At 41.2% G+C, this 104,995-nt stretch overlaps 10 protein-coding genes, 3 long non-coding RNA genes and 3 pseudogenes across 22 annotated transcripts; 12 read left to right on the top strand and 4 right to left on the bottom strand.

Annotated features, from left to right (window-relative positions):
- Positions 1-1,545: 1,545 nt before the first annotated feature.
- Positions 1,546-10,257, top strand: LOC115692625 (uncharacterized). 3 transcript variants are annotated; one of them, XM_056310132.1, is made up of 6 exons: positions 1,546-1,618; positions 1,730-1,859; positions 7,825-7,994; positions 9,010-9,301; positions 9,746-9,912; positions 10,007-10,257. In XM_056310132.1, the coding sequence occupies exons 1-6, from the start codon at positions 1,588-1,590 to the stop codon at positions 10,159-10,161; spliced, it is 945 nt and encodes a 314-aa protein (XP_056166107.1). In that variant the 5' UTR covers positions 1,546-1,587; the 3' UTR covers positions 10,162-10,257. The 3 variants fall into 3 exon arrangements, with proteins under 3 accessions (XP_056166107.1, XP_030475394.1, XP_056166108.1); XM_030619534.2 differs by lacking the exons at positions 7,825-7,994; positions 9,010-9,301; positions 9,746-9,912; positions 10,007-10,257 and adding exons at positions 1,965-2,134; positions 2,293-2,584; positions 3,038-3,204; positions 3,299-3,612; XM_056310133.1 differs by lacking the exons at positions 7,825-7,994; positions 9,010-9,301; positions 9,746-9,912; positions 10,007-10,257 and adding exons at positions 1,965-2,134; positions 2,293-2,584; positions 3,038-3,204; positions 3,299-3,612 and having other exon boundaries at positions 1,570-1,618; positions 1,736-1,859.
- Positions 10,258-16,179: 5,922 nt separating this feature from the next.
- LOC115692626 (uncharacterized) lies at positions 16,180-18,285 on the top strand. Of its 2 annotated transcripts, none has more exons than XM_056310131.1 (6): positions 16,180-16,268; positions 16,439-16,568; positions 16,663-16,832; positions 17,038-17,329; positions 17,766-17,932; positions 18,031-18,285. In XM_056310131.1, the coding sequence occupies exons 1-6, from the start codon at positions 16,238-16,240 to the stop codon at positions 18,186-18,188; spliced, it is 948 nt and encodes a 315-aa protein (XP_056166106.1). In that variant the 5' UTR covers positions 16,180-16,237; the 3' UTR covers positions 18,189-18,285. The 2 variants fall into 2 exon arrangements, with proteins under 2 accessions (XP_056166106.1, XP_056166104.1); XM_056310129.1 differs by having other exon boundaries at positions 17,035-17,329.
- A 7,835-nt stretch (positions 18,286-26,120) lies between these two features.
- On the top strand, positions 26,121-27,141 carry LOC115692635 (uncharacterized). Its single transcript, XM_056309940.1, has 2 exons — positions 26,121-26,390; positions 26,537-27,141. The coding sequence occupies exons 1-2, from the start codon at positions 26,300-26,302 to the stop codon at positions 26,656-26,658; spliced, it is 213 nt and encodes a 70-aa protein (XP_056165915.1). The 5' UTR covers positions 26,121-26,299; the 3' UTR covers positions 26,659-27,141.
- A 749-nt stretch (positions 27,142-27,890) lies between these two features.
- Positions 27,891-31,620, bottom strand: LOC115692632 (chromatin structure-remodeling complex protein BSH). 3 transcript variants are annotated; one of them, XR_008816192.1, is made up of 11 exons: positions 31,352-31,620; positions 31,094-31,182; positions 30,400-30,494; positions 30,228-30,299; positions 30,079-30,126; positions 29,865-29,948; positions 29,397-29,435; positions 29,198-29,280; positions 29,027-29,089; positions 28,414-28,621; positions 27,891-28,265 (listed from the first exon to the last, which is right to left on the bottom strand). XR_008816192.1 is itself a non-coding variant. In XM_030619540.2 (10 exons), exons 1-10 carry the CDS (start codon positions 31,405-31,407, stop codon positions 28,166-28,168), a joined length of 729 nt encoding a protein of 242 aa, XP_030475400.1. In that variant the 5' UTR covers positions 31,408-31,616; the 3' UTR covers positions 27,891-28,165. The 3 variants fall into 3 exon arrangements, 2 of the variants coding, with proteins under 2 accessions (XP_030475400.1, XP_056165914.1); XM_030619540.2 differs by lacking the exon at positions 28,414-28,621 and having other exon boundaries at positions 31,352-31,616; XM_056309939.1 differs by lacking the exon at positions 27,891-28,265 and having other exon boundaries at positions 28,413-28,621.
- Positions 31,621-34,388: 2,768 nt separating this feature from the next.
- Positions 34,389-37,502, top strand: LOC115692634 (transcription factor HY5-like). Its single transcript, XM_030619542.2, has 4 exons — positions 34,389-34,664; positions 35,305-35,488; positions 36,911-37,067; positions 37,174-37,502. Exons 1-4 carry the CDS (start codon positions 34,502-34,504, stop codon positions 37,225-37,227), a joined length of 558 nt encoding a protein of 185 aa, XP_030475402.2. The 5' UTR covers positions 34,389-34,501; the 3' UTR covers positions 37,228-37,502.
- A 1,671-nt stretch (positions 37,503-39,173) lies between these two features.
- LOC115692659 (transcription factor MYB61-like) lies at positions 39,174-41,055 on the top strand. The gene is made up of 3 exons (XM_030619593.2): positions 39,174-39,664; positions 39,764-39,893; positions 39,998-41,055. Exons 1-3 carry the CDS (start codon positions 39,532-39,534, stop codon positions 40,953-40,955), a joined length of 1,221 nt encoding a protein of 406 aa, XP_030475453.1. The 5' UTR covers positions 39,174-39,531; the 3' UTR covers positions 40,956-41,055.
- A 3,229-nt stretch (positions 41,056-44,284) lies between these two features.
- LOC115692630 (conserved oligomeric Golgi complex subunit 4) lies at positions 44,285-49,261 on the bottom strand. Its single transcript, XM_030619538.2, has 2 exons — positions 47,553-49,261; positions 44,285-45,064 (listed from the first exon to the last, which is right to left on the bottom strand). The coding sequence occupies exons 1-2, from the start codon at positions 49,167-49,169 to the stop codon at positions 44,435-44,437; spliced, it is 2,247 nt and encodes a 748-aa protein (XP_030475398.1). The 5' UTR covers positions 49,170-49,261; the 3' UTR covers positions 44,285-44,434.
- A 1,619-nt stretch (positions 49,262-50,880) lies between these two features.
- Positions 50,881-55,920, bottom strand: LOC115692657 (pectin acetylesterase 10-like). 2 transcript variants are annotated; one of them, XM_056310325.1, is made up of 13 exons: positions 55,902-55,920; positions 55,164-55,375; positions 54,705-54,787; positions 54,044-54,173; positions 53,841-53,914; positions 53,047-53,133; positions 52,802-52,926; positions 52,646-52,706; positions 52,198-52,251; positions 52,031-52,108; positions 51,713-51,818; positions 51,400-51,545; positions 50,881-51,238 (listed from the first exon to the last, which is right to left on the bottom strand). In XM_056310325.1, the coding sequence occupies exons 2-13, from the start codon at positions 55,342-55,344 to the stop codon at positions 51,131-51,133; spliced, it is 1,233 nt and encodes a 410-aa protein (XP_056166300.1). In that variant the 5' UTR covers positions 55,345-55,375; positions 55,902-55,920; the 3' UTR covers positions 50,881-51,130. The 2 variants fall into 2 exon arrangements, with proteins under 2 accessions (XP_056166300.1, XP_030475447.1); XM_030619587.2 differs by lacking the exon at positions 55,902-55,920 and adding an exon at positions 55,749-55,891.
- A 6,189-nt stretch (positions 55,921-62,109) lies between these two features.
- LOC115692645 (DEAD-box ATP-dependent RNA helicase 50) lies at positions 62,110-68,897 on the top strand. Of its 4 annotated transcripts, none has more exons than XM_056309671.1 (8): positions 62,111-62,557; positions 63,279-63,889; positions 64,347-64,541; positions 65,076-65,263; positions 65,811-66,024; positions 66,881-67,012; positions 67,183-67,358; positions 68,427-68,897. In XM_056309671.1, exons 1-8 carry the CDS (start codon positions 62,161-62,163, stop codon positions 68,662-68,664), a joined length of 2,151 nt encoding a protein of 716 aa, XP_056165646.1. In that variant the 5' UTR covers positions 62,111-62,160; the 3' UTR covers positions 68,665-68,897. The 4 variants fall into 4 exon arrangements, with proteins under 4 accessions (XP_056165648.1, XP_056165646.1, XP_056165647.1 ...); XM_056309672.1 differs by having other exon boundaries at positions 62,112-62,539; XM_056309674.1 differs by lacking the exon at positions 62,111-62,557 and adding an exon at positions 62,748-62,769.
- Positions 68,898-71,219: 2,322 nt separating this feature from the next.
- On the top strand, positions 71,220-75,775 carry LOC115692644 (putative disease resistance RPP13-like protein 1; annotated as a pseudogene).
- Positions 75,776-76,159: 384 nt separating this feature from the next.
- Positions 76,160-77,189, top strand: LOC130137724 (uncharacterized). Its single transcript, XR_008816099.1, has 2 exons — positions 76,160-76,306; positions 76,640-77,189. It is a non-coding gene; the product is annotated as an uncharacterized LOC130137724 (long non-coding RNA).
- Positions 77,190-77,797: 608 nt separating this feature from the next.
- Positions 77,798-78,424, top strand: LOC130137725 (uncharacterized). Its single transcript, XR_008816100.1, has 2 exons — positions 77,798-77,905; positions 78,017-78,424. It is a non-coding gene; the product is annotated as an uncharacterized LOC130137725 (long non-coding RNA).
- An 11,026-nt stretch (positions 78,425-89,450) lies between these two features.
- LOC130137721 (putative disease resistance RPP13-like protein 1) lies at positions 89,451-93,771 on the top strand. Its single transcript, XM_056309670.1, has 2 exons — positions 89,451-90,820; positions 90,959-93,771. Exons 1-2 carry the CDS (start codon positions 89,590-89,592, stop codon positions 93,769-93,771), a joined length of 4,044 nt encoding a protein of 1,347 aa, XP_056165645.1. The 5' UTR covers positions 89,451-89,589.
- A 543-nt stretch (positions 93,772-94,314) lies between these two features.
- On the top strand, positions 94,315-96,038 carry LOC130137684 (uncharacterized; annotated as a pseudogene).
- A 2,634-nt stretch (positions 96,039-98,672) lies between these two features.
- Positions 98,673-100,428, bottom strand: LOC130137726 (uncharacterized). Its single transcript, XR_008816101.1, has 2 exons — positions 100,030-100,428; positions 98,673-99,776 (listed from the first exon to the last, which is right to left on the bottom strand). It is a non-coding gene; the product is annotated as an uncharacterized LOC130137726 (long non-coding RNA).
- Positions 100,429-100,504: 76 nt separating this feature from the next.
- LOC130137683 (omega-amidase, chloroplastic-like) lies at positions 100,505-102,378 on the top strand (annotated as a pseudogene).
- The last annotated feature ends 2,617 nt before the right edge of the window (positions 102,379-104,995 follow it).

Genomic DNA, 104,995 nt, shown 5'->3' with positions numbered 1-104,995 from the left:
GGGGAAGGGGGGGAAGGCTGCTGAACGTGGGCTGGCTGAATGGGGGAGGAGAGAGAGAGGGCTGGTCAGCTGGTCAAATATGACCGCCCCCAAGTGCCACGTGTCGCGATCCTACGCAATTTCCCGTTTTGCCCTTGATCCGACGGCCTAGATTCAACCTAATCCAATAATTGAAGGGCAAAGAGGCCAATTGTCCAATAATGCAGCTGATATTTTCAGACCTGATTATCCCAAAATTATCCCCAAAATTCGGAACTGAAACGGGCCCAGGGGCAAAATTGTCATTTTTCCGGTCCCGGGGCGAAATTCCAATTTTTGCACATACGTGTTCCATATGTGCGTGGCCAACATAATGTGGTGTCGGAATCGCGAAATTCATCGCGCAAGCCCTCGAAAATTGACTGCAAAGTTCCGGGAATAAAATAATATTATTTTTCACTTCCGAGCCAAAATTCCAATTTTTGACCGAAACAACTCTAAATGCGCGTGGCCACCCCAAAATGACACTAGCCTCGAAAAATAACCTCAAACGACCTCAAAATCCAACATCGGTGTCTACATGGGCAAAACCGTAATTTTTCCGGCCCCGAACCGAAATCCATTTTTTTGCAGAAATGGGTGGCCCCAAGGTTGGCCAAGCCAAAAACGTCATCGGCCGCTCAAAATTGTCACTTTCAAAATTCTCGATTCCCGGGCCCGAATTCGAAGAAATGACTAAAATTGAACAATCGCGACTTTAGCTTATCTCTTGCTAACGGGTGGCTCCCTAGAATTACGCGCTCTCGACCCGTGACCGAAATTAAGTCAAATCACGTTTAAGTTTACTCTTCCCAGGACGACCTCGATTGTCATATAATTGCGAGGGTCTGTCACTAGTGCCCTTCGGACACGATCAATCAAATAGACCGGTCTCGGTTGGCTCAAAACATTCCCTCGTCAATCCATATGGTCGAAGATCAAAGCCAGGTCGAGTTCTTTGGTCGTGCGAACTCAATCCCGTAATAGCCTTACCCCTAAGGTTAGCATCCCGAGAATGCGCGGGTCCCGGGTGAGATCTCACTATAGTGCATTGGTCAAATTCATTTCCTAAATCCCGGGAAAATGATCGAAAATTCAGACTGTTACCCTAAATCAGCCGATCCACAACGGGCTTCTACATCAAATTCCGATTACCAAATCTCACCAGAGGACACGCTCAATCACATCTAGGTTTCTGGAGGTTGTCTTCTTTTGATTGCACGATATTCAAGAATTCGAAGATTCGATCATATTATCTGAAGCTTCATGACTCGATTGCGTTTCAAGACAAGACCAGTACTTTGGGTGAACTTGTCCTTTTAACGTGCGAATGCGCTTTACCCAGTATCTCATTTCTATGTAGGATGATGCCAATGCCATGACTAGCAAGCAGAGGAATCAGGGCAAGGATTGGATACTATCTCCAGAGCGAAAATAAATTATTCTTCAAAGCAAAGCATAGCGGTCATGTAAGGCAACTTCAACAAGGCTAGCAACGAAAGCACATGAATCCTCGTATATAAGCCAGCAAATTTCACGAATCCTCTCATCGGTCTTTTTGCTCTTCAAATGGCTAATCCTGCATTTGATGACAAACAAGGTACGTGACTCTCTCTCTCTCTCTCTCTCTCTCTCTCTCGTAAATTGTATCAAAGAACATTAAACATGGGCTTCACTGTCACCAATCTTTTGCCTGCTGTTTCATTTGCAGGAGCAGAGAGAATGGTGTCGGATGCTCCCCCAACTCACTACGTGCTCAAGATACAATCATACTCATTGCTCTCGAAGAACTCTGTGGACAAGTATGAGTCCGGGGTCTTCCAAGCTGGAGGCTACAAATGGTAAAAATGACTTCACTTTTCCCATCCACATAATTCGTTTGCCAATCTTTTTGGGTTCATCGGACAGTGATTCTTCTTTTTGCTGTCTCTTTCTTTTTTCCACAGGAAGATGGTTCTTTACCCAAATGGGAACAAGAGCAAGAACGTGAAAGAGCATGTTTCGCTTTACCTGTCAATGGAAGAAACAAGCTCACTCCCCTCGGGTTGGGAAGTTCGTGCTTTGGTTAGATTCTTTCTGCTTGACCAGGACAAAGACAGTTACTTGACAGTCCAAGGTATGGATAGCTTCAAACCACATACTATCTCGTCATTTTGTCCTCATTTATATAGTTTGGTAAGATTGAAAAAAAAAAAGTAAGCTATTCGATTAGCAAGTTAGTTAAGCAGCTGAGTGTCTGTTGATAGACGTGATTCTTGTTTTTTTATTCCGCAGATGCCATGAGAAAGGAATGGCGCTTTCACAGGATGAAGCTCGATTGTGGCTTCGACCAATTTCTTCCTCTGAAGACGTTTAACGATGTGCAGAACGGATATCTCATGGACGATACTTGTATGTTCGGCACAGAGGTTTTCGTGACAAGGGAAAAGAGCACTGGCAAAGGAGAGAATGTGTTGATGGTAAAGGACGCAATCGGTCAAAAGCACGGTTGGAAGGTCGACAACTTCTCGAAATTGGACAAGGAATTCTCCGAGTCGAAAGTATTCGTAGCCGGAAACCAGAAATGGTATTGCTCTCAACTTTCCTGTTATAGGCATGCGCTAAACAATGGATGCCAATCTCCTCTGCTCACTTGCCTCATGATATGCTCCTACACTAATCATGGAGAACAATGAACTGTCTCGACAAAAATATTTTGGGTCATATTTTTTCGAGGAAGTTTTTTCAATTTGTCTTCTGATTGATGGATCATAAACAACGCACATTCATTTTGCTAAAATTTTGTATAAGGGCGATACCTGTATTGGTAACCCAACATTAAGATGCATGTTTTTCTTGCCGGAGATGGAACTACAGTATTGAAAAAATCCTCACCAAGTTCAGTACCATCCGTCCTTCCAGGAGTGAATAGGATTGGGCATTGAAGCGAGTGAACTGCTTTATTGTTCGATCAATGTAGTCGAGTCTTGCAAACAAGAATACATTTATTCACCAGACGATGTGTATGCCATTGACTCAGGAAGATACGGCTCTATCCAGACGGAAAGGGAAACGGACTCGGAGGTTTCGTCTCTCTATATTTAGTTTTAGGCGACGCGGACACCCTTCCTCCCGGCACTAAAGTATATGCAGACTTCTCGCTGCGCATCATGGATCAGCTTCAAGGAAGGCATATCTCTGGAAAAGGTGATTACTTCTTGTAAGAAATACAGTTACGAGCAATTGAATTCTTGTTTTTGACATTGGAAACGCATTCTCTATCTCTCTCTTTCTTATGCAGCTAATCACTGGTTCAGCGCCTCAACTGAGGAGTCCGGTTGGGCGAGATTCATTTCACACGCTACCTTCTATTACCCCAACACAGGCACTTTGGTGAAGGACACCTGCGCGGTCGAAGCAGAGGTCACCGTCCTGGGCGTGGTGAACGCGCTGTGAAGCCGCCATTCTGTTGAGATTCACACTGTCAATCAGTAGCATTGTTGTGAATATTCGCATACCAGCACTGTAATGATACAGACTATTTCCAGGTTGCTTTATATCAGTACATTACTCAAAAAGAATAAAATTAAAATTTGAACCCTGATCCGAAAGATACGCACCAAAGCACACATTGTTCTTCTCCGCAAAGTCTTTACTACCAGTCTGACTATAAATCAATTTTGCTATATGATGAACTTGGTACTCGTCAAAATAACTTCTCCTCCTCCTCAAAAATTTATTATTTTGCTCCAATGAGCTTAAAGATTTTGTGCACCAGCACATTGTTTCCAGAGACATAATCTTTGCGCGAATCGTCCCTGAAAGTTCGGTCTTTGTACAAATTCTCGAGTGCCCCCACCTGGGCACGACCAAACCCATTTTAGATGCTTATTTGAATGTTAAAGGGCATTCAGTTCTCTCCAATTTTCAGTCGATTTGCATGTTCGAATAGGAACATTTTGTTGGTATGCTCTGCTAGGACACCACGCAAAAAATGTAAAGACGTATCCGAATTTCCGTCTAGATACCCACTTATATACCTCTATCTCTTGAAATACATGTCTGTACCCTAAATTTAGCAAATTGTTCATCTATTTACGATTTTGTCACTTTCCTTTCCAAATATTTCTCTCTTCATTTTGTTCCGCAAGTCTCCCTCTTCTCAAGCTCGCGCCGTGGCCGTGGCCGCGGCCGCCGGAGCTTGAAGCCCGATCTCGCGGCCAGGCCCACAAGGTCTAGTGGCCAAACCGAAAGTGATTAGCGACAGACTCATACAAGCGAAGACAAGGAAGGATTGCAAGAACCGCGCATTGAATTGATTCCCACTTTCAGGGGCTGATTACTGTATATTTCCAACCAATTTCACCTACTCGCACTCTCCTTTCAATCTTCTTGCTCAGGCGTCGACTTGTTTTGAGCTCGAAATCGTTCGACCATGGCTTCTTCTTCCTTCCCTCCCTCATGATAACATCGTCCGCCCATAACGCGATTTCTCATGAAACAGCAAAATTTGTCCTTCTACGAGATATCATCCGTCTTCGTTTGGTCCCCGAAGGAACGCCAGATATAGCCATGGCGAGCGGCATAACGTTGGAGCGGTAGGAGATGATGGGGTCGCCGGCAGTGAGGAATGGTGGCGGTGGACTCAGGTTGACCATGACATGCATAACATCTTGTGCTTTGCCCTTGCCCGAGTATAGTCGTGGCATGATCTTTTGAGAACATCTAAAAATCTCTTTATTGATACCGATATGAACTTGACCAAATTAAGATGGACCTTAATTTCATTTTACAAAAAAGAAAAAAACATGATCAGACAATTTAAAATAGTGAATTCCTAATCACGTTAGTGCCAAAGTCATGTCAGCCAGCTTGATATGATTACTATGGTTTTGCTTTTGACATCAACCTAAACAATTCCATCTAACTAAAGCTAATATAGGATCCATTTGCATTTTCTCTATCAAATCATTCCATCTAAAACATTGGGATCTTAGCCAAATCAATGTTTGTGGTGGAACTGATGTCTCGACTCTACTTTTAGGTGCCGAGTTCGAATCCTTCTTCACATGCAGTCAGTTCAGACTTACCCGGTACCGAGAGTTGGGGCCCCTCCTTGCACCCGATGAGATTGTACTCGCCACAACCAGACCAGTATAAGCAAATATGGCGTGGGTTCACCTAGTAGTCATAAAGAAATTCATCCCATCTAGATTGGTTCACGGTAGTCGTCTTCTCGTTCCATACAATGCTCTTGAGAAAAAAAAAAAGAAATAAGGATGAGTTATTTAGCTAGACAAAATCAAATAAGTAACCTGTTGTATAAGTCAAAATTCACCATGCTGATGCATTTTTGGTATGCGATAGCAAAAAATGATTATCCTTTGTCACAGATGGAATTCATAATTGAGCTTTTTCGCAAAGAATTCATAATTGAGCTTTTTCGCATGAGAGTTGCAGAGGATCCTTCAACTGAAAACACGAAATTACCAATACCTTTTTCTTTTGACCAGAGAATTACCAATACTTCTGTGGTTAAAAGACATAAACACGTATATACTTGGACTCCATTTGTTTCGCGGAAAAATGAATGCTCTGAAAAATATTTTCTGAAAAATGATCGCTTGTATTACTTGAAATAAAAAGTCAATCAAGATTTTTTAATTATCGATAACAATACATGTCTAAACATCTTCTTGGACAATGAAAACATTTTTCATAGATTCATTTTTGTAAACGATACAAGTGTTCATTTTACGCACCCTTAAATTTGATCGAATGTAGCAGCACACTTTATGTTGAGTTGAATCCATTTAGTTTTGAAAAAACATAACGTTACTTGTAAATGTTTTGAGTAAAAATAAAAGCTGCCACGTTAAATTTTACCGTCACCTTAAACTAGGACCTTACAGAGATATTTGATTTTACGATATTCTAAGACTTAATTGTGTTATTGGAAGTTTTGTGACATGACTGCATTTTGATAAATAATTAGTACTTCTGATGTACTTATATTTCTGATGTGCCAATGTACATACCAAATATCTCAAGTTTATGTATAATCATGCCATGACTAGCAAGCAGAGAAATCAGGGCAAGGATCGGAACTTTCTTTTCCTTGCTAGAGTTTTTTGCTTTCACTGATCTTCATTGGAATCAGGGCAAGGACTGGATACTATCCCTAGAACCGAAAAGAAACTCATCTTTAAGCAAAGAATAGCGGTGCTGTAAAGTAACTTCAAAAAGGCTAGCAACAGATGCATATGAAATATTATACATAAGCCAATAAATTTCATGGATCCTCTCGTCAGCCTCTATACTTCGCAAATGGCTAATCCTGCGTCTAATGATCTACAGGGTATGTGACTCTCTCTCTCTCTCTCTCTCTCTCTCTCTCTCTCTCGTAATTTGTACAAAAGAACATTGATGATGGGCTTCACTGCCATCAATCTTTTCCATGTGTTTCATTTGCAGGAGCAGAGAGAATAGTGTCAGAAGCTCCACCAGCTCAGTATGGGCCTGTTTGGTTCAACTTTGAAAATGCTACTTGGGGGAATGCAAATACCTTTGAGTGAAAGCCCATTGGGCAAATGTAAATGGTGTTTGGTAAAAATATTTTGTAAAGCTACTTTGGCCAAAATATAGTGTTTGGTGAATTTTTTTTTGCAAATGGACTTTGAGAATTATTTTATTTATTAAAAAAAAAAACAAAACCCACCGTCGCCGGAGCAGGCCGCCGGCGGCCATAGGCCCTCGCCGGCGGCGGCAGATCTGGCTCGCCGGCGGTCGCCCGACCTCGGGCTACCGCCGGCGAGCCGGATCTGCCGCCGCCAGCATGCCGCCCGAGGCCGGGCGACCCTCGGCGGGGGTCGCAAGACCCAGGGCGACCCCGCTGGGTCAGCGCGACCTCAGGGCGGCCGTCGCTGGGTCGCGCGACCTCGGCGGCCGTCGCTGGGTCGCGCGACCTCGGGCGGCCGTCGCTGGGGTCGCGCGACCTCAGGCGGCCGTCGTCGTCGCGCGACCTCAGCGGCCGTCGCCCTGGGGTCGCGCGACCTCGGGCGGCCGTCGCTGGGTCGCGCGACCCGGGCGACGGCCGTCCGAGGTCGCATGCGACCTGGCCGGCCGTCACACAGGTCGCGCGACCCGGGCGGCGGCCGCTGAGGTCGCGCGACCCGAGCGGCCGTCGCCCGGGTCGCGCGACCCGGCGGCCGTCGCCCGAGGTCGCGCGACCTCGGGCCGCCGCCCGGGTCGCGCGACCCAGCGACGGCCGGCCGGGTCGCGCGACCTCGGCGACGGCCGCGCGACCCCAGCGCGGCCGCCCGGGACGGCGTCGCCGGGCGGTCGCCCGACCCCAGGCGACCTCGCCGGCCGCTCTCCTCGCCGGCCACCCTCGCCGGCCGCCCTCGCCGGCTGCATGTGAAGAACAGATTCAACCCAAAAAAAAAAAAAAAAAAAGGTAAACAGTAGCATTCGTGGAATGCTGAAAGCCCAAGGCTGGTCCGAACCAGCCTTGGGCTTTCAGCCTTGAGAAGGCCAGCATTTAGCCAAAGAACTCCAAAAATGATTTGCCAAACACAAAATAATTCCCCCAAAGGGCTTTGGAGGTTCAAAGCTCCTTGGCAAAGCCCAACCAAACACCCCCTATGTGGTCAAAATACAATCATACTCATCTCTCTCAATGAACTCCGGGGACAAGTACGAGTCAGGGGTCTTCCCAGCTGGGGGCTACCAATGGTGACGATCCTCCACTTTTCGCATCCACTTATCTATTTACCACTCTTTCTGGGTTTATTGGACAGTGATTCTTCCTCTTTGTTGTTTTCAAAGGAAGCTGGTTCTTTACCCAAATGGGAACAAGAGCAAGAACGTGAAAGAGCATGTTTCGCTTTACCTGTCAATGGCAGAAACAAGCTCACTCCCCTCAGGTTGGGAAGTCCATGCTTTGGTTAGATTCTTTCTGCTTGACCAAGACAAAGACAGTTACTTGACAATCCAAGGTATAGCTTCAAGACACATATTATCTCATCACTTTCTCATCTATTTATACTCTTCAATAGTTGTGCCACATGGTTAGCATGCATTCTCTTAATGCAGGCATGATCAAGCAACATACCATCTCCTTTATACCAAGTTTTATTTATAATTATAAATCCATGGTCAATATGGCTACCCTATTTCGCAAAAAAGGGAAAAAATATTGAATCAAGTAATATAGAATAGGAACACTCTTTTCCTTTTCATGCTCTGAGTCATTTAAGGGTGCGTTTGGCAACTATTCTGTTCCCGGAAATAATTTCTGTTAAAAAATGATTCTTTTTTATTTCGTGCCCGGGAATAATTTCTAAGCATTTAAAAGTGTTTGGTAACTGCCAAAAATTTCTATTCTTGGAATAGAAAAAGAACATAAATGCATTTGGTAACTGCTCAAAATTTTTTTATTAATAATATTTTGAATTTTAATATTTCTTTCTTTTTATTTTTCTTCTTCTTTCCCTTCCTTGGCCATGGCCAGGTCGCCGGCGCCAGCGATCGGCCACAGGCCAGGGCCGGCAAGGGTCCAGCCCTCGCCAGATCTGGCGAGGGCGGCTCGCGACTTGGGCAAGTGCCACCCTCGCTAGCCCTAGCCTGTGGCCAGTCGCCGGCCACAGGCCAACAAGAAGAAGAAGAAGAAGAAGAAAAAATTTTCTTTTTCATTTATGATTCTTGTTCTCAGAATCAAGAAGCAACGTTTTTTTGCTTCTTGATTTTGTTCCAAAATTGATTCTGGGAACAAATTTTTGCAAATTTGTGCCCGGGAACAAAAAATTTATCAAACAGATTTCTGTTCCAAAACTGATTATGCGAACAAAAGAATAGAAATAGTTACTATTTAGCCGTTGTCAAACGAGCCCTAAGTTTGAGTTTATCCATGTAAGTATACTCTTAATGGGTATAAGCAATTAAGCAATGAATGTTCATGGTAGATAAGCAGCCAGAATTGGTTGATTGATTCATTTCTTGTCCTTCCCGCAGATGCCGGGAGAAAGGAATGGCGCTTTCACGGGATGAAGCTTGAATGTGGCTTCGACCAATTCATACCTCTGAAGACGTTTAACGATGGGCAGAACGGATATCTCATGGACGATACTTGTGTGTTTGGCGTGGAAGTTTTCGTTACCAGGGAAAAGAGCACCGGCCAAGGAGAGAACCTGTTGATGATAAAGGACGCGGTCAGTCAGAAGCACGTGTGGAAGGTCGACAACTTTTCCAAATTGGACGAGGAAGTCTACCACTCGAATGTATTCATAGCCGGAAACCAGAAATGGTATTGCTCTCAACGTTTCTCGTATAGGCATGCGGCTAAAAATTGGATGTCAGTCTCCTCTGCTCACTTGGCTTGTGAAATGCTGCTATACTGATCGTGGATAACAATGAACTTTCTTGACAAATGTATTTTGGGTCATATTTTTCCGATGAAGTTTGTTCAACGAGTTTCTGATTAGTAGGTTAAAAACATGGACATTACAACATTTGTATTCCAACAATAGAGAGGCATGTTTTTCCTGCCGGAGAGGGAGGAAACACGGTCCAAAACTTTTGCTACAACACAAAAAAATCCTCACCGAGTTGAGTACCATCTATCCTTCCGGGAAGGAATGGGATTTGGGCATTTAAGCTAGCGAATCACTCTATTCTTCAATTGACGTCGTGAAATCTAGAAAACCAGAGTACGTTGATGGATCAGATGTCATGTGTGTCGTTCATTCAGGAAAATACGGCTCTATCCGAACGGGTGGCGAAGCGGACTCGGAGGTTTCGTCTCGCTGTTTTTAGTTTCTGCCGACGCGGACACCCTTCCTCCTGTTACTAAAGTATTTGCAGGCTTCTTGCTGCGCATCATGGATCAGCTTCAAGGAAATAATTACTTTATAAATGGTAACCATTTCTTGCGCGAAAACAACCTACGAGCGATTGAATTCTTGTTTTTGACATTGGAAACGCGTTCTCTCTCTCTCTCTCTCTCATGCAGCTAACTGCTGGTTCAGCGCCTCGAAAGAGGACTGGGGTTGGCCGAGATTCATTTCGCATGCCAACTTTCGTTCTCCGAACAAAGGCTATTTGGTGAGGGACACTTGCGTGGTCGAAGCAGAGGTCACCGTCCTGGGCGTGGCGAATGAGCTGTGAAGCCGCCATCCTGTCGAGATTCACTCTGTCAATCAGTAGTAATTGTTGTGAATATTTTCATACCAGCACAGCACTGATATGATACAGATAATTTCCGGGTCCTGCTGATTCTCTCATGCCATCCAGTCATTTTCCTTCGGGTCTCCAACTGTTGCTTGATATTAGCATACATTGGACCTTGATCCGAAAGATAAGAATCAAAGCATACATTCCCTCAGCAAAATCTTAACTATAGTCTGACCCGCTAATCGCTTCAACAGATCATTGCACTCCTCATAATATCATCTGAGTATCACTACGTAAATCAATTCTCTGACTGACTAAATATTTATGAACTTGGTATTCATCACATCACTGTTTTTGCCCCCCCTCCCCCCCCAAAAAATTATTATTTTGCTAGAATATTCTTAAGGTTTTGTGCATCAGAATATCATTTCCTGAGACATAATCTTTGCGCGAATTATCTCTAAAAGTCCGGTCTTTGTACAAATTCTCGAGCGCATGCCCAAATTATGATGTTTTATCTGGGCAGGACGAAACATTTTGAGAGGCTTTGTTTGAATGCTAAAGGGCCTTCAACTCACTCTAAATTTTAGTCAAATTCGAATGCTAAAGTAGTAATATTGTGTCGGCATACTCTGTCTATAAAAATAAAATAAAGGGAAAATATCGAAAACATATATGAATATTCACCTAAATACCCACTTATATACTTCTATTTTTTTTTATGAAAAAAATACATTTTTGCACCCTTTATTGAGCAAATTGTCCGTCTATTTACAATATCGCCATTTTCCTCTCCAAAATATACCCTTGCTTTCTCATATAATACACAATCGCAACCTCCTCTCTCTCTTTCTCAAGCTTTGCTAGTGGCCAAACCGAAAGTGATTAGATTGCAAGAACTATGCATTAGATATATTCCCTCTTTCAGGTTGGAAAATTCAAACCAACTTCACCTACTTACAATCTCATACACTCCTCTCAATCTTCTGCTCGTGCTTAGACTTGGTTCGAGCTTGAAATCGTTAGAACATGCCTTCTTCTTCCTCCTTCCGCCACCACGACGACATAGTTTATATCCATCACACAATTTCTCGCGAAACAGTAGAGTCTATCCTTCCATGAGATATGTTCCGCCTTCGCTTTGTCTCCAGAGGAACCCCGATACGAGCTCGCGGCCATGGCCACCGCAATGGGTGTAATGTTGGAGGGGTGATCCGAGACAATGGGCTCGGTTGCCGGCAATGGGGAATGGTGGCGGGGGACTTAGGTTGAGAATTTGAGCGTGTGGATTTTGTGAGGCTAGAACTTTTCGGAGATGAAGGGTATTTTCGCCATTTTAGTACCGCAAAGGTATGAAAGTTGTGTGTCGGGTGGTGATGAAAACTCAAGTATGTATTTGGTAGTTTCTTTACAAGTACCGTGTATTCAACTAAAAATACACAAAAAAAAACTAAATCTTAAAATTACCAAAAAAAGAATTTGGTAGTTTTCGATTCAACAACTATTTTAGGCAAAGTTGTATGAAGAATAGATCATAAGTCCTAATAATATTATGGGAAAAGACCACAAAAAACCTCAAACTATGCCACTTGTGACAAATTTACCCTGAACTTTTTTTATGGCACAAAAAACCACAAACTATGCCACCTGTGACAAATTTATCTTGAACTTTTTTTTGTGACATGAAAAACCCCAAATTATGCCACTTGTGACACATTTATCCCACAATACTTTGGCCCATGAGCATTTTCGTCTTTTTTCTTTTTCTTTTTTTTTTCTTTTTTTTTTCCTTCTCTCTTCCCTCCACCATGGCCGGCGGAGGGAAGCCGGCGAGGGCGGCCCTCGCCGGCGCTGGGCAAGGGTAGCCCTCACCCGACGCCGGCGAGGGCAGCCCTTGCCTGAGTCGAAGTCAGGCGAGGGCGGCCCTCGCCGGACACCGGCGAGGGCGGCCCTTGCCGGACGCCGGCGAGGGTAGCCTCGCCCGAGTCGGAGTAGGGCGAGGGCGGCCCTCGCCGGCGTCGGGCGGCCCTCGCCGGCGTCGGGCGAGGGCTGCCCTCGCCGGTGTCGGCGAGGGCGCCTCGCCGACCCTTGCCCGGCGCCGACGAGCCCTCGACGGCTTCCCTCCTCCATGGCCGACGGAGGGAAGAGAGAAGAAAAGAAAAAAAAAAAAAGGAAAAAGATGAAAATATCCATAGGCCAAAGTATTGTGAGGTAAATGTGTCACAAGTGGTATAGTTTGGGATTTTTCGTGTCACAAAAAAAAGTTTAGGATAAATTTATCACAAGTGACATAGTTTGGGGTTTTTTGTGGTATTTTCCCAATATTATTAAGTCAAAAATTATTATTTAAATTGTGTTTTTAAACTTACACGCCATCTAAGTATTTCTCAATAACATATTCCGAAGTCAGGACTTTTTTTTTTTTGGTCAGATGAAGTCAGGACTTAGACGTGACCTGGAATTGCGTGACATTCTCATCATATTTGCCACGGCTACCATTCCATGATGCTAATAACTTATCTCTCGATCACATTCATTCCATTTAAAGGCGGACATTTATCACCTTGAATGAAGAAAAAGAGAGAAATCACTGATCGGTGGCAACTTTCTTCTCACCAAATGGTTCAGACTGAATTAGCCAACACACAGAAATCGAGCACGTATCGTAAGCAGATGGATCGACGGAAATCGACAGCGATCATATAGATTAGGTATAAATATTGTTTTTTCTCAAATTATTAGATTTGAGAAGTAGAAACAAAAAAAGTTTTAAGATTTTTCGAGCTACCTTTTGTAATCCTTGAATTTCCATAGTGGATTTGCTTCTCCTCTCCTAGGATTTTTCCCGTAAGGATTTTCCATGTAAATCTATATGTTCTTTTATTATTCTCAATTTTAATTTCGTTGTAACTTCTACATTGGTCGTAGCAGATGGGGTAGCCGGCAATGGGGTATGGAGCCAGTGGACTTAGTTTGATAGTGACATGCATAACATCTTGTGCTTTCACCTTGGTTGAGTACGCGCACATCGTGATTTTTCGAGAGCATCTAAAGAATTTCTTTATTGATCCCGACGTGAACATGACAAAATTGAGGGGAAAAGTGCCAAAAAAGTATTAAACCTTTTGCATTAGTGCCAATTTAGTCCTAAACTTTTTTTTGTGCCAATTCAGTCCTAAACCTTTTGCATTGGTGCCAATTTAGTCCTAAACCTTTTTTTGGTGCCAATTAAGTCCTAAACCTTTTAAATTGGTGCCAATTCGGTCCTAAACCTTTTGTTTTTGTACCAATTTAGTCCTTCGGTCAATTTTGACTGAATTTGCCGACGTGGACGCCTGCCGGCCGGTCACCGGCGCCGACGTGGCACCGACGTGGACAACTTTAATAATATTTTAATATTTTTTTGAATTTTTATTTTTTTTCCTTTTTTTTCTTTTTTTTTTCCACTTGTTTTTTTGGTCCCCTTCTCCTTCCTCTGGCCGGTCGCTGGTCCGGCGACCGGCCAGAGGCCAGAGGCCGGCGAGGTCGAGCTCGCCGGCCACTGGCAAGGGCGGCGGCCTCGCCCGGCGAGGGCTAGCCTCGCCTTGGTCGGGCGAGGCTCGACCTTGCCAGCCTTGGTTGGGCGAGGCTCAACCTCGCCAGATCCGGCAAGGTCGGGCCTCGCCCAACCATGGCGACGCTCGAGCCCTCGCCGGAGGCCGCAGCGAGGGTGAGCCTCGCCATGGTTGGGCGAGGCCCGACCTCACCGGATCTGGCGAGGTCGCTGGGCTAGGCTCGACCTCGCCCAGGATCCGGCGAGGTCGGGCCTCGCCAGTCCGGCGAGGTCAAGCCTCGCCCGACCATGGCGAGGCTCGCCCGACCCGCGGCCTCCGGCGAGGGCTCGAGCCTCGCCATGGTCGAGCGAGGCCCGACCTCGCCGGATCTGGCGAAGTCGAGCCTCGCCCGACCAAGGCGAGGCTAGCCCTTGCCGGGCGAGGCCGCCGCCCTCGCCAGTGGCCGGCAAGGTCTAGCTCGCCGGCCTCTGGCCGGTCGTTGGACCGGCGACCGGCCAAAGGAAGGAGAGGGGGACCAAAAAAAAAAAAGTGGAAAAAAAAGAAAAAAAAGGAAAAAAATAAAAATTCAAAAAAATATTAAAATATTATTAAATTTGTCCACATCAGCGCCACGTCGACGCTGGTGACCAGCCTCTGGTAGGTCAGGCATCCATGTCAGCAAATTCAGGTCAAAATTGACCGGAATGACTAAATTGGCACAAAAACAAAAGGTTTAGGACTGAATTGGCACCAATTTAAAAGGTTTAAGACTAAATTGGCACCAATGCAAAAGTTTTAGGACTGAATTGGCACCAAAAAAAGGTTTAGGACTAAATTGGCACTAATGCAAAAGGTTTAGGACTTTTTTGGCACTTTTCCCCAAAATTGAGTTAGGCATTAATTTCATTAAAAAAAGAAGAAGATCAAACAATATTAATTTTCATATTCAAATAGTGAATTCCTAATTTTGTTAGTGCCAAAGTAATGTCAGCCGGCTTGATATGGTTACTATGGGTTTGCTTTTGAGATCAACCTAAGCAATTCCATTTACCATTGGATTTATTTGCATTTTCTCTATGATAATTTAGCCTCTATCAAATCATTCCATCTAAGCCACTGGGGTCTTGGCCAATTGGCCAGGATCCCACTTGGGATCCCCGAATCGATGTTTGTGGGGAGCTGATGTTTCGACTCTACCTTCGGGTGCCGAGTTCGAATCCTCCTTCTCGCGTAGTCGGTTCAGACTTACGCAGTACTGGGAGTTGGGGCCTCCTTGCACCCGATAAGGTTTTACTCGCCACAACCAGACCAGCACAAGAAAATACGGCGCCGGTTCACATCGTTGTCATTAAGAAAACCATCCCAACTAGATTCGTTGGCGATGTTGAAACATAAAAATTGTGCCCCTTACGGTAGTCTTTGAAAAGAGAGGGCTCATGGTCGTCGTCTTCTCGTTCCACAAAATGCTCTGGAAAAAAAGAAATTAGGACGAGTTATTTAGCTAGACAAAATCAAATAAGTTACCTGCTGTATAAGTTGAAATCACCATGCTGATGCATTTTTGGTATGCGATAGCAAGAATGATTATCCTTTGTCACAGGTGTAATTCATAATTAAACTTTTTCGCTTGAGAGTTGCAGAGGATCCTTCAACTGAAACATGAAATTACCTATACCTTTTTCTTTTGGCCGGAGAATTACCAATTCTTCTGTGGTTAAAAGGCATAAACACACACTTGGACTCCGTTTATTTCGCGAAAAATGAATGATCTGAAAAAAATTTCCGAAAAATGATCGCATGTAAAGTCAATGAAAATCTTTGAGTTTTCGTCAATAATATATGTCTAAACATTTTCTTAGACAATGAAAATATTTTTCGTTGATTTATTTTTGTAAGTGATATAAGCGATTATTTTTAAAATATATATATTTTCTAAATCATTCATTTTCTACGAAACAAACACACATTTTATATTCGATCGGATATAGCAGCACACTTTAGGTTGAGTTGAATCCACTTAGTTTTGAAAAAATTAATCGTTACCCGTAAAAGTTTTGAGTAAAAATAAAAGCCGCCACGTTAAATATTACCATCACCTTAAACAAGGATCTTAAAGAGACATTTGATTTTATGATATTCATGAATTCAAGGACTTGATTGTGTTATTGTAAGTTTCATGACTTGACTGCATTTTGAGAAATAATTAGTACTTATGGTGTACTTATCTTTTTGATGTGCAAATGCACTTACCAAATATCTCATTTTTATGTATGATCATGCCATGACTAGCAAGCAGCGAAATCAGGGCAAGGATCGGAACTTTCTTTTCCTTGCTAGTGTTTTGCTTTCACGGTTCTTCAGTGGAATCAGGGCAAGGACTGGATACTATCCCTAGAACGAAAAAGAAACTCATCTTTAAGCAAAGTATAGCGGTGCTGCAAAGCAACTTCAAAAAGGCTAGCAACAAATGCATATGAAATGTTATATATAAGCCAATAAATTTCACGGATCCTCTCATCAGTCTCTTTACTTTGCAAATGGCTAATCCTGCATTTGATGATCTCCAGGGTATGTGACTCTCTCTCTCTCTCTCTCTCTCTCTCTCTCTCTCTCTCTCTCTCTCTCTCTCTCTCTCTCTCTCTCTCTTTCTCTCTCTATCGAGCGTGCGCAATTTGTACAAATGAGCATTGAAAATGTGCTTGACGGTCATCAATTTTTGCCTTGTGTTTCATTTGCAGGAGTTGAGAGAATGGTGTCTGCAGCTCCACCAGCTCAGTATGTGGTCAAAATACATTCATACTCATCTCTCTCAATGAACTCTGTGGACAGGTATGAGTCGGGGGTCTTCCAAGCTGGGGGCTACAAATGGTAACAATCCTTCACTTTTCCCATCCACATAATTTATTAACCAATCTTTCTGGGTTTATTAGACAGTGATTCTTCTTCCTTCTTATTTTCAAAGGAAGCTGGTTATTTACCCAAATGGGAACAAGAGCAAGAATGTGAAGGAGCATGTCTCGCTTTACCTGTCAATGGCAGAAACAAGCTCGCTCCCCTCAGGTTGGGAAGTTCATGCTTTAGTTAGATTCTCTCTGCGTGACCAGCACAAAGACAATTACTTGATAATCCAAGGTATAGCTTCAAACCAGATATTATCTCGTCACTTTCTCATCTGTTTATACTCCTCAATATTTCCTATTCATGCTTTGAGTCATTTAAGTTTGAGTTTATCCATGTAAGTTTACTCTTAATGGGCATAAGCAATTAAGCAACGAATGTTCAAGGTAAATAAGCAGCGAGAACTGGCTGATTGATATAATTCTTGTCCTCCCAGCAGAAGCCATGAGAAAGGAATGGCACTTTGACGCGATGAATTTCGAATGTGGCTTCGACCAATTCATTCCTCTGAAGACGTTTAATGATGCGCGGAACGGATATCTCGTGGATGATACATGTGTGTTCGGCGCGGAAGTTTTCGTCACGAGAGAAAAGAGCACCGGCCAAGGAGAGAACCTGTCGATGATAAAGGACGCAATCAGTCAGAAGCACGTGTGGTGGGTCTTTAACTTCTCACAATGGAACAAGGAATTCTACGACTCGACAGTATTCATAGCCGGAAACCAGAAATGGTATCGCTCTCGACGTTCTTCATATAGGCATGTGGCTAAAAAATTGGATGTTTATCTCCTCTGCTCACTTGGCTTGTGAAATGCTGCTATACTGATCATGGATAACAATGAACTTTCTTGACTAATGTTGGTTCATAATTTTCTGATAAAGTTTGCTCCAACGAGTCTTCTGATTGGTAGGTTAAAAACATGGACATTACAACATTTGTAACCCAACAACAGAGGCATGTTTTTCCTGCCGGAGATGGAGGAATCACGGTCCAAAATTTTTACTACGACACAAAAAAAAATCCTCACCAAGTTCAGTACCATCTGCCCTTCCGAGAAGGAATGGGATTGGGCATTTAAGCTAGCGAATCACTTTATTCTTCGATTAAAGTTGTGAAGTGTAGAAAACCAGAATACATTGATGGATCAGCGCGTATCATTCATTCAGGAAAATACGGCTCTATCCGAACGGGAAGGGAAGCGGACTCGGAGGTTTCGTCTCAGTGTATTTAGTTTCTGCCGACGTGGACACCCTTCCTCCTGTCACTAAAGTATTTGCAAGCTACTCGCTGCGCCTCATGAATCAGTATCTAGAAAATGCTTACACTGGAAAAGGTAACCATTTCTCGTAAGAAAACAAGCTACGAGCGATCGAATTCTTGTTTTTGACATTTTAAACGTGTTCTCTTTCTCTCTCCGTCTCTCTCATGCAGGTAATCACTGGTTCAGCGCTTTGAACCAGGAGTCCGGTTGGGCGAGATTCATTCCGCATGCCAACCTTCGTTCTCTGAACGCAAACTATTCGGTGAAGGACACTTACGTGGTGGACGCAGAGGTCACTGTCCTCGGCGTGGCAAGTGCGGCGCTGTGAAGCTGCTATCCTGTCAGGATTCCCACCGTCAATCAGTATTATCGTTGTAAATATGTTCATACCAGCACAGCAATGATATGATACAGACTATTTCCGGGTCCTGCTGATTCTCATGCCATCCAGTCATTTTCCTTTGGGTCACCAATCCTTGCTTGATAGCATATGACTCAAAAGAAAAAATTAGAATTTGGACCTTGAGGCGAAAGATAGGAATCAAAGCATACATTCACTCAGCAAAATCTTAACTACAGTCTGACCTGCTAATCGTTTCAACATATCATTGTACTTTCCTCATAATATCATCTAAGTATCACTATGTAAATTATTATGAACTTGGTACTCATCAAATCACTGTTTTTGCTCCCCCAAAAATTATTATTTTGCTGGAATATGACCTCGGTCCGGGTCAACCCCGGACCGACCCTGGACCGGCCCAACCCGGCCGATCCTGGTCCGGTTCCTAGGAGGTTTGAGTCGGTCCTTGGTCCTAAAATCCTTGGACCCTGCACTGTGTGGGTTGATCCTCAGTCCTAGGAGTTTAGGATTGGTCCAATCCGGACCAACCCTGTATATATTATATATTATATATTATATATAATATATATTATACATTGTATGTTTTTATCTACTCTAAATCCTAGCGTCTCCTCTTCTATTGTCTGCTTTCTTATGCAATTCAATTTGTCGTGTAAATAGAAAGTATAAAGAAACCTAGCTCTACTTCGACCAAAAAAAATAGAAACCCTCTTCGCACGTCTCTACCTCGCTCGACCGCCTCGCCTTCTCACCTCGCCTAGCTCGTCTATGTTCACTCGCCTCGCCGCTTGCCTCTCTTTGCTTGCCTCACTCGCCTTGCCACTCACCTCTATTCACTCGCCTCTCCGCTCACCTTGCTCGCCTTACGAGCGCAACTCCGTTGGACAAATATACTTTGTTAAGTATTAATTATGTGTATTGTTTATTTTGTTTTTAGGTGTTCGGAGGTTGAAGCGATCATTTGAGAATGAACAAGATATGAAGTTATATAATTCATTGTTTATATTACGTATTTTGAACTTCTTATGGTTTAATTGTATGTCACGTGTTCGTTTTCTTGGTTTGTAGCTTTTAGCAAGTGTGAATTTTATGTTGTTATGTACTGGTGTTTATAATTTGGTTGCTCAATATCGCATTGTTGATGGATATGTAATTTGAAATAGTTTGTCTGTCTTTTCAAGGAATACAAAAAATGAAACAAAAAAATAATCGATTGGTCCCGGGTTGACCCTGGAACCGGACTGGACCCATAGGATCGGTCCGGTCCTCAGTCCCAGGCTCAACAAGGTCGGTCCTCGGTCACAAAAATTGGGGATCAACACTGTGTGGGTTGGTCCTTGGGTTTGGTGTTGGACCGGCCCAATCCGGACCATGTTCACCCCTAATGCTTAAGGTTTTGTGCATCAGAATGTTTCCAAAGACATAATCTTTGTGTGAATCGTCTCTAAAAGTCCAGTCTTTGTACATATTCTCAAGCACACATGCACAAATTGTGATGTTTTATCTAGGCACGACAAAACCTTTTTAGGGGCTTTATTTGAATGTCAAAGGGCCTTCAAGTCGCTCTAACTTTTAGTCAATTCGAATGCTAAAGTAGCAATATTTTGTCGACATACTCTGCTTATAAAAATAAGGGATATGTTCATTGGAAATCCTAAAATTCATCAAGAAAGTGCATTTGAGTCAAAAATTTGCAAAAAGTGCAATCATGTCCTAAAACTTGTCAAATTGATTCAATCGAGTCCTAAAGTTAAATTTGTCTTATTTGGCTAACAAAAAATGTCGACGTGACTTTTTAATTATTTTTTCTATCCTACAAGGCAATTACATGGCTTTTTTATAATTATTTGAATACACATTTTATTTAAATTAAAATTTTAAAAATAAGCTAAATATTAAAAATAAGCTTGCAGCCCTTCCCGCTTGACTTCTCCTCATCATTTTTTTAATATTGAGCTTAAATAAAATTAGTATTAAAAATCAAATTTAAGCCAAAATGACATTGTTTTAGTATTATGTTTCATAATTTAGCCACATTGTCGCCACATAGAAGAGAGAAAATATTAAAATAAATCACGTCAACGCCACATTAGCATTTTCCGTTAGTAAGTTAGACGGTATTAACTTTAAGACTCGATTGAACCAATTTGACAAGTTTTAGGACTTGATTGCTCTTTTTGCAAGTTTTAGGACTAGAATGCACTTTCGTGACAAGTTTTGGGACTTCCAGTTAACATATCCCTCATTTTTGTAAGCAGAGTACGTCAACAAAATATTGCGACTTTAGCATTCCAATTAACTAAAAGTTATAGCGACTTGAAGGCCCTTTAACATTCAAATAAAGCCCCTAAAAAGGTTCCGTCGTGCCCAAATAAAACATTGCAATTTGCGCGTTCGCACTCAAGAATATGTACAAAGACCGAATGTCCACCGGCCGTTATACGTAGGACGGCCGGTGTCTACTTCATAATTTCCAACTTAAATTGGCCGGATAAACCGAATTTGTTATAATTTGAAAAAGTTTAGAACTAAATTGGTCCAATCGAAATGGGGAAAATTGTCCAAAAAGTCTTAAACCTATTGCACTTTTGCCAATTCATTCCTAAACTTTTTCACTTCTTGCCAATTGAGTCCATCCAGCCAATTTTGGCCGGTCGACGCTGACGTGGCCACCAATTTTTTAATATTTTTTTCAATTTTTTTAATATTTTTTTCTTTTTTTTTCTGACTTCTTCCCTATGGCCGGTCCGGCGACCGGCGACTGGCCAAAGGTGAGGGCCAGTGAGGTAGACCTTGCCGGCATTTGGAGAAGTTTGCCCCCGCCGGCCACTGGCGACGGCAAGCCTCGCCGACCCCTGGCTGGGCTAGGTCGACCTCGCCTTGGCTGGGCGAGGCTCGACCTTGCCGATCAGAGGAAAGAAGGCCAAAAATTGAAAAAAAATATTAAAAAATTCGAAAAAAATATTTAAAAAAAATTAAAAATTGCCACGTCAGAGTTTGCCAGACAACCGGCGTCCACGTCAACTCTGGGCAGCCAAAATTGGCCGGATGGACTCAATTGACAAGAAGTGAAAATGTTTAGGACTCAATTGGCAAATTTGAAAGGTTTAGAACTTAATTGGCAAAAGTGCAATAGGTTTAGGATTTTTTGGATAATTTTTCCAATCAAAATATTTAGTATTAAATTGGTGCCAACGCAATAGGTTTAGAACTTTTTTGATACTTTTCCCCACCAAATGGTTCAGACTCACTTAGCCGACATATGGAAATCGAGCACGTATCACAAACAGATGGATCGATGGAAATCAATAGCGATCTATAGATTAGGTATGACCCCGACTGGCATGGGATTCCTTTATGGCAGGATGGAAAGGGCAAAATCTCTAAGCCCATAACAATTTCAAGCCAAGTGGGACAAATGCGAACATTGAATTGCCAAAACAGAAGCTCCTTCCACACAAAAGGGCCACAAGATCATAAAGTGACAAACTTTTTAAGGGGACAAGAGCCATATTGTTTGGCAGCTTAATGTAGGACCCATGGAATTTAATATCGACATTGGGGGACCTAACCATATGCTACTAGCTAGTTTTGGCCTCTCTCTCTCTCCCCAATACTTTTATTTTCGGTACTATAAAAGTACAACCGGTTCTTCCAATTTAAGTATATCATCGCACGCTGAGTGGTATGAATCTGTCCTAACCTTCTTATAAGAGCGATGCAAACAACAATCTCCTTTGGTGAATGAAAAGGTCGTACTGAGGAACACGACGTTTCTCTTCCCTGGAGAAATTATACAATGAATATGTTATATCTACTATGCTGCATTTGGATGTTCTTCCCATTTAAGTATATCATCGGATGCCGAGTGTTATGAAACCGTCCTGACCTTCTTATAAGAGCGAAGCGTCCAACAATCGGCTTCAGTGAATGAAACGGTCATACTCGAGGAACACGGATTTTCTCTTCCGTGGAGAAATTATATGAAGAATATGTTATATCTACTATGTTGAATCTGTCATCAAAGACACACATACACACACACACATATATATATATATATATATATATATATATATATATATATATATATATATATTATATGTTTCTCTGTCCGCACTCCGTATTCTCATATGGCACTTGCAAGTGAGATTTCTGATCAAATTTTTGGCCTTCATGGGTCCTTCCATGGCCTCGCATTGACATAAGCCAAGACAAACGGATTCGCAACAAATCTTCTGCAATCATCATTCCGGTTCCATCGTTTTCTCACATATACACACCCTACAAATTTCATGTATGCTTTTTAGAAAGAAAATTATTTTTCACCAGACTATATTTGCGAAATAAAATAATATAAAGCGATAGAGCTTACGGGCAGTACTCTCCTAGATAGATAAATATCGGGCTCACAAGATATCTTTTCGATCTCATGAATCGGGTTCAATGCGACCAAAGATCGAGAGGATGGTCCGGTCAAAAGATTGCCCTGCACTTGAGGGCGCAAGGACTAAAACATGTTACATGCATTTATAATTTACGTACACATTAATTCCTTAACCACTAAATCAATTTTGCGGAGCTGTTATAGTGCAATTTACGTCGTTAATGGCTGCGATTCGACAAATTTGGTCGCCTTAGTAAAATCCTAATTCCATATCTAGGGTTGGTGTAATTGTGTAAGGACATAGTCTCTAACCATATTAGTCTCTAACCATATTAGTGAACTCGGCTTTATCTTAATCTTGTTCATATATACAAAACAACTGTTAGTTGGATCATGTATTACCGGTAGAGATGATAGTGCAACGCATAACGTCTTGTGCGTGCTCCCTGGCTAGGTACACGTGTGACGTGATATTTTGAGAGCACCTAAAAATCTTTCTGTAGATTTCAATATGAAATCGACAAAACTGGATTTATCTTAAATCTTGTTTGTGCAATAAAGAAAACGGAGATTTTATCATTATTTCAGTAGACTTTTATAAGATGTCTACGAGAGGTCAATTACACCACATACCATTTAAAAAATGATCACGCGCATTAAATTAGACATAATTGGAAGAGCTCTGATACTACTACGTTCAATGAATTTGACACTAATACTACTTTAGAAAAAAATGAGATTTTTTTTTTCGTTCATAAACTTTCATTTTGGATATTCTTGAATCGCTTTTAGGCGGTTTTGTAGAGGTTATTACTAATTTGGGTCACGCGAGAAATAAAAAAGACATATTTCATGTAAATGATAAGGTCATGGACCAAATGACACACAGCTAAGAGATTAGAGATTGAAATATCCATAACTTAAAAAGAACAAGTTCCCAAATGGAGTTTTTAACCGGCGAAAAATTAATATACGAGAAAAATATCTGTAATTTTACATCCCAATATTTTGTAAAGTCTCGGGCATCTCGAGTTATTTTTAAAATTAATAGCAAGAAATTAAAATTCTTAAAGTAACGTCCAATTCACATAGAATTTGTGACATATATAAATTGGGGCGAAGAAGTCTCTCTTTGGAAGGAAGAGAATAATAGGAATAAAAAGTTTAGGTCAAGCATTCATAATAAAAATAAATAAATGGGCACAAGATTTTGTCTGGGATATGCTGGAAACTGTCTTTGTAATGTTGCCTCGAGAATATTAATCAGATGATTAAAATATAAAGCGGTGGAACGTTGAAGCAAGTGAATGTTATCATCAACTCATGATTGAGAATCACGGACAATCTTCGTTTACTTCACGAAAAATTAATAATTTTAAAAATATTTTTCGAAAAACGATTGCTTTTATCGCTTACGAAAATGATAAAACGCAAAAAATTTTCATTGTCAACGGTAATATTTAGACATAAATTATTGTCGATATTAATAATATTTTTATTGACTAATTATTTCAAGCGATTCAAGCGATCATTTTTCAAAAAAAAAATTTCAAATCATTTATTTTCTGCGAAACAAACAAAGGCTAAGTAACAATGTTTTTCACCAAATTTATGTTATCTTCGTTTTCAAAGATTATTTGATTTTTTGAATCAATTCTCGAGTATCAAATTGAGAATTACTCCCCAGTTTGGTCAAAATCAGGCCATCCACATTAAAGTCGGATATTAGTGGCGAAATATTTTTTTATAATTTATATCCAAGTAAATCCCCATTATTCTGTCCACAGTGAAATATAGCCCAAAATAGTCGACCCTAGTAAAAATTTTCCTTTCATTTTATGAATCATGGGTATGATCGTAATTATCTGGCCATCCAAAGAGGAACTAACACAGAAATTCAGCACAATTGAAATCCGAGTTCCCCAAAGTTGGAATCAAACTCACAACCATTGGTTCATGAATTGAAAACATGAAAACGTCCTTACCACTTGATCCATCCCAAGGTGAGTAGTGAAAATTATTCATATTCGAATCATGTTGACGAGCGACCCATGAAACTCTATATAAAACATAGTTTATAAACGGAAATTTATTTTTCTGAATTTGATGATACACTTATGAGAAAAGTTAATACATTGAGATTGTAATATTTTTTTTATAAAATTTTGTTATTTTATGATTTCTTTGTTTGTAATATTTTAATTTTAATTTTGCTATTTTATGATTTCTTTTTGTTTGTAAATTTTTGTTAGGAGAACATATTGGGCCCCACATCATATCCCTGTCCAATTCAGTCCTCGCTTTCATGCCAAAACATGTGGAGATCACATGAGCCTCTAATGTGAAAGAAAATCAAGAACCTGCCAATGATTTTTATTGTAGATCCATGCTCCTGACATCAGCGAATCTGATGGTACTCTTTTTTTTCCTTGATGAAGCAACTTCTAAAGAACATTTTACTTGATTTCATCATGGAATTGGCTCGCAAAAAAGAAAAAAATAATTAGTTTTATAAGTTTTTTTTTCCTATTTTTTGGCCAAATAATTGCTCAATACAAAGGGTGTTCGATATACGATATACGTTTGCCTTTCAATAATGCATCTGATAAAAAGTCATTTCAATTCATTATTAACGTTAAGAGAAAATCCTATACTTTGAATAGAATCAAATCAAATTAATCAAGGGATTAGCAAAGCTCGCTTTACTATAATTAGTATAACGATAACATTTAAACAAAATTCAGATGATACGATGAACCCACAAAATTTTGATCACCAAACATAATTTACCTCACGGGTTTTTCTAATTTCACCGATCCCTTTAAGGACTTTGAATTGCATCTCGAATTTTTGGATCGGCTTCAATTCTGCCCCCATAAGAGACACGACACTTAGCGACACTTGTTGTGCGAGAGATTTTCGAGATCGGTATCCTAAGGGGATTGGTTGGTTAGAGGATCGAAATGAAGTTCATAAAATCCTGCAAATTCATCGAGTTGAGGTCCAATGAAGTTTGAAATTCTAACTTCATATCAAAGCAAGTACTTGCATGTTGCCCCTTAAAGAACACTAATGTGTAAATTCTCTCACACATACCCAATTTTCAACCATCAACTAATAATAACTAGTAGACCTGAAGATGTCATTAAAAGACTTCATCCAAACCTCTGAATATCAAAATAAGAGGGTATTCCAAATCTCTCCCCGAAAGACAAACAACGTCATTTTTACCTCACCAAATACCGAGGATCCAAGTACGCCCAATTTTCAACCATCAACTAAGAAGAAGTAGAAGGACAGGGATGGAAGCAAATGGGTTAAAAACATGAAAAAGGTCATTTCTTGACTTCATATGGCAGAGAGGAGTGGGGGAGGAGAAGTGATAGGCCCATCTTCTTATACGTCACATTCAGACAGAAGATATTAAAATGAATCACATGTTTGGCTCTCTCTCTCTCTCTCTCTCTCTCTCTCTCTCTGTTTGAGTAGCTTCCCACCATGTGCCCTCTCACTGGTCGCGCTTCTCAACCTTTGAGATAAGAAAATTTAAAAAAAGGAGTGATGTTCCTCTAAGCTCATCTCACGGATCTTGCACCTCTCTCTCTCTCCTCTCTCTCTCTCTCTCTCTCTCTCTCTCTCATTATTGTGTATATATTGTTCCTGTAGAAACACAAGGAAGTCCAAAGAAATGGCTTCTTGGAAGAAAACCATCACCACCCCATTTAGGAAAGCCTGCACTTTCTTCAATCAACAGCCAAAAGAGAAGAAGTCCCAAGAAGGTAAACAAGAAACTCTCTCTCTCTCTCTCTCCTTGGTTAAATTAAAATTATCAAGAGATACTCATCTTGAAGTTTGGGATCACCTAAAGAAGCTTATTCGGAGGGTTCACTTCATTGGGTTGATGCTTTTGTGCTCTCACTTGCAGGGCAGGAGAAGAGTGTCATGGATCTGCAGGGTGAGGTGATGGCATGCGCATATGAGGATGTTCAGGTGATGTGGTCAATCTTGGACAAGTCCAAGGCTCCACATTGCAACATGACTTCTTGATTTAGCCTCTCTCCATTGCCCAACTCCCCCGCCCCCCCACACCCCCACATCCCCCCCCATCCCCCCCCCGTCCACAAAATCACTCTTATGTGAATTTTGTGTATGTAGTGTAGTGTTTTCGAGTCTCTGATCTTGCAAATCCATCTGTACATGCTGTGCTGGTATTCACCTTGTGGGTGTGTTTCAGAAGGCGTGGCAAGATGAAGAAAGACCCAAAATGAAGGAGAAACAAACACATAAAACTTAAAAAAGAAAAAAAGAGGGAGGGAGGGAGAGAGAGAGAGAGAGAGAGAGAGGGAGAGATGCCCCCTTCTAGTGCCTGATTTTGCTGTGTTTCTCTTTTTCTTTGGGTGGTTTTGTTGTTGTTGGAGTCATGTTAGGTGATTAGGGAATGAATCCCCATGATTAGTGTGAAAGATCATGGCGAGATTTTAATGGAGAAATTTGTCTTTGATGCACGGATGAATATGCTCTTTTCTTTTTCCTCTTTTCTATTATCATTTCTGTCTTATTTGGGACCAAAAATTGTTCATGGTCCATGCCCACCTTGATTGAATTTTGGAAGTCCTTATCTTCCGTGCAAGAGGCATGCATCTGGAAGATTGAATTGCGCAGACCACATGATCAGTTCGTATGGTGAGGAAACGTGATGATAAAGATGAGTGTTGGACCAGACAGAGACGGTTCCTCACCAAAAAGAGTGGAAGTTGCTCTTGGCTCTTTATTTAGAAAGTATTTTGATAATTGAACCAAAGAAAGTATATTAATCTTATGCACGTGTTCTTGAATCGACTTGATAATTTTAACTCTCGCACATGGAAATGTAATACAGATCAATCAAATTATAACCTACTAACATCTAATATGTAGTTTAAGCTCGTCAAACGATTAACCTTGGTCACTCTATAATAGAGCTACTAATTAAGCTAGCAATTCCTTGCCGTGATTTTTCTAGGCTGAGTCCAAATCGGATTATTGTAGCCATTAAGTTCAATGGTATATTTCCCGTTTCACACTTTCCCCTCGAAATGAGTACTAAAACCAGTCTCCGAAATATGTACAGTCGGCCTGCCTAATATACACGAAGCCAATTGCCGACTTAGCTGTGGCCGGGATTCGCATCGTGGAGAATAAAATCAAATACAGACATATAAACTGGACATGGATGTTAAGCACAAAGCCAAATGTGCGCTTAAGATTTCGAAGCAAAGTAAAAGAGTACAGCCAATGCATGAATAAATGCGAATGTAGATTTGGCTCTCTGCCCAAAATTGCAAGACCAAATGATCAAAAGTCCAAAGCCAATGAAATGGCTAGTCTAAATGGATCTTCATCCACTGATTTGATCTTCATCCAGTTTTGAGCTTGGCCAACAGAATGGGCTAACTAACCTATGCACATTGAATTGAACAGACAGAAATCTCTACTCGAGATTAAACAGATAGCCTCTCGAATGCATCATCTTGCATTCGTTTGGTTAATAAACACACAATGTCACAAATGCACATCACCGAGTAGTCTTCCCTTCTCTTGCTTCAAGGGCATCTACTTCCTCGCTCGAGAGTATATCGACAATGGGCTCAAATGCGTCCCAGTCCTTTCTTTTCCTGAAGCATAAAGGAACCAAACACAATAAGTATCTTCCTTGCCAAGATTATGAGAATTTTCAATCATCAACTTGGAACTGTAGACAATAATGATTCTGCAACAATAATTAAACCGGTTGAGGAGTAAGAAGGAACGAGTTCTTGACACCATAAAGATAATTGCCAGCAGTAGACCCGTTAAAGCAGAGCTTTTTAGTCGCCGCTTCACACCGATATCACAAAATGCACTTTGGATAGTTTCCAAGACCCAGAAGCCCATTTACTCGCCATTCCTAATCTCAGATAAAATTGGAAGAGCTCCTTGATAGCTTCAAAATCAGGTGACAATGCACAGTCTGATGAAGAGCTTTGAAGGACTGAGTTGGATACAAGGAAATGACAGTGACAAGTTTAGGAAAGACCTCATTAAGGTTGCTATCGAATCTTACGAATGTTGCTCTAGTAAACCTAAGTAGTGATTAGAGCAACGTAGATTAAAGATTTTGACATTTCAAAGAAGTACAGTGTAAGCAAGAAATAAAGAGGCAGTTAGTGCAAACTCCAGTGCCAATTAAAAGGATTAAGGGAAAAGAACATATTCACTCATGTTTGTGGGAGCCATGAGTTAATACAGCACAGTCAGATCTCAGTCAAGTGAGGGAGACTTTGGATAGTAATTGGACATACAAAACTGTGGAACACATTTCAACATGACTTAACAATATGTGGATCGGAACAGAAAAGGCTCCTTATATGAACTAAGTTGAGGATAAAAGACTTACCGGATGACACTCGTTTTGTGTCCAAAATATTTAACCAAGTCCAATGAGATACCACCTGCTTTACTGTCATGGAGAAAAGAGGTAGAGAATGAGCAAGAAACAATGCATCAATATTGCACTTGAATCGATTTTGAGATGACACCACGGGAGAACATGATGTGAGCGACCAACCTGGCCGGAACATATTCAAAACCCCGGCGACCCTTCTTGCTTATTCTGGTTTCTCTAGCTGAAGTGACATTGTGAATAGCAATCTGACACATTGGACATTGTATCATGCTTATGCATCGAAACAACCCTTCACATTCAAGATGAACCAAGAAAGCAGGAAAAAGACATGTAACAGATCATCAAGCCACATAAATATTACCTCATACAGTTGTTCCCTAATTGCAAAGGCAATTGCTGGCTGCAGGAAAAGAAACAAACAACACTTAGCATAATGCCATGAGTCAAAATGTAACCGATGCATATGTATGTGTGAGTGTGTGTGCACGCGAGAGAGAGAGAGAGAGAGAGTTAAAGTAGAAAATCATGTCTTGTCAAGCCAAAAGGTAGCAAAGAGATCTCTTTCTGTACATGGTTTTTTCCATTTTAAGTAATCCAGAATATCGAAAGAATCTAAATTCCACCGCGATAAAAGCATATTCAGATCAGGCCTAAACTATATCAACTTGCAGTCAATTAGATGTAAATACTTCAGACAATTACTCCACTCGTCTCTCTCTTTGTTTCATTCATCTTCCTTTTTGCAGCTCTACTTTCTCATAAGCACATTTATATCTGGCAAATTCATCTTTAATTGATTGAGCTGCTGTAGTAGACTAGTTTCTCTTACCCCGACTTCTGGGTCTTTAATATCCATATCTCTACAAAAAGTTCTAGCGAACTCCTCAGGATCACTTTCAAAATTGTTCAAGTCCTGAAATTCATCAAGATCAAAATCACTACTGAGACTCGAAGACAACAAATTAATGAAGACAGAACCTCTAAGACAACAAAGCAAGGACCGCATAAGCCTTACGATGCTATGGGCAGATTCTTAACCTTACCCACAAAAACTGGTCTCTTACGAGAGTATGATTCACTCGCATATCAAGCTGGAAAAGAAAAAAAAAAAAGCAAGGCACTGTCATGCTTGAATATCATTTTATCATCCAAACAGGTAAATCACTGCTTAAACATAAGGGATGGGAAGAACCTTAATCGGCACAATTTTCTCTCCAGCAAACATGTCCTGGCCCTCGTATGAGCGAAAGTCGGCCAACTGAGACTGATTAACAATGCAAATCAACAAATATTTTTTTCGTTAAATCTTGGACAGATGTGTCAATATAACTAAACGAACGGCAAAACTGCCATAGTTTGCTTACTTGAATGGACTGAGCAATTTGTGTTATGAATGCTGGAGGAAGCTTCAAGTCTTTCACCGTTCTCTTCGCAAACACTACCACCTCCGAATCAGGATCTACACCATCAAAAAAATAAATAAATGGAAAAAGCACGTGAGAGAAATACAGCTACTTGTCCACGAAGTTCATCAGTTCACTTCACATTACATGTAGAATTAACTGCAGGGTTGCAGACTATAGTCGACAAAAGATCAGTTCCCAAAAGCTACTTAAAGTTGTAAATTGACAAGAATGTCAAATTTACAAAAGAAAATTGCAGAACACCCATGACATACCAATATATACAAGCACTATAGAGCAAAATTGTTGAATAATTTGGAGTTCAACAAGCGGAACTGCAACAAGCCTAGTTCTGCTAAAGCTAATTCCGAAAAAGCCAGTGATATGATTCTCAAGAAATACTATATTTTTCTGTTAAGTGACCGTCTTCATTTCCAGCCTGCGGAGTTACATTTATTTATTTTTGTTCCAGTCACTTTTAGTTGTAGCTTCAACACAACAAACATAACCTGCCCAAATCGAAAACACCCTTTATCGAGCTTAAACCATCTTCAACCCTCTTCAAGCCGCTCAATTGAAGACCCAATTCAGAAGGAAAACAACTTCAAGATTTCGAAATTTCAGAATAAACCCAAGATTAAAGATCAAGAATTACCTGAAGGGTTCCAAGTGAAAGCGTCTCTGTAACGCTGCCCGTCGATTTCAATGTCCAGTCGGATCGGCACCAGATTATCAGCCGTCGGGCTTTCCCGGGGGGGCAACCCAAAGAAACAAAAAAAAAAAAAAACCAAGAAATTGAAGGGTTTTCAGTTTTCGCGACTGATATAGCCTCACACGTTCGAAAGAGCACAAATTGAAAGATGCAAAGATTCGTACTAGGAGGAGGAGAAGAAAGAAAAAGGGACCAACTCACATCTTGAACTTGACGGGGACTCTGGCGGAAGAAGAAGGCAGGGGTTTCATTGGCATCGAATATGTAGACTTCCAACGTATTCTCTTCTCTGCTTCGTTCTCTTCTCTTTACTCGCTGGTGGGAAAGAAACAGAGAGAGAGAGAGAGAGAGCGGCGCGCACGAGGGAGCTCACTTCAAGCGGCAACTGCAGGAAGCAACGGGCCTATTGGGTGAAGGAAAAAACTTACATGCGCGCTGTCTAAATAGAAAACTGGTACTAGGTTTCTTGATTTTATCTTATAGACAGGGGCTCCTCTGATGCCAAATTGTCCGGAGGGTTTGAGACAGACCTTCCTGAGGATAGAATGAAAAAGTTTCTTCCAAATTCGTATAATGAGCTAGTTTATTAGTTAAAATCGAGCGAAGTCGGAGTTTATAAAAGTATCGGAAGGGAAGGTGGGTCGAGTTTGAAGACAGGCCGTACGGGCTTTTGAATCGGCACGGCCCCGATCACTTCGCCAACTAGTGCACTTCGGTTAGGATCGAACGGGACCGGGCTACTTCGGGGCCAAACTGAGCCAAAGCCCGAAATTTATTTCTCATTTTTTTCACTCTTTTTTTAATAAAAATCACGATAGTAACAAGAATACAAAACACATTAAAAAAAGTTTTAAATTAGACAAATACCAAAAACATACATTACCTTGAGAGTCCACTTTGCACATTTACATTAAATATCTTTGTCTCCCTATTTACGGAAATGCAATTTTTCTCCAAAATGTTAATCCTCAAATCATAAATTCTCACACTCGTTAAAAGCACTAAAAACCAAACGGCCAAATCCTAAGTAATATGGTAAATTGGGTTTGTAAGGAGGGACAATTTAATGTGGGGTGTTGTTTAAAGGTATGTTAATGGTATTAATCAAAAATATAAATACGTAACTGAACATTGGATCTAAATGAAGGTATGTTTTTAATTATGCTTTTTTGTCAATTTTTTAAAAAAAAAAAGCACTAATTTTAGCTTGAGTGATAATTATGGCCTGAACTTTTTTTTGTCTATAAAAAAATCACCAACTTTCACTTAAATCTTAAATCTAACCCTGTTGACTTGGAATTGTTAATTGTCTAACGTTTCGATCTCAGTAATAAATCCACGTTGCTTGCTAGCTGAATTTAAAGCATTATTCAATTTCTTTCTATCTAAGCCACAACTTAAAAAATAACGGTGAAATTGTTCATGGTGTCTTTCACTTCACCAGCAAGTCCAGATTGAATCTTTCCGGCCAGCTTCCACCATTTCGTCGTAATTAAAAGTTGTGGACCACCACCCATCGAGAGACGCCATAGACGAGATCTGCTGAACTCACGATCAAAACCTTTTTTCAAGAAGCCCAAGCCCCCTCCTCCACAAACTTCAAAGTCTACATCGAATGGACATTAATCAACTGATCTCATTTAATATATCAGGCTCTAGTGATGGACATTATTAAATGGATTTTGTTGGGAAGTATAGCGAAGGAAATTCTAAAGCTGTGCCCTGCCAAAATGCTTGTAACAATCTACAAGATCTCAAGCTTTGGTTAACGGAGGCAAGATTTGGGATTCAAGTAAAAGTTAGTGATTTTTATTTAGAAAAAAAAAGTTCGAACCAAAATTGTTACTCAAGGTAAAGTTGGTGTTTTTTTTTTAAATTAGCCCTATGTTTTTCTAATTTCAAAGACATAAATTTTAGAAAGCAAACTTTACAATTTGAAATAAAACAATAAACACGGCGGGCTCGCTGCTGCTTGTGAAGTTGGACACTAGAGTGAGAGAGGGCAAAATCTAGAGGAGAGAGCTCATGTTCACCGATGGCGATCTTCGTGGGAGATGGCGGGGCGGCAATTCGTGGGTAGCGGTGTCATGGTGGCACGACGATCTTTATGGGCGGCGGCGGCGATCTTTCCGGTGTGACGGTGGGTGGGACGGTGGTCTTCTGAGGGTGTATGTAAAAGTGCGGGCAGTTGGTGGGAATGAGAGACCTGAGAGGTAGGGAAGCGTTAGCCGTGTGGTGAAGGAGGAAAAGAGAAAAAAGTTGCTGATAAATCACTATAGACCTAACGTATGTAAGGAAGCCAATCATGTTTAATCACGTTTATTTTGCCTAAAATAAATAATTTGAAAAATATATTTTTTAAAAATAATCGCTTGTATTACCTGAAATAATTAGTTAATGAAAAATATTTTCATTGTCGATAACAATTTACGTCTATATATCTTTGTAGATGATGAAAATATTTCTAGTGCATTCATTTTTGTAAGCGATATAAACAATAATTTTTTAAAAAAATTTCAAATTATTTATTTTTTGCGAAACAAACATGACCCATCTAAATTATTTAAATTATTCATATGAATAGCTCGTCATGTCTCCACCACTGTCATTTGCTTTAATAGATTGGTACATTTTCTAGATGACGTGCCCTCCAATCCTCAAAAATTGAGAATCTGATTTCTACATCAGGAGCTAGCAAAATTCCGGGGGTGTAGAATCACAAGTATAATAGTGGGTGAATAATCAGATGAAGAATCTTCATAACATTCCTAGCAAGCTAACGAATCTCTTTGACATACGTCGATAGGCATGTGACCCTACTGGTAAAAGGATTAGAAAATGAAGATACTAATATCATAGGTGTGGAATTCGACTCCTACGTATTTCAACAGGTAAAAAATAGGAGAGATAGTGGTAGGATAAATAAAAATATATATTTTTTACAGTCAAGAGTAATGTCACGAAACTTGAACGGGTTTTTAACAAAGAAACATCAGTGAACCATTTAGAGTTTTCCTTAACACAAGCCCAAAAGTCAAATGATAAGAAAATGAAAAGAAAGGACAAACAGTGGACGACTGACTTTGGATTCTGGATTAATCCGAAAGGAAGTGACAAGAGCAGTAGAAGCTGAAACAAAAGTGGCGGCTCTCCATGCATCAACGTGTTCGTTCTTGAGCCAAACTCTCTCCCCCTATTTTCTCCCCTCTTCCGTATTCCACAAGCACTCGAACAGTCACTTCCACAGAAAGAAATAAGTGCTCAAAAAGAAAGAAAAATTAAACAAACAGCGGAGTTTCGAATGCGCTTAGGTCGCATCGTTGACAAACGCTGAGGCGGAGCTTGCGGAAAATGTCTGCACAAAGGCATGGAGATGGCAGCAAGGTCGACGTAGCTTCGGTCCAGGTGGGAATGGAGCCAACTGGATCGTCTTCCTCTTCTTCTTGGAGGACTAGGCAAGATGGGAACGATCTCACCTCTCCTTCTTGCGCCCACAAGAAGAAGAACAAGAGAGGTCTGTGATTATTGCATCTCTTGTTTTCCATCTTTTTCTCCTCTTTCTCTTGTTGGCGTTTCTTGGCTGAACGTGTTGGGTTAGGACCCTTTTGGCGATGAGATTATTCGGGTTTTCATTTTGTATTAGCATGTTTTTGGTAATGGAGGTGTTCAGCTCTTTCCGAGCACCCGAATAGTCTCTCACTGACTCATAATCAGAGCACAGGTCTGTGTATATGCATGGAAGAGAATAGATCACTCATGTAATTGCAGCAGCAGCTGATTTATGAGAAGATTAGTGTTCTAATTTGGAGTATAGTTGGTCTCCGAAATGCACAGATTATCCGATGGCCGTGTGTCGATTTCTGTAACTCGTCGAACTATTAGATCGGGATATCAGGTGAATCGAAGAAGTGGGCATGAACTCTACTGGTTCTGATGCCATGTTGGACAGTGCACAACTAATTGGCTTCGTTAATTTGGGGTATTAGAGAGAGCAGTGCGTGCCGTATGTATTTGAAATCTTAACATGTATCGTGGCTCGACCAATACATGTATGCCTAATCGACAATGGTGGTGCGCATTCGATCAATGCTGGAATTTCATTTTTGTGCTAGAAAATTCCGTTTCTTCTTTTGAGATTTGGTTGTTGGGTTCAGAGGAAAACGACGAGGACTTGTTCACGGTTCCGGACATGGAGGCTGGACCGGCTGTGAATTCTACAGGGAACGACAGTGTCCATGTCGGTGAGCAGCAGGAAGCTGATCAGGCTAAGACGGCGATTCCGGGGAAGCGACGGAGGGGACGGAACCCTGTCGACAAGGAGTATAAGAGGCTCAAGAGGTATGTCCCTTTTTGCCCTCCGTGGATCATAGATTCTGCTGGCTTTTACACAGTTGAGTTTGAATATGAACACGGTTTTGCTTAACTCGGTGATCTGCTCGGAGTCATTCCCTAGTGAAATCTAGTGGCAAAGCAACCTCAGTTGCTTATTTCCACGCATCGATTGAATCGACCTACACGTACAGAATTTGATATTTCCCTTTAGATGGAGGACGGGACACCAACTTTTGGGTTATGACTTTGTAGCAACTTGCAGAATGTGTAGTCGTACATTTAAACACGGTTCCAATATATCAGCTTAATCTTGCTTCCTGTCAAAGTGGCTACAGATTCACTGTCGAAGTTCCTAATCTTGTTTTCTTAGCCTTGTGAAGGCCCGATCGAAGAAAATAATCCCAGTTAGGAGGCTAATTCTGATTGGCAATGAGCTAATAGAGAAGCAAATCATAAGTAAATCTGCAGGTCCGATCTCAACATTAAATGTAATCTCACAAAGTACTCATAACGGAGATTATGATCGATGATCACTCTATCAATCACCATCTTCTTTAGAAATATGTATTGAAAGATTTCTTAAATAACAAGCAATAAAATTTGAATAATAAACCCTATCATCTAATTTAAACTCTTCAACCATGATATGAAATGAGTCAATAAAGTCAAAGTGAAAATATGTTTAAAATGAAAAAAAGCACGAGCTATTGTAAGTGTACAGTATGTGACTTGCCAAGGTAAGATTTTGTTATTTGTCGTCGCTCCTTGGAAAACCGCTACGTATATGCTATAGCCATTTCTGTACATTCAATGTACTCTACGAATAGAGGAATACATAAGAGTATTAGAGTTGAACATATAAACTAAGAAATTGCAAGATTTCGTTGAAATTGTTCAGAATTCGTACACTTGACGGTATGAATCATTTAAAGAATAAACGTATCCGTTTTGTAGCAGATCTCTTACAAGATCAATTCGGATTGGCTCTGCTTCGTCTAGCTAAATGTGGTTGGAGAAATGACCTGTGGAGCAATTAGGCATAAATTGATACCGACTCCCCAAAACTTGGTAACTTCAACTCCATTAACAATCACTTATGAATCTTTCTTGGGACTTCCCACGTTGTCTCAAGTTTTGGTCATCTCAAGTTTTGGATCAGACGAATCCATTGACACAAATAGTTCCTAGGGGATAATTGAGCTATTTGGGCTCTGGAAGATTAATAGGGCGAACTGCTAGTTTTTTATTATGAGGTATCCATCCTGGTCACATCCGACGATGTTTTTGTGGTGGTTCATGTTTCTGCCCTTCTCCTAGTTGATTTCACTGTGGTTGCCGGGAGCTGGTTATAATACATGTCGAATTTAAGCCTTAAAAAAGAGCTTGTTGCCTCAAAAAACTCGTTTTTTTTTTTTTGAATCACGGCAGGTTACTGAGGAATAGAGTCTCTGCTCAGCAAGCGCGCGAGAGGAAGAAGGTGTATGTCAACGACCTGGAATCGAGAGCCAGCGAGTTGCAAGACAAAAACTCGAAGCTGGAGGAGAAGATCTCGACTTTGATCAACGAAAACACCATGCTAAGGAAGGTCGGATCATCCCCATCCTTTCTGTTTTGCCGGCGAACTTCTTGCCGTTCCCTTTCAAAAGCATCCCATGAGTTATTGATTTCGTCGTTCTTTATTTCCATCCCAGGTTCTCATGAACACCCGACCTAAAGTCGATGAGAGTGCAGAGTCAAAGCAATAGTGTTCTCATCTGGGTTATATTAGAAGCTCGAGATAACCGTTTCTGACCCGTCGTATTATAGCCGGAATCGCAAGAACAGATCAGAAGTTATTACAGCTCTAGTCTAGATATAGAAGTGAAGCTTGAATTAACCTCATGTTAGATCTTCCAAACCGTAAAATGAACAACATTACAACGGCGCAAGCAGAAGACGCATACCGTTTTAATCTACTTCCAAGCGTTTTGTATGAACCATGTTGGCTGCAATTCTGAGTAAATTGTGTGATTCCGTTAAAGTGCAAGGGCAATGCTTGACAAACAGAGCATTTGGCGCCTTTGAGGTTGGGAAGGAGCTGGTAACAACACTTCGCATCTACCCATGAAAAGAACAAAGGGTTTTGACGAGACAAAGCACCCCTTTGTCACAATCGTTTTTAAGTTTTTTCTTTACCGTCGGATCTGTGGGCCTTGGGGTGCCCACGTACACGGACGTCTAACCTTTTCATCTCCGTCGGCGATGAACTGCAGCTAAAAGATTTCACAATCACCTTACTAAGACCTTGGACCTCTCCATCTCTCTCTCTCTCTCTCTCTCTCTCTCTCTCTCTCCAAAAGAATTTTCATTGATATGATATGAGGTGATAGGAAATTATCATTGACATGCACTTCAAGTGCTTGATGGGCACTGGGTTTTTTGATATATTACTATGGCATTTCATGTATATTTTTGATAAGTTATGGATCTCCTATACTTAAGGATGGTAAACTAGACTGTCCACATAATTGATAGTTTTGGTTTTGGTGATTTGAAGGGGCTTATGGCTTATTTGTTTCGGTTTGTGTTTTGCTTTCTTTTTTCTCCTTCTTCCTCTTCCCACTGCCCATTGCAGGCACAACTAATACAACCAGCCTTCTCTCCGGCATAGCCTCCTCTAGCCACCGCCAGCACCAGCGCCAGAGTAGCCTCCCTCCTTATTGCAGCTCCTCTCTCTCTCTCTCTCTCTCTCTCTCTCTCCCCGCAGCTTCTGAACCCCAGACCAAAGGTCGAAGGCCTCTAATCGAAAGTCATTTCCCCTGAGTCCGAGGTTGTCCATGGTAGATCACCTCCTATCTGGCTCTAGATTTGTGGTCTTTCACCATGGTGGACAATCACAGACCATTCGCTGTTACATTCCGCTTCTAATGCTACTTCCGTGAAATGCTAACCCTTGGGAGTGAACCTCTCAACAAATTTGAGAAGTATAGCTAACAAATGCCTTAGAAAACTCTGTTGACCTAACACATTCTAAAAAAGCATACAAGGCCATTTGTGTAAATCAGCAAAAAACTCAAGGATGGTACAGCAAATTTGTCTTTATTTCTTTAGCAGAAATAGCAAGAGCTCACTTTCTGCTTCTAGAGATGATAAAGAGTAATCATGCATAGCTGGCTACAGCAAAGATGAAAGGGCTGAGAACAGAAGAAGGAACAGTTGAGTTTCCAAGAGCATCAAACGTTCCCACAAGAATCCAGTTTAGAATTGATATTTTACTCATCCTTTCTCATCATCAATTTGATCTGTCTATTATATGCAACTCTTTGGAATCTTTTGAGCTCAGCAGTTGGTGGACATTTCCAATAATTGGAGCAGCCTTAAAAGAAGTCCAAATATTCCTTGCTGATTCCGTAAGCCTCCTCTCCTTCCCTGCTTATTACTACTAACTTAATAAACAATTTCACATGATAAGAAGTCCAAGAACGTGAATTTTGTTGGTGTAACTTCGCTTTCAATGAAATCCAAATGACAACTCGGAGAAAGTGAAGCGCCATAGAAAGGACTTTTATCACCCCGACGAGGAATTGCGATTGGACGGTGACACTATGTCAGCTATGTGGCGTGCGACTTCGATATTCGTCAGCTCCCGAGCGATGCATGGCTCTTTACCTCCCCTGAGTTGTTGGAAGGCGTGAAATTGAGAACCCAGGTACTTATAACCAAAATCACTTCCTTCCATTTAACATTTGGAAGTGATTCACTGTGGCACCAATTAAAAAAGCAGAAAAAGAGAGAGACGCTATTTAAATTGGATTGCCCTTGTGTAGCCCATCACCCTCGTGACCATGACCTCTCACTTCTCTCGTGTATGATTGAACACCACCATCACTGTTGCTGTTACTTTTTCCTTTTTAACGTTTCCTTCCTTTCCAATTCAGCAATCATCCCGTTCCCCAAAAGAACATAGCAGTTCCCAAACAAAAAAGGGTCTGATTGCTTCTGACAAGTCCCTTTAAGCAGTTTGTTGGTATTATCTTCTTTTTATTTTTGCAGCTACCAATTTGCCTCAAATGGGGAGGCACTCTTGCTGTTACAAGCAGAAGCTAAGGAAAGGCTTGTGGTCTCCAGAAGAAGATGAGAAGCTTGTTAGACATATCACCAAGTACGGGCATGGTTGCTGGAGCTCTGTGCCTAAACTAGCTGGTAATTAGCCAAAATTTCTTCTCTTTTTATTCTTTGCCATATTCTTAGGTTTGATTTCTTTGTTCCTTCAATTTGATGAGAACCCACTTTCACCTTCAGGATTGCAGAGGTGTGGGAAGAGTTGTAGATTGAGGTGGATCAATTACTTGAGGCCTGACTTGAAGAGAGGTACATTCTCACAACAAGAGGAGGACTTGATAATTGAGCTACATGCTGTTCTTGGAAACAGGTATTTAGAAGGGGGGAAAAGAATTTTTTACTTTAATAGGTTCTTGAACCCTGTAATTCCATGAGATGGTCTTGAAAAATATTCAACTTTTCTCTTTTTATCAGGTGGTCTCAAATTGCATCACGCTTACCAGGAAGAACAGACAATGAGATAAAGAACCTGTGGAACTCCAGCATCAAGAAGAAGCTCATTCACAAAGGCATTGACCCCAACACTCACAAGCCGCTTTCGGAGGTTAAGAACGGAAGAGAAGGCGAGAAGACGCCGAAAGCAGAAAATTTCGGCGACGGAACCTCAGGAGGGTTTAGTTCTGTGCACTATCTCAAAGTCGACACTCACAAGTCAGTGGAAAGAAAGCCAATTTCACCAAATGCGGAGCCATATTCACTCACTGGTTCTTTAAGCTTGAAAATTCACCACCCGTACGCCGGTAAGTCGATCAACCCCGCACCTGCAAGAAAATTGTTTGCAGAAAAGTTCGCGGACCTCGGCAAGAAGATCCCAGTCGAACCGACCCATATTTTCCCTTTCCAGCAACTAAACTATGGTTCAGGTGCTGAACATTCATTTGATCCATATCTGACCCACAACCTCATGCTTTCTGATTCGAAGTCCACCTTCCACTCCACTTCAGCACCTGCCATTTTACCAGAGTCTCACGGTTTTAGCTCATTGACTGCACAACCCCAAGAGAGCTTGAAGCCCCATTTCAGCCTCTTCTCCAATGGGAAGATCAGAAACAGTGAACTGCAGAGCAACCCTTTCCCTTGGGACTTGCATGCTGAGAAAGAAGAAGAGCAAACCCACCAACCCAATTTCAGTGGCAACGAATCAGAGGACTTGAAATGGTCAGACTATCTGAACATGCCATTCCTGATTGCCAACGCAGTGCAGGGTCAAGAAAAGCAGGCTCCACCAAATGGGGTTGTGTCAGAGGCAAGATTCATCTCAGAGTTGTCCTGTGCTGAAGGGAATAACCAGCAGCAAGAACTGCCCTCACGGGGTTCAGATATTTACTGCAAGGGTATCAGGAGATTAGCTGCAGCCTTTGGGAATTACTAGATTTGTAATTAACTTGCGTAGTCAATGTAGCTTGACAGATTTTTAATTTGGGGTGACAAATGTGAAATAAGAGGCTTCGTTGGCTGACCATTCCTCAGGAGCAGCAATCTCTGATGCAATACGAAAGCACGATTTGAACACGACCCCAATCTAACGCGACTAAGTCGAAACCGAACTGTTTTTCGTGCAAAGACGCGGGCCTTGTTCATCTTCATGTTTCATTTTCATGCAACCATGGAGGTTATGAAAGGGTATATCATGTCAAAAGGGGGGCGTTGCTTTACTGTTTTATGGATATTGTCACTAAAAAAAAATTCTCACCGCGTGAATATATAACACAATGTATTGCCACAAAGGATTAAAATCACGAGAAATTCCAAACTAATTAACATGTGACAAATTTTTTGATCACTAAAAATCTAAAATCGGTATACATGTGACAAATTTAATCTCGGCTAATTTTCGTTAAATTGGATTAATACCACAAAAAACCACAAACTGGTACACCAGTGATAAACAGAGGGTAAAACCCCAAACTGGTACACCCATCAATTGTCACGTGTCTTCCAACTTAACAATTTGACGGTAAAATTTAACAGAAACTAACGGATCATAAATTTGTTACAGATGTACCGATTTGGGATTTTTGATTGTCAAAAAATTAATTTTGAATTAATTTATCATAAGTATATCAGTTTGAGATTTTTCGTGATATTAATCCGGTCACTAAAAAATTTCTCGCCTCGTGAACATTTTGCTTGTGCAATTTCTTCTGACATATGTACCCATCATGATATCTACCTCAATCCTTTTTTTTTTTATGTCATTTCATTTATAAACGGACATGCTGACAGTGGATGCTTTCTATTTTTCCTCCATGTAATGACCCCCTTTTCTATATGTTCTTATCTTTCTATTTACTAACAAAAGATTTCTTTCCATTTTCTGTTACTTGTATGGTGACATTTCATCCATCAACAGCCGTCCATTCCATATCCTTTCAGTTTCCCATGTGTTGGTAACATTATCTTCATGGTGGTGAAAATTGGTTGGGGGGGAGAACTCAAGAGCAAGAAGAATCCACCAAGAAAGATCCAACTAAAAGCAAAGGGTGAGTCTAATCTGTCCTCTTGGCTCTTTCTATCGTAGCAATTGTTTGGTTCATTCTTTGTGCACTAAACGTGACACTTTCAAGATTTTATTGCAAATATGTGGTGGGTATGTTCTTTTGGGCGACATAAATCCCGTGAACCGGTTAAAACAACATAAGCTTGTAATAATTGGATGTTGACTTTCATGGTCCGACAAGCTTTTTCCGATTTTCACGTGCCGGACTAACTCACCACTTCTCTGATTCGATAAATGGGGGGCCATCGACGATTGAACCGGGAATCATTTGCATCATTACGACCAATTTCGCGAGTGATGGCAAGTCCATAATCACGCGTGGTCTTTTTTTGGTTTGTCGAATAAACCAAACCTATATGAATAACATATGAATAATTTTTCTTAGAACTTAGATAAATTTCAATTCTCCTAAATCATGAAACGTGTACCTTCCAAGAACTCTACTTTTATATGTAGATAGATGGTGTTGTGCATGTGAACAGCATTATTGGGTCGTGAATCTTTAATATGTTTTTTTTTTGTTTCCATTGGCAAACATGAAATTTGAAAATGACGAGAGAGAATTGATGTGGATAGGACGTGAGGCACGGTTGACTTCCATACAAAAACATGTAGAATGACTAGACAATTGTCTTAAAATCTCCTTGCCCGCCACGCTCGATTCATAGGACGATTAAAGAAACTTTCTTGAATGCGACTTTGCCAGATTCGCCGGGCACGACTGGTTCAATACTCACCAAGTTAAAATCCAGTTCACGATCATTATCACAACAAGGTGACTATTGAGGAAAGTCACTCTAGTGTAGGTTAGTTCTAATCGACCGTAAAGGATCGAGTTGAGCAGTTAACTTCTTGATCTATGTTACGTGTTACATATGAATCTCACCTCGAATTTTTGTATGTGCTATCTTGCTGGTAGATAAGTCTTGCAATACCTCGAACTAACACGACATGTTTCGATACCATACGGACTTGAACCGCGACTAACACAGACAGCACAGACAGCTTTTTACTGGCAGCAGATTAGGGTGGCGCTACATGCGTACAATTTTTATTGGTATATCCCAGATGTGAACTAATGGATTTCTCACTCAAAATAAACTGAAGAATCACACTCATCTAACTTGCGATTTTCTCACTCAATATACTTGGACATAACTACTTGTGTGTGTGTGTGAAACTCGTCGAGCTGAAAGTTGTCGTCTCCCAATTACAATCAGTTCCTGTTTTTTTTTTTTTTTGCCTGCCAGTTGCAACCAAGCAATTGAAATAAACATTGGTTGTAATTGGGAGACGAGAACACTTTTCAATATATTTGGTTACAATAGAGGCTATCACATTACATGTCTATCATAGGTTTACAGCCTATTACAATGCTTGCAGGAGGAGCCCGATTCCTATTTCTCTTCTCCCTAACACTCTTATCATATGTCAAATTATACACATGATACATCATTTCATAGTCACGCTATGACCACAACTCCGCCTACGTACTCAGGAACCACTGGTCGCTGACTTGTTCAACGAAGCATTGTCGGTTTCTAATAACTAGCTGTCCCGAGACTTGATTTCCCGGTCCCGTGCAGTAGGAGCGATTAGACCCCGATCCCTGTTTCTTTTCTCCCTTCCACTCTTATCATATGTCAAATAATATTTATAACAAAGCACAAATGATGGATCATTTTATTGTCACACTATGACCACAACTCCACCAACCAAATGGACTCCTAAGTATGTGTCTTTATAGGCTTCTAATCTCATAAGAGTCCAACTTCATACATGAGAAAGGTGCATTGCATCAATCTTCAATTAAAGTTCATTAAATGTTTGTTGAGACAAGTCGATTGCCACAAGCATTTCGAATATTACCTTTGACTTCGTCCACCACCGCAAGAAGGGCATGGTCCACGGCAGTTTCAATGGCCACAAATGGGATCAATGTCTTCCATGAGCCTCTCCCAAAAAACACCAGAAATCGCAAGTTCCATTTGGAACTGATGCAAGACTTGGACCACATTACAGATGAAAGTGACCGGGCCATAGTTTCATTCTACTGCTCGGCTTGTTCTTCGCTGAGATTTACCCAACAACCAAACGATGTATTGATTCCTGCAGAGGTTGACATCAACAGAGCTAAAGTAGGTTCGATGAGGAGGCATCGTCTAAGAGTATATCATGTCACTTCACTACGAAGGTGAATGTGAGAGCAATTATCTCAGCTTCCAATTGCTAGGAGGTGAATGTGAATCCATCGCCATTTAATCAGATGAGGAGTGTACTAGAAAAAATTAATTTGAATACAGTAAATGGATGTGTTACAACTGAACTGTGTCGGGATCATCCGATAAGCGTTACAGCTTCAGAGCAGCTATTGCCTCTGGTTTGAAGTCCACCCTCAGACCTAATACTCGCCTCACCTCAGCTGGGGTTAATCTCCAAGTCATTGGTCCCGAATTCTCACCCCAGAAATCTAGAATCTCGGAAACCTTCTCCAGATTAAGGATCGTAGCCATCTGAGTGAGACGCGCAAACTTATCTCTGACGGTTCTCTGGGTCATGCTCGAGAAATGACTCACGAGTGCCCTTGCATCTCTGTCAAGCTGAAGACCTCCAAGCTGACTGAATCTCTTCTGCATCATGATCACTTCGAGTCTCTTCACGATGAAGTCAATAACAAAATGCACAAACGAGTCGTAGTTGTTGGCAGTCATCAATGGCTGGAGCCATGCGACGTTGGTCTCTACGGCGTGCAGCAGCCTCTGCACCCAGGGATCATTTATCTCATTATCGGCATATTCAGCCTCTGACAACTCGTAACTGACAGTCGCCACACTATCTAGCACTGGACGGATCCGCGGTGTCACAGTAGCTACCAACTGCTCCATCCCACCATTCAAAGCTTGCTTGAAAGCATTGCTCATCTCTCCAAGCTCAGATAAACAAGATTTCACTCTTTCTCTGTCGGCCGGGGCAGCAAATACCTGTCACAAGATAATTCAACTATTATCATTTCAGGAACCATGAAACCGAGATACCAGTCAACCTCAAGAACCATGAAGCCGGTCAGGGGTGCAGAAGTGCAAAGAAAAACATAATATGATGCTACACATGTTATGATGATTCAAAAGTCAAATCTAAAGTTCTTAAACTGGGTTCAAAGCAAGTTAATGTTTCCAGGCATTCAATAAAATTGGGAGTTCGACCAATTCAAAAAGTTAAGAGTGCAAATTTGAAAGTATAGCGTAACTACCTAAACAATAAGCTTAAAAAGTCCGACAGTGCTGCTCAGTCAATCAAACTAAAAAAACACGAAAGCTTGGACAACTATTTACATGCATATAGCAATATCTTTTATCCATTATGACAGCTGACCATACTGTTCAAGCTAACTACAACAGCTCCATGCAACAACCACAATCAGAATTCCAAGAAATCAGCAATAGCAACAGTCAATTTATTTTACAATAAAGCCACAAGGACCTTAACAAAACAAATAATACGAATAGAGTGCACTAAAATTACACATCGAAAGGGAGAGGTTCTGTCAGCAACTTCAAGCCAGTAGTACATAAATGGGGAGAAAAGAGCTAATTTGAAGCAACGAAAGGAAACACCCAGCAGAAGGACAAGAAAAACAAATTTTCAAAGCCGTATATTCAGGAAACTCTCCATTCAGTTTACTTAAGTAGGAATTAATAGGAAAAAATAGTCCAATCCATGAATGCGGCAAAATATAGAAAGATACGGCAGTCCTAATAATGACTTAAACAAATCAATCGGTAAGACATACACAATACTTCCAAAGTGCCTGAAAAACCGAGCTACCAAACTACAGCTCTACATATCACCAGTGCTCTTAAAAGTGGATGGGTGAAAGACACTGTCAGGCAGCCGATGAAAGCTCAAACGGTAGGGCAGATTGGATCACCAGGTCAACTGGTGATTTTATGAAGCATTTGTTACTATGATATATAATCTCTGCAAATACATTAATATCAATGTTGTTACACCTTCCGGTACGAGAAGCATCACCCCCACAATATTTGCCCGTGTTAGTCTATGCCACTTGCTCACTTGCTTTAATTACAAGCTGCTTCCAAATGGCCTGGTCTCTTTAGCAGCTCAAACGACTTCTCCAAGCCTTGTCCACAGCTTCAATACCATATGGCAGCTTATTAAACACACAACTTTCACCAATCAGTCCAACCACAACAGGTTGATGCAGGTCTAAAGACTATAAAGTCTGCTTCAACAGTTGAACTGCAGGTCAAACGAGTTCAATCCAGTACTTCAGCAAAGCTGCCTCCATACTCCACTAGGACCACTACGCTAACCAGACCAGTCTAACACCTGGTCCATGACCCAACCAACTGAACCAGCTGGCCCGAACTAGTTGCAGAAACCTCGTATATCACTATCTAGTTCTCCACTAAAAACTCTCTTGAGCGAAATACTGACATCATGACAGCAGTTGTGCATTGAACTTCATGCTTTCCTGCATCTCTAACTCGCAGCAATAGCAACATCTAAACTTCTCACAAAAGCACCATGACTATGGTATGTGCAATCATCAAAAAAATTTCTTCAGGTCAGGGCCGAATTAGGAGTTCAAGTTTTATCAATCATCATACAAGCCTTTTAAAATGATAGGATGTGGTAGCAGTAGACATCTAAATACACCATTTGACTAACTAAGTAACTACTACATGTGTAGTCTATCTCAGCATCTATTTGATCAATTTTAACACAAAAAGGTAAGTTGTATCCACATTTGTACTGACTAAATTATCTCAAATGAGCAACATGAGGATTTCTAGAATTATGAAAAAAGATATAACTCTTCTTTAAGACCACACGATGTGTCCCTATACAAACATAATATACGTTCCAGAGCTGGTCCATCTCATCTGAAACCTCAAGAAGCGGAACTACAACAACTTCCATCACAATCCATGACCATAAAATTTTGTAAAGGCTATATTTGAACTCAACATTTAACCATTTCAAAAAAGATTCTTTTAGATCTTAACAAAGTCCTTGACAGTTTAATCCTAATTGTATAAGATGTCAAAAATGTCATTTAAGAAATGACCATAAATAAAGCAAAATATAGGACTTAAAGAACTAACGTAGAATATTAACCACTCCCTCGAACATTAAACTTTCATGCACCGGCGAAGGGCAAGATGCCGAGCTTCTCAGCCCCCTCAAGCAACTAGAGAGACAAATCCAGGGTAGACAAAAGCATCATACTAATGTACAAAGAAGCAAGTCGACATTTAGAACACACCAGTACCTTAAACAACTACTACGGGACAAAAGTCATATTTGTTTCAATGTCTGTCTTTCTACATGTGATGAACATTCCAGATGTCACTCTTTTATTATCACTTGAAGACAGAACTAATTATGTTGGTCAATTTTCATCAGAAAATATCATTAGTAAACCATAAGTGGAGACATAATTACCTGTGCACATTGCTCTTCAATCTCATGCTTGAGCTTGACAACGTATTCGCTGCTTACATCCATATTATTCAAGGCCGTTGCTATTTCGGTACCAGTTTTCTGCACGCCAACACCACCCAGGAAAAGCTTAGCACCAAGGTTGGGCTCTCTCATCCTCAGTTGCAAAGCTTCATGGTACTCATTGCTCAACAAACTAGAGGCGCCACTCAAAACTGCCACAACAGAGCTGATATTCGAAGTTGAAATGGCTCTTCTCAAGCAGCTCTGAAGAACATAGAACACATCGTCGACCATAGAAGAGGTAAGGCTATCGGGAACATGCTCATCTATCCTGATTGCCTTCCTCGCATTCTCCACCATAAAGAAGCCCTCTAGAATCACATAATACCCAGTGATTTCTTGCACGACTTTACTAAAGCTCCCGCTCCTAAATGCCTTGGTTGCTCGCGGCAGCAAGTCGGGATCAACTGAAGTCAACCCCTTGATCTTGGAAAGCATAAATTCAGTGTAATCCTCGCCCAATTGCATAAGGGACAATATCTCCTCCAAATACAACTCAATCTCTCTGGGATCTGGCCCTTGAGGAGCTCCGACAGCAAGCAAGTTCGAGTTTTGCGCATTGATCTCGGAAGATATCTTCCCCAATTTCCTATATTCCATATACTTCTTCAAAATCATCGAACCCCGCGAATCACACTCCTCTTGGAGCTCGCAGATCGCGTACACAATACCATCCTCTCCGCAAAGACTCTTCAAAATATCATTGTTCTCCTCGATTGCCAATACGATATCCTTAAACAAATTGGTCAAACACCCGACAAAGTTAACCTGATTGTTGTGCTGATCCTGCATCAATTCCACCAACTGCTCGAACTCGATCCTCGATCGCATCCCAATCACCTTCTTCAGATAGCCAACGTACGCCTGAAGCCCTTCGTCCTCCAGCCCCAGCGGGCAATACAGCCGGATGAAGCGGAGAACCGTGGCGTGATCCCGCTGATCCACGGCGGCAGCCAGCCGCTTCCTCACGATCCCCTCGAGCTGCTTCTTCGAGGCCATCATCTGGTCCCACCCGCGCGGATCCCGCCCGTACTTGGCGTCGATCTGCAGGAACCTCTCGACGCACGTGGCGGCGAACTCGTAGTCCTCGTGGCCGAGCGCCTTGCCGGCCCCCTCGATGCAGTCGTTCCGCTCGACGATGGCGTCGAGGTGGAGGAGGGTGGAGTTGACGCGGGACTGGGCGAGGTCGAGCTCGCGGACCTTGCCGCTGACCTGGTCGGCGAGGAGGGAGGTGGAGCGGACGTTGGAGAGCATGTGGTCGGAGTCGGAGCGGACCAGGTCGAGGACGGCGGAGGAGCGCTGGAGGTGGAGGAGGTGGCGGTCGAGGTCGGCGCGGCGGGAGAGGAGGGAGTCGAGGTCGAGGTCGAGGGCGCGCTGGTAGGCGATGCACTCGTGGAGGAGGCGGGTCATGGCGCCGACGTCGGTGAGCGCGCGGACGTGGGCGACGGCATCGGGGCCGCCGAAGTGGACGGAGGAGGAGGAGAGGAGGCCGTCCTCCGCCGGCGGCGGCGGCGGCGGGGGATCCTCGATCGGGGCGAGGGACAGCGGCGACGCCATCGTCGTCGTCGTCGTCGTCGCCGGCGGCGAGAGAGAGAGAGGGAGAGATGGGGAAAGACGGAGATGGAGTTGGATCTCGGCAGAGCTCGTCGTTACATGTTTGAAGTTGGGGACTTCATAGTAGAGTATGGGGGTCATCGGTTCGAGGATGGGTCGGTATGAACCGGGTCCGATTCGGCTCGGTTTTAGGATCGGTCTCGGAATCGGTGATTTTTTCGATTTTAATTAGAGTTTGCTTTAAAATAATATAAAAAAGATAATTTTAAATAAAGACTCAAAAGTGTTCTCATTTTCTTAAATAAAGGTATTAAGTGACCATGTCGTCTCAAAAAAAGGGCATGACCCTACCAAGGTCAAGGGCATTTTCATCAGCGGTGGGGCAACAGTGATGGCCGGCAACCCTCGACGACTAGAGTCGAGGGCCAGCAGCTAGAACCGGGAGAGGGCGGCACTACCGTCCAGATGGCCCCTTGTTGAGGCGTCGGCGACCTCGCCAGCCATCACTACCGTCTCACCGGTGATGGGGCGGCGGCTACAAGCAGGAGGGTTGGCAGCCCTCACTCATATATTTCTTCTTCTTTTTTAAAATTTTTAATTTAATTTTGCTTCAATTTATGCCCCAAATTGGCCGGCCGATGGGGTTGGGCCTTTATTTGAAACTATTATAACCACTCCAAGCTCTTATTTAAGAAAATAAGAGCACTTTATGTCCTTATTTGAAATAAGTTCCACTTTAGTCTTCAGGCCCTTATTTTGAGAAAATAAAAGCACTTCATACTCTTATTTGAAATTTTTTCTAAAAAATTTGAAAGAATCTTAATTGGTCGATTGATCCGATTTGTTATGTGAAATCGGGAACCAGACCGATTTCCCGATAACCACTCAAAGACGGCTGATTCAATGTCGCATGAGATCGGGACTAATGCACTCCCTACTTTGGAGAGGGACCGGAACTACAATTAGGGGGAAGAACATGGCCATTTACCCAAGAAGGAGAAAGATTGATAGATGAAAAGGCACCGCCGGCTAATTCGCCTTTCTCCGAAATTTAAAAACCGCCCCCTGTCCGATTCCTTACATGAAATCGGGAAGCGAACCGATCTCCCGAGAAACACTCAGAGAATGGCCGATTCAATACCGGGTTTGATCAGGACCGATGCACTCCCTATTTCAGACGGAGAAAGATGAAAGATGAAAAAGGCACGTGCTAATTTTCTTTTCTCCGAAATTCAAAAATCGCCCCTTTATTTTTATGTCTTTTTCCAAAAACGAATCCTCTATTTTTCGAAAAATTGCCGCTGCTCATTTTTTGCACTGTTCTAATGACCGATTTTACTAGTTACTATTTACTACCATGGACTTAAACGCATTAAAAAATTGTTGGCTTACTATTCTTTTAAACGAAAAAGCTATTCTGATTTTTTGTGGATTTTATTTGCACTTTCTTAATATCTTTTACATTTTCTTTTTTCTAAATTCTCTCTGCACATTCACCTTGCCCCCGAAGAAACAAACCGCCTGCTCCCTCGGTCGCAACCACCGACCTCCGCGGTGGTCGTGCCGGATTTGAGACCACCGTCACGGCGGCCATCTCGGAGATGAGATCTAGATCTCGATCAGCTAATTTTTCTATCATGGTGGTTGCTGCGGACAGGGGATTATTAGTTTTTTAAAAAATATTTTTCAAATCATTCATTTTTTTCGAAATAAATGAAATAAATGCACGGACACTTTTTAAAGGTACAAGCATCGTTCAGTTCTAAACCGAGAGATCAACATTGCTACAAATCTTAAGTGTTCATCATACGAGGTGTTCAAATCAATGGCATCAGCTCGCTGCTGATCGCTGAACCTGCTCTTTAGCAAGCTCTCTTATTCTCTTTCCGCAATGTACGGTTGTTTCCCCGGAATAATAAATCGAGAGTTACGACACGTCGAAGGGCTGGCAGACGGCGACTCGATCAGCGGAACACCAGATTGTGGCAGCTATTGTCGCAAGGGTATGGACAGTCGATGGCCTTGGCGCCGCCTCGATTGAAATACCAGTTCCCGACCGACTGAGCAATGCCCTGCTACCGCGAAACGCCCGACGCATGGAACAATGCGGTTAAGAATCTAATACTAAGAGGCAAGAATGGGATACCGGTGTGCAGGTTGTGTGATCTTGTTCTACGTACATGCTGCAAATTGAATAAAAAGCGATCGCATCGCGAGTTGAAGTTATACGTACCTTGTTTCCGATGTGCGGCGACTGCGGGGCGAACCACGTGTCCTGCCTCTCGGTCTGGCAATGAGAGAAGCAAGAATTTATGAAGAGTCCGTTTTTGCTGGACCTCGAGAAGCTGGTAAGGGCTCTCAGCATTTGATACCGAAAATCTGCTTTGTCGGATAAATCATGCAACAGAGCTCACGTTATTGTACTTCAAGCGATTGAAGCCGGCTGAAATGATACATACTAGAGAGCATTCATTTTTCCGACATCATATGAAGAGGTAAAAAAAAGAGACAAATGTGAAGACGGCGATGACATTATTCGAGCAGACCTTGCAGAAAATTGATCTGTGGGGCGGTACAATAGGCGTGGTTCTTTCTGCATTGGCTCCAGTAGCCGCGAGGATCAGCCGACGGAGGAGCTAGACTGGCCAAGACCTGATTAAACCGATGAAAATCATTTGAGAAACGACAGTTTGTGATTCGGACTTAATGCCCATAACAGAAGCAGAAAACTATAGTAACCCAATAAATTAGTCCTCAATCATCCGTGAGTAGACGCGCATCGGAGTGCATATTAAACAAGAGAGAACAAATACAAATAGAAAGGTCCGGTTGAGTCGGAGAACTTGTTTTAAAATGGGACATACCTGCCAAGTATCGTAAGCTGCATTTACAAGAAACAATGGAGTCTCGACAGCGCCAATCAGATGCTGTGGAAAGAAGCACTGGAAAAGGAGGGAAGTGTAAGAACAACTGCATCACAATATCAATTGTCGAACCAACATGTGTGATAAAACTAGAGAAGGAAAATTACTAAGGTGGGATTCAGATGATTGGTACAGCTCCCTGGAAGGTTCTTTTGGACTCCCTGTAAAAACACAGAAAAATGCGCTGTTTCCTGAGTATGGTGTCGCCCGATACTAAGTACAATCCAATAGAATGAGCAGTACAAAAATGCATTTTGAAATAAAACACAGGGCTATGTATGAATACGAATCACAGCCATCCGACAGTTCGACGTGTTCCGAAATTCCAGGAAAAGGTAACAGTCACACCCCCTTTTTCAACAACCTCTGTTTTCTATTTATTTAGCAGAGACAACAATCATCTCTCTTGCTTTATAAGTTAGCGGTCCATGAGCATAACTCTATTTTACCAGCAAAAGGAGATGCTTTGTTCATGAGACATAATGAATGGTTAGGACCCTCTTCAAAGTGGAAAGCTATCTTATGCAATGATGAAAAGAACCCCAGAAAGGGCACCTGTAGGCTAACCACTCCTCTGAACAATCTTCTTAAAGTGCGCCTCCCCGACACATCCATCCTGAAATTTGCGACAAAATCAGTGCAAGCGTATTCGGTAGCAAAGTAAAGATCTACGAGTGTAGAGACGACAAAAAAGCCGGAGACTGTATTTACGCGTCGAGGAACATTCCACCGTCACTCAGGCACTTGACTCTTGTGTAACCGGAGAAAAGATTCCGGAACTCATCGCAGTGCATTATAGAAGCCACCCCACCCGCACTGCACCCGGAAAGAAGAGCCTAGAATACACACAAAAATAAATAAATAGGAGGAAGAAGAACAGAAAAGCTGAAGGAAAAGGCTTCAGAATATGTGCAGGAAAGAAGGAGAGATGACTTATCGAGATGCTTCATGAGAACCTGATTAGCGTAGCGCATTCCCTTCGACATTAACTCTTCCATTGCAGCTGACCAAATGCGTTGTCCTCGAAAATATAATTGTGCTGCCTGAGACCACAAACACATGGAAGAAATTTCTCATTGAGCCACTGGTATGATATTATCGATAAGTGTAAATGATGATGTGTCTAAGAAATCCAAAGAGACATTACGTATGAGAAAACGAATTTGATTCCCTCAATAGTCTATTCAAAGGAGCAAAGTTCAATAAGAGTTTATGCAGCAGAGAAGTTAAGCCTGTGAAACTTCAGGCCAAATGAGGACACAAAAGAACAGGCAATAACAGCTTGAAATAGAAAGCAGACACAAATATCAAATTTTGCTAAGTTGGTAAGGGCTTAAATAGAGCTTCTAGGCAGCAAATAGTATTTAGTTCTCAGTACACCCCGTAAGCACACACAAAATAGGAAACAAAAGAACTTAGCAAAAGATGTAAAATTGAGATCCTTGTATGCCTATATTTACAAGTTTGTCCATTTACAAACACATTTGCATATAGTTTACTTTGGATGTCAAATTGTTTGCAGTGTTTGCTTTAACATTGTGGAAAAAACCATTCAAAAGCAGAATACGACTTAGCAGCAGTGCACACAACTGTAAATTCTGTTTTTTTGTTTTTCAAAATTTATGTTCTTAGAAAAAGCAAAAGGACATTCTCGAAATTCATAGTCAAAAGCCATATCGTCAGCAATTCTTCGAATTCTCTGTGCTGAAGCTAAATCTAAAGATTTGCATGCTCAAACATTTGTACTGACCTGATTTTGACTGTCCCCACTAAAAGATGCTCCGTCGCAGTAACGGATTTTGACTCTGTTCCAATTGAAAAAATCTGCAAGGGTTATATTTGAATCCAGAATTGCTAATAAGTAACTCATGTGACAAGAGAAGAAAGAGACATACAGAACACTTAAAAAAGAGTTGGGATGTTGACAAACTAAAGATGGTATTCAGAAATAACCAGGATTTTCGGCAGCTTTGTTGCTCAATATCCCGGTAAAGGGAATCTGCCGCTCCATGTATGTGGACGAACCACGCCGCGTCTTCTTACGGTATACACAGTTTCTGATTGTATCGCACCATCCTCCTCCCTGTCGTCCACATAAGAGAATGCCCAAGTTCGAGTAAGAATTAAAATTGGTATCACAGAGGCTCTAAATTGGGAAAAATTCACATCAATGTCTTCGCTTGTGAACCGATGTTCATATGCCCATATGCGTAAATCTGTCGAATGCTCAGGCAATTGGCCGAATTATTAAGCCTAACACTAATAAAACACTTCAAATCTAGTGCAGAAGAAGCACCAAAATATCCACTACGCCAACTAATACATTTCCAACTCAAATTTCATGATTCGACCATCAAACGACACTCAACAATGTCAACACACCGCCAACCTTGTCTTCAACTATAAGACCAACAGGTAAAGCAGAACAAATCTAGGTAAGTAATAACATGCAGACCAATAAAATGAAGAAACAAAACTTGCCGCCCAAATTAACGCAAAAGGACGATATCGATCCGTATCAAGAAGTTGCTGAATGGACAAACCACAATTGTGATCATGTGGGGGAAAAGCAAGAGCTAACCCATTACTGCTCTGTGGAGGGATAATGACATACCTCCAACTGAATGAGCCAACTATTAGCGCCCGATCCGTATCCTTGGTGGAGGTGATAACCTGGTAAACTCCCATCAAGGCAGACTGCATAATCCATGTTTAAATTCATGTAAATTCAACTATGCGTCAATAATGCAGAATCATGTAAAATTCAATCTAATCATGAACTAATCCTAAGCTAGTTTCTTTCACAGGCAACAAAAGCATCAGCAATTCCAATCGCATGCATTTTTTTCTCTCTAAACAAGAAAAGCAAGAAACTTGCAAACATACTTCCCAAGCTTAAAGCACCTAAACAGAGACACAAACCAAAAATTAGCAGAGGGAACCTTTGAGATGGGAAAGAGGGGTTTTTGCTTTACCTGCATTTTTTTTGAATTCTTTGAACAATATAAAAAGAAACAAGTATTTGAAATTCAAAACTTCAAAAGGAAAAAATCAAAGCAAGAACTCTCCCTACCTGCACCTTTGGCAGCAGCACCATAAATAAGAGTAAGACCGACCATCAATGGCCTCCCACTGATGCCATATTCGGCGTCCCTGTAGCTGTAGAGCAGCTCTGTCATGTTCAAGTCCTCATACCCATTTGCCCAGTTCATAAACACCAATGCCATGAACATCACAGAGCCCAAACGCTTCATCTTTTTTGGTCGGAACACTGTGATTCTCACTCTGAAACAAAGTATACATACATGAGAGAGTGAAGCCGTGTTGCTTTATACAAGGAAATATCCAACTGCTCATTTAAGAGCAGAGGCCTTTCTTTATATTTTCACTTGCTTTTGAGCTGGAGAGAGAGAGACACACGGAGATATAGAGACTAATGTCGTGTTGTAACAATGATGGAAGCGAGTGAGATACAGTGGCAAGAAATGGCGGTCCCTTGTTTTGACCCAGAATTTATTATGCAGAGGAAACTCCTTAATAATAAAGACCAGTGTGCCATCGAATGCAGTCAGTAACCGACATTGCAAGGGGAAAAACATCAAACTAAAAACGACTGTCAAGTACAAACAAATTGAGGGAGGCGATCAAGAAAACACACCGATCTTTTCATATGGACATTTTCTTGACAGGACACCAAAGCAAAAGGGCTGAGAGATAAGACCGCAGCAAGCAAGAAAACAACAAGAGAAGCTGATGTTATGCACAAAGAGAGACAGAGAGTGAAGAGAGAGAGGAGATGAATTTGTGAAACCTCGTGGCCTGTAATCGCGCGCGCCTGCCCCTATGACTGAAATTTTCCGTGGATTAGGACACAACAGTGAGTCTACGAGGCATTATTACTATGCAAGCGATATGCAATAATTGTGGAAAATGATGGTGGGGTTGGGTTGGGGTAGGATGAGATGTCACGTTTCTTGCGCAGTACCATTTACATCGTTGAAGCTCCAAGAGGGATTGAAAGAAAAAGAACAGTGTGGAAGAAGTCTTTTTGTATGGTATGATATTATTTGGTCATATAAGAATTCAAGTCCAATCATATTTTGAGAATAGGAAAAAGACATTTCATGCCGTGATTACTTTTGCCGATCTTTATACTTATGCAGTAAAGAAGCGAGTCAATCACGTTTTAGTGAAATGATTCCGTATTGCGAAAAGAACCCGTTACGTTTTCGGAGTTTGAAAAGAAAAATCAAGACTTTATTTGGCTTGCCATACCATATACATGGTGTATATCGTACATTTATTTAAGGTCGGTTAATTTCACGGTTTTATAAGTAAGATAAGTTAAAGTCGGTAACTTGATAAGAAATTGATAAATTAACACAAAATGAAATAAACGTGGTAAGCAACTTAAAAAAAGAGCTGGTAAATTAAAACTGATGGACAACCCAATGAAAGAAAAGCCGGTAAGTCATACAAATAAAAGTTAATATCTTCATATAAGAGTTGATTAAATTTAAGGAGTTTATAAGAAAGATAAACTAAAGTTTGTAAACGATAATAAAAGTTTAAGATTTTAAGAAAACGAAGTAAACGTTGATAAGTAAGCCAAAAGATAGTACGTAGACCAAAACTAGCCAGTAATTTAGTAGGAAAAAACTCAGTGAGTCACTGAAATAGAGATTGGTAGATTCATATAAGAGTTTTATAAATTTAATGCGAGTAAGAAAGGCAAACAAAAGTCAATAGAAGACAAAAATTATTAATAACTTGCAAACTGTAAAAAAAAATGGTATTACAAAAAAGTGTTGGTCAATCAGAAACAAGTTGTCAAGAAATTAGACCGCCAATAATTTATCTTAATAACAGCTTTTTACTCTCGGCAACTCTTGCGGCATGGAAAAAACAATCCATTTTTTTGGGGGAATGAAGTATTAGAATCTTTCATCTAAATGTATCGGTATAAATAATACATATATTAATTGTCGAACTAAATGTGTCTTAATATATCATAAACGAACTGAAATGGTCAACGTTCAAATCACATGTGCATAACTCGTGTCGCGATTACGATTAAGCTTATCCCGAACGCGTTTAACTGCGTATCGTGGACACGGATTGTGCCGAAAATCGCCGGTCCTATTCAAAGGCGACAACCCTTTGGGTAGGAATTTAATTTTCGTCCAAATGTCGTGATCTTTTCATTATTATTTATAAAAAGAGAAAAGTGATACTATTAAAAGAAAAAGAATTATAACTTCCTCCAAAAAGTTTTAAAGAAAATTCAAAGCACAAGCTCGGGGGAGGGGAACACAAGGAGGGCAACGACAAGTTTGTGGTAAATGCTTTTGCTGAGAGGCAGATCTGTTAAAATGGGTCATAAACCCATTTCTGAACCCATATATTAGTAAATGGGTTATAAATTGGTATATATAATATATGTGTTAAATGGGTTATAAATGGATCGTAAATTGATCATAAATGGGTTTACAACTTATTTAAACTCAACTTATCTTTCTCGCGCTCACTCAATCTCGCGCTCACTCACTCCGTACTCTCGTATTAGTTTAGGTATAGTTTTTCTAAATTTAGTTAAATATAAAAGTGTTTTAGCAATATTAATCGGGTTGGGTATGAGTCGGTATGGGCTGATTCAGGTATGGATCAAGAAAATTGCATTGGATATAAAATGGGTCATAAACGAATTAATGGAACAATTTGAGTCGATCTATTTTTTATCTGATCCAAACCCGATCTGATTCACCCATTTAGTAGATCTACTTAGAGGTTTGAGTGTCGCTCTCGCTCCCCATCTTTTTTGCTCGAGTGGCTCCAATTTGATGGGATGTGCATCGGTCAGAGGACATCGCCATCGCCATCATCTATAAAAAAGCTTTGGAAGAAAGATGAGAAATCTTGCTTTTGATATGTGATGGATGGTTGCATTGAGATAAGAGGCTAAGGTCTCGACTGAAATCGAGAGAGAAAGAAAGTGTCATTGGGACCAACTGCCAAAAGCCGTTGTTAAGACCAGACGGTCGAAGTATCTCGCATCTTCTGTCTACGGCTTTGTATACTCCTAAGCTTTTGAGTCTGGGACATTTTGACGTGATGTCGGGGTCAGGTTGACATGCACTTTGTATATAGGGGTGTCCCTCGTTTCAATTTGTTGTTTCGATACAGATTACCGCCTCGCGATGGTTGCCTAAGGACCGTGATCGCCCTGTGGTGGTTGTGATCCTAGGATCTTGTGGCGTGCGCGCGTGAGCGCTTGCTAGAGAGAGAGGGATCCACGACTGCTGTCGATATTCGAAAAAGCCCAGCCTGTGAGTTCCGCGACCGCCGTCGCGGCGGCTCTCCTTCACTAGATCTACTTCCAAGAGAGAGACCCGGTGGCGGTGGTGGCTCGAGAGCAATGACCACCGTTGTCATGCGTGGCCTGAGGACGGCAATCGCCTCGACGACAATCACGTAGAGGCAGTGTGACCGATGCCGCCGTTGTTGCTCTCTCTCTCGATGCTCTCTTTCATCCCTTTTTTTCCCTTGTTTTTTCTTTACTAATCCCCAGAGAATTAAATGATAGTACCTCCAAGCTTATTTGAACACAACCTAGCCTATTCGGAGCATAGCATCAAACATTAAAAAAAGGTAACATTAAATTGTAGGTGCCGAGACATCCCCGTGTCACCCTAGGTGCGGATGACTACTATACCGATCTACCTGGCATTACCCGACCGAAGCTGAGATGGAGTCTATCTTCTCCACCCATATATTTTCGGAATCTGTAGCATCAAACATAAGGTGACATCAAATTGCGCTCTTTATTTCCGAAAGCAAATGGCCCCCTCCAAAATCCCGGGAAACATGCCATGGTAGGTGTGGGTTCTTATAACACGTCCGCATCATCTCTTTTTTTTTTTTTTTTCCTTTTTGCGCATTGCTTTAACTAAATAAAAACGAAATATTCGCGAGGCTCCGTCTATTTCGCGAAAAATAAATAATTCGAAAAAAAATTTCCGAAAATAATGACTCGTACCGCTTACGAAAATGAACGACCGAAACTTATTCCCATCGTCCGTGAAAATGTATACGAATAAATTATTGTCGATAAAAAAATATTTTTCGTTAATTAATTATTTCAAAAAATGAAAAATATCATTTTTTGAAAAATGTTTTTCAATTCGTCCTTCTTCTTTTGTTTTTTTCCCAAGTGATTGTGCCGTGACCTTCGCTGTCCATATTGGTAACGAGGTCACGCGGACAAATGTCAGGTCCCTTAAATTTCGCTCGTCGTGCCTTACAGCTGGTGTTGCATGCTGGATTTAACACCAGAAGATAATTGCAATTATAGGCCCACCCGAGCCACAGAAATCGGCTGCAACTTTCAATCATTGTTTGGACTTTTTTTGAAACTTTGCACGAGCCCATCATGGAAATGAAAATTCAACTCTCTCTGAAAAGCTGGCGTCTTGGATTTTTTTTTCCTTTCCCTTTTTTTTTAATCTAAATCCTCAATTTTTCGTCGTCCTGACTTGGCGATGTATCGATCGAATTACGCTCGTTTCGACCGATTTACCTTCCCGATTGGCTCAGAGACAGACGTCCGTGGTTAGATTGGGGATGCTGTAAGATGGAAAAGATGTGCTCGATTGGCTTTTGATTGGTATCTCGGGATGGTCAGATAGATTCCGCCTCGCGTAAGGTTCGTTTCATTATTTAGCAGAGCAAGGCTCGAATCTCATTCAAACCCAAAACCTTTTTATGTTTGAATTGTACTCCGATTTCCTTTCATAATGACTGTCGCTAACTAGGAATAATCAATATAAGAGTCTCGATTCCAAATCGAGAGAGCATAACTCGAAAAGGAGCAAAGACACCGCAACAAACAATACCTGTAATTTGCTGCCATCAAGGACATTTTTTCCGATGGTCTAGAACATAGGTTCGGTCCAAACAGTTCGCGTCAATCACAAATCAAGAAAATAGCGAGACGTGTATCGAGTTATACAAGAAAATACACATATATTTGTATAGTTTCTACGTTGCGATGGACTCTGTCTACTTCATCGCATATTAAATAGTACATTTTCCGCCTCCCTAGCAGCCTGATTGGTGCATTTATCGGCCAATATTTGGATCCCCACTTTTTTTTAGATTCAAGATACTAGGTTGATACCTCGGAATTTGCTTAGTTCGATTGCGAGTAATCATAGTACATACCATAGATGTTAAAAGAACTTTACACAAGTGACCTTATACGCCATTTATTTGAGAAAGTGGACAGTCGCAATTTCGAATTAAGGATGGAAAAAACCGTTTGTGTACGATTTTCTTTTCATACTGTGGAGCTGTATGCTCTATTTTTCTTTTCCTTTGAATATTTTGTTTGGATAAAAGAGTTCCATTCCACTCTTTGAGGGCCTTCTTGGGGCCATTCATCTTCTGAACCAAGCTTAAAAGCCCATTGAACCAACCTACGAGGCCTTTTGGTAATGGGCCTTGGGAACAAATCTCTCAATTCTTTCGGATTCCAACTTCTAGCCTAAACACATTGATCCATATGCATGACATTAGAGGTGATCGGTTCCCGGTCCGGTCCGGTTCCAAGGTGAAACCGGCAAATTGAGGACCGGACACTAGTCTAGTCCAATGGAACCGGTTTTTTTTTTTTCCTCATTACTTGATACCATATATTTTGAAACTAGAATTGTGTTTTCCATGCAAACTATACATAATCACAAAATATAAGCGTGCAATTCTAGCCAATGCGATGATGAATTGTGTTCTCTATGCCGACTACACATATTATAAAAATGAAATGGTATTCCCATATCGACTACACATAATCACAAAAAAAAAAGTAATGTAGTTGGTTTGGTTTCCCATGGAACCAGGAACCAGATCGCGTGGACACTGGTTCCACTTTTAGGAATCGGGAACCGAACCGACACTCTCAGGAATTGGACCAAACCGTTTGGTCTAGTCTGATCCAGGCGATTTCCAATTTGAACGGTCCGCTTTGCACACCCCTACATGACATGACCACTAGAGAATGTCTTTTGTTTATCGATCACGTCATTAAAGATGCGTGACCGATCAATCACATCACTCGTGAATCACACATCTCTCTCGATTTTATATTTGCGTTTCCAAATCTTTTACTCTTCGTGTCATTATTTGGTAATATAACCACAACATGTAATATGGTAACCCGGATGGAGTAAGGATGTAAGAGGACTTTATCCTAAACGAGTACACGTTCCAATTTTGCAAGAGCGGGGTACTTTTTCAAACTTATTTCCTTGATTGGGATACCCCATATTAGGAGAGGCCCACAATTTTTTTGAATCTATTCAATTGCGTCCTCGACTAATGAGAAAAAACATATAAATTTTACAAAAATACTCCTTGAAAAATTATAGTCTCTATTAGATCATCAATATCTCATTATGTGAATTAGTTTCAATAAATTCCTTCGCTCGCCTATTGATATATTTCCCAACGAAGCGATAGTAATGATTTCACGATAGATTGGGGGATGCCTTGAAATAATCTAGGGCACTCTCAAATGTGGTGTGGTAGTACCTTTATAAGACTTCTATTTTCCTTCTGGTATATATCATTTCTTAGTTGAGAAAACAACTTACGGAATTTATCAGTACACACCGAATTGGAACGAGAATAATAGATTGTATAAGGACTTAAACAAATCTACGGCTTATAAAAGTTTTATTTGAATAAAATTCAGACTCATGGTATGTTGTCCCGATAGTTTAAATCTTAAAAAGGGGAAAACTTTGAGTAGAAAGGCGTCAATTTCTCAATGTAATGACTAAAGTGATTTTATTTTTCTTTATATTTCGAGTCCTTCCAATATATCCCGAAAATTCGTAAAAAATAAAAAAGTTATGGAAAATTCAAATATAAGTCCGCAGAATGTCAATATTTATAAAATTAAAAAAAATTTACAGGTGTTTCGGGTTTAAGAAAAAAAAATCCTCGTCGTCTTCGTCTTCATCATCATCGTCATCTTCTTCTTCTTCTTCTTCTTCTTCTTCCGGGCATGCGCAATGATGCTAGCGAAAGCTCCTTCCCCTCCAGTCAGCCTCAACTCCACACCCTTCAGCTCCAGCTCCAGCTCCAGCTCCGTCGCGTACCCTTTTTCCTTCCGCCCCCGTCTCCTCCCCTCCCGGGCCCTCGGTGCTCGCCGCCTCCCCGGCGGCAGGGCCCGCCACGTCGCCGTCCGGTCGGGGGGCTACACGAGGACGCCCTTGGGGACGCCGGGGGCCTACCAGCTGACCGATGACGAGACGGGCGAGCGGTTCATCGTCTGGGGCGGCAGCGACGACCCGGCCGACGCCCCGGTTCCGCCCGAAGACGTCCTCCGGTGGAAGCCCCCGAGGAAGAGCGGCGGCGGCGGCGGCGGCGGCGGCAGCGGGAGCCGCGGCCGTGGCGGCTCTAGCGGAGGTGATGCGCTTCGCTTGCGAATTGAGTTTTTTGGGTCATGTGGATGATGGGTAGTATTTGGTTTTAAGAACGTGGCAGATGAAGGAGATATTTTGGGATTGCTCTGTTGTTGTCGTTGATTGGCGGTTTCATTGTTGTTAGCTTTTAGCGAAAAGGGCAAAAAAAAAAGGAAGAAAAAGGGGGAAAAAGCGACAATGGGAGCTGAATGCTAGGTTAGATTATCTCAGTGATAGAGCTATAGCTAGCATAGTTTGCATTCAACTATAGACGTGTTTGATGTGAGTGTGCAAGTTGAATAACTACTGTGGTTCGTTCTGATGACGAATTTCCTTTTTTTTTTGTTGGGTTTTTTGTGTATGCATTGTCGATAAACGGTATCCAAGCCTTCGGAACAACTCAAGCAATTTGTTATATGCATTTCGTGCTGCGCAAAAGCCACGGCCGAATCAGTGTGGTCAAATGTATGACAAATGCAACACTAGTTCTTCTTTTGGAGCTTATCTGAATCATACAGTGTTGGGCAAATTATTTTGGTTTTTCTTAGTTTGGCTTGAAAACATATATGTGGGAACGAGTTAGAAATTTCTCTCCCATTTCATCTGTGTTAGACTTTCTTGTAGCGCACTCAATGCCTCTGTGTAATGTGTACAGTCAGAGCTTGGAGATGAGTTTGTTTTTCCAGCGATAAATTGAAGTCTGACAGTCATTTCTTCTTTTGCAGGCAATCATCACGGGTCAACCCTGCCAAAAGATGATTCTCCTACAGCAAGTGTGAGTGGTTTAGGCAGAAGTTTTGGACGATTGAAATCGCAGAGAGTCAAAGCTCTTGCTGAAAAATCTTCGAAGCTAAAGCAAGCCAGTCACAAAGATTATGAATCAGCAGCGGAAAATGTACCTTTTGATGTGCCTGATCTCTCTAATTCTAAATTGGACCAACTGGGGAAAAAGAAGAAAGCAGCTATCCTTGGACTTGGAGGAAAGGATTCAGGTGCTTACCAATCCAAAGCTGCCAATGACACGGCAGCGAGGACTGACACTGAAGATGTGGATCATTTAGTGCGCCGAATGGAACCTGATAAACATGGCATATCTGCCACCAGAGTAGTTGGAACTGAGCATTCAGTTCGTAGTTCTAATGCAGATTTCAGAGGATGGGGCAGGGGGGTTTCCCTGGATGACTATAGATCCGAGTCAAAAGATCTATACTTGCATAGGAAAGTTTCCTCCAATAGCGACTTCCATAGTCGAAAGTCCTTTGAAGATTTGGGTTGTAGTGACTTTATGATTGAATCTTTGAGGAAGCAGCGTTTTCTGCGCCCCTCACATATTCAGGTACATCAATAGTATGACCTACTCAAACTCAAAGGTTTCGGCTTGTTGCTTTCTCTTATTGTGCTGGGCAAATGGAAGGAACTTGGTTGTTGCTTCCTTACTGCTGTTTTAGCTGGCAATATACTAAACTTGACCACGTTCTAATCATTTTCCATTATATCTACTGTCTGCATGATATCCACGTCGAGCTTCAAATAAATGATAACCTTGTTTTGTATAGTTCTAGAGGTAAGCTTGCATTTATCACCATTAATATTTTATCTGTAAGTGTGAATTTGGAGCTGATGGATGTGGAAGTCATTAAGGGGCCAACCTATAGCATCGGTTTTTGTCTTTTCCTTTGCATGGGTATTGATAAGTAATTACATCAAGATGTTCTATCTACACCTTGACAAAAAGGAAGATCTTCTCCTAGTGTATAGCAACTCAGATTGATGCTAACTATGAACGACTGCAGGCAATGGCATTCAAACCTGTTATTGAGGGAAAGACTTGTATTATAGCTGATCAGAGTGGTTCGGGAAAAACGCTGGCTTATCTTGCACCAGTAGTCCAACGTCTCAGGCAAGAAGAGCTGCAAGGACTTAGCAAATCCTTCTCACAAAGCCCTCGAGTTGTCATTTTGGTTCCAACTGCTGAGTTAGCTTCACAGGTCGGTACTTGTGTCCTTTCTTGTGCCTTTTCTTTGACCCTTACGTGCTTTGGCAAGCAAGTCACCAGCTTTTACTAGTTTATGGCCATTTTAAGCTCTCATCCTATACTGTGATAGGCTATTGCTCAAGCAGCAAATTTGTGGTAAAAAAGCACTCCAATTCATTTTTGGTGGCAGTCAACCTGTTTTTAACAACTTGTCGCCTATAATACTCAAATTGTCATCTCTTCTTTCAAAAAAGAAAAAAATAATTAGAGATTCCTAAGTGTTCCAATCCCAAGGATTTTACTGGGTTCCTGGAAAGACAAATATACAATTTGAGTGGCACAGTTGCTTATATGATGTGCATAATCCTCTCATGTATAATAACTGGAAATCTCCTTGAAGCTGTTGAAAATGGAGGTGTTCTGAATTTGGATATAGTTGGTCTTATGTACAGCAATGCCTGTTTTTGCTAGTAGTGGATGACAAACATAACGTAATCTTTCGCGCCCACATGATTGATACTTAATAGCTATAGTAAGTTTTATGCAGGTTTTGAGTAACTGCCGATCCATATCAAAGTTTGGGGCTCCATTCCGGTCTATGGTTGCCACGGGTGGTTTCAGGCAGAAAACTCAGCTGGAAAATATAGAAGAAGGTGTTGATGTCCTAATAGCCACTCCTGGTCGCTTCATTTTTCTCGTTAAAGAAGGCTTCTTGGAGTTGAAGGATCTTAGATGGTAAGCCTATGCATCGTATAATGTTGCGTGAATGAGTTTGGGTGCATGAGCTATTCAAAATCATGTGATGGTGCTACTGTTTTCTAGATTTAGTACTGCCACTACGTATCATCACCATTCTTTGAGGAAAGGAAAAGATTAGCGAAATTTTCTATTCTTACATACACAGAGCTGAATCTTGATTTTCTGGCTTGAGTTATGGAGACTTTTGCTTTGATTTACAAAAATGCTAGATATATTGCTAATTGTTAGCCCCAATAGATTTCCTTGAAATTGACTGGTGACAACTTGAAAAATCTCCACTCGTCATATTGTTCGATATAGGATATGAAGTTAAAAAAAACTTTTGTTAATGGATTTGCGCTAAGAATTTGAATGACTTCAAAGCCTGGTTGATTTTGGCATTCAGCAGATTTCAGTCCATGCTATACTACAAACAAAGATCTCTATGTAGCTATCGTGTACTCAAAAACAGAAGAATGGTTTCTTTATACATATTGCAGATTGTTTTGCAACTGCTGCTACAGTTTATGGCTTTACGATGCAGCGTGATTTTGGATGAGGTGCATATTCTCTGCAATGATGAGGAGTTTGAAGCAGCTTTTCAAAGCATAATCAATTCTTCACCTGTCACCACACAGTATCTGTTTGTGACAGCCACATTGCCAGTAGATATATATTACAAAATAGTTGAAATTCTCCCCGACTGTGAAGTGATCATGGGACCTGGCATTCATCGGACAAGCCCTCACCTCGAAGAGGTTGGTCTAAAGCAGTATTATTCCCCTTTCTATTAATTGCCAATGGATACATTACTGTTATCTAATTTAGGCACAAAATGATTCACGTCCGTGTATATACATTTTTCTGGATGCTTTTGGACAATATATTATTCATAACTAAGCTGTCGTTTATGCTCCCTAAAAGAGATGGAACCTGGTTTTACCTTGATGCTTTGGCTTTGGCTTTGGGGGTCGATTGTTACTGCATATGACTGGGGAAGGTGGAAAGTGGATGAAGAGTGGAATGAAATTTTTTCCTTGAATGACTCTTAGCACATGCGTATTGGTAGTCTATAGTATTGTTTTGACCAAAAGCAATATATACTATCTAAAGATGCCACCAGCATTCTGTAAGTCATTAAAACCGCTTGGAGGTGAAGAAAAATAAAATCGGGACAAGTCTCTGAAATTTCATTGATTGTGCTGAGATGATTGAGGATTATATTTGGATCATATCTGTTTCTCTTCTTTCCTCAATTTGCAGAAGAGTTAGTGCAGTTGTCCCAAATTTTTTTTCTATTTCATTTGCCTGTTTGTTGATTCTCAGAATTTAACTTTGTACAGAGGTATTGTACAAACTAATTTATGCTGCACATACTGGAGAAGGATTATTTTCCCAAGAGTAATTTTAGATAGGCTAAGAGCTTTCTCATTTGGGTTGAACAGTTTTCTTCTATTACATGAGATTGCTTTGTCCTTCCCCCTTGATGAACATGTCGCATAAATTTGCTGTGGTAGCTAACCAGTGCTATTCCTCCTATTTTAGTATCAAAAAGAAAACAAACCGAGTACCATTGTAATAGAGGAGAATTTAACTGTTACGTGTCATCTCCAGTTTCTCATAGATTGTAGTGGAGAGGAAGACAGCGAAAAGACTTCAGATACTGCATTCCTGAATAAGAAGTCTGCTCTTATTCAGCTTGCGGAAGAAAGCCCAGTAACCAAAACGATTGTTTTCTGCAACAAGGTATGTTGATCTTTCAGTATATGCTGCTTGAAATTGACTCATCATTACATTTACATCTCTCTCCCGACCATCTCGCAAACTCCTGACCTGGAGTTTGAGAGAAGTCTCTGAAGCCACCTGGATGGAGGACTCATCATTACTTTTAAATCATCCTCCTTCTCCATATACAGATCGAGACATGTCGAAAAGTTGAAAATGCATTGAAACGCGTTGACAGAAAAGGTGCTCGTACAAGAGTTCTACCTTTTCATGCTGCTGTTTCACAAGAGTCGCGACAGGCAAATATGAAAGAGTTTGCTGCTTCTCCATCTAAAGATGTCTCCTTGTTTTTGGTTTGCACCGACAGGTATGTATAGTTGCTTTGTCCAATACCAATCAATATGTGCTTCTTGATATAGATCTGCTCAGCAGCCAATCTTGATCCCTAAAAGTAAGCCTTTAGTTAAACTATGCATGGCTTGCCAAGACCCAGGTCTTCAGTTCTCTGTTCAAACTTGCACATTTAATAATGTAGTCAGTCTCAGCAAGAATTAGATGAAAATAGTAATGGCTGGGATGGGCCTTGTTCTGTCTTCTGGATTTTGCGAGTTTTTCGGTATTGGGCTCAGCTCAATTTGTCCGATGGGCAAGAGCCGAGTGTTAGCGAACACTCGAGGCACTCACCTAGGTGCTCAGGCAAAGCGAGGCAAAGCCTCTGCTCCTCACCTCATCTCAGGCAAAATTTCCTCATTTAAGGTAAGCGCCTGAGGTGAGGTTCTCCTCCTCTGAGAAGATTTGTCTAGGTTAAATTTTTCTTTAACTTCTTTTTCCCGTTCTTAGTAAAAGTAAAGAAGAGAATAGGTAAATATCTTTTTGAAAGAGCTGTTGGAAGTGGAGGACAGCTACTAGGCTCTGAGAAGCCGAAAGATTTGTAGCTTCTTTTATCTCAAAACGGCCACAATGTTTCTCTCTCGGTCCTTTGTCTTCCAAAGCTTGTGAGGAAGCATGGAACAAAAAAAAAAAAAAAACAATGAAGGTCGATCTACTTATCTCGTAGTCTCGCCTTTTTAATTCTTTGTTCACTTGTAGACACTCAACATATTGCACCGGTGCAATATGTGCTGCAATGCAGACCTTGAATAACTTGGGATTCTAAGTAGGAAGACCTAATAAATTGTTTGTTGATGGATTTAATCCCCACTTTTTACTGAGCACCTCTCATTGTTCAGCCTAGCACCTGAGGCATTGTGGGGTTCTGAGCCTCTTAACAGCGCATAGTGCTTTTAACAGCACTGTTTGCGGCAGTCAAATGAAAGGCGGGTGCTTTTAACTATTGGCGGGGTCACTGGGCACATATGAATTTACCAAAGACATGTCACTCTCATCTTTCCTTAAGTATTTGCAAGATCCTGATGTTTTTTTAACCATACGGCAGGGCGTCACGAGGAATCGACTTTACCGGAGTGGATCATGTTATTCTCTTTGACTTCCCGCGCGATCCGAGCGAATATGTACGCCGTGTTGGAAGAACAGCGAGAGGTGCTAAAGGGAAAGGCAAAGCGTTTGTCTTTGCAGTTGGGAAGCAAGTTTCCCTGGCAAGAAGGATAATGGAGAGAAACCGGAGAGGCCATCCCTTGCACGATGTGCCGTCTGCTTATGAGTCGATGAGGTGAGACGTACGTGCACTAAGTGGGATCAAATTCATGCCTGTAGTGACGGGAGTAGATCCCATCAGTCCATTCTTTTCTCCTGCATTTTATGGACGAGCGGCGCGCGGCAAGAAGTGAAGACGTAAAATGTGTGTCGTTTGATGAGATTTTGGTTCTTCCATTTTGCATCTACATGTAAAGGGGGATCACAGAAGAGTGTATGCAATGAAGAGCTTGATATCAAGGTTACAAACCAATATACCTATATAGTTTGGTCTTTATTCCGTTCGTCGTTGAGGGGAGATCGATGCTCTCGAGGATCGAGACCGACTTAAGAAGTCTCGGAGGCCTGTACTGTCTGAAGTTGCACTTTGTTGTTAATGAATATACAATAAGCTAATTTACGAACACAAAATATAGTTTATGAATTTTATTTTGCATCTATGATACAAGAAGCGGTTTACGAACTTTACTTTCAGAGCTAAATTACTCATTTCAAAGGTAAATTAAATTACTTCCTCTAAGGTAAATGACTTCGTCTTAAGAGATGTTGCTCCTTTTAACGGTATTGTAATTTCCCTTGTAGGTCACGCCTTATTGTTCTTGTACCTAGTAATATATAAATCCAGCAATTGTGATTTAACTGATCTCATTGTAATTTGGATTGCACCTGTAGTTAGTATTTTTCTTTTTCACGTATGAGTTTAGCTATAGACTTCGTACGATGAGAATGCCAATCATCTTAGTATAGTAACTTATCTTAAATTGTCGCAACAGACATAACTTGTAATTTGTACCAACCTCAATTTATTTTTCTTACAGTGTAGTTGTAAGAATGGAAAAGACCATTTGACTAGAATGAAAGTTTCATTCCATTCTTTGAGGCCTTCTTGGTGTCATTCGTCTCCGGAACCAGCTTAAAAGCCCTTGGCAAATTTTGTAGTCTACATCTTCTATCCAAGCCCATCCGCTTGCATGACATGTAGAATGTATTTTATGTATCGATCACTCGCATCTCAGTCAATTTTGATAGAGATAATAACATAAGTAGTCTATGTACTTTAATCTAATGTGCAATGTCGTCTATGAACTTTTAGTTTGTGCAATATTGTTCCTGAACTTTGGTCCAATGTGCAATCTCGTTCTTTGACTTTTAATTTGTTTAATGTTGTCCATGAACTATTAGTAAATGTTGAATTTGATGTGAACGAGAACGAGATCGTATATTATCTTGAGAAGCATGCACTTCACCATAAAAAAAAGCGAGCAATTTATCATGAGGAGGGCGCACTTCACCCTAAAGAGCATTGCACATTATTTAGAACAGGACTGCGTCTCAACAGGAACCTTGTAATTCCTCGGTAAACAAGCATGTCCTGACACCCTGTATTTAGCTGGGTCAAGAAATGGGGGGCCAGACAGCAACAAGGAGTACTGTGCGAAGGATAGTAAGAAGGGATCCAACGTCATTCTCCCTCTGCCCTCTTCACCATGTGCAGTTGCAGGCCCCATGTGCAAAGCATCCAAAGAACAAAATGGCAAAGAAAATCATTGTACATGGAGAGAGAGAGAGAGAGAGAGAGAGAGAGTAATAAATAAATTATTTGTGCAAAAGAGCAATGAAAATAGAGAAGTAATTGTATGAATTATAAAAGTTTGATGCCTTTGGCTTCCGCGCATGTCCCGCCACAATCACCCTTCTTTCCATGCTTTGCCCATGGGGCCTGCAACTGGGAAAGGCGAAGAGGTCGTCCTTTGCTTCGTACAATAATTCAATAGTTCTTGTCTGGCTCCCATTTCTTGAACCACCCCTTAAACCTTGTAATTTCCGAAAAAAAAAACCTTTTAGTTAATTAAATTTTTTCAATTTGTCCATCTTTGGAAAATATTGAGTCGATGGACGAATTGGAGTTAGGTACTCCCACTATTCTCCTAATCAGACATAAGCCTAACTTATCTGACGTTGCTGCCTTGAAATTCCATATTTTGTTTAACCTCGATACCAATGAGGTATTTACGATATTTTTTTTCTTTTTAAAGATTTAGCGATCGAATTGTGTCTAAACCAGCTTGAAGGTTTGCAATGAAATTCGATCTGGGGCCAGTCAAATTTTCCCCCCTAATCTTATGCATAATGTATCTTTACGAGAGCAAATCTAGGTAGCAACCATAGTAATGAAGAAAAGTAACAGTTTTTTTCTTTCTGGACATTATTTAGATATGACTTTTTTTTATCAAGTGTTTCTGGACACCTGTTGAGCAATCGACTGCATAATTTTTGGAGCTTTCAGTACATTGAGCTCTCGTGTTAAGGTGGTATTCGATCTACATGAACAAAAATTATGTAATAACTTCTCCTTCTTTTGATAATGGGATGGGGTTCATGAGGCTGCATCAATGAAACCATGATGCCTTATGATCTATGTGATGCATGATGATGGTGGATGGGTGCGTTTGGGAATTTGTGTGACGTGAGCGGTGAGAGAGAACTGATTGAGCAATAATAGAGCAAGAGTTTCGGGGTTGGGCTGGAGACGGGGCCCTCTTCTTTACTTTCTGAGCCTTTGGTGGCTTTAATGATGCCAAGACTTGTCGGTCCCACGTCCGACCAACTTGCTTCCGAGAAATTGAGGCAAAAGAAATGAAATTCAAATTCAAATGAGACGAGATGAAATCCAACGGCAGCTTCTTCCGAGAAAGAAAGAGCACTTCAGTGCTTGAAAAGTCTTTGGTTCGCACTATCATTTGACGCTGTTGTCCTGGAAGTAAGAACTTGGGTTTCCTCTCCGCTCAGTACACTCTATTTGGAACCGTCCTCGCACTCTTGTTTAATCCTCTGCCGCTCACGAATCAAGCCATGCCCCTCGCGGAGCTCTTTCTTGGCGCCTTTCTTCAGGTGCTGTTTGATAGGTTGGCCTCTCGCGAGCTTCTCTACTTTGCGCAGCGCGAGGGTATCGATACGCTGCTGAAGAAATGGGAGAAGATGCTAATCAGTATCAACCAGGTGCTGGATGATGCAGAGGACAGGCAACTGATTGGCGATCTTGGGGTGAAGTTGTGGCTCGAAGATCTCAGGAACTTGGCCTACGACATCGAAAACTTGCTAGATGAGTTCGCCACAGAATCTGCAGAAAACAAGTCCAAGGCAGAACCCGATACTAGCAAGGTGCGTTCCCTTCTTCCGAGTTGTTGCTTCAGATCAAGCCCGAGAGCATTTATGTTCGATCACAAAATGAGATCCGCGATAGAAGAGATGGATGGCAGATTAAAGGATGTCATCACTCAGAAAGATACTCTAAACTTGAAAGAGACTAACGGGAATCGATCAGCATACTGCCGACAGGATAAGCCGCTTCCCACCACCTATTTGCCCGAGCCTGGTTTCGTTAGTAGGGAGGATGAAAAAAGGGACATCCTCAAATTACTGACAGGAGAAGAGGATGATAGAACGTATGCGGATCTAAAAGTGATTCCCATTGTGGGGATGGGAGGTGTTGGGAAGACAGCTCTGGCTCAGCAAGTCTACAATGATGCTGGAGTCACCGGCTATTTCGATGCGAAAGCATGGGCTTGCGTTTCCGATAATTTCGACGTGCTTGCTATTACAAAGACAATCCTAGAGACAATCAATGGCCATTTGTCTTGTGAAGGTAAGGACCTGAATTGGCTTCAAGATAAGCTCAAGGAAAACCTTTCGAGGGAGAAGTTTCTTGTTGTTCTAGACGATGTTTGGAACGAGAATTATGGAAACTGGACTACCCTCTTGAAGCCTTTTCAATCGGGAGCGAAGGGAAGCAAGATCATCATCACGACTCGTAATCTCCAAGTTGCTGAAATAGCCGGTGCTCCACCATATACTTTGAAAGAGTTGCCACAAGATGCTTGTATGACTTTGTTTGCATTTCATGCTCTTGGAGTCGGAAATTTCGATTGTCATCCCCATCTTGAAGAATTAGGTCGAAAAATAGTGGGAAAATGCAAAGGGTTGCCATTAGCAACGAAGACATTGGCCGGGCTACTACGCACCAAAGTTGGTCCCCATGAATGGGAAGCTATATTGAACAGCAAAATTTGGGACCTACCAAAAGAAAGTAATGACATCCTTCCGGCTTTGAAACTTAGCTACCTCCATCTTCCTTTGAATCTAAGGAGATGTTTTGCTTACTGTGCTATATTTCCCAATGACTATGAAATCCAACGGGATGAGTTGATTCACTGGTGGATTGCAGAGGGTTTGTTGGAGGGAAAAGAAGGAAAGAACTGTTGGAATACAGGTTTGAAATTTTTCAACGAGCTAGTATCTAGATCGTTACTTCAAAAGTCGAGTAGAAGTGAATCACGATTCTTGATGCATGATCTTGTGAATGACCTGGCAAAGCTAGTTGCAGGTGCAACCCATTTTAACTCAGAGGAGTTTAAGTTCGAAGGTAATCAACATACTGCATCTTTAGCTCGTCATGCCTCATTCATATCCAACGGTCACATTGTGTCAGAAAGACTCAAAATATATCATGGAATGAAGGGACTTAGGAGTTTCATATCGTTAGATAAGCATAAGCAATATAGTAGTTTATTTTTGTCTTAGAAAGTGCTATGTGACTTGTTATCTGGATTGAAGTACTTGAGGCTGCTTTCATTAAGTGGCTACTGTATCATAGAGGTACCGGATTGCATTGGCAAACTAAGGCACTTAAGGCACCTTAATCTGTCGCATACTTATATTAGAACGCTTCCAAAGTCAATTATTGCATTGTACAACCTAGAGGCTTTGATGTTGCGGAACTGTCCATTTCTTGTTGAATTACCAAAAGGTATGGAGAAACTGATTAATCTGAGATTTCTTGACATTACCAACACTCCGAGGCTAAGAGCAATACCGCTATATATAGGTAATATGGTGGATCTTGAGATGTTGACCGAATTTGTAGTGGCAACAGGAGATGGCTTGAGATTGAAGGAGTTAAAAAACCTGGAGAACCTTCGAGGGGAATTGTGCATCTCTAATTTGCATAAGGTTCGAGAAGCCGAAGATGCCAAAGATGCCAATTTACACACCAAGGAGGGAATATACCGGTTGAACATGCAATGGAGTACGAATTTTGAAAATTCTCGGAATGAAGAGCTTGAAGCAGAAGTCTTGGACTTTCTTCGCCCTCACAAAAAGCTTGCAAATTTTGAAATATCCTACTATGGTGGCCTAGAATTCCCGTCATGGTTAGGAAGTCCCCCACATGTTAACATAGTGCATTTACGTTTACATGGGTGTCGTAAGGCCAAAGCATTACCATCACTTGGGCAGCTATCTTTGCTAAAAGAATTGTACATCGAAGGTCTAAATGCGATATGCACGGTAGGGTCTGAATTTTATGGAACTAAAAGTCCTTTTCCGTCCTTAATTACTTTGGTGTTCGAGGACATGCCATTGTGGGAGGATTGGTCTCATCGCGTTCGCACCGACGGAGTAGGAGTATTATTCGCTTGTCTTGAGCATCTCGCCATTAAGGATTGCCCTATGTTGATGGGAAGATTGCCTAGTCAACTAAGCTCCCTCATAACGCTTGAAATCAAATCTTGTCCTCGTATGGATGCCTCGCCCTCTATCACGAGCCTTCCATCTCTCAATGAATTAAACTTTGGAGGTTGTAATGACGGGGTATTGAAGAGTTTGGTAAACCTGACATCTCTAACTGCTCTTGCCATTGAAAATGTTGCTGAATTAACTTGCTTAAATCATGGGTTCACAAGCTCCTTGATCAAGCTAGAGAAGTTGGGGATGCGGAATTGTAACGAGTTAATATACTTGTGGCAAGATAGAGATGTCATCCGAAATCTCGCTTGCCTGAAGAACTTAGTCATCGATGGATGTCCGAAATTCATATATTTTGTGGCTGGAGAAGGAGATATGGAGCTGCCCGGCAATCTCGAGACTATCGAATTGACATTTTGTGTCAATTTAGAGAAGCTCCCAAGCAAGATGCACACCCTCTCCTCTCTTAGAGACTTAACGGTCGATAACTGTCAAAAACTCGTGTCCTTCCCCGAAACAGGTATACCGACATCGGTGATATCATTAAACGTTAGAGGCTGCAATATGTTACAATCTTTACCCAGAGGATTAAGTATTCATCCGGATGAACCAAGCACTGGCAACAGTAGCAATAGCAATAACTGCATTGACATGACGTCTTGTCTGCAAGAATTATCAATCCGCGAATGCAATTCTCTGCCAGCCTCTCTATTCAGCGAGGGTAGATTTTTACCTGCAACCCTCGAGACACTTAGGATTTCTTACTGCAATGGAGTGGAGTCGCTCGCGGAGATAAATATAGACCGTCTTCAGTCGCTTCAAGAGATTGAAATTAGGGATTGCAAGAATTTGAGAAGTTTACCTCCGTGCCTGCACGCACTGTCCCATCTCACTTCCTTGGCATTGGTCAAGTGTCCTGCATTGGAGCTAGAGTGCTTCCCTCTTCTTCCTCTCAGCATCTCGAGATTTTCTCTTAAGGAGTGTCCAAAGATAAAATCGTTACCTAATCAGTTGTATCGACTTCCATATCTCTGTGAACTGGCAATTTCAGAGTGTGAGAGTATTACGTGCTTCCCCGATAGAGGATTGCCACCCCAGCTGCAGGAACTTACGGTATGGAAATGTGGGAATATGAAGCAGCCGGTGAGGGAGTGGCTTACCCCCCTCACCTCCCTTCAATTTCTCTGGATAGAAGGCAATGCCGGAGGAGCGGGAGAGGAGAAGGATCTTCGGCTTCCGCTCCCTTCCTCTCTGCTCCATCTCCGTATGTATGACATGGGGAAGGTGGAAAGACTGGCCAGCAGTCTCCCTCCCTCTCTCCAGAGCTTATGGATCGATAATTGCCCGAAGCTGAGGGAGTTGCCCCAGGATGGCCTCCCTCCCTCCCTTGAATGGCTCTGGATCAGGGGATGTGAGATTCTGGAGGATCGATGCAAGAAAGGGACCGGCCGCTATTGGCCCCTCATCCGCGAAATCCCGCGGGTCAGATTGAGCCGTGACCCATTCCGGTCAATTACTTAAAAGGAGGATTCAGACTCGAATGCTATTATATGCGGGGAAGAGATAGGGGGGGTTTTTAATATTATCTGAGCTTTGACTTTTTTTTTTTTTGGGCGTAACCATCACCATCCCAATCGCCGCCTCTCTCCGCTTCTTCTTCGGCTCTCCTCCTCTCGATGGCCCTTCGGGGTAAAAACCAGGTATTTGATTTCAACTCGCTGTCAAATTCTCTCCTCAGATTTGGTACCGGTTCCCCCCACTACGATCTCATCGATCCCGGCACAAATTGTTGTTGACGGGGGCTGCTCGCGTCTTTGAACTTTGGATTTCTCGTCCACCAATTCTTTTGTCATCACTACGCTCCAGTCCTCATTACCCAAACATTCTCTCCATCTTTGCTGGCCTCGCAGGTTAACATCGGCAATTCCCACCCATTGGTGGAGCTTGTCAGTACTAAAGTCCGAGGAGGAGGAGATGCTGAAGGGTTGGACCCCGGACGTGAGATTGCTCCTCATTGTAGAGGCGAAGAAGAAGGGGTACGTGCCACTGCGGGCTAGCTTCCTTGTTAACATCTTGGACTTTGGCGGAAGCTTTTCCCATGATTTTTTGTTGGTTCTCGAATTACTGGCGGGGATAGAGGTATGTATATGTTCTCTTTCCCCCGTTCGCTGAGTGTCTTGTTTTTCCCCTGATGTTCAATCCACTAGATGAATCTAAAGTCTGGACATGATTTATATGATGAATAAATAGCAAAAGACGAGTTTGAAAAATGTTTGAAAGTTGCATTGCATCAAAAAAGTATGGCTCAGAACTTCAGATGGATAGAGCAAGTTCATTTCATGTTAATGGCAATTAAGATGCTTTAAATCCTCTTTCCCGTTTTAGTCTGGAAACTCCATTTGAACACATTTACTAAGTTGTGGAATGCACCTCACTGATTTCGATTCTTATATGTGAAATTTACTTTTGCAGCATTCACCTGAAGTGGAAGGAACTCGATATTAGCTTTCTGTTTGCATCTGCCGATTCAAAGTGCTTGTTCTCACGCACGCAATCTTCTCATTTTTGAGCATACTGTGACGCATATCGAAATCTACGGTGGAAACGGATTTATTGCGCCTCAACCCTTCCGTTCCAGCATTCTACTCACCATCCAAGACTAAGGAATGGTTTAGTCGGTTTGAGTACAGACACAAATGAAGGCGTTTCACCGACTGGATAGCACTCAATGAAATCTTTGCCCAAAGTTCGTTTCGCTAACTGTTCATATTCTGCTTTATGGAATCAAAGAGGTATAGCTCTGGATTCTAGAGTCGCTGGTTGGCAAAGTTTAAAGGGTGAGTAGATTTGTTTCTGCTGCTACTTTTGACTAGTTGTTTAAGAGGCGGGTAATGATCATGGGGGTGTAATCAGAATTTAGAAAGAATCTCTTCTGAAGGATTGGCAAATTGTCCGCACTGCTTGTTCATTTCTAGCATTGTATCAAAGCACATATCAATGATTTAAAATTTCTCGTCTGTTATGTTGTTTGTTAAAATTTCCTCGGTCATCTCATTGACGTGATTGCGTCCACATTCTGTTGTGCATAAGGGATCGGTTCTATGGGAGGGGAGTGTTATGATATGTAATCACTTGGCTCGTTTCCTAAAAGCTTAAGCTTTTAAAAGATGCATTTGTCTAACATGCAGCAATCAAATCAAATAGCATGAGCAATCAGCCAATCCTATGTTCTTGTTTGGTTCTTTCTTTTAGTTATTTTGGATGGTCTGAAATACTTTCAGATAATCTCATAAAATCATCAGTTTACAACAAGATTTAAAGCTTGGACAGTTAAAAGCTGCTCATATGCCGAAGACCTTCAGCTTATTAAATCTTTTATTTATAGTCTGGTTAACTATTAGAGCCAACTCTTTCTGTTGCCAAGAAAGTTTTTGAAATGGTTGAGCACAAGTGTAGAGCTTTCATTTGGAAGGGAGATTCGGATGCTAAAGAGGGAGCAAAAGTTAGATGGGACACTGTCTGTCCTCCTAAGCAGTTTGGAGGCCTTAGCATTTGAAGACTGGATTTGTGAAATATGGCTTGTATTTTAAAGTGTCTGTGGAGTGTTTTGTTGAGGTACGGTCTCTATGTTTTTCCTGGCTCTATAGCTATCATCTTGACTGGAAACCAGATGCTACTTATGCTTGGAAGAAGTTATTAAAAGTCGGGAATATCTTGAAACTCCGCATTAGATATATGGTGGGTAATGGATATAATATTTCTCTTGGTATGATTTGTGACACCATGCTAGGATCTTGCCGGAATCATTTCTCAAGGAGAATAGCTTATGAATCTTCTCTTCCTCTGCAGGCCAAAGTATCTGCTGTTATTCGTAACTCTCATTGGAAGTGGCCCGCTGCTAGGTCTAGAGAGTTGGTTTCCATCCAAGCTGCTGTTTGTGGTGTGAATTTTCCTAATTCCTCAGCTGCAGAGAATGTTGTATGCACAGCTTCTTCAACTGGTTGCCTTAACTCTTTTGTTACTTGGGAAATTGTTAGAAACAAGAATGCTGATGTTGACTGGTACAGACTTTGTGGTTCTCCCCTAATGTGCCAAGATTTGACTTTAATTCTTGGTTAGTAATACATGATAAAATCCCTACTTTTGAGAGGATTAACAGTTGGTCTGTCGGGAGAACAAGATCTCTCTACATGTTTTGTAATCTAAGTATTGAATCTCACTCTCATCTAATTTTTCAAGTGTAGTTTCTCTAGTGAAGTACAGAGAAAGGTCTTAATTCTGTCAAGCTAATCACTGAATCTCGCTGTCATTTAGTTCTTGATGTTTAATGTATTCAACATTATCGAGTTCTCTGTTAAGCATACTTTTGAGTGTTGCCTTGGTGTCAAAATAAGATCGGCACCGATAAGCATTGTAGGTTGTCTTGCTTGGGAATCTTAAGTTTGTGAAAACTATCCAGCTAGAGTAGGGTTTGTTCGAGGTTGTGCTTCTTGTTGTTTTTTGGTGTGTAAAGTTGCGTGTTTTAATCCGAAAACTATCCATTGACGGCAGATAAATGTCAATTCCAACCCTCTTCTTTTCGGGTCCAATTTTTATGAGGTCCAGTTATTGACCTCGCATTTCTCCAGATAGTCATTGGAGGAAGAAGCACAATCGATGAAAAGGAGTTGTTATAAGGTTGAAAAGATAAATGTTTATTGACCAAGATTTCGAGAGGGACCAAAAGATTCCAAGAGAGACTTTATAACATTTTATTTTGCATTCATGGTAATTCCGTAGGAAATTCAACCTCCAAATTCGGACCTTTTTCTTGTAGCTATTTGCAATAATATCATCATCATTTTAATAAAGAAATTATTTGTAAAAAATAAAAATAAATAAAAATAAAGAAATTGTTTGGAACGGTCGATGGTGTTTGTGCTTGGGCTTACTATTAAAAGCAAGTTTGCCGATGAAGACCTCTTTTAAGAAGCAGCCCGACGGCTTTGCAAGAAAATCCAACTTGTGAAGCCTTTTCTCCTTCGCCTATTTCTTTAGGACCATTGAAGGAAAGTTCCTGGACATTTTGAACGACCCCATATTGATGATGGTCATTGGTCGCTGTTGAGGGAGTCTTACAAACAATCTTTGGACTTTTGTACACTCATTTAATATTAGAGCATTCGCGCAGAGTAATAGATGTTCATCAAATATAGCTACCCGACTTCATCGGAATCTTCCGATCTTATGATGATTCAAATCATGTCACGATTGTCAGTTGTTAATTGATAGAGCCGGTACTTCCTATGCATGCTCCATGAAATAGTTCTCAGCTTGCCTGGAGCGGCCTTTCACTTTCGATAATCACAAAGACCCTGCCAACATACGGGCGAAGTCTCTAGCTTCAAAATAAGATTGAGCGTTGTGATATAACCGCTTGTGCTTCAAAGCAATTGATTGTCTTATGCATTATTGTGCATCTAGGATGTTTTATTCCTTCCGGCTTTGATGAAGACACAGGAGAGAAGCTTAGAATTCAGACTAGGTTCCTTTTTTGCATTTGCAAGTTACTGCTTTCAAGCAATTTGTGAGTAAATTAGCATCTCTGAATGAAAAGCTAATCGGTATTAAAACGGGTGGGGGTGAGGCGAACGTTATTTACCTTCTGGCTTTGTCTTTGATATTTTACACATGATATGTCCAAGACTTTCAGTCGCTCCATTCCGGCAATGTGAAGGACGGACCTTTTTAGGGCAACTGTTGAGAAATAGATTTACAGTTGAGCCGCGGTAGAAATGATGTCATTTTTATGTGTGGTTGCATTAAACCTTTCCCAGTTATAAAATTCGAACCTAAGAGTATAAAACATGTACCGAGATAATTCCGTAATTGCAATCTTAAACTAAATTGGATCAAATTAAAACTATTCCTAAGATGCAACTACCTAAATGCGATCTCCATTCTTTACATTTTATATTTTCAACTTTTTTGCTTTTGATTTTGATTTTTGATTTTTTTAGGATTAACGACCAACTCACCACCAATAAAACGAGGGGTGACATTTTTACAATCTCAAAGCATGAATGGCAAGCTGAGAAGATGTCAACACGATGCAACGAAGATTTAGCTCAAATTACTCCTTTCTTTCCCTCGCAGAAAGGAACTTTCATCTATGCACACTATTGTCCAATATGATAAAAAAGTTGACAGCAACACTCACAGGAGACCTAACAAAAAGCGCAGGTAGCTGCCGCTTCAAAGGAACGAAGGCCCCACCAACCACAAATACAAGTTTGTCATCCGAACGAGATAAAAAATACTCATTCACTGCATAAATACATACGGACAGCAAGCTCCTAGGACATCTTAAGCACGCTTCGAGCATGAGAATGTGATATTCCAACATGAAATCAATGTGAATCCAAAGCTGTCTCTTTCTCACGTGGATATACATGCTGAGGAGGTCCAAGTAACGCCAAACAATTACCAACTTTGCTTGACTCGAATCTGGGCAATATGGATGGAATCTTATCATTTTTTATCGTTTCAAGCCATGAAATTGCCCAATTTGATGGAAAACGAACGTAACATCAATGTAGCATCTCTCTATATGTTCGCATGACTAAAATACTATTGAAATGGGATCAAAATCCTGACATTCCAAATATGAACAAAAGCGACCAGCAAACACCCTTGTTATGTTCAAGGCATGAAACGAAGACAATTTGATGAGATATCAATATATACAAAGCATTCTACATTTCCATCTCACTATACATGTTTATGCGCCTCAAGGACTATGAATGTAACATCATACACACGTCATTCGAATCAGAACTTCTCATGTCCAACAGCTTAGAGGAGTAATACCATGTGCATTTTCCGATGCGAGCTCAACATCAGTTGACACAGCAAACACACATATGAACATCAAACAACAAATGATACATGGCCTGCATTTGACTTATTGCACGCATAAACAACAAGCAACGCAGTATGCCTGTAAGTCCCAATTTGTTCAATCAACTATCTACAGGAAATGTAGTAAGACACAACCAACACAACTTCAATTGGACATCAAAACGTTTTTAAACAGAATGCAACAGGAACTAACTATCTACGATTCAGTCAGGCATTCTGTCGAGCAGGTTGTGAGCAAGTGGAATGAAGTACAGGGTAAACAGAATAGCTTTACAATTTGGAGTACTCAGCTAGACAATAGTAGAGACAAAATCTGAGTTCTAACAACAGACAACAATCGAAATAACAATTCGAAGCTCTTGGCAAAAGGCAGTGTAGAACAACCACATGATTGAGTCTCAGTGAATCGACCATATCCACAAAGATGACACTCAGCGATGACAAACAGGATCTCCTTGTTGTCAATTAAGCCGAAACAACTTCTTCTGCCACATTCTCATCATCATGTTCTTGATGATGTACTATGTCCCCCACCACAACTTGTTCTGCTCCCGCCACGTGGTGAAAAACAGAGCAAAAGTTAATGTTCTGAACCAAAGGATACCAAAAAGAAAACCTCAACGTGTCTTTTTGATGCCGTACTTAGCATACCATACTTCTGCACCCTTGCACTCACTGCATGGTTCCACAGATAGCTTTGGTAACTATGTACATACCTGAGGAGCAAGTCCTGCTAGCAACTGAAGTGAACACCTAAAAGAAGAAACTCCAGCTAGAAATATCGGGTCCCTCATGCCCAACCATACGATGTTGCTTTCTTGAAGGAGTCTATTTACATGTTTCGAGAGGACATCAGAAAATCCAATGATCATAATTGTAATGATCGTCAGGGAGAACCATGAAAACCAAGGTGAAGTAACATAAAAACATTGTTTGACGATGAAAAACATTGGAAAAGATGCTTTGAGCATCTAACAATGAAGATTGTCATATAAGCTCAATAATTTGGGCTCAAGTAAAGATGAAGATCGAAAGCACGAGTTCAGTGCAAAATGAAGGCGTCCAAGTAGAGCAAATCCTTTGACTTTGTGAGCAGCTGCTAAACTAGAGCTCACACGGAGCAACATATGTTTCTCTAACTGCTTAGCACTTGCATCATTCTCAAAGTCCTAGGCATAGCTTTTAATGCCTGCAAGTAGTTCCCAAGAAACTTCTTCAAGGACTGTCGCTGTAAAAAGCCAAAAAGCAGATTATGCAGCATCATCTTTAAACAAAAATGAGGCAAAACTACCAACGTAATAATTACAGAAAAATGATGATCAGACAGTGCCGGTAGAGGATGGGGGAAAGCGAAAGAAAGAAAATTAGTTGAGAGAACTACAAAGGACATGAAATTGCCAATCTGGAGAAAGGAATCGAACAAATCGAATAGTTGGCATGGCTAGGACAACTGCATGAGCAATCACGAATTAAAAGCTTACTACAGCCCTTTCAGAAACCGGATGATGGGGCATTCGCCTTAAAGTTCCGTCAATGTCCCTACTCTCCTTATAATACTCCCGTGTCATTGCCAGCACATCTTTTTTGTATCTAAGCTATATTAAGCGAAAACAGTTGCGCTGTACCAGGGGGAAAAGAAATAATAAACCCTCGAAGCTCATGCAATGAACCACGCAGAATATACTCTCTCCATAAAATACCAAAAACATTAAGAAGATATCCCTACACTCAAATCAGGAATCATGCTCACAGCAGTAATTCCACTCTCATCGAAGTAATGCTGCACCAAATATTGGTCCACACACTCATATCTTTTCGTTGCGGGACAAGGCACCTCTTTGTTGGTTTTACAGACAAACTATCAAGATTAATCACTCGGCTTGAAGAAAATAATTTAGCAAATATGAAGAGCTACGACATATAGCAATCACTTCATTCGCAAATTTAAGGTGGAAAATGGGTGTGTTTATTTTACTGAAAACTTTAACATAAAGGAAAATATTTTGCATGGAAATCATTTTCAAGGAAAATTGTTAGTTTTCATTTGTCTGGTGTTTCAAGGAAAGTGATTTCTTTCTTGCGAGAAGGGACCTGCATGTCACGTAGACCGTCTGGCGTCCACGTTAGCAATATCCGGCCCAAATTAGCCGGAATGACTGAATTGGCACTAGGTCAAAAGGTTTAAGATTAAATTGACACCAAGACAATATGTTTAGGACTTTTCTGACACTTTTCTCGTTTATGACTCTTGCCATTCTAAGATGGCAAGGCTTATGAGCTGTTCCAATTGTCTAAAGGGCCTCTCTCACTAGCCAACTTGTAGGATCAATCGCCTAGAATTCATCTGAGATTCTCTCCGACATTTTCTTTAGTGTTCAAATTTGATGGTTGAATTTTGCAATAGTAGAAACGACCTGGTAAGTGCGGCCGTTAGTCATCGGATTTCATCATCGCCTGAACTCACAATCGCTGCGTCCGACCACAAGCATTAAAGCTGTCTGTTAAGCTGCGGTGGATAATGGGGAGCGACTCCCCTGTTTCACGGCTCCACTTTCTGCCTGGTTCCAGCTTTCCTAATCCTTCCTCTGCATTTGCGTGCTTCTCAGGGAAAATTCGACGAACAGATTATCTGCGATGAAGCGAGAAACGATTGATCAGAAACTGAGATGATCAGAGATTAGAGTCTCGATCGTCCACGACGACGACGAGAATCCGAGTTTCAATGTGCCGAATCCAATTTCACCCGTCCCTGACTCACTGAGACTGACGTCCACTAATTCCAGTTAAAAGCAACGATGAACATGAAATCGCTTTTGAATTCTTCTTCACCTCCGAGAGGTATCGTGCGAAGAGTGATGGGCCTGGTGTTTTTATTCACCATTCATTATCTACGTTTTTTCCTTTTTGGGTACGAAAAAGGACCGAAGCGGTAAAAGCTCTTATCAATTCCAACACTTATAATAAATCCCCGATGTTTATATTAGAGGGTAAAATATCTGAGCTGCTTTGAAAAGGGTCCGTATTTTAGGGTCCATCCGTTTTGCGAAAAAAAATAATGATTCGGAAAATATTTTCCTTACAAATTGATCGCTAGTATCACTTATAAAAATGAATGAACGAAACATGAATTATTGTTGATAATGATAACATTTTTTATTGATTAATTATTTCAAGCGAGACGAACGATTATTTTTAGAAAGAAACTGTATTATTCCCCTTTCCATTATTTGCCGGTCGATACATTACTGTTATCTAATTTAGGCGCAAAAGGATTCTTTTCAGTGTGCGTACATTTTTTCTGGATGCTGTTGGACAATATATTACTCATAACTAAGCTGTCGTTTATGCTCCCTCAAAGTGATGGAGCATGGTTTTACCTTGATGCTTTGGATTTGGGGGTGGATTGTTACTGCATATGACGGGGGAAGATGGAAACTGGATGAAGAGTGGAATGAAATTTTTTCCTTGAATGACTCTTAGCAAGTGTATGCATGGCTATCTATACTATTCTTTTGGCCAAAAGCGGTCTATACTATCTAAAGATGCCACCAGCATTCTGTAAGTCATTAAAAATGCTTGGAAGTGAAGAGAAATAAAATCAGGAGAAGTCTGTGAAATTTGATTGATTGTTTTGAGATGATTGAGGATTATATTAGGATCCTATCTGTTTCTCTTCTTTCCTCAATTTGCAGAAGAGTTTGTGCAGTTGTCCTTTCATTTTGCCTGTTTGTTGGTTCTCAGAATTTAACTTTGTACAGAGGTATTGTACAAACTAATTTAGGCTGCATATACTGGAGAAGGATTATTTTCCCAAGACCAATCCTAGATAGGCTAAGAGCTTTTTAATTCGGGTTGAAAAGTTATCTTCTGTTACGTGAAATTGCATTGTCCTTCCCCCTTGATGAACATGTCGCATAAATTTGCTGTGGTAGCTAACCAGTGCCATTCCTCCTATTTTCCTGTCAAGAAGAAAACTGACTACCATTGTAATAGAGGTGAATTTAACTGTTACGTGTCATGTCCAGTTTCTCATGGATTGTAGTGGAAAGGAAGACAGCGAAAAGACTTCAGATACTGCATTCCTGAGTAAGAAGTCTGCTCTTATTCAGTTTGTGGAAGAAAGCCCAGTAACCAAAACGATTGTTTTCTGTAACAAGGTATGTTGATCTTTCAGTGTAGGCTGCTTGAAATTGACTCATCATTGCATTTACATCTCTCTCCCGACCATCTCGCTAACTCCTGACCTGGAGTTCGAGAGAAGGCTCTGAAGCCATCTGGATGGAGGACTCATCATTTCTTTTATATCATCCTTCTTCTTCTCCATATACAACTCCTTTTCATGCTGCTGTTTTACAAGAGTCGCGACAGGCAAATATGAAAGAGTTTGCTGCTTCTCCATCTAAAGATGTGTCCTTGTTTGGTTTGCACCGACAGGGATGTATATGCTTCTAGAGATAGATCTGCTCCGCGGCCGAGCTTGATCCCTAAAAGTAAGCCTTTAGTTAACCATGCATGGCTTGCCAAGACCCAGGCCTTCAGTGCTCAGTTCAAGCTTGCACATTTAATAATATAGTCGGTCTCAACAAGAATTAGATGAAAATAGTAATGGCTGGGACGGGTCTTGTTCTGTCTGGATTTTGCAAGTTTTCTGGTATTGGGCTCAGCTCAATTTCTCTGATGGGCAAGAGCCGAGTGTTAGCAAACGCTTGAGGCACTCACCTAGGCGCTCAGGCAAAGCGAGGCAAAGCCTCTCCTCCTCACCTCATCTCAGGCAAGGTTTCCTCTTTTAAGTTAAGCGCCTGAGGTGAGGTGCTCCTCCTATGAGGTATTGCCTGAGAAGATTTGTCTAGGTTAACGTTTTTTCTTTGACTTCCTTCTTTTTCCCGTTCTTAGTAAAAGTAAAGAAGAGAATAGGTAAATATCTTTTTGAAAGAGCTGTTGGAAGTGGAGGACAGCTACCAGGCTCTGAGAAGCCGAAAGCTTTGTAGCTTCTTTTATACAATGAAGGTCGATCTACTTATCCCGTAATCTCGCCTTTCTAATTCTTTGTTGACTTTTAGACACTCGCAACATCTTGCACCGGTGCAATATGTGCTGCGATGCAGACCTTGTATAACTTCTGATTCTAAGCAGGAAAGACCTAAGAAATTGTTTGTTGATGGATTTAATCCCCACTTTTTACTTAGCACCTCTCATTGTTCAGCCTAGCGCCTGAGGCATTGTGTGGTTCTGAGCCTCTTAACAGCGCGTAGTGCTTTTAACAGCACTGTTTGTGACACAGTCAAATGAAAGGCGGGTGCTTTTAACTGTTGGCGGGGTCACTGGGCACATATGGATTTACCAAAGACATGTCACTCTCATCTTTCCTTAAGTATTTGCAAGATCCTGATGTTTTTTCAACCATATGGCAGGGCATCACGAGGAATCGACATTACCTGAGTGGATCATGTTATTCTCTTTGACTTCCCGCGCGATCCGAGCGAATATGTACGCCGTGTTGGAAGAACAGCGAGAGGTGCTGGAGGGAAAGGCAAAGCGTTCGTCTTTGAAGTTGGGAAGCAAGTTTCCCTGGCAAGAAGGATAATGGAGAGAAACCGCAGACACGATCCCTTGCACGATGTGCCGTCTGCTTATGAATCGATGAGGTGGGACGTTCGTGCACTAAGCAGGATCAAATTCATGACTGTAGTGACAGGAGTAGATCCCATCAATCCATTCTTTTCTCCTGCATTTTACGGACGAGCGGCGCGCGGTAAGAAGTGAAGTCGTAAAATGTGTGTCGTTTGATGAGATTTTGGTTCTTCCATTTTGCATGTACATGTAGAGGGGGATCACAGAAGAGTGTATTCAATGAAGAGCTTGATATCAAGGTTACAAACTAATATACCTATATAGTTTCTTCTTTATTCCGTTCGTCGTTGAGAGGGAAGATCGATGCTCTTGAGGATCGAGACCGATTTAAGAAGTCTCGGAGGCCTATATTGTCTGAAGTTGCACTTTGTTGATAATGAATATACAAGAAGCTAATTTACAAACACAAAATATAATTTATGAATTTTATTTTGCATCTACGATACAATAAGCGGTTTACGAACTTTACTTTCAAAGCTAAATTACTCATTTCAAAGGTAAATTAAATTACTTCCTCTAAGGTAAATTACTTCGTCTTAAGAGATTTTGCTCCTCTTAATGGTATTATAATTTCCCTTGTAGGTCACACCTTATTGTTCTTGTACCTAGTAATATAACTCCAGCAATCGTGATTTAACTGATCTCAGTGTAATTTGGATTGCACCTGTAGTTAGTATTTTTCTTTTTCACGTATGAGTTTAGCTATAGACTTTGTACGATGAGAATGTCAATCACCTTAGTATAGTAACTTATCTTAAATTGTCGCAACAGACATAACTTGTAATTTGTACCAACCTCAATTTATTTTTTCTTACAGTGTAGTTGCAAGAATGGAAAAGACCATTTGACTAGAATGAAAGTTTCATTCCATTCTTTGAGGCCTTCTTGGTGTCATTCATCTCCGGAACCAGCTTAAAAGCCCTAGGCAAATTTTGTAGTCTACATCTTCTATCCAAGCAGTCCGATTGCATGACATGACCATAATAGAATGTATTTTATGTATCGATCACTCGCATCTCAATCAATTTTGATAGGGATAATAACATAAGTAGTTCATGTATTTTAATCTAATGTGCAATGTCGTCTATGAACTTTTAGTTTGTGCAATATTGTCCCTGAATTTTGACCAAATATGCAATCTCGTTCTTTGACTTTTAATTTGTTTAATGTTGTCCCTGAACTATTGGTAAATGTTTAATTTGACATGAACGAGAACGAGATTGTATATTATCTTGAGAAGCATGAACTTCACCATAAAAAAGCGAGCAATTTATCATGAGGAGGGTGCACTTCACCCTAAAGAGCATTGCACATTATTTAGAGCAGGACTGCATCTCAACAGGAACCTTGTAATTCCTCAGTAAACAAGCATGTCTTGACACCCTGTATTTAGCTGGGTCAAGAAATGGGGACCAGACAGCAACAAGGAGTTTTGTGCGAAGGAGAGGAAGAAGGGATCCAACGTCATTCTCCCTCTGCCCTCTTCACCTTGTGGAGTTGCAGGCCCCATGTCCAAAGCATCCAAAGAACAACAATAACATACAAACTACAGATAAAATGGCAAAGAAAATCGAAAAGCGATGTACATGGAGGGAGGGAGGGAGAGAGAGAGTAATAAATAAATTATTTGTGCGAAAAGAGCAATGAAAATAGAGAAGTAATTATATGAATTATAAAAGTTTGATGCCTTTGGCTTCCGCGCATGTCCCGCCACGATCACCCTTCTTTCCATGCTTTGCCCATGGGGCCTGCAACTGGGAAAGGTGAAGAGGTCGTCCTCTGCTTCGTACAATAATTCTAGTTCTTGTCTGGCTCCCATTTCTTGAGCCACCCCTTAAACCTTGTAGTTTCCGGAAAAAAAAAAAAACTCGTAGTGGATTAAATTTATCAATTTGTCCATCTTTGGAAAATATTGAGTTGGTGGACCAATTGTAGTTAGGTACTCCCACTATACACCTAATTAGACATAAGCCTATCTTATCTGATCTTACTGTCTTGAAATTCCATATTTTGTTTAACCTTGATACCAACGAGGTATTTACAATATTTTTTTTTCTATTTAAAGATATAGCGATTAAATTGTGTCTAAACCAGCTTGAAGGTTTGCAATGAAATTCGATTTGGGGCCACTCAAATTTTCCCTCCTAATCTTATGCATAATGTATCTTTACGAGAGCAAATCTAGGTAGCAACCATAATAATGAAGAAAAGTAACAGTTTTTTTTTCTTTCTGGACATTATTTAGATATGACTTTTTTTATCAAGTGTTTCTGGACACCCGTTGAGCAATCGACTGCGTAATTTTTGGAGCTTTCAGTACATTGAGCTCTCGTGTTAAGGTGGTATTCGATCTACATGAACAAAAATTATGTAATTACCTATCCTTTTTTTGATAATGGGATGGGGTTCATGAGGCTGCATCAATGAAACCATGATGCCATATGATCTATGTGATGCATGATGATGGTGGATGGGTGTGTTTGGGAATTCGTGTGATGTGAGTGGTGAGAGAGAACTGATTGAGCAATAATAGAGCAAGAGCTTCGGGGGGTTGGGTTGGAGACGGGGCCCACTTCTTTACTTTCTGAGCCTTTGGTGGCTTTAATGATGCCAAGACTTGTTGGTCCCACGTCCGACCAACTTGCTTCCGAGAAATTGAGGCAAGTGAAATGAAATTCAAATTCAAATTCAAATGAGACGAGATGAAATGCAACGGCAGCTCCTTCCGAGAAAGAAAGAGCACTTCAGTGCTTGAAAAGTCTTTGGTTCACACTATCATTTGATGCTATCGTCCTGGAAGCAAGAACTTGGGTTTCCTCTCCGCTCAGTACACTTTGTTTCGAACCATCCTCGCACTCTTGTTTAATCCTCTGCTGCTCACGAATCAAGCCATGCCCCTGGCGGAGCTCTTTCTTGGCTCCTTTCTTCAAGTGCTGTTTGATAGGTTGGCCTCTCGCGAGCTTCTCTACTTTGGGCAGCGCGAGGGTATCGATACGCTGCTGAAGAAATGGGAGAAGATGCTAATCAGTATCAACCAGGTGCTGGATGATGCAGAGGACAGACAACTGATTGGTGATCTTGGGGTGAAGTTGTGGCTCGAAGATCTCAGGAACTTGGCCTACGATATTGAAGACTTGCTAGACGAGTTCGCCACAGAATCTGCAGAAAACAAGTCCAAGGCAGAACCTGATACTAGCAAGGCGCGATCCCTTCTTCGGAGTTGTTGCTTCAGATTGAGCCCGAGAGCATTTATGTTCGACCGCAAACTGAGATCCGCGATAGAAGAGATGGATGGCAGATTAATGGATGTTATCACTCGAAAAGATACTCTAAACTTGAGAGAGACTAACGGGAATCGATCAGCAGACCGCCGACAGGATAAGCCGCTTCCCACCACCTATTTGCCTGAGCCTGGTTTTGTTAGTAGGGAGGATGAAAAAAGGGAGATCCTCAAATTACTGACAGGAGAAGAGGACGATAGAACATATGCGGATCTAAAAATGATTCCCATCGGGATGGGAGGTGTTGGGAAGACGTCTCTGGCTCAGCAAGTCTACAATGATGCTAGAGTCACCGGCTATTTCGATGCGAAAGCATGGGCTTGCGTTTCCGATAATTTCGACGTGCTTGCTATTACAAAGACAATCCTAGAGACAACCGTTGGCCATTTGTCTTGTGAAGGTAAGGACCTGAATTGGCTTCAAGATAAGCTTAAGGAAAACCTTTCGAGGAAGAAGTTTCTTGTTGTTTTAGACGATGTTTGGAACGAGAATTATGGAAACTGGACTACCCTTTTGAAGCCTTTTCAATCGGGAGCAAAGGGAAGCAAGATTATCGTCACAACTCGTAATTTCCGTGTTGCTGAAATAGCCCGTGCTCCACCATATACTCTAAAAGAGTTGTCACAAGATGCTTGTATGACTTTGTTTGCATTTCATGCTCTTGGAGTTGGAAATTTCGATCGTCATCCCCATCTTGAAGAATTAGGTCGAAAAATAGTGAAAAAATGCCAAGGGTTGCCATTAGCCGTGAAGACTTTGGCCGGGCTGCTAAGCTCTAAAGTCAGTCCCCATGAATGGGAAGCTATATTGAACAGCAAAATTTGGGACCTACCAGAAGAAAGTAATGACATCCTTCCGGCTTTGAAACTTAGCTACCTCCATCTCCCTTCGAATCTAAGGAGATGTTTTGCTTACTGTGCTATATTTCCCAATGACTATGAAATCGAACGGGATGAGCTGATTCACTGGTGGATTGCAGAGGGCTTGTTGGAGGGAAGAGAAGGAAAGAATCATTGGAATGCAGGTTTGAGACTTTTCAACGAGCTAGTATCTAGATCGTTACTTCAAAAGTCGAGTAGAAGTGAATCACGATTCTTGATGCATGATCTTGTGAATGACCTGGCAAAGCTAGTTGCAGGTGCAACCTATTTCAACTCAGAGGAGTTTAAGTTCGAAGGTAATCAATATACTGCATCTTTAGCTCGTCATGCCTCATTCATACCCAACCGTCGCATTGTGTCAGAAAGATTCAAAATATATCATGGAATGAAGGGACTTAGGAGCTTCATATCGTTAGATAAGCAATATAATAGTTCATTTTTGTCTCAGAAAGTGCTATGTGACTTGTTATCTAGATTGAAGTACTTAAGGGTGCTTTCATTAAGTGGCTACCATATCAGAGAGGTACCGGATTGCATTGGCAAACTAAGACACTTAAGGCACCTTAATCTGTCACATACTGATATTAGAACGCTTCCAAAGTCAGTTGTTGCATTATACAACCTAGAGGCTTTGATGTTGCGGGGCTGTCACTATCTTATTGAATTACCAAAAGGTATTGAGAAACTGATTAATCTGAGATTTCTCGACATTACCGACACTCCGAGCTTAAGAGCGATGCCACTGTATATAGGTAATATGGTGGGTCTTGAGATATTGTCCAAATTTGTAGTGGGAATGGAAACAAGATCGAGGTTAAAGGAGTTAAAAAAGTTGAATAACTTTCGAGAGGAACTGTTCATCTCTGATTTGCATAAGGTTCGAGAAGCCGAAGATGCCCAAGATGCCAATTTACACACGAAGGAGGGAATATGCCGGTTGACCATGCAATGGAGTACGGATTTTGAAAATTTGCGGAATGAAGAGCTTGAGGCAGAAGTCCTGGACTTTCTTCGCCCTCACAAAAACCTTGCAAATTTCGAAATATCCTACTATGGTGGCCTAGAATTTCCGTCATGGTTCGGAAGTCCCCGACATGTTAACATAGTTCATTTACGATTACATGGGTGTCGTCGCGCCAAAGCATTACCATCACTTGGGCAGCTATTTTCATTGAAAGAATTGTACATCGAAGGTCTAAATGCGATATGCACGATAGGGTTTGAATTTTATGGAACTAAAAGTCCTTTTCCGTCCTTAATTACTTTGGTGTTCAAGGACATGCCATTGTGGGAGGACTGGTCTCATCGCGTCGGCACTGAAGAAGTAGGAGTATTATTCCCTTGTCTTGAGCATCTCGTCATTAAGGATTGCCCTATGTTGATCGGAAGATTGCCTAGTCAACTAAGCTCCCTCGTAATGCTTGAAATCAACTCTTGTCCTCATATGGATGTCTCGCCCTCTATCACGAGCCTTCCATCTCTCAATGAATTAAACTTTGGAGGTTGTAATGAGGGGGTGCTGAAGAGTTTGGTAAACCTGACATCTCTAACTGCTCTTGCCATTGAAAATGTTGCTGAATTAACTTGCTTAAATCATGGGTTCACAAGCTCCTTGATCAAGCTAGAGAAGTTGGAGATGCGCAATTGTAACGAGTTAATATACTTGTGGCAAGATAGAGATGTCATCCGAAATCTCGCTTGCCTGAAGAACTTAGTCGTCGATGGATGTCCGAAATTCATATATTTTGTGGCTGGAGAAGGAGATATAGAGCTGCCCGGCAATCTCAAGACTATCAAATTGACAAATTGCGTCAATTTAGAGAAGCTCCCAAGCAAAATGCATACCCTCTCCTCTCTTATAAACTTGACGGTCAATAACTGTCCAAAACTCGTGTCCTTCCCCGAAACAGGTATACCGACATCGGTGGTATCATTAAATGTCAGTGGCTGCAATATGTTGCAATCTTTACCCAAAGGATTAAGTATTCATCCAGATGAACCAAGCAGTGGCAACAGCAGCAATAGCAATAATCGCATTGACATGACATCTTGTCTGCAAAAATTATCAATCTACGAATGTAATTCTCTGCCAGCCTCTCTATTCAACGAGGGTAGATTTTTACCTGCGACCCTCAAGACACTTACGATTTCTTACTGCAATGGAGTGGAGTCACTCGCGGAGATAAATGTAGACCGTCTTTGGTCGCTTCAAGAGATTGAAATTGGGGATTGCAAGAATTTGAGAAGTTTACCTCCGTGCCTACACACACTGTCCCATCTCACTTCCTTGGCATTGGTCAACTGTCCTGCGCTGGAGCTAGAGTGCTTCCCTCCTCTTCCTCTCAGCATCTCGAGATTTTCTCTTTATAATTGTCCGAAGATAAAATCGTTACCTGATAAGTTGTATCAACTTCCATGTCTATGTACACTCAATATTTCAGAGTGTGAGAGTATTGCGCGCTTCCCCCACGGAGGATTGCCGCCCCAGCTACAGGAACTTAAGGTATGGGATTGTGGGAGTATGAAGCAGCCGGTGAGGGAGTGGCTTACCCGCCTCACCTCCCTTCAATCTCTGTATATCGACGGCAGGGTGGGAGGAGTGGGAGAGGAGAAGGATCTTCGGCTTCCGCTCCCTTCCTCTCTGCTCCATCTCTTTATGCGGAACATGGGGAAGGTGGAAAGACTGTCCAGCAGTCTCCCTCCCTCTCTCCTGTTGTTATGGATCAAAGATTGCCCGAAGCTGAGGGAGTTGCCCCAGGATGGCCTCCCTCCCTCCCTAGAATACCTCTGGATCGAAAGATGTGGGATTCTGGAGGAGCGATGCAAGAAAGGGACCGGCCGCTATTGGCCCCTCATCCGCGAAATCCCGCTGGTCATATTGGCCGATTACGCAATTGAGTCAATTACTTAAAAGGATTCAGGCTCGAATGCTATATATGCGGAAGAGACGGGGGTTTTAATATATCTGAGCTTTGGCTTCTGTTTTTTGGAAAAGGGGGTTCCGTATTTTAATTATTTTTTTAGAAGATTTTAGTAGTAGTAAGCTTGAAGAAGCAGCAGCTGCTTTTGGGCGTAACCATCGCCATCCCAATCACCGCCTCTCTCCGCTTCTTCTTTCGGCTCTCCTCCTCTCGATCTCGCGAAGATTGCGATGGCCCTTCGGGGTAAAAACCAGGTATTTGATTTCAACCCGTTGTCAAATTCTCTCCTCAGATTTGGTACCGGTTCTTCCCCCGCCCCCCCCCTACGATCTCATCGATCCCGGCACAAATTGTTGTTGACGGGGGCTGCTCGCGTTTTGAACTTTGGATTTCTCGTCCACCAATTCTTTTGTCATCGCTACGCTCCAGTCCTCATTACCCAAACATTCTCTCCATCTTTGCTGGCCTCGCAGGTTAACATTGGCAATTCCCATCGGTGGAGCTTGTCAGTCCTAAAGTCCTAGGAGGAGGAGATGCGGAAGGGGTGGACCCTGGACGTGAGATTGCTCCTCATTGTAGAGGCGAAGAAGAACGGGACATACCACTGCGGGCTAGCTTCCTGGTTAACATCTCGGACTTTGGTGGAAGCTTTTCCCATGATTAGTCGCAGGGATAGAGGTATGTGTATGTTCTCTTTCCCTTGTTCAATAAGTGTCTTGTTTTTCCCGTGATGTTCGATCCACTAGATGAATCTAAAGTCTGGGCATGATTTATGTGATGAATAAATAGCAAAAGACGAGTTTGAAAAATGTTTGAAAGTTGCATTGCATCGAAGAAGTATGGCTCAGAACTTCAGGATGGATAGAGCAAGTTCATGTCATGTTAATGGCAATTAAGGTGTTTTAAATCCTCTTTCCCGTTTTAGTCTGGAAACTCCATTTACACACATTTACTAAGTTGTGGAATGCACCTCACTAATTTTGATTCTTTTATGTGAAAATTACTAAGTGTTATGATATATATATATCACTTGGCTCGTTTCCTGAAAGCTTAAGCTTTTAAAAGATGCATTTGTCTAACATGCAGCAATCAAATCAAACAGCATGAGCAATCAGCCAACCCTATGTTCTCGTTTGGTTCTTTCTTCTAGTTATTTTGGATGGTCTGAAAGGCTTTCAGACAATCTCATAAAATCATCAGATTACAACAAGATTTAAAGCTTGGACAGTTAAAAGCCACTCATATGCCGAAGACCTTCTGCTTATTAAATCTTTTATTTATAGTATGGTTAACTATTAGAGCCAACTCTTTCTGTTGCCAAGAAAGTTTTTGAAATGGTTGAGCACAAGTGTAGAGCTTTCATTTGGAAGGGAGATCCGGATGCTAAAAGAGGGAGCAAAAGTTAGATGGGACACTGTCTGTCCTGCTAAGCAGTTTGGAGGCCTTAGCATTCAAAGACTGGATTTGTGAAATCTGGCTTGTATTTTAAAGTGTCTGTGGAGTATTTTGTTGAGGTACGGTCTCTATGTTTTTCCTGGCTCTATAGCTATCATCTTGACTGGAAACCAGATGCTCCTTATGCTTGGAAGAAGTTATTAAAAGTCGGGAATATCTTGAAACCCCGCATTAGATATATAGTGGGTAATGGATATAATATTTCTCTTGGTATGATTTGTGACACCATGCTAGGATCTTGCCGGAATCATTTCTCAAGGAGAATGACTTATGAATCTTCTCTTCCTCTGCAGGCCAAAGTATCTGCTGTTATTCGTAACTCTCATTGGAAGTGGCCCGCTGCTAGGTCTAGAGAGTTGGTTTCCATCCAAGCTGCTGTTTGTGGTGTGAATTTTCCTAATTCCTCAGCTGCAGAGAATGTTGTATGCACAGCTTCTTCAACTGGTTGCCTGAACTCTTTTGTTGCTTGGGAAATTGTCAGAAACAAGAATGCTGATGTTGACTGGTACAGACTTTGTGGTTCTCCCCTAATGTGCCAAGATTTGGCTTTAATTCTTGTTTAGTAATACATGACAAAAACCCTACTTTTGAGAGGATTAACAGTTGGTCTGTTGGGAGAACAAGATCTCTCTACATGTTTTGTAATCTAAGTATTGAATCTCGCTCTTATCTAATTTTTCAAGTGTAGTTTCTCTAGTGAAGTACAGAGGAAGGTCTTAATTTTGTTCAGCTAATCACTGAATCTCGCTGTCATTTAGTTCTTGATGTTTAATGTATTCAACATTATCGAGTTCTCCGTTAAGCATTGTTTTGAGTGTTGCCTTGGTGTCAAAATAAGATTGGCACCGACAAGCGTTGTAGGTTGTCTTGCTTGGGAATCCTAAGTTTGTGAAAACCATCCAGCTAGAGTAAGGTTTGTTCGAGGTTGTGCTTCTTGTTGTTTTTGGTGTGTAAAGTTGCGTGTTTTAATCCGAAAACTATCCAGTGACGGCTGATAAATGTCAATTTCAACCCTCTTCTTTTCGGGTCCAATTTTTATGAGGTCCGGTTACTGACCTTCACATTTCTCCAGATAGTCATTGGAGGAAGAAGCACAATCGATGAAAAGGAGTTGTTACAAGGTTAAAAAGATAAATGTTTATTGACTAAGATTTCGAGAGAGACCAAGAGATTCCGAGAGAGACTTTACAACATTTTATTTTGCATTCATGGTAATTCCGTAGGAAATTCAACCTCCAAATTCGGACCTTTTTCTTGTAGCTATTTGCCATAATATCATCATCATTTTAATAAAGAAATTATTTGTAAAAAATAAATAAAATAAATAAAAATAAAGAAATTGTTTGGAACGGTCGATGGTGTTGTTGCTTGGGCTTACTTTTAAAAGCAAGTTTACCGATGAAGACCTCTTCCAAGAAGCAGCCCTACGGCTTTGCCAGAAAGTCCAACTTGTGAAGCCTTTTCTCCTTCGCCTATTTCTTTAGGACCATTGAAGGAAAGTTCCTGGACATTTTGAACGACCCCATATTGATGATGTTTGCTGTTGAGGGAGTCTTACAAACAATCTTTGGACTTTTGTAAACTCATTTAATATTAGAGCATTCATGCAGAGTATCAGATGTTCATCAAATATAGCTACCCGACTTCATCGGAATCTTCCAATCTTATGATGATTCAAATCATATCACGATTGTCAGTTGTTAATTGATAGAGCCGGTACTTCCTATGCATGCTCCATGAAATAGTTCTCAGCTTGCCTTGAGCAGCCTTTCACTTTCGACAATCACAAAGACCCTGCCAACAGACGGGCGAAGTCTCTAGCTTCAAAATAAGATTGAGCGTTGTGATATAACCGCTTGTGCTTCAAAGCAATTGATTGTCTTATGCATTATTGTGCATCTAGGATGTTTTATTCCTTCCGGCTTTGATGAAGACACAGGAGAGATGCTTAGAATTCAGACTAGGTTCCTTTTTTGCATTTGCAGGTTACTGTTTTCAAGCAATTTGTGAGTAAATTAGCATCTCTGAATGAAAAGCTGATCGGTATTAAACTGGTGGTGGTGAGGCGAACGTTATTTACCTTCTAGCTTTGTCTTTGATATTTACACATGACATGTCCAAGACTTTCAGTCGCTCCATTCCGGCAATGTGAAGGACGGACTTTTTTAGGGTAGCTCTTGAGAAATAGATTTACAGTTGAGCCGCGGTAGAAACGATGTCATTTTTATGTGTGGTTGCATTAAACCTTTCCCAGTTATAAAATTCGAACCTAAGAGTATAAAACATGTACCGAGATAATTCCGTAATTGCAATCTTAAACTAAATTGGATCAAATTAAAACTATTCCTAAGATGCAACTACCTAAATGCGATCTCCATTCTTTACATTTTATATTTTCAACTTTTTTGCTTTTGATTTTGATTTTTGATTTTTTTAGGATTAACGACCAACTCACCACCAATAAAACGAGGGATGACATTTTTACAATCTCAAAGCATGAATGGCAAGCTGAGAAGATGTCAACACGATGCAACGAAGATTTAGCTCAAATTACTCATTTCTTTACCTCGCAGAAAGCAACTTTCATCCATGCACACTATTGTCCAATATGAAAAAAAAGTTGACAGCAACACTCACAGGAGACCTAACAAAAAGCGCGGGTAGCTGCTACTTCAAAGGAACGAAGACCCCACCAACCACAAATACAAGTTTATCATCCAAATGAGTTTAAAAAATACTCATTCACTGCATAAATACATACGGACAGCAAGCTCCTAGGACATCTTAAGCACGCTTCGAGCATGAGAATGTGATATTCCAACATGAAATCAATGTGAATCCAAAGCTGTCTCTTTCTCACGTGGATATACATGCTGAGGAGGTCCAAGTAACGCCAAACAATTACCAACTTTGCTTGACTCGAATCTGGGCAATATGGATGGAATCTTATCATTTTTTATCGTTTCAAGCCATGAAATTGCCCAATTTGATGGAAAACGAACGTAACATCAATGTAGCATCTCTCTATATGTTCGCATGACTAAAATACTATTGAAATGGGATCAAAATCCTGACATTCCAAATATGAACAAAAGCGACCAGCAAACACCCTTGTTATGTTCAAGGCATGAAACGAAGACAATTTGATGAGATATCAATATATACAAAGCATTCTACATTTCCATCTCACTATACATGTTTATGCGACTCAAGGACTATGAATGTAACATCATACACATGTCATTCGGATCAGAACTTCTCGTGTCCAACAGCTTAGAGGAGTAATACCATGTGCATTTTCCGACGCGAGATGTATGAACATCAAACAACAAATGATACATGACCAGCATTTGACATATTGCACACATAAACAACAAGCAACGCAGTATGCCTGTAAGTCCAAATTTGTTCAATCAACTATCTACAGGAAATGTAGTAAGACACAACCAACACAACTTCAATTGGACATCAAAACGTTTTTAAACAGAATGCAACAGGAACTAACTATCTACGATTCAGTCAGGCATTCTGTCGAGCAGGTTGTGAGCAAGTGGAATGAAGTACAGGGTAAACAGAATAGCTTTACAATTTGGAGTACTCAGCTAGACAATAGTAGAGACAAAATCTGAGTTCTAACAACAGACAACAATCGAAATAACAATTCGAAGCTCTTGGCAAAAGGCAGTGTAGAACAACCACATGATTGAGTCTCAGTGAATCGACCATATCCACAAAGATGACACTCAGCGATGACAAACAGGATCTCCTTGTTGTCAATTAAGCCGAAACAACTTCTTCTGCCACATTCTCATCATCATGTTCTTGATGATGTACTATGTCCCCCACCACAACTTGTTCTGCTCCCGCCACGTGGTGAAAAACAGAGCAAAAGTTAATGTTCTGAACCAAAGGATACCAAAAAGAAAACCTCAACGTGTCTTTTTGATGCCGTACTTAGCATACCATACTTCTGCACCCTTGCACTCACTGCATGGTTCCACAAATAGCTTTGGTAACTATGTACATACCTGAGGAGCAAGACCTGCTAGCAACTGAAGTGAACACCTAAAATAAGAAACCCCAGCTAGAAATATCGGGTCCCTCATACCCAACCATACGATGTTGCTTTCTTGAAGGAGTCTATTTACATGTTTTGAGAGGACATCAGAAAATCCAATGATCATAATTGTAATGATCGTTAGGGAGAACCATGAAAACCAAGGTGAAGTAACATGAAAACATTGTTTGACGATGAAAAACATTGGAAAAGATGCTTTGAGCATCTAACAATGAAGATTGTCATATAAGCTCAATAATTTGGGCTCAAGTAAAGATGAAGATCGAAAGCACGAGTTCAGTGCAAAATGAAGGCGTCCAAGTAGAGCAAATCCTTTGACTTTGTGAGCAGCTGCTAAACTAGAGCTCACACGGAGCAACATATGTTTCTCTAACTGCTTAGCACTTGCATCATTCTCAAAGTCCTAGGCATAGCTTTTAATGCCTGCAAGTAGTTCCCAAGAAACTTCTTCAAGGACTGTCGCTGTAAAAAGCCAAAAAGCAGATTATGCAGCATCATCTTTAAACAAAAATGAGGCAAAACTACCAACGTAATAATTACAGAAAAATGATGATCAGACAGTGCCGGTAGAGGACGGGGGAAAGCGAAAGAAAGAAAATTAGTTAAAAGAACTAAAAAGGACATGAAATTGCCAATCTGGAGAAAGGAATCGAACAAATCGAATAGTTGGCATGGCTAGAACAACTGCTTGAGCAATCGCGAATTAAAAGCTTACTACAGCCCTTTCAGAAACCGGATGACGGGGCATTCGCCTTAAAGTTCCGTCAATGTCCCTACTCTCCTTATAATACTCCCGTGCCATTGCCAGCACATCTTTTTTGTATCTAAGCTATATTAAGCGAAAACAGTTGCGCTGTACCAGGGGGAAAAGAAATAATAAACCCTCGAAGCTCATGCAATGAACCACGCAGAATATACTCTCTCCATAAAATACCAAAAACATTAAGAAGATATCCCCACACTCGAATCAGGAATCGTGCTCACAGCAGTAATTCCACTCTCATCGAAGTAATGCTGCACCAAATATTGGTCCACACACTCGTATCTTTTCGTTGCGGGACAAGGCACCTCTTTGTTTGTTTTACAGACAAACTATCAAGATTAATCACTCGGCTTGAAGAAAATAATTTAGCAAATATGAAGAGCTATGACATATAGCAATCACTTCATTCGCAAATTTAAGGTGGAAAATGGTAGGGGTGAGCACGGTTCTAGGGTAGAACCGGGAACCGAAAAACCGAACCGGCGGGTAAGGTTCGGTTCCCGGTTCTAGGGTGGGCGGTTCCGGTTCTCGGTTCCAATTTTTTAGGAACCGCCGGTTCCCGGTTCCGGGTTCCCGGTTCCGGAACCCGGAACCGGAACCAACGCTCTTCCTAGTAAAAAATAAAAACCCTAACTTTTCTTCACAAATTTCTCTCTCTCGGTTGCTCCTCCGTTGCACCCTCTCTCCCACTCCCCGCACCCACGACTTGACGAGACCTTCTTGCCTCTCCTCGCTCCGTTCGGCGTCCGCCTTGGCTCTTCCTCTGTCTTCATCAACCGCGGTCCGGCTCATCCACGGTGGATTTCCGATTCTGGGTTTTTTTGGTGACCAATCGAGTGGCCTGTGGCTGGAGGTGCAAGAAGGGAGCGAGCAAGGACAAGAGTAAGTGTCAGTTGACGCCCGCGCTCCCTCTGCCCACTCCTCCCCTCGCCAAGGCATGGGCTCGAACCCCTCGACTTCGATCATCGATGCGACCTCGAAATTTGACGTCTTTTCTTTGGGTGGTGTGGTTTCAGTTTCAGATCGGGCTATACCAACTTTCGGTGAGGCGGATAAAGAGAGGAACATTGCCCATGCTCGCGACGCGATTCGGGAGGCCGTGGACAAGGGCGCTCAGCTTGTTCTCTTGCCCGTGAGTCTCTCTGCATTAGGTAGATTTAGCAGATGTTTAGGCAAATGTAGCCCGTGTTGAATGAAAAAGGTCATTGAGCATTTCGTGTAGCTGCGGAAAGTTTGGATGTGCCTCCTGATTGCAAAATGGGAAATTTATGGCTTACAAGAACTTTGTATACCTTATCAAATGCCCTTTTGTGAAGGCGTGCACTAGAAGAAAGAATGGATAAAAGCATCTTGAGCGGGCACGTGTCTGTTTCATTAGTTTTGGGTGACTTTCTGTGGCTAAGTTCTTATTGATGCTTATGTAATTGCTATGTTTTTATACTGCAAGCTTTGGCTTCCAGTAAAATCAGAAATATTTGTAGCCTGCGCCGTTCTATAAAAGGAGGGAAAAATCACGCAGCTTGCCCCATGGTTTTGTTGACTCTGTACCAGGAAATATGGAACAGTCCCTATTCAAATGATAGCTTCCCTGTTTATGCTGAGGACATTGATGGAGGTTCATCTCCTTCAACTGCTATGTTATCTGAAGCTGCTAAGGCCTTGAAGGTTACCATAGTGGGCAGTTCAATCCCAGAAAGATGTGGTGATCGATTGTACAACGCTTGCTGTGTTTTTGGTTCCATTGGAGTGCTGAAAGCCAAGCACCGCAAGGTAACTTTTCTTTCCTTAAGTAACTATGTATGGAACATTTAGTTGCCTGAGTCTTCTGGTCTATCTGTTGTTTGAGTTGTTTTCTTTTCTTTTCTTTTCTTTTTGGCTCTATGCAGACGTTGGACGTATTGGTATAGGCATATGTTATGATATTCGGTTTCAGGAATTGGCAATGATTTATGCTGCAAGAGGTAGGTTTCGTTTCCTCTTCGTCTATTTTGCATTTCCTACAATGTTGACTGCATATTGGTGCTGGGGCTACCACTGGCCCAGTCTATGCAGTTCGAAAGTAAGAAGATTTCTGACAGTAAACACGTATGTCTTAAGTGGTGGACCTTTGGATTGTTTTCCTTTGATTTATTTTCGTTTTATCCCTTCCAATGATTTTTAAGTTGAACATCAGCAAAGTAAGCCTTGCACAAAGGGGGCTTAGCTGTATAAATGCTTTTACGACATTGCGATATGTCCTCTATTGCTTTTTGTATAGAAGATATCTCTTTGCAATATTGAGTCCTAATTAGCTAGTTTTTGCCTCCTCCACTATTATATTGTTTTAAGTTTCTTTCCTAGATTAACGAGGTTTGCTATTGGTGTTGCTAATTGGCCTTTTATTGACAATATCATTCTACTAAATATATTTGCACTGATCCATTGATAATAAAGTTATATGATGCTGAACTCTTGGTGTTTTCTATTCTGCATAAATGGATCTAGGTTGTTAGATAATATCCCCTTTCTACTAAGCGAAATATTATTTTTTAATAACTAGTCATTGTTGCGTTTATTTTCGTTTTGTTTACTTAAAAACGAAATTAAAAAAAAGAACCTGTTGGAACCTGGAACCGACCCTGGAACCTGTGACAGGGTAGGTTCCAGGTTTCACGTTCTGACGGGTAGGTTCCAGGTTCCAAAAAATGAGGAACCTGTACCTGAGGGTAGGTTCCAGGTTCTAAGCGGAACCGAACCGGAACCTGGAACCGCTCACCCCTATAAAATGGGTGTGTTTATTTTACTGAAAACTTTAACATAAAGGAAAATATTTTCCATGGAAATCATTTTCAAGGAAAATGGTTAGTTTTCATTTGTTTGGTGTTTCAAGGAAAGTGATTTCTTTCTTGCGAGAAGGGACCTGCATGCCACGTAGACCGTCCGCCGTCCACGTTAGCAATATCCGGCCCAAATTAGCCGGAATGATTGAATTGGCACTAGGTCAAAAGGTTTAAGATTAAATTGGCACCAAGACAATATGTTTAAGACTTTTCTGACATTTTTCTCGTTTATGACTTTTGCCATTCTAAGATGGCAAGGCTTATGAGCTGTTCCGACTGTCTAAAGGGCCTCTCTCACTAGCCAACTTGTAGGATCAATCGCCTAGAATTCATCTGAGATTCTCTCCGACATTTTCTTTAGTGTTCAAATTTGATGGTTGAATTTTGCAATGCAATAGTAGAAACGACCTGGTAAGTGCGGCCGTTAGTCATCGGATTTCATCATCGCCTGAACTCACAATCGCTGCGTCCGACCACAAGCATTAAAGCTGTCTGTTAAGCTGCGGTGGATAATGGGGAGCGACTCCCCTGTTTCACGGCTCCACTTTCTGCCTGGTTCCAGCTTTCCTAATCCTTCCTCTGCATTTGCGTGCTTCTCAGGGAAAATTCGACGAACAGATTATCTGCGATGAAGCGAGAAACGATTGATCAGAAACTGAGATGATCAGAGATTAGAGTCTCGATCGTCCACGACGACGATGAGAATCCGAGTTTCAATGTGCCGAATCCAATTTCACCAGTCCCTGACTCACTGAGACTGACGTCCACTGATTCCAGTTAAAAGCAACGATGAACATGAAATCATTGATTCCGAGAGGTATCGTGCGAAGAGTGATGGGCCTGGTGTTTTTATTCACCATTCATTATCTACGTTTTTTCCTTTTTGGGTACGAAAAAGGACCGAAGCGGTAAAAGCTCTTATCAATTCCAACACTTATAATAAATCCCCGATGTTTATATTAGAGGGTAAAATATCTGAGCTGCTTTGAAAAGGGTCCGTATTTTAGGGTCCGTCCGTTTCGCGAAAAAAAATAATGATTCGGAAAACATTTTCCTTACAAATTGATCGCTGGTATCACTTACAAAAATGAATGAACGAAATATAAATTATTGTTGATAATGATAACATTTTTTATTGACTAATTATTTCAAGCGAGACGAACGATCATTTTTAGAAAGAAACTGTATTATTCCCCTTTCCATTATTTGCCGGTGGATACGTTACTGTTATCTAATTTACGCACAAAAGGATTCTTTTCAGTGTGTGTACATTTTTTTCTTGATGCTTTTGGACAATATATTACTCATAACTAAGCTGTCGTTTATGCTCCCTAAAAGTGATGGAGCATGGTTTTACCTTGATGCTTTGGATTTGGGGGTGGATTGTTACTGCACATGACGGGGGAAGATGGAAACTGGATGAAGAGTGGAATGAAATTTTTTCCTTGAATGACTCTTAGCAAGTGTATGCATGGTAATCTATACTATTCTTTTGGCCAAAAGCGGTCTATACTATCTAAAGATGCCACCAGCATTCTGTAAGTCATTAAAAATGCTTGAAGGTGAAGAGAAATAAAATCAGGAGAAGTCTGTGAAATTTGATCGATTGTTTTGAGATGATTGAGGATTATATTAGGATCCTATCTGTTTCTCTTCTTTCCTCAATTTGCAGAAGAGTTTGTGCAGTTGTCCTTTCATTTTGCCTGTTTGTTGGTTCTCAGAATTTAACATTGTACAGAGGTATTGTACAAACTAATTTAGGTTGCATATACTGGAGAAGGATTATTTTCCCAAGACTAATCCTAGATAGGCTAAGAGCTTTTTAATTCGGGTTGAACAGTCATCTTCTGTTACATGAGATTGCTTTATCCTTCCCCCTTGATGAACATGTCCCATAAATTTGCTGTGGTAGCTAACCAGTGCCATTCCTCCTATTTTCGTGTCAAGAAGAAAACTGACTACCATTGTAATAGAGGAGAATTTATCTCTTACATGTCATGTCCAGTTTCTCATAGATTGTAGTGGAGAGGAAGACAGCGCAAAGACTTCAAATACTGCATTCCTGAGTAAGAAGTCTACTCTTGTTCAGTTTGCGGTAG

Source organism: Syzygium oleosum, unplaced genomic scaffold, assembly GCF_021117445.2.
Source record: "Syzygium oleosum isolate NSW1041296 unplaced genomic scaffold, Sole_v2.1 Sole_v2.03, whole genome shotgun sequence".
In the NCBI taxonomy this organism is placed as follows: domain Eukaryota; kingdom Viridiplantae; phylum Streptophyta; class Magnoliopsida; order Myrtales; family Myrtaceae; genus Syzygium; species Syzygium oleosum.
This window is presented reverse-complemented; position numbering and strand designations above follow the sequence as displayed.

Bases quoted from the DNA above. Each gene is read 5' to 3' on its own strand.
- LOC115692625 (XM_056310132.1), top strand. From the start codon at position 1,588: ATGGCTAATCCTGCATTTGATGACAAACAAG. The intron at 1,860-7,824 runs GTAAAAATGACT...TTGTTTTCAAAG, and splicing joins CAAGCTGGAGGCTACAAATG to GAAGCTGGTTCTTTACCCAA. The intron at 9,302-9,745 runs GTATTGCTCTCA...TCGTTCATTCAG, and splicing joins ATAGCCGGAAACCAGAAATG to GAAAATACGGCTCTATCCGA.
- LOC115692626 (XM_056310129.1), top strand. From the start codon at position 16,238: ATGGCTAATCCTGCATTTGATGATCTCCAGG. The intron at 16,269-16,438 runs GTATGTGACTCT...TTTCATTTGCAG, and splicing joins TGCATTTGATGATCTCCAGG to GAGTTGAGAGAATGGTGTCT. The intron at 16,569-16,662 runs GTAACAATCCTT...TTATTTTCAAAG, and splicing joins CAAGCTGGGGGCTACAAATG to GAAGCTGGTTATTTACCCAA.
- LOC115692635 (XM_056309940.1), top strand. From the start codon at position 26,300: ATGGCTTCTTGGAAGAAAACCATCACCACCCCATTTAGGAAAGCCTGC. The intron at 26,391-26,536 runs GTAAACAAGAAA...TCTCACTTGCAG, and splicing joins AGAGAAGAAGTCCCAAGAAG to GGCAGGAGAAGAGTGTCATG.
- LOC115692632 (XM_030619540.2), bottom strand. From the start codon at position 31,407: ATGCCAATGAAACCCCTGCCTTCTTCTTCCGCCAGAGTCCCCGTCAAG. The intron at 31,183-31,351 runs GTGAGTTGGTCC...CCCCCGGGAAAG, and splicing joins GTCCCCGTCAAGTTCAAGAT to CCCGACGGCTGATAATCTGG. The intron at 30,300-30,399 runs GTAAGCAAACTA...ATTGTTAATCAG, and splicing joins AAATTGCTCAGTCCATTCAA to TCTCAGTTGGCCGACTTTCG.
- LOC115692634 (XM_030619542.2), top strand. From the start codon at position 34,502: ATGTCTGCACAAAGGCATGGAGATGGCAGCAAGGTCGACGTAGCTTCG. The intron at 35,489-36,910 runs GTATGTCCCTTT...GAATCACGGCAG, and splicing joins GAGTATAAGAGGCTCAAGAG to GTTACTGAGGAATAGAGTCT. The intron at 37,068-37,173 runs GTCGGATCATCC...TTTCCATCCCAG, and splicing joins AAAACACCATGCTAAGGAAG to GTTCTCATGAACACCCGACC.
- LOC115692659 (XM_030619593.2), top strand. From the start codon at position 39,532: ATGGGGAGGCACTCTTGCTGTTACAAGCAGAAGCTAAGGAAAGGCTTG. The intron at 39,665-39,763 runs GTAATTAGCCAA...TTTCACCTTCAG, and splicing joins CTCTGTGCCTAAACTAGCTG to GATTGCAGAGGTGTGGGAAG. The intron at 39,894-39,997 runs GTATTTAGAAGG...TCTTTTTATCAG, and splicing joins CATGCTGTTCTTGGAAACAG to GTGGTCTCAAATTGCATCAC.
- LOC115692630 (XM_030619538.2), bottom strand. From the start codon at position 49,169: ATGGCGTCGCCGCTGTCCCTCGCCCCGATCGAGGATCCCCCGCCGCCG. The intron at 45,065-47,552 runs GTAATTATGTCT...ATCTTGTGACAG, and splicing joins TTGAAGAGCAATGTGCACAG to GTATTTGCTGCCCCGGCCGA.
- LOC115692657 (XM_056310325.1), bottom strand. From the start codon at position 55,344: ATGAAGCGTTTGGGCTCTGTGATGTTCATGGCATTGGTGTTTATGAAC. The intron at 52,707-52,801 runs GTAAATACAGTC...CGCAAATTTCAG, and splicing joins GGTGGAATGTTCCTCGACGC to GATGGATGTGTCGGGGAGGC. The intron at 51,546-51,712 runs GTCTGCTCGAAT...CCGACAAAGCAG, and splicing joins ACAGATCAATTTTCTGCAAG to ATTTTCGGTATCAAATGCTG.
- LOC115692645 (XM_056309671.1), top strand. From the start codon at position 62,161: ATGATGCTAGCGAAAGCTCCTTCCCCTCCAGTCAGCCTCAACTCCACA. The intron at 63,890-64,346 runs GTACATCAATAG...GAACGACTGCAG, and splicing joins TGCGCCCCTCACATATTCAG to GCAATGGCATTCAAACCTGT. The intron at 66,025-66,880 runs GTTGGTCTAAAG...TGTCATCTCCAG, and splicing joins CAAGCCCTCACCTCGAAGAG to TTTCTCATAGATTGTAGTGG.
- LOC130137721 (XM_056309670.1), top strand. From the start codon at position 89,590: ATGCCCCTGGCGGAGCTCTTTCTTGGCTCCTTTCTTCAAGTGCTGTTT. The intron at 90,821-90,958 runs GTAATGACATCC...GGTGGATTGCAG, and splicing joins TTGGGACCTACCAGAAGAAA to AGGGCTTGTTGGAGGGAAGA.